General features: G+C 36.0%; 4 protein-coding genes across 10 annotated transcripts; 3 read left to right on the top strand and 1 right to left on the bottom strand.

The window, feature by feature from the left end:
• The first annotated feature begins 7,186 nt into the window (after positions 1–7,186).
• Positions 7,187–16,089, top strand: LOC127796248 (protein DEFECTIVE IN MERISTEM SILENCING 3-like). The gene is made up of 8 exons (XM_052328298.1): positions 7,187–7,355; positions 10,835–10,978; positions 11,308–11,422; positions 12,213–12,450; positions 12,965–13,156; positions 13,243–13,563; positions 14,506–14,731; positions 15,712–16,089. The coding sequence occupies exons 1-8, from the start codon at positions 7,335–7,337 to the stop codon at positions 15,751–15,753; spliced, it is 1,299 nt and encodes a 432-aa protein (XP_052184258.1). The 5' UTR covers positions 7,187–7,334; the 3' UTR covers positions 15,754–16,089.
• Positions 16,090–18,915: 2,826 nt separating this feature from the next.
• LOC127797421 (lysine-specific demethylase JMJ27-like) lies at positions 18,916–34,304 on the top strand. Of its 2 annotated transcripts, none has more exons than XM_052330303.1 (14): positions 18,916–19,670; positions 20,282–20,412; positions 20,676–20,772; positions 20,872–21,004; positions 21,102–21,165; positions 25,579–26,332; positions 27,817–28,146; positions 29,671–30,036; positions 30,116–30,188; positions 30,275–30,360; positions 30,718–30,837; positions 33,332–33,402; positions 33,695–33,828; positions 33,946–34,304. In XM_052330303.1, exons 1-13 carry the CDS (start codon positions 19,152–19,154, stop codon positions 33,696–33,698), a joined length of 2,748 nt encoding a protein of 915 aa, XP_052186263.1. In that variant the 5' UTR covers positions 18,916–19,151; the 3' UTR covers positions 33,699–33,828; positions 33,946–34,304. The 2 variants fall into 2 exon arrangements, with proteins under 2 accessions (XP_052186263.1, XP_052186264.1); XM_052330304.1 differs by having other exon boundaries at positions 33,695–33,840.
• Positions 34,305–34,939: 635 nt separating this feature from the next.
• On the top strand, positions 34,940–62,567 carry LOC127797420 (uncharacterized). 5 transcript variants are annotated; one of them, XR_008022220.1, is made up of 14 exons: positions 34,940–37,308; positions 38,271–38,398; positions 38,662–38,761; positions 38,860–38,992; positions 39,094–39,157; positions 42,091–42,841; positions 44,947–45,276; positions 46,969–48,285; positions 48,367–48,439; positions 48,528–48,613; positions 48,961–49,080; positions 61,434–61,504; positions 62,075–62,197; positions 62,326–62,567. XR_008022220.1 is itself a non-coding variant. In XM_052330299.1 (13 exons), exons 1-13 carry the CDS (start codon positions 35,230–35,232, stop codon positions 62,363–62,365), a joined length of 5,292 nt encoding a protein of 1,763 aa, XP_052186259.1. In that variant the 5' UTR covers positions 34,940–35,229; the 3' UTR covers positions 62,366–62,567. The 5 variants fall into 5 exon arrangements, 4 of the variants coding, with proteins under 4 accessions (XP_052186259.1, XP_052186260.1, XP_052186262.1 ...); XM_052330299.1 differs by lacking the exon at positions 62,075–62,197; XM_052330300.1 differs by lacking the exon at positions 62,075–62,197 and having other exon boundaries at positions 62,312–62,567.
• LOC127797425 (uncharacterized) lies at positions 54,725–56,186 on the bottom strand. 2 transcript variants are annotated; one of them, XM_052330310.1, is made up of 3 exons: positions 55,590–56,186; positions 55,388–55,506; positions 54,725–55,291 (listed from the first exon to the last, which is right to left on the bottom strand). In XM_052330310.1, the coding sequence occupies exons 1-2, from the start codon at positions 56,161–56,163 to the stop codon at positions 55,403–55,405; spliced, it is 678 nt and encodes a 225-aa protein (XP_052186270.1). In that variant the 5' UTR covers positions 56,164–56,186; the 3' UTR covers positions 54,725–55,291; positions 55,388–55,402. The 2 variants fall into 2 exon arrangements, with proteins under 2 accessions (XP_052186270.1, XP_052186269.1); XM_052330309.1 differs by having other exon boundaries at positions 54,727–55,506.
• Positions 62,568–119,097: the final 56,530 nt, after the last annotated feature.

Below are 119,097 nucleotides of genomic sequence, written 5' to 3'. Positions count from 1 at the left end.
CAATAGAAAAGAAGATGGAAACGACAACTAAGAGTCAAAGACAACGGCAATTGAGGCAGATAGAGGATAGCATTGGACGATAGACAACAATGATAATAATGACAATGATGATCGACGACAACGATAGAGATAAGTCTAGCTAGAGGTAGCAATTAGATATGGATTTAGTGGGGGCCGAATATGGGCCTAGCAACAACGATAATAGAGAAGACAAAGAAATAAATGGGGGTAGAGGTTGAAAATATATGTTTTGTTTGAGTGTAAATCAATAATTTGTTTTATCAGTGTAAAAAATGCCTAGAAACTTATTTGAAATAGCTAAGAAGATGATGAGTTTCTTTCAAATGTTGGTAAAATAACTTATAAGTTTTGTAATGTTTAAACTCTTAAATATTGTCAAATGTGTAAAAAAAATAAAATAGGTAACTTAAAAATTAATTCAATAACTTATAAGCAGTCAAATCAATAAGTAAAACACCTCTCAGTTTGTGAGATTCTTCACTATTATTAATTAGCTATAACTAAATAGATATTTAAGAGTCACACTTAATATAATATTTTATGTCTTACAAAATAATGTTATTTATTTTCATAAAAATAAAAAATAATATTTTTTAAACTCATAGTATAAATTTAAAAAAAATAAGATTTTGTTTTCTAATTAAAAATTCAATCATTTAATAAAAATTAAAAAATATTTTCGACAACTAAACCAACCTTAATTTGTATGTATTTCCTCATCTCTTTTTATTTGTTCCTTTTACTTTCAAATTAAAACATACCCTTAATTCCTTAGAAATATATTTTTATGCCAAATAATTAAAAACATTTTTCTGAAAAAAAAAATCACATGTAAATTAATGTTGAAAATAAAATATAAAAAAATTCAAAAAAAAATGTAACCTTAAATTCCAGAGTAAATTGAAATCTCTACTGAGTTGAAGATTTGATAATTCCTTTAATATTATATAATATAAATAAATAATATGTTTTAGTATTATTAAGTTTTTCTGGTAAAGTATTCTTTTACCAGAAAAAAATACTTACGTGGGCTGATGAACTTTACGTGGGCCTTCTGTGTGGAAATTATGGCCCATTTGAAAGGATATAAGTTCGAGTATTTACGTGGGCTGATCAGCTTTGATCCAATTTTGGGACACAAAACGTCCCATTTGTGTTGTCATGCCATGCCTGACACATGCCTGACACCCCCCCCCCCCCCCCCCCCCCCCCCAAAAAAAAAAAAAAAATTGGAGGTCATTTTTTAACAGGTAAATTATTAAAAAATTAGTTATAATTTATTTTTTTATTTCTATTGTGTACTAAATTCTATTTAATTAAACTTAATTAGATAGTAATTAGGGATAATTTTAAAATAATATTAGTTTAATTAATTTCATTCTTTCAAGAAAGGGGTGATGTGGCCATTTTGAAAATATTTATAAATTAATTTGTCAAAAAATAAAGTATAGGAAGTGTCTAGTCAAAGACCTAAAATATAAAGAATATAATTAATATGCTTAATTTTGTTAATAGGGGTGATTATTAACCAAACCCGCTAATATGCTTAAATTCAATAGATGGTAATTGTGTAAAAATTAAATTGAATGAACAAAACAAAAAATTGAACAAATAAGAAAAAAATTAAATTGATTGAATAAACTTAGGGAACCCAACAAAAATATATACATATAAAAAAATTAAACAAACCAAAACTCACCTCTAGATAAGTTATGACTCGCAGGTTGTCGGTTTGAGTAAAAATGATGGGTCAAGATTGGTTGAGACGACCACGATCAACAGAAGATTTGATTCTTTTGGTCAGATCGACAGAAGCAGAGTCAATTAGTGAAGGCGGGAGGAATGATTGGTTTGATCAATTATTCTTTTGTTATTTTTTTCTTCTATTTTTCTTATTTTTTTTCAGTATAGTAATGCGGGTCAAAATATGAAGTAATTTTTAAATTTTGATTAGTTCGATTTTTTTTTTCAATTCAAAAATCAAATTGAATTGAAATAATCAAAATTGGCTAAAATTAAAATCAAACCAAACTAAACTTTGTAAAAAATTGAACCGAAATTTTACACACACCTATTTGTTAGTATCAGAGTAATATCGTTGTTATTTTAGGAAAGTTTATGAACTAGTTTAACAAAAAAAAAAATAAAGTAAAGGTTTAAGGGGAAATGGATTGAATTTTTTTTTATTTATCTTAAACTTGGAATGTTATTTATATTTTAATTTTGCTTTTTGGAAATGGAGTTAAATTTTTCATTGCAAGAGGAGATAAAAGAAAATACTTTATTTTGCTTATGTATTCAATTTTTAATTACCTGAGAATATTTATTTTTATATTTTTCTAGAATATTCCTTTTTTTTTATTTTTCTAGTATGTTTCTTTAAGGACATGACCTAACACCGAAAACATATAATTTTTTGGGCACATGAAAAATAATTAAAAATATTTACATTAAATAATATAAAAATATTTAAACTCCTAATTTCACATTTATCATGAATGTTAGTTATCAATAACCTAATCATTAAAAACAAAATTATATTTTGTAAATAAATTAAAAATTTAAAAACAAAAACACCTACGTCATTTTCAATCAATTAACTCATTATTTTTGGTTTAAGAATAATAAGTGACAGAGAGTATATTTATCACTTAAAAGTAGCTACATGTTATTATTGAAGTTGTAATTTAGTTTTAGATAATAACTGTAATGACTCAAATTTATTTATTACTATTATTGTTAATTTTATTAATAATTTTAATATTAATATTGTTATTATAGTTAGTATTATTATTGTTACTATTCTCACTTTATGTTTATTACCATTGAGAATATTATTAATATTACTTTTGTTATTATTTATATGTTAAGCCATACACTGTCACGGTTGCTGAGAACCATCAAAAAGCTTCCATTAGCCTCAATTCCTAAGCCACTACGTAACTAAGGCGGTGGATTAGTGGAGGTTCATAAGGAAATGTGGTGAAGTATTGAGTTGGAGATTGAGAGAGAGAGAGAGAGTAGTGTGTTCGGCCGAGAGAAGAAGAAGAAGAAACAGAGAAGAGGAAGAAGAATAAGTAATTTCCAGGCAAGCTCTCATCCTCCCTCTTGCTGTTATATTTTCTGTGAAGCGGATATATATGTGTATCGTAGCAGGTGGGCTGTGCAACAGGGGAGCTGGTCGTATTGCATATGTGTGTCCATGGGTGCTGATATGTATATATATATATATATATAATTATACGGGTGTGTGCAACGAGCAGGAGCGAGATCGTGAGCCCAGGAGTTCATTGTGAGTTATTCAAGGTTTGATGTCATAGGAGAAGGCCCTTGGCCGAGAGGTTGCTGGGTGTGTGTACCCATGTGTAAGTGTATATATGTGCAGTCATAGTGAGTGTTTGAGTTTGGATAGTGAGTTGTGAAAAAAATGGCCTTTGGCCGTGAGTCCATAGGGTATGTGAGGGAGTATCGCTGTGAGTTGCTGTGTGCGTGAGTATGTGTTCACTGGGGAAGGTTTAAGATAAATAATGGGTGTGTTCACTAAGGGAGAGATTGGATTGATATATATATATATATATAAATATACTCATATTATATGAACACTCGGCATGTACTGGATGCTAATGTTTATATGTATATTGCAGTTTGTATAATTTGATCGCGTTTGGTCAAAACGAGCCTAAGATTATCTTCGGAAAGACAAGTTCTTTATACCCTCATTGTCGATTCCTTCGATGTTAATTTATTTGACCTCCCTTCGTTGATTTCGACTATTAATAAATTATGAAATTTAAACGGTGTGTTTAATAATTTAATTTATTAACTTGGTTTTGAGGGTATTATTCGTTAGTTGCCTACGGGGGTTTGTATCACCCCCAAGCCTATTGGAATGATGTCGTACTCACCCGGGGCTAGGTTCTTAGCTGTCAGGTATTATTATTGGATTTTCGGTTATTTATTGGCTAGAGCGGTTAGGTAGTGGGGGCAAGGGTTAGCTGTTCGGTGACGGTGTGACTGTTGTACAGTCTATCTTAGGCCGTCAGATGGTCTCTCCTGGTCACTGACCGCTGACCGGTGTCAGACACTGCTGACTCGCTCTACCGTTATGTGATTATAGCATGCCTGATTATATTTTATTCTTGTTACATGGTTTGATATGCACATGGGTACGGGCTGCATGATGGGATTATCATGATTTTGTTATGCTTGATCACGGACATTCTAGATTGGTCAGATTGCATCCAACACGGGCATATGCATCGCGTGTGGTTTACTACGTGGGCGGAGCATGGCCTGATGCTTGGATGTATGGGCGCCTTGTATCACGTTGATGCTCATTACGCCTTGCATTTTATATGCATTGCATGGTTACAGGTAGTATTTAGTTCTCGAACGGGAGTACCATTCCGAGGGAGCCTATGGCTCCGCTGTCGGGAGTACCGGCAGGGATATGGGTGACGGGAGTACCGACCCGGGACAGTGCGCACAGGTTTGTGGTGATTTATGTTGCCTTTCAGGGCAGCGACAAGTTGGTATGGGACTTGGGTGTCAGGTGTTTTATGTGGGCCCCAAGGACCGGTATATGTTTTTGTTATGTGGCACTGTTGCGTTGTTGCGTCATATGGCTTGTGTGTACGTGTGGGTTTATTTTTGGGATGATCTCTTCTTCTGTTTCATTTACAGCATTCCTTTTTATATAAACTTGCTGAGTCTTGCGACTCACTTTGCTTTTCATCATTCCAGGTAAGGGTAAAGCTAAAGTCGAGGACGAGGACCGCGCCACCTAGCAGCCAACCGTGTCGGTAGGGTGTACAATTTGCTACCTCCGTATTCTCTGATGTTTTATTAGGAGTTCTGACTCTTATTTTTGACTGTGACGGGTTGTCCCTTGTTTTCCTACTTATTGGCACAAGGTTTGTATATATTTTTATAGGAAAATGCTACACGAACCGAGAGTTAGACAACTTGGTGGACAACTCTCTGGTAAAATTACAATTTTATCCTTACTTTTCCCCCCAATTTTGCTACTCTACTTCCTCTTCCTCTTCTTCTTCCTCATACTCACACTCTATTTCTTTTTCTCTCTCTCTCTCCACCATTGTTTGCCTCCGTGGCTGTTCTCACCCGTCATTGTAGTCATCGCCACAGCTGCTGCCGCTGTCTTTAGCCATGGACGCAGTCGCCTCCGCCCCTGTTCGCCTCCAACGAGTAGATGTACAAGTAAAGAAGACAGTCGTGGCTTCAAACAGAGCTGCCATTATAGCCAGAGTTGCCGCTGTCGAAGTAGTTCAGGACCGGATGGATGAAAGATTTTCTAATTGGCAGTTGAGAGAAGAGTCTGTTTCAAGTTTGAATGTAACTTGTATATAAATCCCCATCCAAATCAATAGACGATGAAATTTTCTTGAGTTATCTACTTCTTCTGTCCCTTTGGTGATGCTTTCTGGTGGGGTTGAGCCATGAAATAACTCCATTTCTGTGTTAACAGCAATAATGGGACACCTGATTTGAACCCCCCACGTTGTAGCAATACCTTATCTCCCAAGTTTGGGCCCCTTTGCTCTACATATCTGAACTTGTCGTGCCTATAATATATATTTAAGCATATATTTATATGTATGTATATATATTTATGACATGAACAGAACATCTGCATCTTGCTCTCCATCTTTGTTTCAGCCATTTTCTAAGATGAAAAAGATCAGAAAAAATGGGGGTTTTCCTATATTCATCTATATTCCATGAGGGTGACAAAAATCAGTAACTTTTTGATTATTTTGAAATACCAAATCTGTGCAGATTCTTCTTATTGGTTGCTCTTAACTCTTTTCATGAGAGCAAGCAAACCCACATGTATTTCACAAAAGTATAACCCGTAAAGGAAGTGCAATTTCTGCAAGATTTTCTAGAGTTTAGTAATGGGATGAGGATGGTTTTTGCTATCTTTTTGACTAATCCTTGAACAGCGCCCAGAATTTTTTATGCCGTTCGTTCAATGGTGACGGTTAAGGCTGCGTCGGAGGCAAACAACGGCGGAGGCGACTACGGCGGTGAGAACAATCACGACAGCGAACAATGGTGGAGAAAAAGAGAGAGAGAGAGAAAGAAGAGTCTGAGAGTACGAGGAAGAAGAAGAGAAAGTATAGTAGCAAATTTGGGGAGAAAAAGTAAGGATAAAATTGTAATTTTACCATAGAGTTGTCCACCAAGTTGTCTAACTCTCGGTTCGTGTAGCATTTTCCATTTTTATATACTCCGTGATCGCTGTTCTAGCGGGGTACTTATCGGCGTACATATATATTGTTTTGCTTCTGCTATTGTATTTTCATATATATGCATGCCAAGGTATTTTTGTCTTATGTCTATCTCTTTCCTCTATGTAAGCACTTTCATTCGGATAGACCAGATGGTTGGGGATATCCGGGCGGGGATGCTTACAATAACACTTTGTGAGTTTGAGATATTAAATTAGAGTTTAATGAATCTCAATTGTTTTATTATTAAATAAGAAATTATACTTTTATATTTAAAATACAAAAAAATTTATATGCAATGACTCATTAATACTCTCAAATTGAGATTAAATAATCTCCACATTTCGGATATGATAAATTCTTTCTATTATAACTCGCTTTGTCCTTATATAAAAATCTCACACCTATTTTCCTTTCACGTATTTTTTTCGATAACTAATAACTTTCATTTAATTAGATAATTGATCGTACGACAATTAATTTAAAAAATGATCAGATGCCATGTGATGACTTTGATGGGATCTTAGCCATAATTACTAGTAATGGGGTATTTGATAATTTATTAATTAGATTATTTCCGTTATAACTCACTTTGTCGTTATATAAAATTCTCTTATTTTTCTTTTTTATATATTTTTTGATAATTAATAATTTTATTTAACTAAATAATTTATTATACGATGGTTAATTTAAAAATGATCAAATGCGATGCGATGACTTTAGTGGTATCATAGTCATATTTACTAGCGTCGGGTATTTGATAATTTATTAATTTGATGGATAAAATATTTATTTAATTATATATTTTAGTTATATTTAATTAAAATTGATTATATTAAACATGGGTCTAATGAGATAAAATCGCCAATTCAGCTCCTTATTTTCACGCAGACTTAATTCAATTTCGGACTATATATTACCGTGGATCCTCGAAGGAGTGACTCTGATTTTATCTGACGAAGAGGGCGAAACCCGAGCAGAGAGAGGGAGTACTGTGTACGAAGAGAGAGAGAGAGAGAGAGAGAGAGAGAGAGGGGCGAGGATTCAGGTGCTTTCGCCATGCATCAGCATAGCCAGCAGGTATATTTCTCTCGCGTTTCGTTAGGGTTTACGATTTCTTGTTCCAACTTCTTCAAATCTGATTTGAGAACGACGAAGTGTCTGCGTGTTCATTTTGTTGCTGTCGTCCATTTTGTACATGAGCTATGGTTCGCCATCCCCACACTTCTCTGCATGTGCGTTTACTTGTCTAATTTATGATTTTTCAAGATGTTTAGGTCTATGGAGTGAGCTTTTTAAGTGACAGAATATTTTTGCTTCTATGTTTTTGACACTGTGAGATCATACTGGGATTTACTGCTGTAGTCAGAACTTTGTGGGGATATGATACTGGTGCTGCTTCTCCAATTTGCAGTTTGTGGGTAAAGCAAACTTGCAGGATTTTGAGAAGGGAGTTTATGAACCATCCAAGGAAATTAAAGCCCTGTTTTATTATTCTTGAAATGAGATATCGGAAGTTGTCTAGGATGGATGTTATCCTTTGCGTCGACTGTTTGTGAAAATCTGTACACTATTCTTCGAACAAACTTTTACGTCATTTTGACACCTAGCTCCTTGATCATTGCTAGCACGAGGAAGTGTTAGTTTGAGGGACTGTTGAAAAGGGCACTTACCAAATAGAATAAAGGTTGCTTTTCTTGAATAGAGCCACCGCAGCTTAGATTGCAATTCCACAATAAAAAGGTTCAATATTTGGTCCTGTTAACTTGCCTAAGTAACGAATGGAACAATCTAAATTTAATCTTACTGGGTAAGATTTGTTATAACTGTGTTAGTATAACCATTGTTGGGTTAGATTAAACTAGACCCTTACACCAAATGAAATCCCCAAATCAATTGTGTCAAGCCCTCAGAATTGTTAAATATGAAATCCCCAAATCAATTTCATTTAAAGTGGCCCTAGCCCAGGTTGATTCCCACTTCAAAGGACCTTTTTAGTGCAAAGATGATTGTGAATACCAACAATGGTGAAACCAGGTTGAACCTCCAGTCCTTCCGTGTCTCTGAGAGGATATCGCTTTACTAGGTGAAGTGGATTACACAGCAAGGGTATAAGGGAGAGGCACAATCATAGAAGGTGAACTGAAGGATAATAAAAGGAAAAGATTATAGTTTATATGTATGTATGTATGTATTCTGACTCTTATTAGAAGTTAGGACCAGAATTCTGGAGGTGAGAAAGGTTGTTGAAATGTTGGGATTTCAAGAAATAGCCATTGCTGCTGCAAAAGAAGTTGTATTCCCGGCTCTTGATTCTTGAGCTGGTACACAAAAAGCGGGGCTGCATTTGTGGAGAGAATTTCTCTTGCAATGAGTCAAGGAGCTGGATTTGTTGTCATAGAGAGGTGTGAAAATTTCCTTTGTTACTTTGCTAGAGACGAAACTCCTACCATATAATTACACTGGTGTCATCCTATGCTTTACCCTAAAGTTAACCCAACAATGGTTAAGCCTAGTTAGGGGATTCCAAAATGATGTAATACCATCAAATTTTTAATGTTGTCGGTGGCTTTCCCTAACATAAAGTGTTGTTTGAAAAAAAGTAAATTGGAGGGACTTCAAATGCTAAATTTAAAGAGCACAAGGGCTCTTCGTAAAAATGACCCAAACCATAGGGGGGAATTTAACCTAACTAGTTTGGACTTCTTTCTTTTTTAAAACCCTCCATAATACTTATTTGGGAATTTGTTGTAGGTTTATTCTAAGTTTATAAATCATCATCATCATCATTAACACCACCTTATCCTAACCATGTTAGGGTTAGTGGCACTGCATTCATGATGTCAATTTACTTTTAAACGTTACATTGACAATACAAATCCGTGCAATAGAATAACCTGACAAAATTTTACATTGGATGCCCTTCCTAACACAACCCTCTCGTGAAGGATCTATGTTTATAGATGTCATATTTAAATTCTTTTATTTATCTCTAGATTTCTATTAAATGCCTTAGCAAATATGTAGCTTTCATTGATGACCTACTAGGCATAAATTGATTTTGGAAAACCTTATTTTCTTTAATCCTTGCATATATTTAAATTTCATTGCGTACTTTTTACGGTCCTTTTCTTAAGTACCAAAGTTTATATCTTCACTTAATCAACACTTTTGCATTCCTATCAACTAATATTGGTTTTTGAAGGCAAATAATATTGATTTCCCCCCTAAGAATTTCAATGTTCCACGGTCCAATTCTGAGAGTCTAATCTAGACTAACTTGTTTACTCACATTCCTCGGTGAAAATGCAAGAACCCTTGTGGATTTTAACATTGCATCTAGGGTTGATGCAGCGATACTAGCTTATTTTTCTTTGTATTTGGGTGGTACAACGTGTGCTAAGATGGTTATGCCCAACAAATAGCATTTTGTTTAGAATCTAAAAGATTCAACAATATTTACCCCAGCTATCTTTTACTTAGTGCAACCCTCCTCTTTCATCATTGCTTAGGAACAACTATGATAAGGAGTTATACCTTCAACACATGAAGTATTGAGTGGATTACTGAATCCAATGGTGGAGTTCGTTAACTTAGCTATCAAGTAAAAAAAAAAAAAAACAAAAAGAGAAGGGGAAAAAGACCAAATGGGCTTATGGAAAAAGTTTCTGAAGTTTTTGTTAGCATGATGATGAAGTCCATTATAGATAATTGTATTTAAATTTTAAACTGATTTCAATGAATAAGAATTCAGCTTTGCAGCTATAGGTTTGAGATGTACTCTTTTCTATAGCTGACAACATATGAATTTTTAACTTGTGAATGCTCAAGTTTTAAGTTGCTCAATTTACATTTTCGGAACAACTAAATGGGCTTGTAGGCTTATAAAAGAATAAAGCAATAAAAGTTCAAGCTTGTGTTAGGATGGTTAAGGAAATATATTTACCTAATTTCAGTTAATGCTAAAGAACACTTAAGTAGTTATAGCTGTGCGAGTTGGGTGTGAGTGGGGTGGAGGAGGTACTCTAGGAATTGATAGAGATATTGAGATGGCATAGGACCATTAAAGGCAGAGAGGGAGAGAGCTCAGGCAAACAAGAGTGTTAGGGAGGGAGTGGAGGGTCTTTGAACTTTGAGGGGCTGAAACAACAGGTGATAGATGATATTCATGACACGACCTGTTTATATAGGATAGCTGGGACTTACAATTCGACCTCCCTTTGAATGATGTCATGTGCTTGAATCACAATGCAGAGACAAGTAAGCAAGATGGACTGTTGGCCTTCAACTTTGTGAACATGCGGAATTGACTTAGAATGATTGACCAATGGTTCAAGGTGCTGTAGGAGGGAGTTGGGCATATGCCCAGTGGTATAGGGGTACAAAATGTAGTTACACTTCTTTTGTTCATGTGTTATGCCTCTTCATGTGTTATGCCTCTATGATTGGTTAAATAGAAGGTTCTGAAAAGACCTTGAACTCTAATTACAGTGAACTCTGTCACCATATTTACTTGTGAGAAATATATTTGCGGATACCTGATTATTTGTTTTTTTCAGCTTTCATTCAATGCAAAAGCTTTTACCGTCCAAGATTCATCAGCATTGAAGCACACAGGCCAGAATGATTTTTTTCAGATTGCAAGGGATGAAGGCCAAAATGGAGCACTCTGTCAGGCCGAAAAAGTTGTGCTTACTTCTAAGGTTGTCTATGGTTTATTTGGAAACTGCAATATGCATAATGATATTATGAGGAATGGATCTCTTCTGTTTTAGTTCTTATTTTGGCTGCAACAATGATGTAGCTTATGAAGAATATATCTAGGACAGTGACGTTGAGTCTGAAAATTGAAAAATGGGAGGCCGAAGGGGGGGGGGGGGGGTGAAATATCCACTTCACCCCTCCTCAGGACTGTGTTTGGCCCCCCATTTTCGGACTCAACATCATTATCCATATTTCTATTTGAATGTTTTACATTCATTAAGACAGCATTGATCAATGGAATAATTTTGTGTGGTTTTGATATCTGCAGAAGCTCCAGGATGATCTACAAATGCTTGGTGTAAAAATAAAAGAGCACGAGGAGAATATCAAGTTTTTGAAGTCTCATGAAAACAGCTTGGACGAATCCATTCTGGATATGCAAGGTGTGGCATTTTAAAATTGCTACAATTTACTGTTGTACATATCCCCCTAAATTGGGGGCGAAAGAGCTATAGCTAATAGGCACTGTCCTGGCTAATTGGATAAAATGGATGACTCCTTCCTCACCAGATCGGGTTTCATTTTTTCAGGTGGAATATAAATGTAAATAAGATGAATTTTCTAACTTGATGTTTCAGCATATCATGTTTTCTAAAACACTTGTTACCAGTTACCACTAGAAATTGACTTGATCAGTATATATTTTCTCACACCAAAATGGCAGCTGCCAGACTCGAGTTCTTATCAGAATATACTTATCTGTCAGACTTCTGTAGTCCAACTCATTAAATTGCATCAGCTACCTTCCTACCCTTTTTTAGACCAAAACCCTGCTCTTTTTAACTTAGATGGAATTTAGTTGTAAAGTTGATGATGATCTGTGCTCAAACTTGATTTCTGGATTTTTTTTGTTTGGACTTTGGCTTAAGTGACATATGAGAGGAAGATCAAAGAAAACTTGGTGGGAAACCGTTAGACATGAAAATAGAATTTAATGGCCATACAGAGGATTTGACCATGGATAGAGCTGATTGGAGTTGTAGAAGTCATGTACCGATCCTAGCTAGTGGGATTAAGGCTTGTGGTGGTGGTTGTACTTTGGCTTAAGTAACACTACTTAGGGAGGGAAGTTGTTTGAATATGAAGTTAATGATCTTGATTCTATATTGCAATCATGTATGATTGACTTGTATTGTTCTCTTACGTATTTTTCCCAAACAATTATTATATCAGTTAATCTTGGGAGATATCATTCTTCAAGTGCTTCTATGATCAGAGATGAGAATCACAGCAACATGGACAGTGAGGAGGAGACAGTACAGCAAATAATAAGTCATGAGAAATCTGCTGCTGGCATTTTAAGCCTACTGAAAACTCATCATGGCAGTCAGACTTCTCATCTTTCATTGACCAAGAATGTGCTGGGTATCGTCGCTACTCTTGGAAAAGTAGATGATGACAACCTCAGCAGGTTGGTTTGAACTTTCAAACTTTCATTAGTTTCATTGTTGTCTGCAGGATTTTACCATACTCATTAGTGCTGGGTATTGTAGCTATGCTTGGGAAAGTAGATAATAACAATCTCAGCAGGTTTGTAAGAACTTGCTGTTATTCATTGTTTCCTGTGCAATTGTGCCACAGTCATTTCCTATTATTTTACTCGTCAATCATTTTCCAGCCACTTTGATATGGAGATTGTAAAGAATTAGTTTGGTCATGCCAATGAGACATAGCTGCTCCCTGTGAGACTTATTTGCACTTCGTTAAGTTCATTTTAATCATGATGGTTCTGTTTTTCTAAAGGTTTCAACATGAGTTCAGTTGCTGCGATGTTGTGGGAGTTCTGATGTTAGGATTGGGTGCTAATTTCGCTGTTTGTGGATAGACTTCATTTAGCATGTTGATAAAGGATTGGTCAGAGATTCTTACAGTTTGTAGTAAACTATTGTAATATACTTAACATGGTAGTTTTTTTATGTGTCCAGGCTTCTCTCAGAATACTTGGGGATAGAAACTATGTTGGCAGTTGTCTGCAAGACATATGATAGTGTTAAAGCTCTGGAAACATATGAAACTGATGGTTCTATAGCCAAAGGTTCTGGTCTTCATGGGCTTGGAACTTCCATAGGAAGGAGTTTGGATGGCCGTTTTGTTATCATTTGTCTTGAGAATCTACGGTATTGCTCCATATACCATCTTTGCTGTTTCAACTTTGTAGTTCTCATTTTTGAAGATATTCTGATTACATTTGTTCTGTAATCAGACCATACATTGGTGATATTGTTGCTGATGACCCACAGAGGAGCCTTGATCTTGAGAAGCCAAGATTGCCCAGTGGGATAACTCCACCAGGATTTCTTGGTTTTGCTGTGAATATGATCAATATTGATAATAGCAACTTGTTTTACCTCACAGCCAATGGGGATGGCCTTAGAGAGACTCTTTTCTATAATCTCTTCTCTCACCTTCAGGTATACAGGACCAGGCAAGACATGTTACAGGCTCTTCCTTTAATAAGGCATGGAGCCTTATCTCTAGATGGTGGGATGATAAAGGCTTGTGGAGTGTTTTCTATGGGTAATCGGTAAGAATCCGATCCTGATAAGGTGGTAATCCTGGATTATGTATTAAATAAATTTATGTATGTACAACATTGAATTTCGTTTGTATTTCCCTACTGAAAAGTTTGCAATTGCTTACAACTCTAGGTAATATTTGCAGTCCTAGTCTAATGTAAGTTTCTTTCAAATTAAGTTCCTTTTCCTAAGTGCTGCTGCACTGACAACCAAGGTGGTCAAAATATGCCTTCTGTTCTTTTGATGGATAGAGATTGATGCTTTTAGGTTTCAAAAATTACCTCATGACACTCCAAACAGTTGCAATCTGTTTGATTTTGTTTTTAGTGCTAGAGGATTCTGTCTATAGGTGTATTAGTTTTAACTTCTTACTAGAGGTGAATCTGTCATTTAGGAATCATTTGCGAGCATCTCTCTTATTCAATTTTATATGTTAGGTTTATAAACCTTAAAACCCTGTTGTTTTCTTCATTCCAGCTCTAATCTCTATGTGATTTTGGCTACTGTTTTGCTGTTATTTCTACTCTTTTCCTTGTGCACTGCATCACTTTTGATTCATCCAGGCTTGGTACAGGAATTCCAACATCTGTTGGGATGATAGGATTGTCAAATATTCTCATCTTAGAATATCATAGTAATCCTTTCTTTTTCTGGTGGCATCTCTAATATTTCTTCTGTGATCGGAATTTATTTTGAAACTACTTTACCTTTGTGATACGCTGTCTACTGTAGAATCTTACAGGACTTATGAACACGCAAGGGATAGAATTCAAATGTAATCAATTCTGAAAATGTTACTTTGATCATCTGCTTTCAACTGAACTAGATATCTATTATCCTTGTACTGTCAAGTTTGTATGTTCTTTCTGTTGATGTATTCAAATTCTAAATATAATTTCGATTCTTTTCCCTGCTGATGTGTAATTCCTTTAAATTCCATCTGATTCAAGGGAAGACATAGGTGTGAAATTCCCCAAAAGCAGTGGGACATCAAATCTACCTTCAACATATTTTGAAATTGAAAAGCGGATCAAGGAGAGGAAATGGAAAAAAGAAAGAGCTCTGGAAGATTTGCAGAGAGAACAAGCATTGTTGGATCATGCCAAGTACAATTTTGAAATAAAGAAACAGGAGTTTGTCAAGTTCCTGGCAGAGAGTGCATCACATGTGAATCAGGTAAAAAGCCTCTAGCATATATTGACTGAATGGCTTGCGAAGCGTAATAGTTCACCCAACAGAGTTGTAATTATATTTGAATTCAATCTGCCTCGACAAGTGCAAGCAGACTGAGTGTAACTTGACATAGGCTCATGATATATGCTAAGGTAGCGTTTGTTAAAATGAGCAAGATAAGAGAGTATCAAAATAAGGCCGGAATGGTTTTCGGACCAAGATATGGAATAGTCAAGATAAAGTTGGGAAGCATTCTAAGATTTTTATCAAGTTGTTTGCTAAATTTTTTAAAATGCACTAGAGGACACATATGTCATTTTTTTCTTATCTATAAAGACCAAGATATGCTTATCTTGAGAGAGAGAGAGAGAGAGAGGGGGGGGGGGGGGGAGGGAGGGATAAACATATCTTGAAAGATCAAGATAAGAGGTCATTAATGATTTTTCTAAGAATGATCATATAAGCTTAATAAACATGTTAGAAATGATAGAAGTCCGGGATGCATCATATATCTTAACTTTTTCAAGTCATATCTTGATTAACAAACACCCCTTAAGTAGAATACGAATTCATAATTTTCTTGTTTATGTTTGAGTTGTGTGTGTGTTATACTTAGTGTTGAATTTTGTTCTCCAAAGTGTTCATAATTGGACAAAAATGATATCGTTTACTGTCTCAGTTAAACTTAGTCATTTCTTGTCTCTATGGGGTTGACTAGGTCGCCATTTTTGGATGTGTTGTCAGAAAAAACTCTATTGATTTATATGAGCAGAAGAGACTTCAATCATCATTGATACTGGAAATAGGAAGGAAATTTAACTTGTTAATTGTGTTGTTTTTTGAAATGGATTATTTTACCTCCATAGCCTGTTGATTTGAAGATGCAAGAGAAAGACTTAAGCATTTTCAACTTGAATGTTGACTATGATGACTAATCTATATCTTTCATGAATTTTAACCTATGATCTTTCTAAAATGTGCAGCAACCAACTCTGCCAGGGAGAGAAAGATTGACCCCCAGATGATGCTTGCACCCGAGAAGGAAGATCACCATGATAGAAGCCAAGAAAATGCCCAATGTATTCATCTGCAAGCATGCCCTTCAATTTTATTTTTTTGCTAGGAGCTTTATTTTAAGTGGATTAAAGTGCGTCTTGATGGAGAGGCGGGAAAAGTTAAGTGTTCTTTTTCCCCTCTGAAGAAACTGAACTGTCTTTTTACTTTAGGCTCCGCAGATACCTTTACTAGCTTGTTGCATGGTCTTCCGATGCCTAGTCTTTTGTAGCATATAGGCCTCTAAACTATGATTGCAGGTTTATTTTGTAACTTGGGCCGTAGCATATCAAAACTTTGAAAGCGCATGTCAAGTGTGAGAGACTCTTAGCTCTGGAGCCTTGGGGTCATTTTTTGTCTCAAATTGAGGTGGGGGCATTGTTGACTTAAGAGTAGGGTTGGATTAAGTTTCAAACTTCTTACTTTCCTGGAAAGGTAGTGAAAGTTAAGGGGGATAATTTATTAGTTAAAGCAATGGAGACTCCTGAGAAAAGTGGGCATTGATGGAATGGAGTAAGTGTTTAACATAAGAGGTAGAGGACCAAAAAAGACTTGATGGAAGACTCTTTAAGAGTTATAATAGATAAAAAAAATGCATGAGATAGAATTGATATAATGAGCTCGTATGATAGGATTAAGTCTTGATATAATATGATATGTCAAATTTCGTCACGCCCTTTTCTTCTTCCTTGCATTCGACAATAATAGTGTAAATTTGCACCCTTTTACCACAAGAATTTAGCCAAATTCAAGGACTAATGATCTCCTTGTAACACTTTTTTCTTCTTCTTTTTGCCTTAATGGTGCTTTTTTGGTGGGCTGAGACTGTCTTTCAAATGTTGATTGACATTCAAGGGAAGAACATTATAATTTTTTTTATTAAATGGGAGTATATGTCAGAATAAAAAGTTTAAAGTTTCGTTTAGTTATTGTAAAAGAGAGAAGTGCTAAATTGCTTAAATAAACAATATATTTTTATTTAATGATTCAAGAAGCAATTAAACTTCTTGATTAAGTCAATGAACAATTAATCAATGGTAATTGTGCAGGGAAGTTCCTCTTTTAAGTATGTTTTCTTAATGTTGGGTTTTATTGATTTTTATTTTCTATTAAATCCTAACTCAGCTAAATTCATTTAATAAAATCATAATTAAAGTAAAGTTAGCTAAAATAATGCCTTTGTGGGGATGGTTTCCATCATTGACTATGGCAGAAGAAAAAAATGTAATCAAAGAAGAAACAAGCACTTGAATAAGAAGAAAACAGCAAAACCTTCTTTGTTATTATGGACTTGAGGTTGTCTTCTTGTAGCGCCCTTTCCCTAAATGTTGAGAGGTAAAGCCAATCTAACCTTTTTTGTGACATTCAATAACTAACGCAAATAAACATTTAAGTAGCAACATGTACTTGGACTTGCGATAATATATATCAACATATTAACAAGAATATGAAAATCACCCTCGATGTGTGTGATGCAGAACATAAATATAAATAAGAATAATAGTATTTTATTCGTAACTTACGGTGTTGATCAAATTTCACTCGAATGGACATGCAAAATATATTGAAATTCACCAATTAATGGGAAAATTTAAAAATGTTATTGACTACCAAAAGTATGTGTTTTTTGGCCGTCAACATCTCTTTAAATCAAATCCTAAATCATTAGATAAATTTAATTAAAACTAACAAAAAATGCTAAATTGATGAAAACACCCTTAAATTGACTCAAAACTTAAACAAAAAGCTAAAACGGACCCTAAATGACGTAATTTGACTCCCGAAAGTTTGACAATGTGTTGGCTAAAATTGTCACTTGATAAAATTGTGCACAATTGAAAGACGCTTCCAGAGTGTACTCGCTTGCAGAAATCTAACATCCAAGCTAAAAGTAATGTGTATTTCTTATTTTTCCGCTTCACCAACTGATTTAGGATGTTCTCTTCTAATTGCTCCACATCATTGAGGAAAGTTGAGATGCCCCAATCATGGTGGTGTTGATCTCCATCATGCTCAATGTGCCAATTGGCTTGCCATTCACCATTACCTTCAACATCTTTCCTATGACATTAGTCACTATCATTTTTTTTTTCTCGTAAGTGAGAGAGTCACTGCCAATTTTTTTATCTAGTATTCTCTGATATTTACAACCTATTTCTCTTGATTAGATCTTTCCTACTCAATTCATTTCTGTCTCATTTATTTTTGAGTTGCCAACTTGCCATTGTTGAAATAGATTCATAGGTGATGCGTTCAAGATGCCATGTCAGCTTGAACTATTGCCAACGATTGTTTATATCGATATTGGATTTTATTATTTATTTCAGTGAATTTAAAGTTAATTTATATTAATTATTGTTTATATTGCACAAACTATGTTGCTTGAAAGGGAAATGCAAGAAAAAGTCTATTTTAAGTTTTAACTTATAATAGATGACATTAGTTGTTAAAATTATAAGAGATATGCATACAAGGAATTAAAAGAAATAAGAATTTTAGAACAAAATTTAAGATATAAAGAGTATCCGTGTGAAAGAGTAAAATTATAAGAGGTGTCTATAAAATTTTATCTATATTTAATGTAAGTTCAACAATGCAATTATCTTTACAAAGTGAAATTTACTATGTCTCTAGAAGTTTAGGTTGATTTAAATTTAACGTTAACAATTGATTCAATCTTTATACAATTTCGAATTAATCTTTATTATGTTCATAAAATTGCACCAAGAGTCACAGACCGATCCTAATATAAATTTGAACTAACTCAATTAAAGTCGAGTTGATTCAGATCTCTTATTGATTTTAATTCCATATAATTTATTAGTCTCAATTTTTTTATATAAACTTTTAAAAAATATAATATCAATGCACCTAAACACAATACACAACAACTAGTAGTTTGCTTTAAACAATGAGAAATAGCTCTTGACAAACAATTAATAAATTCATTAAAATATATCAAATAATATTAAATATTAAAATAAAATATATGGCTGAATTTATAAAGAGAAATTAAAATTAGAAAAGCACAAAATATTTAAATATGATATCTGTTTTATTATGGAATGTGGACCCCGCCGACACCTATAAGTAGTTATTTTTGAACAAACCAGACTTCCACTGTTTCTGTGTGCTCCGCTTCCAACTCCAAGCTGAAACCGGAACGGAAACAAAGAAACAAAAGCAAGCGGGAAGCGACAAAATCAAACGATGGTAATGGGAATTGCTCAAACCGGCTACCGGAAAAGAGGTGAATTCATTCAGAGGGGGGCGAGCAGGTCAAATGCGTTCATGAACCCTATTGAAAGCGGCACTTAATGGTATTCCATTCATGTAGATTTCTCATCATTCTGTAGATTTCTTTCCGGTGATGACGGGACACGTGGTGCGACGCGACGGTGGGGATGCGGCTGAGCTGCTGCGCTGGAGGTGTAGTAGAAGAAGGGGCGGCGCGCCCACTTGGATGTGCAAAGAGCGGGCATTTTATTGCAGGGTTTGTTGCGAGAGGCAGATTTCGTGGTTTAGGGTTAGGGCGTGGCTTGAGATGAAAGGCTGTGCGAGCGGAGGACCATCGGCCGAAGGATGGCCGCGGAATTGGGACTTGCCGGCGGCAGCGGAGGACGGTAATCAGGTCCCTCCGGCGGCTCCCGACGGCCAGGGCCAGGGAGGGAATGCTGGTGATCAAGAAGTGTCAGTTGAAGGTGGTGCTGGTGTAGCAGATGGTATTGTAAAGCGGAAGGGGCCTGGCAGGCCCAAGGGTTCGAAGAACAAGAGGAAAATTGTTTCCCCCTTGCAAAATGAAAATGTGAAAAGGACCCGGGGAAGACCAAGAAAAAATGTAAATTCAGAAGGGGAAAAATCCTCCAAGAAAGGAGAAGCAACTGCATCGGTGAGTTCAGGATTATCAGCGAGTTCTTCTAAATTCATTCATTCATTCCTCAGTGATTCCCTTGATTAGTTTATGAAAAATTATCGTCACCGGACTTTATGCAACTCAAACAAGAAGTCAAAATATCATCTCTGACATACTGAGGCTGAACAGGAACTCTGCAAAAGCAGAATATAAATTGTGATCATTTGTTGAATGTGATTTTTCATTTTAATCAGGAAGTTACAGTGAAGTGTAGATCTAATGGTTGAATGTTTATGCGTTCAGTATCTAATCACTGGTCAATGCTGCACCAGTAGAAACTGTTAATAAGATGATCATTTGACAAGATGATCCATGAGTTTGTCCTTGTTATGACTTTTTTTTTTAAGCTTTTGCAGTTGTTTGTATTCTATTACTTTCATCTACGTAGCGGTAACAGAAAGATGGCCTATGCTTGAACAAGTAGGGGAAGGGCATAAGAGGGAGGACAGGGAATTGGGAAACTAACAGATTATACACTGTCTTTACAATTTTGTCTTGCTGATGCCTATATTTGTTGTTATAGTGATTTTTTTTTTTTTAAATTCCCACTTGGAAATTTCTTTCACCTCTTAAGGTTTCTGATTCAGGATGATAGCAGTTCAAGAAACAAGCAAAGAAGGCTGATGTGCCATCAGTGCTTGAGGAGTGATAAGAATGGCATTGTATGTTGTTTAAATTGCAAAAAGAAATGCTACTGTTATGAGTGCCTTGCAAAGTGGTAATGTTAACTCATAAAACTTGTTTGTTAGTAAGCTATTTAACCCTATCTTGAATTTTGATAATTGCCAGAAATAGATATTTCTGTTGAAAAAAAAGGAAAATCTTTTTTCTTTTTGTTCAAACTCAGGGTTAGGCAATGCAAGTAAAACACTGGTAATAAATTGTCAAAGCTTAAAAGGACTGAATTTTCACAAGCTGTGCCATATTTTATTGCCAATATGAAGTGCTTCTGTCTGGTTGTTATAAATTGCTCTGAAATAGGTACCATGAAAGAAAGGAGGAAATCGAGAATGCATGTCCATTTTGTCGTGGAAATTGCAATTGCAGATCATGCCTTAAAGCAAATGTAACTATTAAGGTATGTTGATCATGGTTCTTTAATTTATATTTTCCTTTTATGTTATGTATCTTTATTGAATGCAGTTTTAATCAAAATCACATAATCTGGATGCAACAGGCTACCCAAAAGGAGGTAGGTGAGAATATCAGATTGCATAGATCACTTTATTTGCTACACAAAATTCTCCCTCTTCTGCAACATATCCAAAGTGAACAGAATTCCGAGCTGAGTGTTGAAGCTGGCATACGTGGTATTGAAAATTTTTTCATGATCACTTGGAGGCTTCCTTTCTTTATATCTAGATATATTCTGTTGTGATATCTGGGTGTTTGTTCATTGTATGGCAGGTATGGAATTGACAGAAGCAGATGTAGAAAAGTCTACAGTTAATGAAGATGAGAGAGTATACTGGTATTTCTCATGCTCACAAGTGGCTTAACTGAAGCATCATTTATCAGAATTTGTGTGCCACCACTGGTTAACCTCCAAATTTCATATAAATGAAAGTAGTCTATGAATTCATTAAAAAAGATTATTTGTTTATTTATATAATTTATGCGATTGGCAAGCTTGGAATTTTTATAGCCAATCACACCTAGAGGGATTAAGGCTTGATATGTTTATGTCGTTTCTTGAGCTAAAACCTCCAGGTGTGAAATTAAAATTTCTTCACTAGATTGACTCAGAATCTTTCATGGTTTGGAAAAACATGGCAATGAAGGGTGAGAACTGGGTAGTTGTTTGAAATTTTTTAAGGAGAGTAATTACTTTGTCCTTGGTGCTTTGCCATATATTTTTGAATAGCATGCATTTTGTGGCACTTTTTATCTAACTATGGTTGGTGTGTATTCTTAAGCCACGGTTTCCTTTCATTGGGCAATGTAGCATTTTCTTCCCAAACTGTAAATATGGAAACAGTTAATGATTGTGCAAACTGACATGGAATTTTATAAAGAACAAATACTTAGATGACAGTTATCTGTAACATGATACTCAACTAATTGTAACTTGTTAAAGTGTTTTCCTAAGATTAGTCTTATGGCTTGGAAGATAGAAAGAATACGAGAAAGGAAACGAGCGGTTAGGCATTGTGTAACGGTAACTGCCACATAAGTCAACTACCGGTTAGTTTTTTATTTGTTTCCTTGTATCTCCTGCCCCTATGTTCTATAAATAGAGGGCCTGGGTGGTTCTTTCTTCTCTTGAATTCATTGTATCTTGAGTTGTTTGCTGTGTGAGAGAAAAGACTAACTGTTAGCCTTTGTAATCTTAGTGAGAATAGCTCGGTCCATAGAGCTGTGAGTGCAGTGCATTGTAACGATTTTTATTTCAAGATAGTGGAAGCCTGAAGCCCCTGACAGGCTGGATGTAGGATCTACCTATTCAAGGTGATCCGAACCAGGATAAAATCTGGTGTCCTTTTTTGTATGTTCGTGTTGTTTTTGTTCTATCCTATTCTGTCTATTCTGTGAGAAGTCTTGTGTCTTTCTTGAGGGTTGAGTGTGAGTGTGTGAAGCGGGACTTGAATCAACATAACTCAATAAGTGCTTGATATGATTGTGGTTAAACAACTGCTTGGAATGAGAGTGGGTCTCATGATTGTGGGATAGGTAAGGTTTTTTCATGTTTTTATTTTGCTAACTGTGTTTTCCTTCACTTTGTCTAATTTTCCTTTTTCCTTGTGCTTTAATTTTATGTTTTCAAATCTTTTTTCCTCATTTTTGGCACCTAAAATCTTTAATTGAAAAAGGGAATTCTCTATGCATGAGGCTCCCTATAGAACTTCTTGTTTACAAGGAAATGAATAATATTAAAAGCCACAAAAAGTAGCCGAACACTATAAAAATGGAAAGGAAACCAAACCTATGACACTATCTATAATGAATAGATCGTCAAGCAAAGGGGTAAAAGAGGATAATACAAAAGAGGAATCTTCTTAGAGCCAGAAAAAAGTAGAAACAGGCAGTTTACTATTGAAAAAAGTGCATTGTATTTTCAAGTCCATATATGCCGCAATACATAAAAAGTGAGTGATGTTCAATGCCGATCATAGGTTCTTCTTTGGACAACTCCTTATACTAGAGTAAAAAAAGTCCAAAGTGGGAGTGGTCATGACCCAAGAAACACCAAGACCATTTAAAACCAAAGTCAATTGGTGAACAAAAAAGCGATGTAAGAGGGCGATTGTCCACTTACTTTCCTGCCTTTGTACCCATGAGATGCCATTCTTCCATAATGTGTATTCTCTTCTTCAAGTTATCAATGGTAATGGAACCAAGTGAAGGACTACACACAGAGAAAGTCGCTCTAGAAGGCACTTTCAGTTTCCAAATAGCCTTCCAAGAGAAGTAAAAAGGAAAGTTCTATTGGATGGTTCATGGTTTTAAGATCATCTTTGATGGATGGGTTAGAATGTTGGGCAATTAAGTATTAACATTTGCAAAATATTAGTGTAATTAGACAAGGATGCTGTGGCATATGTGTGGCTATATAAGAACATAGAGAATTAGGATTGAAATTGTTCGTAATATGGTTAAAGTTTATTGAAGATAAAATGCACAAGATTGATTAAGATGGTTTGGACATGTGAGAATAAAATCAATAGATGCACTTATGACATGGATATGACGGTCTTACAAAAACTATGGTTGTGGAAGAAGTTTTTAATAAAAGAGTTATTGTGGCAAACTGGAAAAATGGTGAAAAATGCTTAGACATGGCATGGGATTTGATGGTCTTATAGAAGCTATGGCTGTGGATGTAGATGACTAAACAGCTAAAATGTATGTAGCTGAAGATGTGTAGTGGGATTAAGGCTTGTGATGATGATTAAGTTGATGATAACCAAAATTTGATGAGGGACCAAAGAGAGAAATAGAAGAAATAAAGCAGAGAGAATAAGTAGAACTGAATAGAGAAAGCAAAAAGAAAGAGTAATAAAATTAAAGAGAACAAAAAAAAAAAAAAAAAAAAAGAGAACAAAATCAATTGGTTGTCTCACAGCATATAAGGAGCACAATTTGCCAGTAAAGGCCAATAATAGATCGATTGACCAAAATCTGAAAACCATTCACTATAAGGCCAAGCTTCCACCAGACTTTACACTTGAAATTGTAGCATGGTGGTGGCAGTAATGGTGTTGTGATCATTTTGTGTTCTAAACTGCTTGTAGAGGTCATTTAGGCACCAAAAAACTGATATTCAAGAATATTGCGGCAAATGGTGGGAGATGTGGGTGAAACCTTCTTGAGAGAAAAGAAAGAGGGAAAATATAAGTGAAGAGAGTCAGAAGGAAACTGACAATTGAAGGCTTGATGACCATGAGGGAGAAACAGTGTGGTGGAAAGCCTCAGACTTCATCTGCTTTGAATACCATGAGGCAAATTGCGAGCTTAACAGTAGCTCTACCACTACCATTGTTGATGTTCAATTATAAATAATCAATCAGAGTGTGAGTTAAAGGATGGAAATATATGAAAAAGGGAAATCTAAGCAATTAGTTAGAAAGGAAATCATAACCAATAATTTTGGAACTTAGTTTTGCACTAAGATATTATCTCTTATTTGTTTCTATGTTTGGCTTAATTCTTTGATATTTTCCATGTTTACTTGATTCTTGTTGAGAGTTCATATAAGCTTGTATTAGTGTACTGTATGTACTAGTTGTACCTTTTGCCTAGCATAGGTAGCTTGTACATAGAAGTTACAATGTTATGATATAAGTACTTGTAACCCTAGCTTAATAGAGATTTGATTTTACACTTTTAGTTCTTCCCTTCAATTTCTCCTTTCTTCCCTTCTGTTTTCTCTCAATTCTGTAAATCAGATTTTCAATTCTCACCTTGAATAGACTAGTTGATATGTTGCCATGCACCAGGAATCTTTCTTTCTATGAAGTGACATATCTCAGCAAGATGCAGGGAGTCTCGTATTTTTATTTTATTTTTGATAGTTTAGGAGTGGAATGGTAGTTCTTAGTTTTGCTTCAAATAATCCTTTCAAAGATAGAGTACATCAAATTCATGTGTTCAGAAAATGATTTCAAGGATTTACTTCCCAGACTTAGGACATCAATTGAAAGGATTTACTTTCTAGAGCTGTAAATCCTTGAACTTAGGTTATGGGCCAATAGGCATGTTGTTCTAAATGACTTGCACACTTATGACGTGATTAACTGTTCCTCTGCATGTTTCATCAAAGTGACTTTTGGATTAGTATTGACATCTGCATGTAGGTCGCATGAACTGGAATATGCAGTCATTTAGCAGTGCAACAAACATGATTTATATCTTGTGATATTTCTGCTTTACAATGTCTTTTCTTAACCATTTCTCATTGGACACCTTAGATCTATAGTCTCTTCAGTGCATTGAAGTACTATTATATTATCTTGTGGGAATAAGATCACTTCAAGTTATAGCTAGAGCTTAAACTTAAGGTTTTTGTCTCTGAAGTGTGGTGATTAACTGAAAAAAAAAAAAGTTTTCACCTAGCTGTCTAGCTTGTGGGTCAGACAGTATAGTTGATGTGAATCATTCATTAAAGCCATGTTGCTTAGTGTTTCATTATACCGCTCCCTCAGTGTTTAACTTTTTTAATTTTTGTTTTGTGGGTGGGGGGGAGATCCCAGAGAACTAATATCTCTCCTACTGTTATTTTCTCTCTCTCTCTATCTTGGTGTCTTTAAATCTGTTATACATGCGTCTTCTAATTACTTGATTGTCATAGATATGTTTTGGATTCTCTAAACAGGATATTTACACTTTTCAGGTTTTAATTGATTATGATACAAAATCTAACCAAACATAAATTCTTATTCAACAGCGACAACTGCAATACATCCATTGTTAATTTCCAAAGAAGCTGCTCAAACCCTGTTTGTTCGTATGATCTTTGTCTCAATTGTTGTCGGGAACTCAGAAAAGGTTTTCAGCCTGGAGGTAGTGGAACACAGCCTTCTATTTGGCAGTTTTTGGAAAGGTTGAATGGTCGCTCTAAGGACATGAAGGATGAGATTTCTGCTGATCGGAATGAATATGGTTTGGGGAGCCAAGAGACTTCTAAAGTAAACAATAGTTTTGATTGGAGATTGAAGATGGATGGCAGCATTCCTTGCCCTCCAAAAGAACTTGGAGGTTGTGGTGCTGGAGTACTGGTCATGAGACGTATCTTTGATGCCAATTGGGTTGATAACCTAATTAGAAGTGCTGAGGATCTTACAATCAATTATCAGGCATCAGATATCAATTTTTCTCAGGCATGTTCTTTGTGCTTTCCTGTCAGATATGCAGGAGGTAATGTGAATGATTCTGGAGTAAGGTTGGCATCTTTTAGGGAGGACAGCCACGATAATTTTCTATACTGCCCCAACGCTGTTAATTCAGAAGACAGTGAATTTGAACATTTCCAGATGCACTGGATGAGAGGTGAACCTGTTATAGTTAGAAATGTGCTGGCAAACACATCTGGTCTTAGTTGGGAGCCAATGGTCATGTGGAGGGCTTTCAGAGGTGCAAAACGAAAACTGAAAGAGAATAGTGTTTGCGTTAAGGCTATTGATTGCTTGGATTGGTGTGAGGTATGTGTTTGGTCCATGCAGGTTTCATCTTGTGGCTGACACTTCCCTTTGTGCCTGTTCATAATTCTCACTATTATGATGCTGGTAGGATCTTATGAGTGGCCAATGTGCTTTTGCCTTGTGTGTTCACGATCTCGTTTAATTAAATGTATAAATTTTTTTAATAAATTATCTTTATGCAATTACTTCAAAATAAACAAAAAAATGTTCTCTAGGTTCCCATAGAACAACCTTCTTCATACCATAGAATATGTTATTGAGATTTATCTTCCATTTCAAACAAAAGTTAGGTTTCCAATGAAATTTCTTATAGTCCTATACGGAGGAATATTTTCAAATTGAAGGAGGAATTTTCTTGACTACAAAAGGCCACTGGCTCAGGCGAATTCAGTTGCCATATTTTATCATTTGCTATAATTTTTGTGTCTCCAGCCTTTCATGTCCATCAAATTTGAAAATTGGTGTATCTATGTTTTTAATGTGTCATCAGGGGCAGATTTACAGTGGGGGCACGTGCCCTACTGTAAATCCTGGAATTTTTACTTTAGATATTGTGTCACACTTGGAATTTTATGGGGTAATATTATCAATTTCTAGAGTTCTTTCTTAACAAATGAATGTAGCTCTGTACGCAAGTTAGTTTTTTACATTCTGCACATTAGGAAAGTAGTGTTAATACAAACTCCAATATCTATTTTAGAAATCTCAACTTGATACACAAATTACAAGTTTTGGAAAGAAGAAAAATCTGAAATTAAAGAGTAAAGACTGGGGGATTAAGGTAAAGTCAACATTGTTTTATTTTACCAGTCGATCTAAATTATTTTCTTCAAACTTGCAGCATGTTTTTGTGTGTTTGAACCATGGAGGATTATACATCTGTCTCCAATTGTATAAGGTGTCTTTGATTCTAACATACCTAATAAAATATTAAAACATACCTGAAATAATGATTGACATATTTTTCTGATTTTCTGATCAAATTGATTGATGAGACGCCTTTGGATGAATGTTTGACGTGTTTTATAATATCCAACATAGGCAGCATCTCTTTTTCAAAATGACTATTTGTTACTTGGAATTTTCCAATTCCTTATTGTCTGTTTACTATGACACACTATAATTGGTTGTTCATTATGAACTCCTACTGGCCTTGTAAATCATAGTTCAGCCATAGATGGCTCCTGTCAAGGGATTTGACTGGGAGTTAGCTGAAGAATAAGTTGAGTGTTATGTGCTTGTGCATGATTGAGTCCACAAATCAACACTGGTGCTATTCCCATTTAGCTTCACCATGTTGAACAGTCTATCAGTAGCTTGAAACATCTGTTTCTATTGATTTAATTGGCATTTTTTGGGCTCCATGCAGTTTGTAACCAGAATCAGCTAAAATTCCTACTGGCCGTTTTGCTTATTCTTTCAAGGGAAAATTTTTCTCTGACTTCAAAATCATGGCCTAAATACTTTTTGTTTTTATTCTGCAGGTTGAGATTAACATTCATCAGTTCTTCAGGGGCTATTTGGAGGGTCGCAGGCATCAGACTGGCTGGCCTGAGATGTTGAAGCTGAAGGATTGGCCACCAACAAACTCATTTGAGGATTGTTTACCGAGGCATGGGGCTGAGTTTCTTGCTATGCTTCCTTACACTGATTATACTCATCCCAGGTTTGGTCTTCTGAATGTTGCTACAAAACTTCCTGATGGTGCTTTGAAACCTGATTTGGGACCAAAGAGCTATATCGCTTATGGATATCCGGAAGAGCTTGGTAGAGGTGATTCGGTGACTAAACTTCACTGTGACATTTCTGATGCGGTATGTTTCCTTTCTGAAAAAGCTCTGATTTGATGTTTCTTATTACTCTTGTTTAATGATAAAGCCATGATAATGTTTTTCACATCTTCTCATGGGACTTTAACATCTTTAAAATTTTTCACAACTTTTTGGTATCTCAATAAATGAAACTGGGGGTTCTGGCACCAAATTGAATTGTTGTTTAGGTTGTTCCAAAAGCTTCTCCAAGCCTTAGATTTAATTGTTTTTTGGAACCTTTTGTGTTTCAGTTTGTTTCTGTCCATATGTTGTTTCAATAACATTGTTGGCTCAAATATCTGCCATCTCTGCATCTAGTATCGTGGTTTTTGTTGTATAAATTCAGGTTAGGATTTCATTCCAAGATTATATACCTGAGTGTCTTAAAAGTGCAATGAATTCTGGAACTAATATGTAATGGTATAATGTTCTATCGAAAAATGATAGCATAATATGAGGGTTACTGGTGGAATTGGGTTCTCATGGCTTGAGCTTACATTATAGGTGGTACTGAGATGTGCCGACAGATTTAGGTAGACACATTTCTTTTCTGGTGTAAATCTCATGTCCAGTTGTATTAGTTGAATTGCCTGTTGTAATTCAATATAGTCTTTGATGCTAATCCAGCTTGAAAGCTTTCAGAAATATGCTTTTTTTTTACACTTGGAAGTTTGTCATGGTGATGTTTTACATGTGGGCATTCACCAAGGTGGATATAATATGTTGATGGAACATCTTAACTGAAACTCAAGATATATATATCTATATATTTATATGTATGTGTTTATACTTGTAAATGTAAAGTCATCATAATATGAAGATATTTCTTCGTCTTTTACCTTTTTCCCCCTTTGTTGAACAATATTACTTGTAGTTCTGAAAATAATGTTTATTGACATGGCATAATTAACTTTTTATTCTGATCAGGTCCATTTTAAAGGAAGCATGCTAGGTTTTGACTGATTGGGAAGCTAGAATCCAAGTAGCCAACCTCATGTAATGGGATTAAGGCTTGTTGGTGTGGCAGATTGTTTTATTCACTGGAAGTCTCAATTAGCATTTTTACTGGATTTGATCACTAGTAACTACTTGACTACATGCCTGCTGTTTCTTTTGTGTAGTAAAAATTCACGAATATTGCACCAATATAAAATGTATGATTTGGTCTAAATCTTAACCGAAGTTTCTTTTAGGGTTTATAATGATTCATGTACTGCCTTTAATTGTTTCTAACTATCTCAATCTGTGTTCATTCACTTAAATTCTTCATTATCTTGCAATTTTAGGTTTGAGTGCAATAGCACAGCTCCAAAGGCTTTCTTTGCTATCTATTATGTTTGTGTAATCATTTAATTTGTTCATGGCACTATATTGTTTCCAACTTATTCGTTTCCTGGTATACATACCTCTTATATCCTTTTTCCTATTCTGATGTGTTATAAACACCAAATTCCATGCAGTTTTAAGCTGTTCTTCCTGCTTTTTCACATCATAAAGTTGTGATCTGTTTCTCTTTCCTTCTATTAGGTTAATGTACTGACACACACAACTGAGGTGAAGATTGATCCATGGCAACAGAAAATCATAAAGGAGTTACAGAAGGAATATGAAGTTGAAGACTCGCCTCAGCTTCATGGCAGAACAGACAAGATATTTGACACGCTTGAAAGAATGTTGTGTAGACAATCTCCGGAAGTAGGAAACAAGGATATTCAACAGGAGGGGGCAAATTTGGTTCTAGTAAATGATACTATCCAAAGCAACAACCCTTCAAATGTTGCACAAGGAGGTGCTGTATGGGACATCTTCCGTAGACAGGATGTTCCCAAGTTAACTGAATATTTGATGAAGCATCAGAAAGAATTTCACATCAACAATTGTCCTCTGAATTCTGTATGTATTGTTGCTTTCCACTGTTCAATAATTTCGATTTAATATGAGTTTCTGACATGACATGTTGAACCTGTCTTAGGTTGATCATCCCATTCATGACCAGACCTTTTATCTGAATGAGAGGCATAAGAAGCAGCTCAAGGAGGAATACAGTAAGAAATTGCTAATCCTCACTTTGCTTTGCCTAATACATGACTGCACTCATTTATCAAACTGGCTTGCTGACTTTCTTATGCAGATGTAGAACCTTGGACATTTGAACAGTACCTTGGAGAGGCTGTTTTCATTCCTGCAGGATGCCCACATCAAGTGAGAAACAGACAGGTGAAGTCCTTTTTAAATAAGTATGCCTTGTTTCAAGATTGCCTTTTTTTGGGGTTGTGAGGCAGGAATTGATGCTATTTAAGTTCTTTTCACAGCGTAGAGAATTATTTCCTTACAGTTTACCTATTTAATATTCCTAGAATTTAATGTTCCTTCCTTGGGGATAAGCTTATAACTGTAATTTCTGCTTTTAATTAACTCACAAAATTTATGGAGCATTTCCTTCAAGTTTTATTGATCCTATGGTTTATCTATGACTATATCCTCATTTATTATACTTCTATTCTTAACCTACCTCCCCCTTTATGTAAAACATACGTGGAAACTAATTTATTGTGCTGTCAACTTCTTGTTCAGTCCTGCATTAAAGTGGCACTCGACTTTGTATCCCCTGATAGTCTTCAGGAATGCATTCGGTTGACCGAAGAGTTTCGCATGCTTCCTAAATCTCATAGATCTAAGGAAGATAAATTGGAGGTATATTTACTTGGCTCTCTTGCACATTATTAGCATGAACGTGGTGCTTATGCAGTTATTGAATAATTTTTGAAGTGGTAAAAATTATTGACCAACTCATCTAAAAGTTTAAGCTATTACAGAGAGGGGTAATTTCATCTTTTATATCATTATTTTTCATTCTCAACTTGACCCCACACTCATCACCAGTCTTTACTACATAATTAGGGTAAATATTTTCAACAGTTTAAATATCCCCTTGGCAATAAGGTTTGAGAATAAGACATATGGCTACTCCCATATAGATTATTGACCACCATCTTATCTAAAAGCTTGAACTATTAGAAAGATACGATAACTTTATTTTTTAATACTATTATTTACTATTAACATGACGCATGAAATAAAATTATTAGCCATCAAATTATATTGGCATCATATAGCTGACTCCACCTAGTGGAATTAAGTCTTGATTTGTTTGGATTATCAAAAATATAATTTTGGGTTATGTTGTAGGACTGAACTGATATTGTTAGAATAATGACTAATTGGAGGCTTGTTTAGGGTTAGAATGCTAGGAAACACTGTTGAAAGGGCTAGCCGGCTAGGGTTATGTGTAATGGGTTGGCAGGTAATTTGGGGGAACAATATGGCTGAAAATATGGAATTTGGGGGTTGGAAATAGGTCTGAAAGTAGGGTTACAAAAATAAGAATCTGAAATTGGAGGAGTAGAGAGAAAGAGAGAAATGCCCTCTAAGCATCACACCTTGGGTTAGAATTGCATCACACAATTCCAAGAAAGCATAACATGCTTAGAGAAACTGTCAGTTGGTCTATTCACTAGTGAAAAAAGAGAGATTAAAATGATATTTATAGAGTTCTAGTAATCCTATTCCTACTAGGATTAGGAAATCATTTTCCTGTTAGGAAACTAAACAAAAACTAAAGTTATTAATAATATGACTAGGAAAAGACTATAAATAAAACCCTAATCCATAATCAGAATTATGGAAAAAGACTTAAGGAAATATTGTAATGCAAAATGACAAAAACACCCTTGATGCATAAAAGCATCAACATTAAGCCTAACAAGCTTCTAGGAGGTTTCTTTCATCAAAAACGTCCCAAATCAGTGCTTGGGCCTTGGAACCGATTTTAAGATGCTTCTTATACGTATTTAGAGGTTACTTCCAATGTCCGCCATCAGCTTACTTATTTGAATCCAAATCCTTTAAAGTGGTATTATTAAGACACATCACATATGTGGTATTGAACAAAAAAAATAAATGGGAAACTAAGTTTAAACTTTATTTAGTGTTGTAGAGAGACTGCTCGTTTGTTATATGAATAGAATGGGTAAACAAAACAAAGGCAATTGCTGCAATGAAGAGTAGGAGTGGATTATGCTCTTCTTTCTGCTTAAGCATGGATAAAACTTGATATCCCTTAAGAATTGTGTTCTTGTGAATTTACGACATACCAATTGGACTGTTCAGATTTCATTATACAAGACTTGACTACATTGTAGGAAAGTGATTTCATCAGGGTACATTGTTTCATAATTTTTCTATTGGATCACGCTACATAATTGCTGTGGAATGCATTTAGCTTTCATGACAACGTCTTATTCCATTTTCAGATATTGCTTATCATGTTTTCGAGAGTTGTTAAGGGATTTGCTTGTTTCTCAAACTTCTATCCTTCATTGAATGATGGACAATAGTTAAAAAGGATGCTTTTTGTTCCCCCGTGTTTGGATTAGATCTTCTTGTTCCTAGTTATTCCATAGGAATAAATTGTTATTCTGTTCCTCCACAAAAAAAGATTTAGTTTATTCCAAGTCACGACATAAAAGCCCTTTTTAATAATTTTTCTTTGATTCCAGACCAAGATTCATTTTATAATTGTAAAATTATATATATAATTTTATTAAATTAATAAATATAAATAGGAATTTGAAATTAAAATGCATATCATTAATAAATAAAACCAGTAGGTGACTTTTTCCATCAACTAGTTAATCTTGTTGAATTGTTGTCTACTTTTGATACGAAACAGTTGACATTATCTTGATGCAATTTTTGAGCCTTTAATAATCAAATTAACGTGCTTGATGTTTTGGGCCTACACATCCTTCCAAGTAATCCCATGAATGACTTCTTTCCTCTTCTTTTGCTTGTTTTTTTTCTTTGTTTTTAGGTCATTGGCCCCCTAGAAATTGCCGTTGTGGCTTGTTAAGACTTCCATTTGTGCCTTTAGCGTCTGGTATATGCATATTAACCTGGGGGTTTATTAAAATTTTCCCTTGCTGTAATTTATATCATCTGGTAATGTATAAATAATTATGCGTACAACCTGGTCAACTCGTATTGAAGAGAGAGGTAAGTATCACTAACCGGAAAATATAAAGCATCTTTGATTCTGGGAGTAGCCATGGCATACAAAATAAATCAGACATCACACGTGACACAATATACCTGGAGAGATTTCTCACACTAAATTCTTTGGTTGTAGGTGAAGAAGATGGCACTGTACGCTGCAAGTGTTGGAATTAGTGAAGTGAAAAGTCTGTTGGCGAAACTAGAGTAATATTTCTTTTGCTCTCAACTTTGTTTGTTTCCATTTCATGTACTATTATTGCTTTTCCTTTTCTTTCACCAATATATTCACAGAAAAGAAAAAAAAATATGAACATGTAAAACACCAGAACGTATCCCACAGGTAGAGTGCATGGCGCATCTATGGTATAAATGAGAATAGATAGAGTCATACTTCTTTCATATGTTTGGTTTTTATGAATTTGATGTTAAAGTAATTGCCTGCAGAGCATAATTTTCAAATTCTGCACCTTAAGATGGGTTTTGGCCACTTTTGCAGTTAAGGGAGTGAAAGACAGGAAGAATGGAGGCAGCTGCAGATAAGGATGCTGCTGTGGTGGGTATGGCCACTACGGCTGCAGAAAGCGAGGCTCATCAAGTCACACAAACTAGAGCCAGGACTAAACATACTCCGTACGCTCAACAGTAAACTAAGCTTTCCATCTTTGCTGGTTTTGTATAAATAATTTCACCTTTTGACTATTAAAAATAGGAATCTGATCAATTACAAATTTTTCAACGAAAATGCAGCGTAAATACGCCTTTGGCACAGGGAAAGAAGCAATGGGGACTACCGAGAATGGAGGAGGCCCCTACCGCTGAGAAAGCTGGGAACAAGAATGATGAATCCTTATGTAAATAATATAAAAAGAGAGAGATTTCCATCGGATTGTTTACCATTGAAGTCAGCCGGATATAAAGAGATAGATTGCAGATTTAGATAGAGAAGAGTGAGGGAAAGGGGAAAATGCAAAGCGAGGAAAGGACGGGACGAAAAGCAATAAATTCTCTTTTGACATTTTGAAGGCCAAAATTGTGTGTATGCCTGAATGGAGTACTGTATCTCTAATGGAGAAACAAAAGCTCAGTATAATTCATTCTCCTAGTTACATGTTGGTCCTGGTTAAGACACTAAATGAGAGTGTAGGGAAAAATGAGCTGGTTTTCTTCTTAAATTTTTTCAATAAATAATTTAGTTAGTTAAAATATAATATATGATGATATTTTTAAAATATAATTTTATATAATATTTTTAATTTATTATAAAAAATACTATTGATACATCTTGACTTACATTTTAGAATACACAATATAGCTTAAATATTTAAAATATCTCTTATCTAAGACATTGAGGCGGGATAGTAAATTGTATGATTAAAATATTTTTCGCTTAAGATATTGAAGTGTTGTCTTCAAGTGTGAAGAATATTTTTATTATTTATAATACATTACGTAGTTTGAGATGTAATTCAAAAATACTAATAACCTGTTGCATTTATTACATTTCAAATAAGAGTTTTATTATATATATATATATAGGGATTGTATTATTAAACAATAAAGCAAACGGATTTGACGAAATTGGCGAAATAAGAAGCCAAGATAGTACTTTGATGCTTAAAAAAATAATAAACACAGAGATGAAGACAAACGTGGCCTAGGCAGGGATCAAACATAAAGACACCATTGGGATGCGTGAGGTGGCCGTACCAGAATTCGGTATTTAACTCATAATCCACGCTTAGAAGCAGAAAGGGAAAGCAATGGACTGTCGACTATGGAATCTGGACCCCACCCTCGTCAAGTCCGAGATTTTTCAACAAACCAGACTTAGATCCTACTGTTTCTGTGTGCTCCAAGCTGAAACTGAGACTGAAAGAAGGCAACAAAAGGGGGAAAACAACGAGATCAAGCAATGGTAACGGGAGTTACTCGAAGCGAAGCAGTGAGTACGTTCAACGCCCGTCCAGCAGCTCACATCCGTTCGTGAACCCTAATGAATTCAGCGCTTAATGATGCCGTAGGTTTTCGGTGATGGTGGGGCACGTGGTGCGAACCGACGGCGGCGATGCGGGTGGTGAGCTGCAATGGAGGTGTAGAAGAAGAGGCGCTCCGAATTGGAGGTGCAAAGAGCGGGCGTTGGCTGGTAGGGCTTATTGTGAGAGGCATTTTTCTTGGTTTCAGATGAAGGGGTGGGCGAGCGACGGGCCTTCGGCTGATGGATGGCCGCGCAATTGGGACTCGCCGCCGCCGACGGGCGGGAATCAGGTTCCCGCGGTGGCTTCCGACGGCCAGGGAGAGAATGCTGGTGTGTCTGCCGGTTACAATTTCTTTCGCGAGATGTTTGCTAGGTGTAACGAAGCGGTTCTCGGGTCTGACCCGGTTCTGTCCTGGTTCAGTGAGTTGAGCGAAGAGCGTACTGCTCCAGCTTATTATGGCGAATTTGCTCCAATTTTTCAGGTTGGAGGAGTTCAGCCTGTTCAGGGCGTGTTTGCTGGAATGGAGAGCGTGAATCATGACGGTGAGGCGGTTCAGGGCCAATCCAGTGAAATTGTGGGTGGAGAAATCGGTCTGGTCGCTGTTGTGGAACGGCCGGATGAAATTGGGGGCTCTGCTACTGGCGGTGAAATCAAGAAGGTATCCAAAGGACTCAAGAGCTTCGGTCAAAGTGGAGAAGTTCAGGGTCAGACTATTGAACCTGCTGGAGTGAAGGATAATGGCAAAGGAAAGGTTGCCGGACACAAGGAAGATACACCTAGCAATTATGAAATTCCTGGCTGCGAAGGAACTGAAGACCGGTCTGGGTATGGAGGTGAAACAAAGAAGGCAAAGCGTGGTAGACCTAAAGGATGGAAGAGGGAAAAGAAGAATTTTGATCATGGTGGAGAAGTTGAGGGTCAAACCGTTGAATCTGCTGGAGTGGATGGTGATGCTAAAGAAAAGGTTGTCGGCCAGAAGGAAGATTCACCTAGCAAGGATGAAATTCCCGAAACTGATAGGTATAACCTGATGTGCATTGAAATTGCTGGCTCAAGTGAGATTGATGAGCATAAGGATGGCTGTGGCAGGCCAAAGGAGTCAAATATTGAGAAGCCAATTCGTGAAAATCAAGAAGTGGTTGTTGAAGGTGGTGCTGGTGTAGCTGGTGCCATTGTTAAGCGGAAGGGGCGTGGCAGGCCAAAGGGTTCTAAGACCAAGAGGAAAATTATTTCACCTGAGAAAAATGAAGAAATACTATATGATGAACTTGGGAGCCATGGTGAAGTTGGAGGTGGAATTGTTGGGAAGAAGTCTAGGCAAGGACAGCCTAAGGGTTCAGAGAATAAAGATAAGTCAGTTGTTGTTAATACTCCACTCCATACTGGTGGAGAAGATGAGAATGGAGATGATGTAGTTGTTCATAACAATTTTGGAGGAGTTGAAATTAGATCACATTGTTTAAAGTGTGAAGAACACAATGTTGGTGCTGATGGAGATTGGAGTGAGAGTAGCCATTTTGGTGCTAAGAATGGAAGTCATGATAAAGATAGGAAGAGGAATAAGCGAGGCCGGCCTAAGGGTTCTAAGAATAAATTGAAGCTAACTTTTCCGGCTGGTGAAGCTCCAAGGCTGACTGGTAAAGGGGACCAGAATGGGGATGGTGGAGTTGAGAATGTATCTCATTGTTCAAAGGCTGAAGAACCTGGTTTTGGTGCTATTGGAGGTTGGAGTGAGGCTGGCATTTTTTCTTCTGAAAGTCATGGCAGAGATGGGAATGTTGCTTGTGGGTCAAATGGACACCCAATACTTTCTGCTAGTGGAGATTGCGGCAAAGTGCCTGGAACTTTCCATGAAAATGAGAAAGGAGACGATAATGTACCCATGAAACGAAAGCGGGGCCGTCCGAAGGGATCAAAGAAGAAGCAGCGGTTAATTATTGCTGGTGAAGTACTGAAATGTTCTGACAAAGAACAGAATGATTTGGTTACTGAGAAAGATGCTGGAAACTTATTGGCTAAATCTAGCAGTAATATGAAGAGACCCCAAGGAAGACCAAGAAAATATGTAAACATAGAAGAGGAAAAATCCTCCAAGAAAGAAGAAACAAATGTATTGGTGAATTCAGGATTATCAGTGAGTTCTTTCAAATTCATTCATTCTTTTTTGATTTGTTATTACCTTAAAGTTTATAAAAAATAAGGGTCTTCCCTAGACTTCATGCAACTCAAAACAAGCGGTCAAAATATCATCCATAACATACTGAGGCCGAACAGGAACTCTGTCAAAATCAAAATATAAACTCTGGTTATTTGATCAAATAGCAGTGGCTTTTCATTTTAATCACGAAGTTGTAGTGAACTGTCGATCTAATGGTTGAATGTTTATGCTTTTAGTCTTTAGTATTTGGTCATCCTGGACCTGTAGAAACTGTTAATACCTTTGATTAGCTGCCAAAAAAAAAAAGAAGCAAAAACGGTTGATCCTGAACCCGTAGCAACAACTATTGATCCACACTCATGGCACTCAATTGCAATGCTAACATAATACACTTTTTTGTCTAGAAAGAAACATGAGGGCATTGAATTAACTGCCATCTGCTGGAAAAGCAGTAGGAGGCAGAACATCATATGGTGCTGGAAACTGACTGATAAGGTGCCCCAAGGGGGGGGGGGGGGGGGTGGTGTTAATATTGTCCAACAAAGCATGGTTAATATACAGCATATCATCTGTGCAAGATATTTTATTTGAGATGCATATCATGTTCAACCTTTTTATGATAAGGTGCCATGGGGGGGGTTAACAATGTCCTTATGATACTTTTCTATGCTTGTGTAATGGTTTGTATTCTATTATCTTATTCTATACAGTGGTAACAGAAATAGGACCTATGCTTCAACAACCAAGCGAAAGGTTCCTTCTCCATAATAGGGAGAACGGGGAAAAGGAAAAAAAACATAATATAGTTTTTTTTTTTTTTTTCAATTTTCTCTCTCATGCATATTTTTGTTATTATAATGAATATAAGTTTCTTAGTATATATATTTTCTAATTTCCATTTTGAAAATTTCTTTTAACTCTTAAGGTTTCTGATTCAGGATGATAGCAGTTGGAGGAAAGAGCAAAGGAGGCTGTGCCACCAGTGCTTGAGGAGTGATAAAAGTGGTGTTATATTTTGTTTAAATTGCAGAAGGAAACGCTACTGTTATGAGTGCCTTGCAAAGTGGTAATGTTAACTGTAAAATTTTAGTATGCTATTTAAGCCTATATTGAATTTCTATAATTTGGCTGAATGGATAACACAATATAGAAAAGAAACTTGTAAGTTCTTTCCATTTAAAAATGAGAAAATCCTGCTTGGTGTTCAATCTCAGGGTTAGGCAATGCAAGTAAAGAACTGGCAATAAATTTGTCAAAACTTAAAACGATTCTGCCATATTTTTGCCAGCACAAAATGATTCTGATTGTTGTATAACTGCTCTGAAATAGGTACCCTGGAAGGAGGGAGGAGGAAATTCAGAATGCATGCCCATTTTGTTGCGGAAATTGCAATTGCAGAGCATGCCTTCAAGCGGATGTTATTGTAAAGGCATGTTGATCATGCTACTTTAATTTATATTTTCCTTTTGTTTTATGTATCATTCCTGAATGCAGTTTTTTCATCAAATTCACATATTCTGGATGTAGGTTACTCAAAAAGAGCCAGGTGAGAATATCAGATTACATAGATCGCTTTATTTGCTACACAAAATTCTCCCCCTTCTGCAACATATCCAAAGCGAGCAGAATTGTGAGCTCAATGTTGAAGCTAGCATACTTGGTATTGAAAATTTTGACATGATGATTTAGAGATTGCCTTTCTTTACATCTAGATATTTTCTTTTATCATGTGTTTGGGTGTTTGTTCATTTTGTACTGCAGGTAAGGAATTGACGGAAGCAGATGTAGAAAAGTCCAGACTTGATCTAGACGACAGAGTATTCTGGTATTTCTCATGCTCACAAATTGCATCCTGAACTGAAGATTTTTTGTTAACTTTAATTTTGGTATAATTGAAAGTAGTCTGTGAATTCACTAAAAGAGTCTTTGTTGATTTATGTAGTTTATGTGATTGGCAAGCTAGAATTTTTGTAGCCAATCACTTCTAGTGGGATTAAGGCTTGACACGTTGTTGTACTCAGTTGAACACATGAGCAGCTGAAACAATATACTCTATCCATAATTTTCTATGTCCAATTATTGTTTCATGAAAGTTTATTATTTTGGTTTAAACTGTGTCTAAAGATCAATATTATAATTAAAATATTACTTGCGTGAATCATCCTTGATATCCTACCTGGAGTGGATGCTGCACTTTCCCCACTGAGGAGATGGAAAACAGCACCCCATGTAAAACCTGCTGGTGTGATTCTTTTCTTCACTAGATTGAATCAGAAATCTTTCATGGTTTGGAAATGATCACAATGAACGGCGAGAACTGGATAAAGTTTTGGGAGAATTAATTACTTTGTCATTAGTGCTTTGAAAATGCTGTTGGATAGGATGTATTTTGTGGTATTGCATTTTTAATATACTGAATAAAGCCCTTTGGCTGTTAAAAAGCTCAGAATTTCAGTTAACCCATATGCTGCAATGTCTTTCCCAACTATCTCAACCAACATTCCTGGATACTTACTTTTCCCCACAACTCTCTCTCTCTCTATTTCTATCTATCTATCTATCTATCTATATGTAATCTCTGGTCTTAACAGTACCTGGCAGGACAATTTCAGTCATTTTATCTCTAACTGGTACTACTTACTACTGATAATCTGTAATACTGTTCCACGTTATTCTTTAAGCAATGGCATTGGTAGTGTTTGTGACAATGCCTAAGTTTTTTATTTAATGTAGACTTAACCTGAAGTATAGCTTGTTGGCATGTTATACATGATTCAGATCGTTTAAGTTTGATACCAGGTAACTTTTTGCTTTGTATTTGTTTCTTAGCAAAAACATTCAGGCCTTAAATCTACTGCCCACAGTAAACTCAGAAAAATTTCTAGGTTTCTACTTGCAGCCAGGCATATCCAATAGGATATATGCCCCCATTTTCTGATACATGTGTGTTTGCTTGTACATGTGATGGCATTTTTCATCTAATTATGGTTGGCGTGCCTACTTAAACCACAGATTTCCTTTCACTGGGTAATGTGGCATTTTCTTCCCAAACCTTAAATATGAAACAGTTCATGATTGTGCAGACGTGGCAATTTTATAAAGTTCAAATACCTATATGAAGGTTAAATGTAATATGATGCTCAACTGATTATAACTCAACAAGTGCTTGATATGGTGGTTTTTAAACGAGTGGCAAGGAATGAAAGTGGGTCTCATGATCATGGGATAGGTAAAGTTTTTCATGTTTTTGTTTTGCTAGTTTGGTTTTCCTTCATTATGTCAAATTTTCCTTTTTTCTTATGCTCTGATTTGATGTTTTCAAATCATATTTCCTCATTTTTTACACTTGAAATGATTTATTAAAAAGGGCTTTCTCAGAGCCTGAGGCTCCCTGCAGAACTTTTTTTTACAAGTAAACCAATCATATTAAAGGGGCCGAACCCTATAAAAAATGGCAAGGAAACAAAACCTATGATACTATCTATCTATAATGAAAGGTCATCAAGGAAAGAGAAAAAAGAGTATAACAAAAAAGAGGAATCCTCTTAGAGCCACAAAAAAGAGAAACACACTGTTCTCTTGGAATAGTGATTTTCAAGCCCATAGATACCACAACACAAAAAGTGGGTGATGTTCCATACCGATCTTAAGTTCTTCCTTGGACACCTTGTTATAATAAAGAGTTAAAATAGTCCTACGTGGAAGCGAGTATGACCTAGGAAACACCACAAACATTCAAAACAAAAGTCCATAATTGATGAGTTACAAAACAATAAGTGTGGTTGGAAAGCCTCAGGCTTTATCTGCTTTGATACTGTAAGGAAATTGAAAGCCTAACAAACACTCTATCACTACCATTTTTGATGTGCAATTATAAATAATCAATGAGGGTGTGGAGTTAAAAAATGGAAATATATAAAAGGGTAATCATAGGAAATAGTTAGAAAGGAAATGATGACAAATAACATTGAAACTAGGTTTTGCACTAAAACAATTGATTACATCATATGTGTAGGTCATGTGAACTGGAATATGCAGTCTTTATCTGTGGTGCAACAACGTGATCTACATTTTGTGATATATCTGGTCTAATATATATTTTTCTTCATAACCACCTTATACTTGATGTGAACCATTCATTAAATCCATGTTCCTTCTGAGCCAAAAAAAAAAAAAAAAATCCACATTCCTTAGCGATTCATTGTACCACTTCTTTAGTCCCCCCCCCCCCCCCCCATCCCACATGTTATATTCTCTCTCTCTCTCTATATATATATATATGTGTGTGTGTGTGTGTGTGTATATCTTGGTGTCTGTCAGGATCCTGGACCTGACAGTGTAAATTCTCAGCCAATGGCGAGAATTAGGGCAGAAAGTGGCAAGAATTAAGGCAGAAAATAGGGAGAATTGAGAGAGAGAGAATTTAGAAACTGAAATTCAGTAATTCATTGAATGCCTCCAAACAAATTGGATATAACTAACCAATCAACTGTTACAATTCAGTTACAAGTTGTAACTGCTCTGTACAGAATTAATATGCTATAGCTGACATGCAAATTAAATGGCTACACCCTACTGAAACCCATGATCATGACAGTGTCTTTAAAAATTATCCTCTTATCTGAGAGTTGTGTGTCTTCTCATTACTTGATTTGTAATAGATATGTCGTTGGATTCTCTAAAAAGCTTATTTGCACTTTTAAGTTTTTAGTTCATAATGATAAAAAACCTAACCAAACAGAAATTCTTATTCAACAGTGACAACTGCAATACATCCATTGTCAATTTCCACAGAAGCTGCTCAAATCCTGCTTGTTCTTATGATCTTTGTCTCAATTGTTGTCAAGAAATCAGAAAAGGTTTTCAGCCTGGAGGTAGTGGAGCACAGCCTTCCATTCATCAGTTTCTGGAAAGGTTTAATGATCACTCTAAGGACGTGAAGGATGAGATTTCTGTGCATCAGAAAGAATATGGTATGGAGGGCCAAGAGACTCAAGTAAATAATAGCTTTGATTGGAGAGCGAAGATGGATGGTAGCATTCCTTGCCCTCCAAAAGAACTTGGAGGTTGTGGTGCTGGAACATTGGTCATGAGACGTATCTTTGATGCCAAGTGGGTGGACAACTTAATTAGAAGTGCTGAGGATCTTACGATCAATTATCAGGCACCAGATATCAATTTTTCTCAGGGATGTTCTTTGTGCTTTCCTGTCAGATCTGTAGGAGGTAATGTGAATGATTCTGGAGTAAGGCTGGCATCTTATAGGGAGAACAGTCATGATAATTTTCTGTACTGCCCAAATGCTGTTAATTCAGAAGATAGTGAATTTGAGCATTTCCAAATGCACTGGATGAGAGGTGAACCTGTCATAGTTAGAAATGTGCTGGCAAACACATCTGGTCTTAGTTGGGAGCCAATGGTCATGTGGAGGGCTTTCAGAGGTGCAAAAAGAAAATTGAAAGAGAATAACTTTTGCGTTAAGGCTATTGATTGCTTGGATTGGTGTGAGGTACGTGTTTGATCCCTGCAGGTGTCATCTTGTGATTGATACTTCCTTTTGTTCCCATTCATAATTTTCACTGTTATGATGCTGGTAGGACGTTATGATCAGCCAATTTTATATACAATTACTTCAAAAAAAAAAAAAGTGTTTGCTAGGTTCCTATAAAACAATCTTCATCTAAATGTAGAGTATGCTATTGAGATTTATCTTCCATTTCAGACAAAAGGTTAGGTTTCCAATGAAATTTCTTAAGAGTAGTCCTATATGAAAAGTAAATTTCTGTTACAAATTGACAGAGTTATCTTGACTACAAAAAGCTGCTGTGATTCTACTAATGATTTCTTGCTATAAAGCATGGGCATACACAAAATATAGGTTAGGAAGCATGGACACTTCACCAAGGACAGCCTATAGGTACTGGACACCAAATGGACATAAACTTTAGTGTGAGATGTGTTAAACATGTGTCAGAAACATGTTAGCCACTTGGACACTGTCTAGTGTGTCATATTGATCTATTATTTTCTGCATGGCATGCTGTTAGTGTGTTAGAGACATCAATATGCTGGGACAGCTTCCAATGTGCTGGGAATATGCATATCCTATTTAGAACATACACTGAACACGCTTGGGGGTTATAATGCAATCTATAGAGAACCTATCTTCAGTTCATTTTATATAAAAAAATGTTGGGGTATAACTAGATTGATAAAAATGTATTTATTATAACTTTTGCACCTTCAGTTGCTTCACAATTTCAACTTGGGTTCAAAATTTAGACTAATTATGTTCGCACGTTTTGTCATTTGCTATAGTTTTGTCTGTTTCCCAACTATCATGTCCAGCAATTTTGAAAATTATCACGTCTGCATGTTTTTGATGTGTCATATTCATTCTGTCCATCCTTCATAGGACACAAGCACAATATGACATGTAACTCAACCAGTGAAAAAACATATTCTTTGTGAGAAAAGAGTTCCCTGCATAAAAAAGTAGGGACAATTATAAATAGAAGCACATTATATAGTAGTAATAAAATCAATTTCTAGCATTCTTTCTCAATGAATATATGTGAAGTTTTATGTGAGATAGTATCATTTTTCACATTCTAGATATTAGAAAAGTAGTATGAATGCAAACTCCAATATCTATTGGAGAAATCTCAACTCGTATGCAAATTGGAAGGTTTGGAAAAAAAATTACTGTAAAGAGTAAAGACTGGGGGATTAAGGTAAAGTCAACATTGTTATATTTTTTCAGTGGATCCAATCGTTTTCTTCAAACTTGCAATATGTTTTTGTGTTTGAACAATGGGGGTTCTCTAGTTCTAACTTAACTAATATAATATTAAGACAAACCTTTTAAATTAGAAATCTGAATTCATGCAAATTGGAAGATCTTGGAAAAAAAATACTGTAAGGAGTAAAGACTGGGATTAAGATAAAATCAAAATTGTTATATTTATCAGTGGATCCAAATTATTTTCTTCAAACTTGCAATATGTTTTTGTGTGTTTGAACATTGTGGGTTTACACATCTGTCTCCCAAGTGTATGGGCTGTCTCTAATTCTAGCATAACTAATAAAAAAATAAAGACAAACCTCTGTTGACATGTGATTATGATTATCTGATCAAATAGAGTGGTAAGACACCTCTGGATGAATGTTTGATGTGTTTAGAGTATCCAAAATAAGTATGATCCCTTTTTAGTAGTGTTCTTACTATATAAGTTTCAAAATAACTATTTGTTAATTGGAATAACTATTTGGTTGTTCATTATGAACTCCTGGTGGTCCTTAGAGCAGTGTGTGGCAGATCTATGATTTGCATGTCAGAAGTTTTTGACTGGAAGTTAGCTGAGGAATTAATTGAGTGTTACATGCTTGTGTGTGATTATCACCAGTGCTAAGTCCATTCAATTGCACAATGTTAACAGCCAACATCTAATTCTGTTGATTTAGTTGGCTTTCTTTGACCTCCATGCAGTTTTTAATCAGAATCAGCAAAAAATTCCTACTGGCTGTTTTGCTTGTACTTTCAAGAGGATTTTTTTTTTTTTTTTTTAACTTTAAAATCATGACCTGAATACATGTTTGATTCTTGTGCTGCAGGTTGAGATTAACATTCATCAATTCTTTAGGGGCTATTTAGAGGGCCGCAGGCATCAGACTGGCTGGCCTGAGATGTTGAAGCTGAAGGATTGGCCACCCTCAAACTCATTTGAGGAATGTTTACCAAGGCATGGTGCAGAATTTTTTGCTATGCTTCCCTACGGTGATTATACGCATCCCAGGTCTGGTCTTCTGAATCTTGCTACAAAACTTCCAGATGGTGCTTTGAAACCCGATCTTGGACCAAAGACCTACATTGCTTATGGATCTCCGGAAGAGCTTGGTAGAGGTGATTCAGTAACTAAACTTCATTGTGACATTTCTGATGCGGTATGTATTTTTTCTGAAGAAGCTTTGTTATGATGTTTCTTATTATACTTGTGTAGTGATAAAGCCACAATAATGTTTCTCACATCTTGTCATGGGACTTGAACACCTTTAATATTTCTCACTGTGGTATTTCAACAAATTTTACAAAACTAGGGTTTTGGCACCATCTTGAATTGTTGTTTAAGGTGTTCCAAAAGGTTTTGGTTGATGTCAAAAGTTCTTGCCACGAACCCAACATTTGTATAGGCTCTCAGCCGCTTAGTTGGCAAGAATTTGCCACCTCGTCAACCACGTCATCTTACATAGCTTATCACACCAACAATTAATGGTAAAATCTAAAGGCAATAAAAAATAGTTCAGAATTGAAACTAAGTGAAAAGTTAGATATTTTAATCAATAAAATTAAAAGTTGATTCTAAAATTGAAAGCAAGGTGAAAGCTGGGTATTTTTTTGGTAATTTTCCTTTTTGGCAACCTTTTGTGTTTCAGTTGTTTCTGTCCATACGTTGGTTCAATAAAATATTAGGATCAAATATCTTCCATCTCTGCATCAAGCAACACGATTTTTTATTGTATAATTCAGGTTATGATTTGGTCCCAAAACTATATACTTGAGTGTCTTAAAAGTGCAATGGAATTAATATGCAATAGTATAATGTTCCATAGAAAAATGAGAGCATAATAGCAGGAGGTGGAATTGGGTTCTCATTACTTGAGTTTGCATTGTAGATACTACTGAAATGTGCCAACAGATTAGGCAGACATATTTCTTTTCTGGTGTAGATCTCATGTCCAGTATTTGTTGAATGTGTGTGTACTTGAATATAGTCTTTGATGCTAATCCAGTTTTTAGGCTTTCAGAAATATGTCTTGTTATCCCTGGATGTTTAGTGGTGACATTTTACAGCGTGGGCATTACCAAGGTGGATATAATATTTTGAATGAACATCTTACCTGAAATCATATATATATATATATATATATATACACTTTTAAATGTAAAATCATCAGAAGATGAGGACTTCTGTTTCTGTTTTCCATATTTCTCTGTCTTTTATTTTTTCCCCCTTTGTTGAACAATATCACCTGTTTATCATGATGCCCAAATTAACTCTATCTGATCAGGTCATCTTTAAAGGCAGCATACTAGTTTTTGATTGATTGGCAAGCTAGAATCCATGTAACCAACCCCATGTGGAGGCAGTAAGGCTTTGGTCACCAGTAACTACTTGACTGCATGAATGCAGATTCTTTTGTGTCATTTAGTTTCCTCATCTTCAAAATGCTACAATCATAAGTATTCATGAATATTGCAAGAATATAAAATCTTAACCGAAATTTTTTAAAGGATTTATGTTGATTCATGTACTGTGTTTAATTCTTCTATCTCATTCTGTGCATGAGGAGTTGTTTGACTTGTTCACTTAAATTCCTCTTGATATTGCAATTTTAGGTTTCAGTGAAATAGCACAGATTCAAATGCTTACTTCAGTGTCAATTATTCTGTTTATGTAATTCATTAACTTTCGGAATGGCACCATGTTGTCAACTTATTGTTTTCCTGGTATACTTCTCATGTCCCTTTTCCTATTCTGATGTGTTTTAAACACCAAATGCCACTCAGTTTTAAGCTATTTTTCCTGCTAGTTTACATCATAAAGTTTTCATCTATTTTTCTTACCTTCTATTTAGGTAAATGTACTGACACACACAACGGAGGTGAAGATTCCTCCATGGCAACATAAAATCATAAAGAAGTTGCAGAATGAATATGAAGCTGAAGACTTGCCTCTGCTTCATGGCAGAACAGACGAGATATTTTGCACGCTTGAAAAAATGCTGCCTAGACAATCTCAGAAAGTAGAAAACATGGATATTGAATATCCGGTGGAAACAAATTTCAGCAAGGGGGATGCTTCCTTACCAGAGAATTTGAGGGAGGGAGGGAAATTTGATGAAGAACATGATGAGAGGACATTGCCTTTGTTAGACTCTGTAGGTTCTGGAACAGACTGTTTTCAAGGATACCCTGCTTTTTCTGAAAGGATGGTGGTAGTTTCTAACACCAATAGTCAATCTCCCAGTGAATTGAAAAGAAAAGATCTGACATTTGACTTTTACATTCATGTCTCGGAAGACTCTAGCTCACTTTTTACTGAAAGACATGGTAAAGAGACAAGTGTTTTTGATGCTAAACAGCCGATGTTTCAAACGCATGCAAAACCACCTTGTACTGGAAAAACTGAGCTTGATGGTAAAATGAGCACTGCTCTCTTAGGTGATGGTGGAGGTAATGAACCAGACTTTATAAAGCCAGAACTAGTTCAGACGGATGTGGCCTCCAGTGATTATGTCAAACAATGCGATATTAGTGGGAGGAGTGTTCCCTTTGAAGATGTTGTACATACTGTTTCCAGCAATCCTGTCCCCAAGGAGTTATGTCATGCTGATCAACCAGGTGCAGAGATTGACATTGCTGGAAATGTATCACACTATCAGAAAAGTAGTCAATCTCATGGTGTCCCAACAACAAACGGGCTTAAGAATGAGCAGGATGATTTAGGATTAACGCTCTTAGATAAACATAGAGATAAAAATCTAAGATTGACAGAGCCAGAACCAGGTGATATAGGTGTAGACCCTAATTTTTCTGCAAAGCGTAACAGTGTTGCTGAAAATAATTCATTCTCACCAGACAATAAAACAAGTACAAGGGATTCATGTGACCAGAGATTTTCTCAACCCTCTGATGTCTGGGAGGTGAAGCCCATCAGTGATGAAGATGATAAAGAGGCAGCCTTTTTGGAAAATAAACCCGGTAATTCAGTACCGGAGGGGGAGAATTTGGTTCCAGTGAATGATACTATCCAAATCAACAAATCTTCGAAGGTTGCACAAGGAAGTGCTGTATGGGACATCTTCCGTAGACAAGATGTTCCCAAGTTAACTGAATATTTGAAGAAGCATAGGAAAGAATTTCACCACATCAACAATTGTCCTGTGAATTCTGTCTGTATTGTTGCTTTCCACCGTTCAATAACTTCAAATTTTAACTTGAGTTTCTGACTTGACTTGTTGAACCTGTCTTAGGTTTGTCATCCCATCCATGACCAGACCTTTTATCTGAATGAGAGGCATAAGAAGCAACTCAAGGAGGAATACAGTGAGAAATTTGCTAATCTACACTTGCCTTTGCCTAATACATGCCCCACACTCATTTACCAAACTGGTTTTCTAACCTTCTTTTCCAGATGTCGAACCTTGGACGTTTGAGCAATACGTTGGAGAGGCTGTGTTCATTCCTGCTGGATGCCCACATCAAGTGAGAAACAGACAGGTGCAGTCCTTAAATACTCATGCCTTGTAATTTCAAGATTGCCTTTATTGGGTTTCCAGACTGGAAATTGCTGTTTAAGTTCTTTTTTCAGTGTGGAGGAATTCTTTGCCTGCATTTTACTGATTTAATGTCACAAGTTTAGAATTTTCCTTTGTTGAGGATGAGATTATAATTGCAACTTCTGCTTTTAAATTAGCTCATGAAATTTATAGACATTGTCCATTAAGTTTTATTGATCCGTTGTCTTATCTATATCCCCATCTATTTTAAGTTAATTTAACCAACCTCCTGTTCCTGGTAAAGTTAATGTGGAAACTAATTCTTTGTTTTGTCAAACTGTTGTCCAGTCCTGCATTAAAGTGGCCCTTGACTTTGTATCCCCCGACAATGTTCAAGAATGCATTCGGTTGACAGAGGAGTTTCGCATGCTTCCTAAATCCCATAGATCTAAGGAGGATAAATTGGAGGTACGTTTTACTTTGCTCTCTAGCACATTATCACCACGAACCTTATTGCTAAAGTTGATTGCATGGTGTTTATGCGGTATGAATGATTTTTGAAGTGGTAAAATCTTCACGAACTCATCTAAAAGTTGAAGCTACTACAAAGAGGGGTGAATTTATGTTTTATATTTTTATTTTTCACTCTCAACATGTCCCCTCATCTGCGGCCAGTCTTTACTGCCGAGTTAGGGTACATATTTGCAACTATTTACATATCCCATTGGAAATACTCTTTGAGAACAAGACATGTGGTTACTCCAATACCATATTAAAATAAAATATTGACTGTCAACTTATCTAAAAGCTTCAGCTGTTAGAGAGATGAGATAACTACATTTTTTAATAATATTATTTGCTATCAACATGAAGCATGAAATGAAATTATTAGCCATCCATTGGCATCATATAGCCAACCCAACCTAGTGGAATTAAGACTTGATATGTTGCTGTTTTAATTATATTGGCTTAGTGAAGTTTTTGTTCTGTCATAACTAAATGATTTTACCAAAAGCAAAATATATATTAGTTTCCAAATTCAGCTAACGATGTGCATGATTCTGCCACTCATGATGTTGCTTATTCTGACCTGTAATTCCATACATATTTAATTAGATTAAGGCTTAGAGATCTAAATTTGCCTTAATGTGCGAGTATCGTCAGTTATAGAATCCTTGTACTCTAAAATATACATGGTAAAGCAACCATATAAATCAAGTTTTTATAATGGACAAAATTGCTTTCCATTCAAACATGACACCATAGATACCTGAATTTTACCCAATGGAAATGCATGCAAAGAGTAGAATGTAGGATAAAATGTGTGAGATTACCTATTTGGGTCCAAATTCTTTAATGGGTGTTGAGAGTAAAAATAATAATATAAAAAGATGAAGTTAACTTTGTATCTAACAGTTTAAGATTTTAGATGAGATGAGGGTTAACAATTTAACACAGTATCGAAACAAGAAAATCCTGAGTTCAAACCTCACCACCAACCCAAAATGAGTGTGAAATTACATTTCAAATTTATTTATAGTTGTAGAAGATTGCTCAAGTGTTTTATGAATAGAATGGGTAAACAAAAGAAAGAAATTCTTGATTCAACCAGGAGTAGGAGTGAATTATGTTCTTGTGTTGTGTTTGCTTAAGCATGGTAAAACTTGAAATCCATGATGGATTGGAAGAATCGTGTGGTAGTGAACCTACAACATACTAATTGGACTATTCAGATTTCAGTGTACAAGAGTTGACTACATTGTAGGAAAGTGGTCTCATTAGGGTTACCTCGTTTCTCTCTAATTTTTCTTAGCAAATTCTTTTTATATTTTCAGATATTGCATATAATAATATCAATAATTGTTAAGGGATTTGCTTCTTTTCTCAAGGTTCTGTTCCTCATTGAATAATGGATATTAGTTAAAAGGGATAACTTTTGTTCCCTGTGTTTGGATGAAAAACATATGATATATATTATATGTAAAGTCACATATAATTGTATTATACTTTGAACTGTGTTGGCAAAAAAAGATTTAAAAGAAGATAATGGACCAGCCAAAGCAAGTCCTAAAAAATAGGAAAGGATCTAGCTACATTATCTCCTAATTTTTAGGAGAAGATTTTAGAGAAAAATTCTCCAACTTAATCTGTTGTATTTTGTATTTCTAATTCCTAGTTTTTAGGAGATAGATGATAGAATTTTCTTGTATTTAAAGACATGTATTCATAGAAAGATTGAATCCATTTATAAAGTTTTCTACCATTATAGAAAACTTAGAAATCCCATTCCTTCAAGGATTTCTTCATGGTATCAGAGCCATGTCTCTAAATCTCTTCTAAGCCTTCGTTTGCTCAGCCTTCATTGCTGTTCTAGCTCTTCCAGTTTATTTTTAAGTTGCGGCTGCATTGCTGCTTCAACCATTCCGTTTCGTTCCTACCTTGATTGCAGCAGTCCTCTTCATCTCTTTCTTCAATCATGTCTGAAACATCTGAGAAAGACTGTCATCTTTAGAAGGACCCAATATGGGCGATACTCTGATAGGAAGTTTGGTCACTGGGGACTTACCAGGGTTGCATCAGTCTTATCGATTGGATGGGCGCAACTACCTACAATGGGCTCAATTGATGAAAACTTCCTGAAGGGTAAAGGGAAGCTACATCACCTAATCGATCCAGGTCCTAAAAGCTTCGATCCAGGCTTTACATAATGGGATATTGAGGATTCCATGATTATGTCATGGCTGTGGAATGCTATGCAGCCTGGCGTTAGTAGAAATTACATGTTTTTGTCTAATGCTAAGGATGTATGAGAGACTATTAGGCGTACATATTCAAAAGTTTAGGATGCTTTGGTTATCTTTGAGATTAAAATGAAATTGAGTGGCAGTAAACAAGGATCACTAACGGTTACTGAGTATTACAACAAGATGAACGGTTTATGGCTGGAACTTGATCATTATCAAGACATTAAGATGGTCTATGGAAAAGATACAAAAACTCTACACTCGATTCTCGAAAGGGATAGAGTTGTGGAATTCTTGGCAGGACTTAACCCTGAATATGACCAAGTAAGGGTTCAGATACTCGAAAGGGAAAGGCTGCCATCTCTTAATGAGGTTTTTGTAGTTGTCCGTAGTGAAGAAAATAAGAGAGTTACAATGCTGGGGGAGATCCACTTTGAAGGATCTGCAATGCTGACCAATAGAGGAGAAAGGATGCAGTCCATACTGCAACTAGGAAGAGCTGATGAAGAAGGGCCACGGTTTAAACAAGGAGGAAAAGATGATGGACAGTCTCGGCCACAGTGGAAGGAGAATTTATAGTGCACTTATTGTAAAAAATCAAGGCATACCCGTGAAACTTGTTTTAAGTTACATGAGAAGGAAGTAGTCCTTCAAAAGATGGGGGGATTTCGAAATATGCTTGCTCAAAATCAGACCTATCTTTCAAACAAACAGGAAGAAAGAGTCGAAAAGACTGACACAACGAATGGAATGGAACTAAATCAACAAGCTTAAGCAATTTTTACAAACAATCTAGGATGGATTGTGTTCTATTGCTCAATCAGGTATTAAACCAGGTGATTATTTCAATTTCTATTCTTTAACAGCCTCTAAAATCATTAGGGATGATACATGGATTCTAGACTCAGGTGTAACAGACCATATATACCATAATATTACTGTCTTTGATTCCTACAAATCCCTTCTAACTCCTAAACAAATTGTTATTGCCAATGGTACATCCATTCCCATCAAAGGACAAGGTAAAGTCACTCTTAACCCTAATTTCTCTGTCAACCAAGTCCTTCATGTTCCGAATTTGTCAACCAACCTGCTTTTTATCCATCAACTTCCTAAGGATCTAAATTGTCGTGTTATTTTCTCTCCTCATTCTTGTGAATTTCAGGACTTGGCAACGGGGAAGATGATTGGTGCAGCTGAGGAGAAGAATTGACTGTATGTTCTAAACCGAAGGACCTTATTACCCACCCTAGCCTGCACATCTCAATCTTAGCCATCATTCTGAAATTTGGTTTCACCATTATCGGCTGGGCCATCCATCTTTTTCTTTGTTAAAAACAATGTTTCCTCAGTTATTTCAACAAGTAGATCTTAGTAATTTGCATTGTGATGTGTGTTAAATTTCCAAACACCATCGAGTTTTATATCCTATTAGTAATACAAGGTCTTCACACCTTTTTCCTTTAGTTCATTTCGATGTTTGGGGGCCATCTAGGACTCCTAATTGTTCGGGAGTTAGGTGGTTCATCTCTTTTATAGATGATTGCACTCGAATGATTTGGATCTTTCTTTTAAAAGATAAAACTGTTGTTAGCATGATCTTGTGTTGGTATTTTATGAAGAAAGAAGAAAAGGGAAGGGGAAAAACAACAAAGCAAAAGTCATATATTTTATTTAATCGTAAACTCTAATTTATACAGCTAAAATGTAAACTGAAATGAGCATAAAGTAGAGAATAATATGGCAAAACATCCCGCCAAAACAGCTAACAAACAATATCAGATAGTTGTTAATTTATTGGTTATGGATAATCCTAATTTATCTTGACTCATTTAAACCACATCAGCAGCTACTAAGTCAAAATTCAACGCTCCTCCTTGACTTTGAGACTGCAAATGCAAATTTTAAATTTTGGCATGTCTTAAATATAAGCATATGGATATTTTATGGTTTATGGTTATGAGGCATAGGTATGGTTATGGGGGCATTTTATGATTTATGGTTATAAGGCATAGATATGGTTATGGAGCTTAGGCATGAATATGATTTTGAGTAGAGTTAGAAAAACTCCTCATCTAGTTGGCTATTTATTGTTGCTTTGGCTTCATCTTGGGGATTTTTACTATTAATGGCAGAGTTAGCTGGTAGAGAAGTGGCCATGGTATTTTGAGATTTGGGCTCCATTGTCAGCATATTCAGAGATAATTTTATTAGATAATCCGACTGGCTTCTTGCAGAGGTGTAGATCTTCTCCTCAAATCTACTTGCAATTTGCTTGAGTTTTTGAAGTCCCTCTTGTCCAGAAAAAGGAAGGTGCCTCTTCAAAGTGTCCATGATTTTGTTAGCAATCTCTTGTAGTTCATTGGGTGGCAACTGGGTCCTCCAAACAGCGCCAGAACTTCCAATTTCCATCATAGATTTAATAGCACCTTGAGCAGAACTCCAGTTATTGGTATCCATCGAAGTTCCTGTGCATTTGGGGAATTTCAGCTAATACCGGCATGGTAGGATGGCATGTTGTTGGGGCTGCTGTTGAAGGTGTAGCACGGTAGGTCATCGGTGTTGGTTTTCTCTCAACTAACAGGTCCCTCAAGAAAAACGCTCCGATACCATCTGTTGGTATTTTATGAAGAAAGAAGAAAAGAGAAGGGGAAAAACAGCAAAGCAAAAAGTCATATATTTTATTCAATCGTAAACTCTAATTTATACAGCTAAAATGTAAACTGAAATGAGCATAAAGTGGAGAATAATATAGCATAACATCCAGCCAAAACAACTAACAAACAATATCAGATAGTTGCTAATTTATTAGTTATGGATAATCCTAATTTATTTTGACTTCTTCAAACCACATCAGCAGATACTAAGTCAAAATTCAACATCTTGCCTCAATTTTATTCGAGATCTTAACTCAATTTGGATCCTCTATTCAAAGGTTTAGGACTGATAATGCAAGGGATTATTTTAATCATCACTTGCATCATTTCTTTAATGAAAAAGAGTTGTTCATGAATCTTTCTGTATCAACACTCCACAACAAAATGGAGTGGCTAAAAAGAAGATGAGACATCTCCTAAATGTCACTAGAACTCTTCTTCATCATTACAATGTCCCTAAAACTTTTTGGGGAGAAGCAGTTCTCTTTGCAGCTTATCTCATTAATCAAGTGCCCTCCAAACTTCTTGGCTATAACAGTCCTTTCCAATGTCTCATCTCTCACTTTCCTCATCTTAGCTTGCACACCCCTCAACCTCTTAGGGTCTTTGGATGTGTTACCTTTGTCCACATACCAGTATTCAAAAACGCGCTAGGCGCTAGTCGGGCGCCTAGGCGGCGACTAGGAAAAATGATTTTTTTTTTTTCTAAAAACCTTTTGATGTAATTTGATATTATTTTCAGGTAAATCAAAGTTGAAAAGACAAGTGAAATAATGGAATTAAGACTCAGAAAATAAACTATTATATTAGTTATAAGTTCAAGAAGGTAGAAGTAGCAATAATACAACATAAACCATATCCGAAGAATATAAGTCTAACTATCTAATTGGTCTTCTTCCTCTCCATATTCTTCAAATACACGATCTTCATCGGACTCAAAATCAAATTCATTGATTTCTTGCTCATCTTCTTCTTCTGATTGAAAATCATCTTCATGAAGCTCTCTCATCCTAGAACTTCTTCGAGCTTGAAGCATCTCGTCTGCTCCCGATGCTTCACCAACCACTTCCCAAGTGAGCCCCGTACCAGGCTCAACTTCTTCATCATCTTCTCCATCAACGATCATCCTTGTGCATTACTAGCATCACTAGCAAGTAGCACATCAACATTTATTTCCTTCTCCCTTTTGTGCTTGTTCATCAATTTCGCATTAAATTGAACATAGACTAGATTGTTCAATCGATTCACGTCTAGTCTATTTCTTTTCTTCGTATGTATCTACATAAATAAAATAAAAGCAATATCAATATAAATGATAACTGAATAAGGATAACTAATTGATAGTAAATAAATATAATTCATATATACACTAACCCCTTCAAAAGTGCTCTAATTTCTTTCACAACCGGATGAACTAGTGGTTAACGAGAGAATCTTTTTCGCCATTCGTTGCAAGTTTGGAGTTTGATTTCCATAAGTCATCCACCATGTAACTACATAGGTCAAACAAGTATAAAGTAAACAAATTTAATTTATACACTAATACACAATAGAAAGGATTAAAGAAATTTTATACCTGGATTATAATTATCATCATTTTTCGCACACCCTTGAGTTGCCCATGATTTTCCAAAAGCTCCATTTTTACGAGTATACTTTGGCAACTCAACATTTATAACATGGCCTTGCAATTCACCATCATAATGATAAAACATCTCCACACAGTTAAAAAGCCCATCTATCACTTCATTATCAAGTTGTATATCCATATCCTTGAAAAAGTAGTAGGGATTCAAAAGGTAAGCTACAAAATGTAGTGGACTATCTAGCCTATCTTTTACCCTTACTTCAATAATCTCCATAATAGGCTTATAGTTCTTTTCAAGATTATTTAAGGCCTCCTTAATATCTTCCTTTGCTTGCTTAATCTCTCCACATAAAAAGCCCATAGAAGGCTTTCTATCCGCATCAACAATTCGAAGCACCTTCACCAAAGGTGCAAAAACTTTAAGGCATATAGTCACACCATTCCAAAAAGCAATGCTCGTCACAGTAGCATAGGCTTTTTTCCTTTTAACAATCTTTGACCATTTGCACTCCTCCCATTCAGAGCTGGTAAACATTGCCCTTAGTTGGGCCTTTTTCTTCATCAAACTCTGTAAAGTCAAGAAAGTAGAAGCGAATCTAGTGACTCCTGGTCTCACTATATCCCTCTTCTTCGTAAATGACCTCATTAAGGACAAGGTCTTATGGTGTGCATAAATGAAGATTGTGAAACTCTTGGCATGATCAATGACTTTCTTATACTTCGGCAGTTTTCCAATACTTTCAAGCATCAAATTGATGGTGTAAGTAGCACATGAGGTCCAAAAGATATTTGGCCTCTTCACCTTCAATAATTTTGCCACTCCCATATTATTGGCAGCATTGTCGGTTACTACTTGGATGACATTTTGTGGCCCAACTTGCTTAATGCATTTATCCACATACTCAAAGATAAGTTCACTTGGACTCTCTAGAAGAAAGGAAAGCAGTACCTGCATTAGAATTAACACATAGGTTCATGATGCTCCTCCTTTTTCTATCTGTCCAAGCATCTGTTATAATGGAGCACCTAGTTCGTGCCCACTCTTCTTCATGCTTCTTTAATAACTCTTTTATTCTGTCAACTTCCCCCTTTAATAGCGGTTCCTTGAATTGGTATTGACTGGGAGGTTTGAAGCCCGGCCCAAATTGACTAACCGCCTCAACAAACAATTTGAAGCTATCATTGTCAATCGCATTGAAAGGTATACCAGTTTCATACATCCATCTAGCACAATATTCACGAACAGACTGTGTTCTCTCTTTAAATAGTGCTTCACTAATAGTTTGTTGCCTTTGGGTCATTCTCGCACTCAAACAAGTTTCAGGGCTGATGGAGCTTGCAAATGTATCCATAGGGCCAAGAGTACGAGACGTTTTTTTGCTACCTAACTCTTGCAATTCATCTTCATCATCCCCTTCCACTCTTTCAGAGATATTAACAGTTGATCTCATCAAATCTTCCTCATTCTTCTTATTTTTCCTCTTATTCTTTGCCTCGGCAATAGCATTCTTACATTTGGCTTGATCAGTTGGAGAAGATTTTGGACATGCAAAAACATTTCTAGAAATGTGGCCAATGTGTTCTTTTACTCTGTAAACACCTCCAGGCATAATTTTACCACACAACTTACATTTAATTTTATCCATATTCTTCGGATCAATTAACATTTCATACTCCCATCCGACATCATTTGACTTCCTTTTAAGAATTGAGGAGGCCTCAGACGATGCTTCCGTACTTCCAGTCCTATCCGAATCATTCATTTCACTTCCTGTTTTCTTGTTTTTCCCTGAGTATTGAATAATATACATTGAAATTTAATTAAAACTCATCTAATGAAATCAACAGCTGCTGCTTGAAGCAGCAAGCTTGCGTATTGCTTGTTGAAGCAGCAAGCAAGCAATACGCAAGTGAGCAACGAGCAGCTTTGCGTTGCTGCTTGCTGTTGAGTTGCTGCAGAAAGGCAAGCTTGCGTTGGCGGAGGAAGATAGATAGTTGGATACATATCGCAGCAAGACCCAATCGGCGACGAGAGAGAACGACCAACAGGTGAGGTCGGTAGCAACGAGAGAGCAAGACCAAGAGAAGAGATCAATGGCGGCGGCGAACAACCAAGAGGAGATCGAAGGCGAGAGAGAGAGAGAGGAGCCGTGATGAACACAACCAGAGAGAGAAAGGGAAAGGGGATCGAGAAATAGAGAAAAGGAGGGGGAAATAAGGTTGGCCCAAGACACGCATGACCTAGGTGGCCAAGGTCGTGCGCGACCTAGGCGGTTAGGCGCCGCATGGTCCACCTAGGCGGCGCTACGGCCCGATTAGTCGGCCATGGCGCATAGGGCTACCGAGTAGCCCTAAATCGCTGCAGCCGGTTGCCGCTCAGCGCCTAGGCCGAATTTTCGAACACTGCCACATACCTCAACAGGCTTGGGACAAGCTGGATCCTAGGGCTCTTCGCTGCATTTTCCTTAGCTACTCCCCTACTCAAAAAGCCTACAAATGTTATCATCCTCCTATCAGAAAATTATTTTTTTCTAAAGATGTAACCTTTGTAGAATCTCACCCTTCTTCACATCTACTCATCTTGGTCTCCAGGGGGAGAAACACTTGAATGGTGACCAAGGTTTACTTGATCTAGACCTTCCAGCACTAGCTACTCTAGCTACTATCCCCACTATTCCTACTGCTGTTTCTGAAATTCCAGCTACTGTTTCTGAAATTCTAGCTACTGTTCCTGAAATTTCAGCTCCCGTTCCAGTTGAAAACCCTTCAGAAATCCCTATTTCTGGACAAGATCAACACCTGGAGACATCATCCTCTATCAAATATAAGGGATCCCCTTTTGTGTACCATCGAAAACAACAGCTCATATCTGCTCCTTAGCCAGGATCAACATCTCCTTTGCAGTCAAGTACTGATATGAATTAGCCTCCCAATCCTGTTCATACTTTTTCTACCGAGTTGGATATTCCTATTGCTATCAGAAAAGGGGTTAGAAGATGCACTCAACATCCTCTAGCCAATTATCTATCTTACCACAGGTTATCCCCAAAACATTCCAGCTTTCTGACTTCTCTAGCCAACTTCCTGTTCATACTTTATTATTCCTAAAATGGTTGAAGAGGCCTTAAAGGATCAGAAATGGAAGCTAGCCATGGAAGAGGAAATGAGAGCCCTAAAGAAAAATGATACATGAGAGTTGGTGCCTAGGCCAAAGGGAGTAAACCCAGTGGGTTGTAAATGGGTGTACAACTTGAAATATAATGCAGATGGATCTTTGGAAAGGTACAAGGCCCGATTGGTTGTTAAGGGCTATACTCAAACATATGGGATAGATTATTTGAAGACTTTTGCTCTGGTTGTCAAGATGACCACAGTTAGAATTTTGCTATCTTTGGCAACCTTTTATGGATGGCAATTGCATCAATTAGATGTGAAGAATGTATTTCTTCACAGTGACTTAGAAGAAGAGGTCTTTATAGAACAACCACTAGGATTCGAAGGAGGACACAAGGGTGAGATATGTAAACTTAAAAAGGCTTTTTATGGTCTCAAACAATCTCCAAGGGCATGGTTTGATAGGTTCTCTAAGGCTATGAAGCTCATGGGATATCAACGGAGTAGGGGAGATCACACACTCTTCTTCAAACACTCTAAGAATGGAAAACTGGCTGTATTATTGGTATATGTGGATGATATTATTGTAATAGGAAATGACTGGAGGAACAGCATGCATTGAAAGGCAATCTGGCTCAAAATTTTAAAATTAAGGACCTGGGATCACTCAAATACTTCTTGGGAATAGAAGTGGCCTATTCTAAAGAATGTATCTTCTTATCTCAATGCAAATACATACTGGATCTCTTAAAAGAAACATGATTGTTGGGAGGAAAAGAAGTATATACTCCAGTAGAACCTAATGCAAGGTTAAGTGAAGATAATGATAGTCCTCCAGTAGACAGGGGCAGGTATCAAAGATTGGTAGGGAGATTTGTCCCACACTATGCCAGATATAACTTATGCGGTGAGTTTGATAAGTCAATTCATGCATTGCCCTACTGAAAGTCATATGCAGGCTGTAAGAAGAATACTGTGCTATTTGAAAACAACCCCAGGCAAAGGAGTTCTATTCAAGACATGAGGTGATTTATTGGAAGTATAAGGATATATAGATGCGGACTATGCTGGGTCACTTATGGATAGGTCTACCACTGGCTATTGCATGTTTTTAGATGAAAATTTGATTTCCTAGCGAAGCAAGAAGCAGAGCATAGTGGCAAGGTCAAGTGCAGAGGCGGAATTCAGGGCCATGGCACTAGGCTTATGTGAATTGCTATGGATCAGAATTGTTCTAGAAGACTTGAAGATTTCAGTCAATGAGCCGATGAAGTTATTTTGTGATAACCAATCAGCCATAAGCATTGCTCATAATCTTGTGCAACATGACAGGACTAAACACATAGAGATTGATCGACACTTTATAAAGGAAAAACTTGAAAAAGGTATAATCTAAATACTTTATGTTCCTTCTAAAAAATAGGTGGCAGATTTATTTACAAAATGATTGGCAGCTAGAAGATTTGAAGATCTAGTATGCAAGCTAGGAATGATCAATATTCATTCACCAGTTTGAGGGGGAGTGTTGACAGAAAAAGATTTAAAAGAAGATAAATGACCAGCTAAAGCAACTCCTAAAAAATAGGAAAGGATCTAGCTGCATTATCTCCTAATTTTTAGGAGAAGATTTTAGAGAAAAATTCTCCAACTTAATCTGTTGTATTCTGTATTTCTAATTCTTAGTTTTTAGGAGATAGATGATAGAATTCTCTTGTATTTAAAGACATGTTGTATTCATAGAAGGATTGAATCTGTTTGTAAAGTTTTCTACCATTATAGAAAACTTAGAAATCCCATTCCTTCAAGGATTTCTTCAAACTGTTTTGAAACATGAAGGAATGTGTTAAATACAACATGTGTGTTTTATATGCCAATTTCTCCTATAAAATATATAAATTGAAGGGGTTGATGTGTTTCTTATGGAACTAAATTAATTTTACACTTCATTCTAAGACGAAGGTGAGTTATTCATCTACTTTTAAAGTATGTCAGGCTTTAAATGTAACATGTGTCCTTTTACATACCAATTTATCATATAAAATATATAAGCCAAAGGGGGGTGATGTGTCTACTCAAGGAAACTATATTGATTTTACACTTCATTCTAAAGCGATGGTGATGTTATACATTTACTTATTAACGTATGTCAGTCTTATGTGTTTTTTGTCCAAAATAGTGGGGTTGATAAGGTGATTATCCCTTGTCAAAATGCATATGTATATTAATAAATAAAATCAGTAGGGGACTTTCTTCATCACCTAGTTGATGTTGTTGGATCATGAAAGGTTAAGATTATCTTGATCCTTTTACGCAGGAAATTAATCTGCTTGATGTTTTGGGCCTGGACATCCCTCCAATGGATCTCCTAAATATATATTTTTTTACTTTATATCATTCTCTCCAAGAAATGATTGTTGCATGTTGCTAACACATCCATTTGTGCCTTTAATGCGTGTATGCATAAGTGCATATTAACCTGGAGGTTTGACTAAAATTTGTCCCTAGTGTAATTTATATCATCTAGCAATGTAGGAGTGATTATATATACTACTTGATTGTCTGGTATTGAAGAGATGTGGAAGCATCACTAAGCAGAAAATATAAAGCATCTTTGGTTCTGGGAATAGCCATCCATTCAAAATGAATCAAAGGTCACGGCAGGTCACACATAATTTGGTATACCTAGATAGATTTCTCACACTAATTCTGTGTTTATAGGTGAAGAAGTTGGCACTGTATGCTGCAAGTGTTGCAATTAGTGAAGTGAAAAGTCTGTTGGCGAAACTAGAGTAATATCTCTTTTGCTCTCAACTTTGTTTCTTCTGGCCCTACTTCCTGTACTTCTGTTTTTCATTTCTCTTTCATCCATATAATTGGTAGATCTCTTCTGAAGTGGCTTGTTAGTACCTTCTAAGTATGACGTGTTAGCTGCAAATTAAATGCATACCTTTCTGAATGCATAATCACACCATTGGTTGCTGATCCCCTATTGGTATGAAGACCATCGATCCATTAAAAGTGCTTTTATTTCATTGCCATCATATAAACTAAAATAAGAAAGTTGGAGCGCCTAATACTTAATGCAGGATGAATCCCTACATCATAAAGATACACAACTAAATCTCTGAGCAACTTTTCAGCTTCTATTGCCTTTTAGATGATAGAACAACACATGTGGAAGGTGAGAACATAATCCCTATCTAAGATCTCTATCTATACACTGGTCTTCGTAGCAAAATCATAGAGACCTCTGACAAAAGAACATCCAACGTAGATTGTACTAAAAAATCGGAACATAACTCATTAAGTTAAATTGTATGGGTAGTAAATGTCATTGCTAATTATGTTTTCATGTACAGAAACCTGGAAAATTGACGAACAAACTAGGAACATATTCATATGGAACTTGGTGCTTCACATTGAATTTGGAGACTTTGAAAGCAACAATAATCCATTACTATACATCGAATATAATGTGAATGGTATATTATACTCCTTTACAGATTGTTCATTGCAGATGTCTATCCCAAGGAAAAAAAAAAAAAACAAAAACTGACCATTGTTGATCGTCATGTATTCCTTATAATACCTTCCAGTTGCATTCTTGCAGCGTGAAAGATAAAGATGCAAACCACAGCTCCTCCAACTGAAGGCTTGATGGCAGTACAGCCAGTCATGGAGATGATTTCAACAGCTGTGGTTAGCTGCTAGTAATCATCTCTCTCATCGCATTGAGAGAGATGTTGCTGGGAATCACCATCATTGCTGCTCTGTGTTGCACTGTAATCATCATTGTAAAGAAATACGTACTGTACATAGTTCCCAAATAAAAAGGCTTGTGAACATCTGTCACCCGATGTGTTTCCATCTTTTCAGTAGTTATTTCTGATAAGCTAACTTACCACGGCATGCTTGAGTTGAGAAGTAGACCCCATATTCAACTGCAGGACCCTGCTGAAATCGAAGATGCCGCCTTCTTATGTAGGTTAAGAGACATTAAAATCTTTTAATAGTTTACACAAGGTAAGATGATGTTCAGTGGTTACTTGGCATGAATATCCATTCTATCATCTAAATTACAGTGATGGACACACGGCACCGTCACTGTCTCTTTGGTTTAGAGTGCTTGTGGTGTGGCGAAGTACACGCTATGTCCTGTGATATACCATGTGCTCTGCGGTTAAAAATAATATTTGATAACAGAATATATACTCTTAAAACAGTTCTAATTAATTTTTTTTGTTATTAAACTGTTGCATAATCATTTCATTAATAATATCATTAATAGTTTAAATAATTCAAATACAGTGATAGATAATCCGCCAGCATAATTACAATATAAAACAAATCATAAATAACATAGTTCCAACATTTTGTTCGTTTCTTAAGCAATTAATTATGGCGAATAAAAATACAAAGCAAAAATTTTAAATTTGAAGCTAGCGAAATAATAATTGATATAAAACATAAGATATAGAAGAAAAAGTGGAATGTACGTTGTGTAAGACAGAATAAAACAAGAAGGATTTCTTGATTAGAATATGGGCCCTAAATCACATAGTTAAAGCCCATTTAAATTTTCTGCGCTGCAAGGGTCAAACATCATTTTTTTAATAACTTCTCTATAGTTTTCTAATGACCCCTTTTTTTTAATGAGGCCAATTACATTTTTCTCTTTTTTTTTTTAACATCTTTTTTGAATATTTTATTTTATTTTAATTTTAATGTAATAAATAAATATTTTCAAATTTTCCTGTGTTAATATTATTTTTTTTAATTGTATGGTGATTTTTTAAATTTTAAATTATTTATAATTTAATTATTATTATTTTATTAATTAATTATTTTATTATTTTATGCAACTAAGTACATACAGAATCTATATAATTTAATTTAATAATATTATTAAACTTAATAATTTTTATTTCACTTAAACTTTATATATTTAAATAACACTTCATATTTATAAGTATTTATTATTATTAAAATAAATTACACTTATAACCATTTAAAAGATTAGTACAAAATAAAGTCTAATAATTTTTTATTCTACTTAAGTAACATTTTATATTCATAAATATTTATTTATTATTTAAATAAATTACATCTATATAATCATTTAAAAAATTAATACAAAATATATATTTAATTATCTATTAATCTAATACAATAAACCTAACAATAAAATAGAAATAATGTACTTTAAACTTTACATCCATGTAACAATTCATACTTATATTTATTATAATTAAAATCAGATGCATATATATATATATATATAAAGATTAGTTAAGTGTTGACAATCATAAGGTCTTAAAATTTTCTTTTTTTCTCTTTGAATCTCATTTAACTTTTATCAAGTATATCTGCTACATAATTTTTATCTTTAACACATCAAATTTTATACTAATATTTACTCTTATCATTTATAATAGTGCAAAAAAATTTAAAAAATAAAATATAAATAACTTTAAGACACACACTTCATCATCCAATAATTTTCTATTTGATTCTTTGTTTAAATGCTCATAAGCCAAACATAATTAACTATTTATTATAGAACAAAAATTAGATAAATAACTTCATTCCAAACTTTATGCTCCATACAACATTTGTAACAAGAAGTTAGGCCCAATAATGGTGCATGCATATGGGTGTAATAAAAAATGTAAATATCCATTAATTAAGTAAAAAGAAAAACAAATTAAGTCAAATTTTTTATTAAATTATTTTTTAAAATAAAATTAATAATAAAATAAATTAATTATGACATTTTAGGTATAAGATACATCTTAAAATAATTTTAAGATTGACAACTGATGATACAATATTTGCTCTTTAATAAAGAAACAAAAAAATTATTAGATATCTCTGCTAATAAATTTTTAAACAGATTAAACAGTGTTTTTAAAAATTTTATTTTAATAATTTATTTATAAAAAATTAAAAACATATTCTTTTATTATTTTAAAAAATAATTTTTAAAATAAAAAATTTAAAAACATATTTACTTTAAAAAAATTTAAAAATTTATTTTATAATATTTTATTTAATAAATTTAATTATTAAATTATTAAATTAACTATTTTTAATAAAATTTTACTATTAAATTAAAATAATAAATTTTAAACTATTCTTTGTTTAAATGCTCAACTGCCATGTTAAATGATTCACACATGCCATATTGATTTAAGATAACATTGATATCAATCTTAAAATATAAGATCTAAATTAAAATAATTTTTAAAATAAAATAATATTAAAAGATAATAAAAAATTAAGGATAAATCAAGCTATTAGCTGAAACTAAAACCACATCTATAAAGCAGACAATACAATTCTATACTATACAATATAATGAATGATATGTGATTAGAGCTTACAAGTAAGATTGGTAATAGTTCAATTTGATTTTGATTTTTGTCAAAACCATAACCAAATCAAATCAAACTTAAATTACTAAAACTAAAATCAAACCATTACTCATTTGGTTTTAAAAATTTAAAACCATAACCAAACCATTCGATTTTGGTTTAACTATGATTTTTTTAGTTTAATCCATATCAACAAACAAAGACAAATAACATTCATAATTTTTTTAATAATTTCATAATAAACAAAAATAAATTCTAATAAAGTTACCTTATTCTTGCATAAAGTTACAAAACTTATGGATATAAAATCACATTTCCAAACCTACAATTGTTAAGATCAATAAATTAATATATGCATAATTAAATTATAATTTAAGCTAAAAAAATTAGTTATGAAAGTTAATACCTTCATCAACAACATTAATATATTCTTTGTAAATTGATACATATCCATCTAAAATGAATGAACCAACTCCATCTAACAAAATTATAAATATAAAAAATAAACTAATATGAAGAGAGATGAGGTAGAGAGCGAGAGACAGCGAGGGTGAGAGAGATCGAGGGCGAGCAAGAGCAAGAGGGGCCGAGCCCTAGCGAGAGCAAAAGAGATCTAGTGAGGGCGAGTGAGAGCAAGAGAGAGGCAGAGAGCGAGGGCGACTGGCGAGCTCGTGCGGAGGAGCAAGAGAAAGGAGGCATAAATGGTGAGAGAGATCGAGGGCAAGCAAGAGCAAGGGCCAAGCCCTAGCGAGAGCAAGAGAGATATAGAGAGAAAGGGCGAGGGTGCGTGAACGAGCGAGAGGCAGTGAGGGTGAGAGAGAGTGAGAGCGAGGTCGAGAGAGGAAGGAGAAGAGAAAGGGAGAAGGGTTTGCAAGCAAGGGAATTGGGCTGGGATGGGCTAGGCTTAGGTAGGCTGGGCTCAGGGCGGGGTTGTATATAATATATATTATATATATTATATTATATATATATATTCGGTTCGGTTCGATTACCCACAATTCGGTTCGATTTCGATTCGGGTTTTGGTTTGATTTTAGTGAAAACCATAACCAAACTATACCCATTGAAACAGTGTTCGATTTTTCTCCGAACCAAACCATTATCCAGTCAAACGATTTTTAACCGCGTTGACTGGTTCGGTTTCAGTTCGATTCCCCACAATTTCGGTTGCAATTGCCATTCCTACTTACAAGTTACTTTTGATGCCTTGCTAGCCCCTTTAAAAAAATTTCTCCGCAACGTTGATGACACCAATATCAGTCTCAAAAATTTTCTAACAAATATTAGACAATAAGTTAAAAAAGAACTATTTCAACTAAGTATTGTCTAAACCACTTTCAAATCTAGTCTTAGACCTTTTGTTTTGCTCGTACCTTAGATTATATGCACAGCCCTCTAGCTTGCTCAACCTTTTCAACTTTCTATCTCTACACACTACTCTTTTACGGAAGTGCCATATATATAGAGTTCTTCTCCTTGCTGCCCAAGACTCTAGGTTTCTATTTCAAAATATCAGGTAGAACTCTATGTTCATTCTGTTTGCAAGTCCCACGTGTGCTCTAATTTAACCATAAGATTACTGCAAAGCAATCTCATCTTACTCGATTCAAATCACATCTTATGTGCGACATCTCAACGGCTGACACGTCGTGTGGTAGGGAGCAACGCGTGGCCATCCCTGTGGTGCCCCAAACGAAGCCATTTTCACCCAAAGGCTGTAGATTCTAGAAAAAATTGGCCACTGCCTTGCCCACGACTTGCTGCTATTGTGATCCTTACACATGCGCGCGAACCACCAAGCTGTGAGACTTCTCACTTATATATATACAATAATTAATTTTATACTAATCCAATCTCCCGAATTACACCTAAAGCCTGAACATTTTCAAAAACTCACAATCATCTCCCTATTCAAAAACACAATAATTTTAATTTCTTCCATTAAATTCCTTAAATTCATAAATCACCAATATAACATAAATCATCTCAAATTCAAGAATTTATCTAATTAATTATTTTTTTTCTTCAAAATACCAAAATGTTACACACTGCCAAAATAACATATCAATCACAAGATAACTCTGCCAATAGTAACAAACTTAGTGGGTTAAGGAAGGAAGAAATTGCGAAGCTAATGTTTTATCCAATCCTTTTCTAGTTTTAATTTTGCATATTCTCTAACTACTTCTGGTAAGTGTCTATTTTCTTGTTTTTTTAATGCTAATGAAAATCCTCATCATATTTATATCCAACCATAGACTATCCTCTCAATATCAAACATTTCTTACCTCATTGGATACTATAGAAATCCCAAAGTCGGTTCATGGATAAGAATTGGACACTTGCTACAAGGGAGGAAATGAAATCATTAGAAAAGAACAAAACAAGAGAGGTTATACCTAGACCAAAGAATAAAATACGAAATGTAAATAGATGTTTATAGTGGAATACAAATCTGATGGAACATTTGAAAAATAAAAAGATTGGTAGCAAAAGAATACACACAAACATATGAGATAGATTATCAAGAAATATTCTCTCTTATAACCAAGTTGAATACAAAACGAACAATATGTATCCTTAGAGAGACCTTACAAGGGCCTGGTCACATACATACATGGGCAATGAGCAGCCTACCACAACTCAACAACAATACTGGTATCGAATATGATGTTTCTTCCTAAGGTCGAAAAGAACTCGAAAAGCAATATACATGGAATGAGTCAAGATAACACAATGAGCAAACAATCTATGTTCAAATGGAATGGAGACAAACTATGCAATGCATAAAAGGATTTAGGACAAGAAGAAGAAGGAAAAAAAATCTTTTAATATACCCACAAGAAACCAGGTAGGATCAGATCTAGTAGCACATATCTTTTGAGTCTGATAGTGTCTTTCAACTCTGTGGTGTTATATCAAATAATCATGCCACATGTTGGTTGACACAAGTTTAGCAACTCCCCTACTAACTGGGGTAATCACAGTGCATTGCAACTAATAATCCTGTTCTTAGCAATCCCTAGTCTACCTCTCAAGTGAAATGAGTAATGGAAATCAATCATGCCATGAACGAATAGGAGAGAGTTAATCAAGTGGCTTCCTCACACATGAAAACGTGCATTCAATTGGGCCCCTACTTGGGTGCTTCTCACTATGCGGGGAACTGAAAAATAAAATGTCAGAAATTTATGGCGTTCTCAAATGCAGGAGAAAGCGCTAAAAATGCCGGAAATCAACATCAGCAAAGAGAGACAGACTCTCTTTAGCCTCTCTCTCTAAAATTGGCGGCCAAAAGTGAAACTAGGGTTTCCCTGGTTGACTGCCTTGGGTCACCCCCTCCTTTTCCCTCTCCATCTATCATTTCGTTTTCCTCCGCCACCACAAGAAGTGACGATCACCACCATCTTCCTCCTCACCATTCCCTGCCCATCAGCCACAAAACTACTCCGCCATCTCGCTATATGGTATTGGGTTTTCTTTTTTCTTTTCATCATTTGAGTGAAGATAACACCTTTAAACAAAAGGTCAAAAGATTGTGATGCAGCCACCAATGCCAGAGAGTAACCCCCGATTAAAAGGACACTAGGGGTGAGTCAAGATATCATTTTTTTTTTTTATTTCCATTTCCTAGAACCTTCTTAATCCAAGCTTGACAATCTTAAGAATTCAAAGGCGTGAGTGAAATTAACCTGTTTAAACGTCAAATATTTTGGTTAGTTGTCGAGCAAATTTAAACTATAAAATATACTATTTTAATGAGAAAGGGAAAGAAGATATTTTGTGTTATGCAATATACTATTTTGATGTCCAGATCTTCATCCAATAATTGTTATGCTGTGTTGCCTTTGTGTAATGGGTGAAGTTTACTCCTTTGGAGTAAGTGAACTCCCTCCTAAGGAGAAAGGAAAAGGAAGATACGGTGTGACACAAACATACTGAATATTTGAATTGACTAGAACTATCATGCAGCCAAAAAACCCTATCTAAGACTACCAAAAGAAGAAACTAATAATACATGATTTTTAGAATTGTTCTCGTGAGAGTAATCCTGACAGTGTTCTGAAACCTGCGAAATGATCTAGACGAAATCCAATAAATAAGTCCAAAATCAACAAATTAGGTGACAAAACAAGATATGCCAACCTTAAACAATTCGCATAGCTCCAAAATTTGCTTTTGCTTGTGATGTCAAAAGTAACCCATTCATTATCCCATAGAAAATCACAGTAGGCACTAGCAAATGAGAAAGGGGGCAGTAGAAAATCATTTTCTAGCAGCATTTGTACCCTTGGCCGATGTTTACAAATCCTAGTACTCCAAGAAAGTTCCAGCATTTTTTTTTTTCTTTTGACTTCCTAGCATTTCTACAAAAGACATGAAAGGGCATCCTATAAATTTAGTGACCTTTATATAAAGGTTGGTCATTGGTCAAGAAGGGCATCCTTTAAATTTCTGTCATTTTTATAGATGACTTTTTAAAATCAATTACCAGCATTTTTGTAAGCGCTGGAAAATTATAAAAAAATACCGGAAAAATTACAGACATGTATAAATGCCAGGAAAAAGAATTCCCTGTTTTACAAACACTGGGAATTCTTGAATGTCTTGTAGCGAGAAATATTATAGAATGAAGGAAAATAGATAGAAAATAACAAGGGTTCACACAGCTAGGAAAAAGAAAGGGCGCGAAAAGAGGAGAGAAAAAGAAAAGAAGTGAAAAGAGAAGAAAAAGAAGAGAAAAATACAGAATGCAGAGGGGCGTGAAAGAGAAAAGAAACAAACAAAAACATAACCAGTGAGGTTGAGCACACTGATCTGCAATTTTTTGTCTAACTAGGACTGGAAAACAGAACGAAAGCATATAGAAAATGGCAAGGACCTATAGTTATGCATTCCTCACAAACTATAGTGTATTACTGTCGGATCTTCCAAGCACCACCCCATCATCTCACCCATGATGTACAACCCTCGGATCTGCAAAATATTGCTAACTAGGATTGAAAAAACAGTACAAATGCATACATCTATATATATATATATAAGATGGTACGGATAATTACATATAACAGAAACTACAGCTGCTATTGTATTGATCACTCAGACAAAACCAAAGGTTTTGCATCTAGAACAATAAAAATAGGAAGGATATCCATGAAGAACAAAAGGAAAACAGCACTATAAAAATACTCATAATCAGAGAATCAAAAAATAAAAGAAAAACCTTCCGGCTGCAAAAATCTTAGACAATAGTCCACATCATTATTATCACAAGCCTTAATCCAACTAGATGATGTATGTACTACATTAACTCTTAGCTCTCTGGTGATTGTACCATGGTCAGATGGCAAGGATAGGTACGTTCTGCTATCGTAATGATCACCCATACAAAACCTACATCTAAGACGATTAAGTCTCAGCAGTCCAGGAAAGCTGAATGACAAAGAATGGCCAAAAGCTCAGGCAAACAAATTTGCAATTAACAAACTAAATCAAGCAACTAACACTAACTAAATAGTAGCTAAGTTATCAATAACTAATCCTGACCAAGTCAATGGATAAAAATCCCACAGATAAGATAACAATATAATAATAATAAAAAAAAGATGATGGCAAGTGGTGACCAACCTAACAAAACAGACTGTCTTAAAACAAATTTGGACCAATTTAGTCAACCTTCTGTCTTCAGTTTTTTAACTTTTTCATTCAAATGTGAAAACATAATGTCTAAAACTTACAGGGTGTTTGGTCGCTTATTTTCACTTTAAAAAAAAGTAAAAAAAAATGAAAACAACATTCCGCCAACTCCCTCCCCTCCCTCCTGCCCCATAATACCAGTAACCCTTTTTCTCACCAATCCTTAATGATGTTCATGGTTCATGGTCCTTTTCCAATTACTACCAGAATTGGAAATGTTGCTTACAAGCTGTAATTGCCCACAAACTCTAACATTCATCCGGGATTTCATGTTTCTCTCCTTAAGAAATTGTTAGAAGGCCCGAGGTTCTATGCTTTCCTAATAGTGTTTGTATCATATATTCTTTGTATTCTAGACTGATTTGATTGTATTAGTAGCTATATGGTTTGATTGGTCCAAGTCTTTTCGGGAATGGCCAAAGGGTGAAGTAACCCTGGTTGGGGCACCGTTTCATGTTTGCATCTCTTGCAAATGTCACATTTCATCACATAATCCATCACAAACTTCTTAAGTTGCGGCCAATAGAAAACTTGCTTAACTCTTCTGTAGGTATTCTGAATTCCGAAATGGCCTCCAAGGGGGGAGCTACGTAGGGAATGCAATATCTAATTCTTTAAGGCTTCACTCTCTCAGATCACCAGTCTCCCCTTGTATCTTATTAACCCATTGGACAATGTATAGTCGGGCCTGCAGCTTTCATTTACACTTAGTTGCTCTAGAAGTTCTCTCGCCCATGTGCCTTGGTTATAGCGCTATCAATTACTTCTTGTAACCAATCAGGCACCACCGATATTATAGCAATCAACACCCCTCCTTCTCGGCAGCGAGATAAGGCATCTGCTGCCACATTCTCCTTTCCTCTTCTAAATTTAATGACATAGTCCAGTCCCATTAACTTTGCCATTTCTTTTTCTATAAATGGGAGTGAAGCTTTTGTTGTAGGAGAAACTTGAGGCTTTCATGGTCCGTTTTGATAACGAACCTGCCTCTTTCCAAGTAATGCCGCCACTTGTCCACTGCCATAGGCACTGCTAGCAGTTCTTTGTCGTATATGCTAAGCCCTTGATGTCTGGGGCTCAAAGCCTGGCTAAGGAATGTTATAGGCCTCCCTTCTTGAGATAGGACAGCTCCTATTCCCACCCCACTCACATCAGTTTCCAGTGCAAAAGGCTTGTTGAAGTCAGGCATTCCCAGTACCGGTACCTCACTCATGGCTTTCTTAAGTAGTTCAAATGCTTCATTCACCTTCTGATCCCACTTGAACCCTTCCTTTTTCAACTGTTCTGTTAATGGTTTGTTGATCTGACCGTAATTTCTTACAAACTTTATGTAATATCCTGTAAGCCCCAAGAATCCTCACAGTGATCTGACATTATTGGGCTTCGGCCAAGCTGTGATGGCTTCAATTTTGCTGGGATCAGTACCTACTCCCTCCTTAGATATAACGTGCCCCAAGTATTCGATCTAAGTTTGTGCAAAAGCACATTAAGACCTTTTGAGGTACAGCCAGTTGAATCGCAAGACCTTAAAAGTAATCCTAAAGTGTTCTAGGTGAAGGTTAAATGTAAGACTGTATATTAGAATATCGTCAAAGAATACTAACACAAATTTTCGAAGATAGGGCTCAAATATTTGGTTCATCAAGACATGAAATGTGGCTGGGGCGTTAGTAAGGACAAATGGCATAATAGTGAACTCATAGTGGCCATAATGGGTTGTAAAGGTAGTTTTGGCGATGTCTGTTGGGTCCATTCTTATTTGATGGTACCCGGATCTTAAATCTAATTTGGAGAAGATAGAAGCATCTTTGAGTTCATTAAGTAGGTCTTCAATAATGGGTATGGGAAATTTATCTTTGATGGTGATGTCATTTAGTTGTCTATAATCAATACAAAAATGCCATGTTCCTTCTTTCTTTTTGACCAAGACGATAGGGGATGCAAATGGTCTGCGGCTGGGTCTTATGATAGATTGGGATAGCATGTCTTTCACCAATCTTTCAATTTCTGTTTTCAGCTTTGGGGGGTATCTGTAAGATCTTATATTAACAGGTTCAATTTGAGGGATAAGTGGTATAGAATGGTCTAGGAACTTGGAGAGGATAAGGACTTAGGCTCTACAAATAGGTCTTGATATTCAATTAGTAATAACTCAAGTAAAGCCAACTTAGATACCTGCCATGGGCTGTAAGAATATTGGTGGTTGAATTTTGAGCTATCTTCCTTCAATTCTTCATATGTTACTCCCACCTCCCTGGTCTCAATGGCAAAGAGATGAGCCACTTGAGACATTTTCTTTCAGAACAGTTGGTGTAGCTTCTTCCCTCTTTATCAGTTTACATAATATCGTCTCCAAATTGCCTCGGAGAATTACCCTCCTTCCATCCTTCTCTAGGGAGACATCCATTTTATTAAAATCAAAACCAATTGAACTTACTCCCTTTATCCAATCTACCCCAAGTACTATTTGACCACCACCCAATTTCAATAACCTCGACTTCAAATAATTCGCTTTGCATTTCCTAGCAAAATCCTAGGCAGGCGGACTTGCTTATCACTTTTTCTCCATTGGCCATCGTAACTGAGAGTGGTTGTGTGCTGGACAGAGGGTACTTCATTTTCTTGGTTGTACCCTCATCAATAAAGCTATGAGTACTCCCACTATCGATCAGCACCATTAGGGTCCCTTCTTATGCTTGACCCTCTACTTTTATTATCTTGCTGCTAGCTACTCCATTGATGGCATGCAGTGAAATGGCCCCATTGTCCTCCTCTTGCGCCTCAACCATTATTTCCATATCTTCCTCCTCCTCTTCTTCTTCTCCCCTTTCCAGGAACAATAGTTGCTTCTTACATTGATGCTCCAATGTATATTGGTCACAACATTTGAAACGAAACACAACCCTACTAATCTCATATGTTCCAACAATTTATCTCTATTTTGATAATTTTGAGAAACTGGAGGTAGCAAGGGATACCTTACTCCTTGTCCATCCCTAAAAACACACCAAATTTGGACAAACTTCATGCAATTACGGTTTAGATGAGGGTAAGAAAAGAAATTGTGTTTAAAAATGGCTCAAGTGGGCTAGTAGTGGAGATTAATATAAAGAAATAAAAAGGTTAATAGGCTCAAGTTGCAAGAAATTGGTCCCCTTATCATGCTTCTACAAAATAATGTTACTCAGTCCCCTAATTCAAAGTTTGAAACCAGCCAAATTCATCTTTTATCATTCTAGACATCCAAAGCAAATTGATATTTTAAAGCTATTGAAAAGATGAGATAAACAATAAAGCACATTTAGAGTAAGTGTTATTTCACTCAGAATCAACATTTATTAGGCTCAAACACTCACTCGAGTAATAGTCTCCACTTCTGTTGAGGGATCATGCAGTGTACTAATCAGCTAATTATTGTTACCTTTGACTTTATGACCGATAACCAATTTCTAATTTTTGAATACCCAATGAATGCAAATTACTTGTTCTAATGCATATACATTTTCAAGAAAAAGAAATTAATGCATTCATGTTTCGTATCGTATTACAAACTTAATCAGCTATAAGTGTATAACTCCAAACCTTTAGGGATAGCATTATTTAAAGCACACTTTTTTTTTTTTTTTAATAAGAGCAGATAAAGATAACCAATTCACACAAGACTACAAGCAAGCAATAGCAAATTCACAGTTAAATATGAACTAGATAATTCATAACTAAGCCTTACTCCCCCCAACTTGAATTGCAGTAATAAAATAAGGTTGTTAGAAATACCTGTAACTCAACAAGTCCATAAATTTACCGTGAATTGCTAAAACTTCAACAAATAAATGAGAATATCATATGTATATTTTTTTTTCCACACTGAAGAAAATTCATGCAAGTCATAAAATAAACAGATGTGTCTCAAGAGAACAAAAAGTACTCCTTACTCAACCATCTTATCATAGACTTGCCTTACAGGGATAAATCTAAATTAATCAGACCCCTTTGGCGCTTGTTTCTGATTGCTTTAGACCAGTCTATCCGAGGCACATAAAGATCGTGCTGTTGAACATAAGCGTGTAATTTCTCCAGCAGCTCCTCAATGGTGGATGCGGAAATGAGAATCTTTCTTACTGAAAGAGAAATGAACTTTTAGTTCACAGCCTAATTAAGAAAAGAGAGCAACCCATCAAAAAAATGGGTTAACATTTAAAAGTCCAATGGGTTTGGTATGGAGATTCATCCTGGCCCAGGAGATTATACTAAGATGTCCCAACCTAACTCTTGTGTCGCCACCATCATTGAATAATTTTGTGAAATACTCCTTCCATCTCTCTTTAATCGCTCCCTCATTCACTAATACATTTTAATTTTCATCTTTTATGCATTTCACTTGATTTAAATCCCGTGTTTTTCTTTCTCTTGCTTTAACTAATATATATATATCTTTTTCTACATCTTTTATATCAAGTCGTTTATATAAATTCTCATATGCTTTTGACCTTGCTTCACTAACAGCTCTTTTTACTGCCTTTTTTGCTTCTTTATAATTTTTTTGATTTTCTTCATTGTTGCATTGATATACAGCCTTATAGCAAGTTTTCTTATTTTTAATTTTCAATTGTACCTCTTCATTCCATCATCAAGACTCCTTAAGGTTAGGGGGTCTACTATTTGTCTCTCCAAGGACTACCTTTGCTGTGCTTCTCAGGGTGTTAGCCATTTCTTTCCACATTTGGTTTGTCTGTCATTCTCCATTCCATTTCCTTCTACCCCTTAATTTTTCTTTGAAAATTAGTTATTTCTCCCCTTTTAAATCCCACCACCTGATTCTTGGATTTTGTTTTATGTGATTTTTTCTCTTCCAATTTTTTACTTGGACGTCAAGTACTAGAAGTCTATGTTGGTAGTCAAACATTCTCACAGTATCACCTTAGAATCCCTACAACATAATCGATCCTTTTGTCTCATGAGGAAGTAATCTATTTGGGTGCTTGATGTGATATTTTTATATGTGATTAAGTGTTCGTCCCATTTTTTGAACCTAATATTGGTTATGATGAGCCCATATGCCATAGCGAAATCTAGAATAGACTTACTCTCATTATTAATTTTCCCGAATCCATACCCTCCATGTACCTCTCTATAGCCGTTTCCGTCTCTACCCACGTGCCCATTTAAGTCACCTCCTATAATCACTCTCTCTCCTCTTGGTATCATTTGTATGAGTTCCTCTAGGTCCTCCTAGAATTTTGCTTTTATCTCATCCCCTAACCCTGCTTGTGGTGCATATGTACTAAAGATATTCATAGTCATTCTTCCTAGACTAACCTTCACCATAATAATCATATCCCCTATTCTCTTTACATCCACTACCTCATCTACTAAGCTTTTATCCATAATAATCCACACTCTATTTTTCGCTCGATCATTTCCTGTGTACCATATTTTATATCCAGTTTCTAATAAAGTTTTTGCTTTTTTCCCAACCCATCTCGTCTCTTGAAGGCACATAATATTAATTTTTCTCCTAATCATCACATCTACCACTTCCTTAATTTAGTGGGTTAAGGAAGGAAGAAATTGCGAAGCTAATGTTTTCTCCAATCCTTTTCTAGTTTTAATTTTGCATGTTCTCTAACTACTTCTAGCAAGTGTCTATTTTCTCGTTCCTTTAATGCTAATGAAAATCCTCATCATATTTATATCCAACCATAGACTATCCTCTCAATATCAAACATTTCTTACCTCATTGGATACTATAGAAATCCCAAAGTCGGTTCATGGATAAGAATTGGACACTTGCTACAAGGGAGGAAATGAAATCATTAGAAAAGAACAAAACTAGAGAGGTTATACCTAGACCAAAGAATAAAATACGAAATGTAAATAGATGTTTATAGTGAAATACACATCTGATGGAACACTTGAAAAATACAAAGATTGGTAGCAAAAGAATACACACAAACATATGAGATAGATTATCAAGAAATATTCTCACCTATAACCAAGTTGAATACAAAACGAACAATATGTATCCTTAGAGAGACCTTACAAGGGCCTGGTCACATACATACATGGGCAATGAGCAGCCTACCACAACTCAACAACAATACTAGTATCGAATATGATGTTTCTTCCTAAGGTCGAAAAGAACTCGAAAAGCAATATACATGGAATGAGTCAAGATAACACAATGAGCAAACAATCTATGTTCAAATGGAATGGAGACAAACTATGCAATGCATAAAAGGATTTAGGGCAAGAAGAAGAAGAAGGAAAAAAATTTTTTAATATACCCACAAGAAATCAGGTAGGATCAGATCTAGTAGCACATATCTTTTGAGTCTGATAGTGTCTTTCAACTCTGTGGTGTTATATCAAATAATCATGCCACATGTTGGTTGACACAAGTTTAGCAACTCCCCTACTAACTGGGGTAATCACAGTGCATTGCAACTAATAATCCTGTTCTTAGCAATCCCTAGTCTACCTCTCAAGTGAAATGAGTAATGGAAATCAATCATGCCATGAACGAATAGGAGAGAGTTAATCAAGTGTCTTACTCACACATCAAAACGTGCATTCAATTGGGCCCTTGCTTGGGTGCTTCTCACTATGCGGGGAACTGAAAAATAAAATGTTAGAAATTTATGGCGTTCACAAATGCAGGAGAAAGCGCTAAAAATGCCGGAAATCAACATCAGCAAAGAGGAGACAGACTCTCTTTAGCCTCTCTCTCTAAAATCGGCGGCCAAAAGCGAAACTAGGGTTTCCCTGGTTGACTGCCTTGGGTCACCCCCTCCTTTTCCCTCTCTCTCCATCTATCATTTCGTTTTCCCTCCATTCCCTGCTCATCAGCCACAACACTACTCCGCCATCTCGCTATATGGTATTGGGTTTTCTTTTTTCATTTCATCATTTGAGTGAAGATAACACCTTTAAACAAAAGGTCAAAAGATTGTGATGCAGCCACCAATGTCAGAGAGTAACCCCCGATTAAAAGGACACTAGGGGTGAGTCAAGATATCATTTTTTTTTTTTTTATTTCCATTTCCTAGAACCTTCTTAATCCAAGCTTGACAATCTTAAGATTTCAAAGGCGTGAGTGAGATTAACCTGTTTAAAGGTCAAATATTTTGGTTAGTTGTCGAGCAAATTTAAACTATAAAATATACTATTTTAATGAGAAAGGGAAAGAAGATATTTTGTGTTATGCAATATACTATTTTGATGTCCAGATCTTCATCCAATAATTGTTATGCTGTGTTGCCTTTGTGTAATGGGTGAAGTTTACTCCTTTGGAGTAAGTGAACTCCCTCCTAAGGAGAAAGGAAAAGTAAGATACGGTGTGACACAAACATACTGAATATTTGAATTGACTAGAACTATCATGCAGCCAAAAAACCCTATCTAATACTACCAAAAGAAGAAACTAATAATACATGATTTTTAGAATTGTTCTCGTGGGAGTAATCCTGACAGTGTTTTGAAACCTGCTAAATGATCAAGACGAAATCCAATAAATAAGTCCAAAATCAACAAATTAGGTGACAAAACAAGATATGCCAACCTTAAACAATTCGCATAGCTCCAAAATTTGCTTTTGCTTGTGATGTCAAAAGTAACCCATTCCTTATCCCATAGAAAATCACTAGTAGGCACTAGCAAATGAGAAAGGGGGCACTGGAAAATCATTTTCTAGCAGCATTTGTACCCTTGGCCGATGTTTACAAATCCTAGTACTCCAAGAAAGTTCCAGCATTTTTTTTTTTTTTTTTGACTTCCTAGCATTTCTACAAAAGACATGAAAGGGCATCCTATAAATTTAGTGACGTTTATATAAAGGTTGGTCATTGGTCAAGAAGGGCATCCTTTAAATTTCTGTCATTTTTATAGATGACTTTTTAAAATCAATTACCAGCATTTTTGCAAGCACTGAAAAATTATAAAAAAATACCGGAAAAATTACAGACATGCATAAATGCCAAGAAAAAGAATTCCCTGTTTTACAAACACTGGGAATTCTTGAATGTCTTGTAGTGAGAAATATTATAGAATGAAGGAAAATAGATAGAAAATAACAAGGGTTCACACAGCTAGGAAAAAGAAAAGGAGCGAAAAGAGGAGAGAAAAAGAAAAGAAGTGAAAAGAGAAGAAAAAGAAGAGAAAAATACAGAATGCAGAGGGGCGTGAAAGAGAAAAGAAACAAACAAAAACATTACCAGTGAGGTTGAGCACACTGATCTGCAATTTTTTGTCTAACTAGGACTGGAAAACAGAACGAAAGCATATAGAAAATGGCAAGGACCTATAGTTATGCATTCCTCACAAACTATAGTGTACTACTGTCCGATCTTCCAAGCACCACCCCATCATCTCACCCATGATGTACAACCCTCGGATCTGCAAAATATTGCTAACTAGGACTGAAAAAACAGTACAAATGCATACATCTATATATATATATAAGATGGTACGGATAATTACATATAACAGAAACTACAGCTGCTATTGTATTGATCACTCAGACAAAACCAAAGGTTTTGCATCTAGAACAATAAAAATAGGAAGGATATCCATGAAGAACAAAAGGAAAACAGCACTATAAAAATACTCATAATCAGAGAATCAAAAAATAAAAGAAAAACCTTCCGGCTGCAAAAATCTTAGACAATAGTCCACATCATTATTATCACAAGCCTTAATCCAACTAGATGATGTATGTACTACATTAACTCTTAGCTCTCTGGTGATTGTACCATGGTCAGATGGCAAGGATAGGTACGTTCTGCTATCGTAATGATCACCCATACAAAACCTACATCTAAGACGATTAAGTCTCAGCAGTCCAGGAAAGCTGAATGACAAAGAATGGCCAAAAGCTCAGGCAAACAAATGGCAATTAACAAACTAAATCAAGCAACTAACACTAACTAAATAGTAGCTAAGTTATCAATAACTAATCCTGACCAAGTCAATAGATAAAAATCCCACAGATAAGATAACAATATAATAATAATAAAAAAAAAGATGATGGCAAGTGGTGACCAACCTAACAAAACAGACTCTGTCTTAAAACAAATTCGGACCAATTTAGTCAACCTTCTGTCTTCAGTTTTTTAACTTTTTCATTCAAATGTGAAAACATAATGTCTAAAACTTACAGGGTGTTTGGTCGCTTATTTTCACTTTAAAAAAAAAGTAAAAAAAATGAAAACAACATTCCGCCAACTCCCTCCCCTCCCTCCTGCCCCATAATACCAGTAACCCTTTTTCTCACCAATCCTTAATGATGTTCATAGTTTATGGTCCTTTTCCAATTACTACCAGAATTGGAAATGTTGCTTACAAGCTATAATTGCCCAAAAACTCTTCATCCGGGATTTCATGTTTCTCTCCTTAAGAAATTGTTAGAAGGCCAGAGGTTCTATGCTTTCCTAATAGTGTTTGTATCATATATTCTTTGTATTCTAGACTGATTTGATTGTAACAGTAGCTGTATGATTTGATTGGTCCAAGCCTTTTCGGGAATGGCCAAAGGGTGAAGTAACCCTGGTTGGGGCACCATTTCATGTTTGCATCTCTTGCAAATGTCACATTCCATCACATAATCCATCACAAACTTCTTAAGTTGCGGCCAATAGAAAACTTGCTTAACTCTTCTGTAGGTATTCTGAATTCCGAAATGGCCTCCAAGGGGGGAGCTATGTAGGGAATGCAATATCTGATTCTTTAAGGCTTCACTCTCTCAGATCACCAGTCTCCCCTTGTATCTTATTAACCCATTGGACAATGTATAGTCGGGCCTATAGCTTCCATTTACACTTAGTTGCTCTAGAAATTCTCTCGCCCATGTGCCTTGGTTATAGCGCTATCAATTACTTCTTGTAACCAATCAAGCACCACCGATGTTATAGCAGTCAACACCCCTCCTTCTTGGCAGCGAGACAAGGCATATGCTACCACATTCTCCTTTCCTCTTCTAAATTGAATGACATAGTCCAGCCCCATTAACTTTGCCATTCCTTTTTCTATAAATGGGAGTGGAGCTTCTGTTATAGTAGAAACTTGAGGCTTTCATGGTCCGTCTTGATAACGAACCTGCCTCTTTCCAAATAATGACGCCACTTGTCCACTGCCATAAGCACCGCTAGCAGTTCTTTGTCATATATGCTAAGCCTCTGATGTCTGGGGCTCAAAGCCTGGCTAAGGAATGCTATAGGCCTGCCTTCTTGAGATAGGATTGATCCTATTCCCACCCCACTCACATCTGTTTCCAGTGTAAAAGGCTTGTTGAAGTCAGGCTTTCCCAGTATCGGTACCTCACTCATGGCCTTCTTAAGTAGTTTAAATGCTTCATCCGCCTTTTGATCCCACTTGAACCCTTCCTTTTTCAACTGTTATGTTAATGGTTTGCTGATCTGATCGTAATTTCTTACAAACTTTCTGTAATATCCTGTAAGCCCTAAGAATCCTCACAGTGATTTGACATTATTGGGCTTCGGCTAAGCTGTGATGGCTTCAATTTTGCTGGGATCAGTACCTACTCCCTCCTTAGATATAACGTGCCCCAAGTATTCGATTTGAGTTTATGCAAAAGCACACTAGGACCTTTTGAGGTACAACTAGTTGAATCGCAAGACCTTAAAAGTAGTTCTAAGGTGTTCTAGGTGAAGGTTAAATGTAGGACTGTATATTAGAATATCATCAAAGAATACTAACACACATTTTTGAAGATAGGGCTCAAATATTTGGTTTATCAAGGCTTGAAATGTGGTTGGGGCGTTAGTAAGGACAAATGGCATAACAGTGAACTCATAGTGGCCATGATAAGTTCTAAAGGTAGTTTTAGAGATATCTGCAGGGTCCATTCTTATTTGATGGTACCTGGATCTTAAATCTAATTTGGAGAAGATAGAAGCATCTTTGAGTTCATCAAGTAGGTCTTCAATAATGGGTATGGGAAATTTATCTTTGATGGTGATGTCGTTTTGTTATCTATAATCAATACAAAAATGCCATATTCCGTCTTTCTTTTTGACCAAGACGACAGGGGATACAAATGGGCTGCGGCTGCGTCTTATGATAGATTGGGATAGCATGTCTTTCACCAATCTTTCAATTTCTATTTTCAGCTTTGGGGGGTATCTGTAAGATCTTATATTAACAGCTTGAGGGATAAGTGGTATAGAATGGTCTAGGAACTTGGAGAGGGTAAGGACTTAGGCTCTGCAAATAGGTCTCGATATTTAGTCAGTAATAACTCAAGTAAAGCCAACTTAGATACCTGCCATGGGCTGTGAGAATGCTGGTGGTTGAATTCTGAGCTATCTTCCTTTGATTCTTCATATGTTACTCCCACCTCCCTGGTCTCAATGGCAAAGAGATGAGCCACTTAAGACATTTTCTTTCAGAACAGTTGGTGTAGCTTCTTCCCTCTTATCAGTTTACATAATCTTGTCTCCAAATTACATTGGAGAATTACCCTCCTTCCATCCTTCTCTAGGGAGACATCCATTTTATTAAAATCAAAACTGATTGGACTTACGCCCTTTATCCAATCTACCCCAAGTACTATTTGACCACCACCCAATTTCAATAACCTCATATCAGCTTCAAATAATTCGCCTTGCATTTCCCAACAAAATCCTAAGCAGGCGGACTTGCTTATTACTTTTTCTCCATTGGCCACCGTAACTGAGAGTGGTTGTGTGCTGGACAAAGGGTACTTCATTTTCTTGGTTGTACCCTCGTCGATGAAGCTATGAGTACTCCCGCTATCGATCAGCACCATTAGGGTCCCCTCTTATGCTTGACCCTCTACTTTTAATATCTTGCTGCTAGCTACTCCTTTGATGGCATGCAGTGAAATGGCCCCATTGTCCTCCTCTTGCGCCTTAGCCATTATTGCCATATCTTCCTCCTCTTCTTCTTCTTCTCCCCCTTCTAGGAACAATAGTTGTTTCTTACATTGATGCTCCAGTGTATATTTGTCACCACATTTGAAACACAACCCTGCCAATCTCCTCTGTTCCAACAATTTATCTCTATTTTGATCATTTTGAGAAATTGGAGGTAGCAAGGGATACCTTACTCCTTGTCCATTCCTCATGAATTCTTTGCCTGTAGGCCTTCCCCCATATGGCATTGCTCCGGACATAACTCCTCTGCTTTGCCATCTTTCCTTCTTTAGTAGCGCTTCAAAGGTCATCTCCTATAGGAAGGCCCCTTTTGACGCCTCCTGCATTGTCCTTGGTCGAAAAGCATGCACTGTCGTCCTCAATTCATCATTTAGTCCCCCTATGAAGCTTGACACGAAATATTCTTCGATCAGGAAAGGGTTCTTGTTCAGCATTAGGAATTTTAGCTCCTCAAACTTCGCCTGGTAGTCCAACACCGTTCCCTCCTGCCTCAAACGATTGAATTCTTGCACCACATCCCATTGACTCCGTTCACCAAACCTTTCACATAGCCCTTGTGCAAAATCCTCCCAATTATAAGTCTCCCTCACCCTGGACAACCCCTGAAACCATACATCTCCTGCATCATGAAGGTAGGCCGAGGCTAGTGATACCCTCTGCCTCTTGGCCACTTGATGAATTTCGAATCGCTTCACGCATCTCCGCACCCACCATTGAGGTTTGGTTCCCTCAAACACTGGCAATTCTAGCTTGGGAACTGGAAATCTCGAATCATGTGAGTGATTCGGTACCTCTCGTCTCCTCTTCGGTACGAGTCTTCTTCCATGGTCGGATCTCCTTCCAATCTCGACGAACCGACATGACAGTTACTAGTACCAATTCCGGGAAGAATTGGCTCTGATCTTTCTCTTGGTGAAAAGTCAGGCAATATTTTCACCTAAGTTTGGCCCAAGAACATCAACATAAACTATTGCAGCTGATCGTGTAACACGTTTCCTTGCTCCCTTACCTCTTGCATCTCTTCCCTGATCTGCAAGCGCATATCTCCCCTAAGCCATTCTGCCAGCGCATCCAACTTCCAATCTACTGCCACCCCAACCTTCTCCTTTATCGTATCCACCTGACCTTGGACCTCCGCCATTGATGCGGATACTTGTTGCAATTGCATCTCCATTTGCCTCATCCTCGTCCCATCTGCCATTGCTCTACTACTCCGGCCCCAGAATTGCTCTGATACCAAGATGTTAGATCCTAAATCTAACAGTGAAGAATTCTCTCTGATTAAGAGAGAAACTCGCGGAAACTAAGGGGAAGAGTAAGTCAAGAATTTGGGAGGCAGAGTTAGAGAGGAAGTGAGAGAGAATGAAAGAGAATTGAGAAGGAAATAATACTGATTCAATTATCCAAAAGTGAGTACAATTGCGCTGAGGCAAGGTAGTTATACTGCTTAGTTGGGAATATACGCCAAAACAGTTGCCTAAAATCCCTTCTAGAATCAGAAATTTGCCTACCTACTTGTAGGCGTTAGTTAGCTTACCGCACATGCTGCCAGCAAGCTCAACTCTCTTCTAATCAACGAAAAACGGAAAGGCTACTAATTATTATAGTATTTCTCATGTGGCAGCTAGGTACGTGACACTAGCCCTCACAGGTATAACTTTCACTTTTATTGCTTTTCATGCTTCAAATTTAAGCCTTAAAAATACTTGAATCCTTGACTCCGGTGCCACAGACCATATGACTCATTTTTCCCACAAATTCTTGTCTTATAAACACTGTCCTAGTACAAAAAAAAATCATTCTAACAGATGGGTCTTTAACAACAGTGGCAGGACAAGGAGATGTCTTGATAAATGAAAACCTAACCCTAAAAGATGTTCTCCATGAGCCTAAATTATTCACCAACCTTGTTTCCATTAAAAAATTGACCCGTGATGCTAATTGTCGTGTTATCTTCTATCCTACCTTCTGTGAGTTTCAAGAAAGGACTTAAGGAAGGTGATTGGGCATGCTAAAGTGAAGGAGGGCTTTATCATCTTGAAAATCTTAGTGAACATATTACTAAAAGGGTTTCTACTGCATCATTCTTAGTGAAATTCGATAAGGATGTGCTTTGGCTTCATCATTTTAGCCTCGGCCATCCATCCTTTAGTGTTCTTCAATTTATGTTTCCCTCTTTGTTCGAGGGATTAGATATTAGAGAATTTCAGTATGATATTTGTTAATTTGCTAAACATAAGAGGGGTTTTTTTTCCTTCAATAATAATAGAAGTTCTTCTTCTTTTACTCTCATTCATAGTGATATATGGGGTCTTTCTCTCATTTCTAATCTCTCAGGTGCACGATGGTTTGTGTGTTTTATAGATGATTGCACACGAGTGGTGTCGTTATATCTATTGAAACCTAAATCAGAAATATGCACTGCCTTTCAAAACTTCCACACTATGATTAAAAAATAGTTTGGGGGCTGAGATTAAAAGTGTCTAGACATATAACAAAGACTTCTTCAATCAAACGCTGTCCAATTTTTTTAAATTAAAGGGGATAATCCATGAGTCTTCTTGTGTCTACACTCCTCAACAAAATGGAATAACTGAGAGAAAAAATGGCCATTTGCTTACTGTTACAAGAGTCTTGTTGTTTTGTAATAATGTTCCTAAAAACTATTGGGGAGAAGTTTCCTTAACAACAACCTATCTCATTAATCGGTTGCCACTCACACAGCCCCATTCAACTGCTTTATAAGTTTTTTCCTAACTTCAATCCCTCTCATGGTCTTTATCCTAAAGTGTTTGGATGTCTAGTTTTTGTTTATAACCATTTACCTAATAGAGGTAAATTGGATCCGAGAGCTTTGAAATGTGTTTTTGTTAGGTATTCTTCCACTCAAAAGGGGTACAAGTGTTTCCATCCTCCATCAAAACGGTTCTTTGTCTCAGCGAATGTGACTTTTGTAGATAAAAGTTCCTATTTCAACAATTCCTATCCTCAGGGGGAGACTAAATTCTTGGAGGATAGTGATAGGGAATTATTCTTTCCTACTCTGCCGTCTTCATCTCCTCCCTCTTCTTCATGTCATCCCAAGAATATCCCACATGATTCTCTAAATACGATGCATGGGGAACAAGTTTATTCTAGTCCACTAAAGGTTTATTCAAGGAGAAAAGTCTCAGATCCTGAACCTAAGCATGTTGAATTACCTGCACCAAGTCTAGATTCTCATCCGAGCCCTGATTTAGAACCCCAACCTATGTGTTGCCTTGATTCTAACACATCGGAACCAAATTCCTCTACTCATTAAGAATCTGAACCTAATTTTGATGATCTTGACATTCCAATTGCCCCAAGGAAGGGAACTCGAACCTGTATTAGGCATCCCTTGCACCTATTCTTGACTTACTCCCACTTATCTCCAGCTCATAAAGCCTTTTTGACAAACCTACACTCTATCCCCATTCCAAAAACCTTATCTCAAGCATTAAGCAATAAAAATTGGAAGGGTGCCATGAAGGTTGAGATGGTAGCTCTTGAAAAAAATAAAACGAATTGACTAAGTTACCAAAAGGGAAGAAGCCAGTAGGGTGTAGATGGGTTTTTACAGTGAAATATAAGTCTGATGGGTCCCTAGAAAGGTACAAAGGTCGGCTAGTAGCTAAGGGGTATACTCAAAACATATGGGGTGGATTATCTTGAAACTTTTGCCTCGGTAACAAAGATGAACATAGTGAGAGTTTTACTATCATTAGCAACTAACTTTGACTGGCCTCTTCTACAATTTGATGTAAAAAATGCTTTTTTGCATGGGAACTTAGAAGATGGGATTTATATGGAAGTGCCTCCTGGTTTTGGAGTTCAAACTCAAGGAGAAAATGTAGTGTGCCGTTTAAAAAAGGCTCTCTATGGACTGAAATAGTCGCCAAGAGCCTGGTTTGGGCGGTTTGCACGAGTCATGGTTGGTTTAGGGTACAAACAGAGCCAAGCTGATCACACTCTCTTTTATACATTATTCAAAAAAGGGGAAACTTACTGCCTTGCTAACCTATGTTGACGATATTATTGTTGCCAGGGATGATAAAGAAGGAATGGAGCTCTTGAAGGTGTGTTTGATTAAAGAATTACAGATAAAAGAATTGGACAAATTAAAATATTTTTTGGGTATCGAAGTTGCTCGATCTAAGGAAGAAATATTTATTTCTCAACATAAATACGGGCTGGATCTTTTGAAAAATGTTGGTATGCTTGGTGGCAGGGCTGTTGATACACCTATTGAGCCAAATCATAGACTTGGTGCTGATTCTGAAGAAGGTACAATAGTTAAGGAATCCTATCAAAGGTTGGTAAGAAGACTTATTTATTTCTCTCTCTCTTAACCAAACATTGCTTATGCGGTAAGTATCCTATCAGAGGTTGGTAAGAAGACTTATTTATTTATCTCACTCTCAGCCAGACATTGCTTATGTGGTAAATGTGGCTAGCCTATTCATGCATTGTCCCAATAAGTCATCTAAAAGCAGTGCATAGAATTCTTCACTATCTTAAAAGGACTCTTGGTAAGGGCATTTTGTTTAAAAAGGGAGGAGAATTGACTTTGGAAGCATATTCAGATGCAAATTATGCTGGCTTTATTGTTGACAGGTCTACTTCTTGTTATTGCACTTTTCTTTGTAGAAATCTTATCAGTTGGAGAAGTGAAAAAATAGAATGTGATGGCTAAGTTAAGTGTTGAAGCTGAATTTAGATCCATGGCTCTAGGTATTTGTATTGTGGTTGAAAATTCTGTTGAAAGACTTAAAAGGTGAGTTGGTCAACTCCAATGAGGCTTTATTGTGACAATAAATCAGTCATCAACATTGCTCACAACCCAATCCAACATGATAAGACTAAGCATGTTGAGGTTGATAGACACTTTATTAAAGAAAAACTAGAGAGTGGCTTGATTTGCACACCCTTTGTTCCTATAGGAGAGCAGTTGGCAAGTATCTTGACTGAGGGTCTCCCGGGTAATGTGTATCACAGGTTCTTAAGCAAGATGAGCATGCATGATATACACGCTCCATCTTGAGTGGGAGTGTTAGAAGGTCGGAGATTCTATGCTTTCCTAATAGTGTTTGCATCATATATTCTTTGTATTCTAGACTCATTCGATTGTATCAGTAGTTGTATGATTTGTTTCCTTTCTGTAAATATTTCCTAGGCTAGATTAGGCAACTATTAATTAAGAATCCTTCCTAATTAGCCTTAGGATCTTGCCTATTCAGGATAGGTGTATGTGTATATATGTATTGGCATTTCATTGAGATTAATAAGATCGGATTTTTTCAGTCTTCTTGATAGAAATCAATGGAAACACAGCCAATGAGTTCTTCCTTACCCACTCTCCCTACCACGACGACAACACCATTGAACCATAAGCCATAGTGGAATAATCATCTATAAATAGGGTGCACCTATCACTCAAGTCCTTATCCGATGGTCCAACCTTTATTCGAATAGTAACACATGGGAATACCTTTTGGATTTACTCAAGCAACTTCCTCAGGCTGCCAACCTCCTTTGCATTTCTTGAGGACAAGAAATTTCTGAAAGAGATGGTAATTGTCATGTACCAGCTACATAGGGAGGTACCTTAATTAGAGAAGGTATATATAACGAGTAGTAGTACTAAGGAAGTACAGCATTGGGAGGTTGTACCCTGTTAGTTACAGCTGTAAGGACTTGCACTTAGTTAAATAGCCTAATTGCTTGTAATTCCCAGAATGTGCAGGCCGTTAGCCGCACATGGGTGGTTGGATCAACAGGCATATAAGCTGTCCACACCTGGAAGAATGTATGGAATACCAGAATTCTGATATTTTCTGAATCTCTCTCCATTCTCTCTTCCCCCTCCATTCTCTATTCTTCTAATCCTCCCTAAACTTCTCTAATTCTCCCTCCTCCTCCTAACAATCTCACCGGATTTTGGTGAGAGAACTGGTCAGATCCTTTGGGAGCTGGCAGCTAATTAGATACTCATTACAAAAATGCAGTCTCTCTGAAAATATATATTCAAGGGATCCTTCTTGCTTCCAAGACAAGTTAATCAAATAGAGTTGAATTAGATATCCATTACAAAAATGCATTGTCTGAATATAATATATCAAGGATAACTAGATATTCAATGGATAATCAATGATACCAAAGAGTGATGAAGAAATACCAAATGCTCATAGAAAAATGGAATCTGCACATACATTGCAGAACAGTTCAACAAAAATTTTGAAATCTGCACTCCTACGTTGCTAGCAACCTGAAGAAAAATGGAAGCATCAGGCATCTGAATTTCAAGCGATATAGAAAGTAAAGCTGAGTCAAAGCTGATATACCCTCCAACGGAATTAGATGTTGAATGAGCACAATTTCGAGCATAAGTGGTTGTAAGACTAGCTTTCCATCCCGACAATGACTACTTACTTTCCATTTGTGGGATTTCACTTAAGACTTCAAGTAGCAATGAGAGCAAAGGCAAGGAAGTACATCTCCAACAGCTATGTACTTTCTCCAAAATGCTTTCCCATGTCAATGGGACATTGGGACAAACAGAAAATAAAATATCTAAGTTAAAACATACACAGATCCATTAATAAAAACATTTCATCAGACATATTAATAGAAAAATAAATATTAAAAATGATAAAGAAATATCAACTGCTTCAATGGACTGAAATGATAATTTGAAATCTTTATTCTTAATGATAAAGGCATGCTGGAGAAGGATAGCATAAAATACAACCTGAACATAAAGACAGTAGTATGTAGAAAAAATGGTGTCCTCACTGTATTTCAACACCCCCCCCCCCCAAAAAAAAAAAAGGTTCCATAAGATACAAGTCATTTAATGAACAGATTTTGTTCTAAGGGTATAACACACCCGATAACTTCAACTAAGTTTGTAGAACTCAAACTTGTTAATTGATTCAATGAATAGACATCTATTTATACAAGTTCTAACCTATCTAATCCTAATATTTATGAGATAATATACAGCAATAAGATAAACTATAACAGAACTTTAAGCAATAAACAATAAAAGATAACAATCAAATCTAATCCTATTATTTCTCCTGATTTCTAGGAGTTTCAATCTTCAAACTTTCTGCTTATCTTTCCAACACTTTAGCAGTCTTCTTTATCTCTTTGTAACACTCCTATTTCACTTAGGACTCTCCAACACCCCCCCTCAAGCTAAGGAATAGATATCTCTCATTCCTAACTTGTTAATGAGAGTCTCAAAGCTTGATCTTGTCATGGATTTGGTGAGCACATCTGCTTCCTGTTCTGCTGTACGAATATATGTCAATTTGATGTCTCCTTCTTCAATTTCCCATTGAATGAAACTTCGGTCAATCCTGACATGCTTCATTCTATCATGTTGTACTGGATCGTTAACAATACATATAGCTGATTTACTATCACTGTAAAGCTTTGTTGGCTTTGTTAGAGGTAGTTGTAGATCCTCCATTAATCTTACTAACCAAATTAGCTCACAAATCCCTTAGGCAATGGCCCTGAATTCTGCCTCAGCACTGCTTCTTGCCACTACAGATTGTTTTTTGCTTCTCCATGTGACTAGGTTGCCCCACAATTTTGTGCAAAAACCTGATGTAGATAGACTGGTTGTCCATCACTGATCCTACCCAATCTGCATCAGAATATCCTTCAGCCCCCCTTTCATTACTCTTTTGAAACAATAATCCCTTACCTGGTGTCCCTTTCAAGTATCTCAAAATTTGGTATACAGCTACCATATGTTGTTGTGTTGGAGCATGCATAAATTGGCTTATGATGCTCACAGAATAAGCTATGTCTGGACAAGTTAAAGACAAATAGATTAGTCTTCCAACTAGTCTTTGATACATTTCCTTATCCACCTGAGGATCATTATCTCTTTTCACATATTTCCAATTTCTTTCTAGAGGAGTATCTTGGTTTGCATCCGATCATTCCTGTATCTCTTAGAAGATCAAGAGTATATTTCCTTTGAGATATTATCATACCTTCTTTACTCCTTGCAATTTCCATCCCCAAAACATACTTCATTGTTCCCAAGTCTTTTAGCACAAATTATGCCTTTAGCTTCTGTTTTAGGGCTGCAATTTCTTGAACATCATCCCCTGTAACAATTATATCATCTACATACACAATCAAAATGCATCTTTTTCCATTGGTATGTTTAATAAATAAAGTGTGGTCAGCCTTCCCTTGTGTGTACCCGAATTGAATCAAAGTAGAGCTGAATTTCTTAAACCATGCTCTTGGAGATTGCTTTAAACCATAAAGAGATTTATGAAGCTTACATACCTTGCCAATCCTCTCTTCTTTCTCAAACCCGGGTGGAATTTTCATATACACTTCTTCTTCTAATTCTCCATTTAGAAATGCATTCTTGATATCAAATTGAAATAGCTCCCAATCTAAATTCACCGCAATAGACAATAATACTCTAATGGAGTTTAATTTAGCAACTGGAGCAAAGGTTTCTTCATAATCTATTCCATAGGTTTGAGAGTAACCTTGGGCAACAAGTCTAGCCTTATATCTGTCCACACTCCCATCTGAGTTGTATTTAACTGTAAACACCCATTTGCAGCCAATGATCTTCTTATTTTTCGGACTATCAACCACTTCCCATGTGTGATTGCCTTTGAGTGCCCTTATTTCTTCCATCACTGCCTCCTTCCATTTAGAATCAGCTAGGGCTTCTTGGATGTTTTGAGGTATACTCACTCCATCCAAAGTAGTAATAAAGGTCTTGAATTTAGGAGATAACCTGGAATATGTCAAGTAATTGGAGATTGGATGTCTCACACATGATCTGATGCCCTTTCTTATTGCAATAGGAAGATCTAACTCACTGTTAGCAGCATTATTTTCTCCCTCAGTTGCTGGACCTTCCCTCGGTTCTAACAATTGGCTGAATTGAGGAGCTGAACTTTTACCTCGCCTTGAATAGACTTTTATTGGTTTTTCCATGTTCAAGTCTTCTGCTATATTAGTTTCCATAGGTCCAGCTGGGTTTAGAGATTCTTGAGAGGGAGGAAGGCTCAGACAGTGAGGCTCAAACAAGGCTGGCTAAGGACAATCAGCAGCAGTTGTTGGATTTGAATCATGATTAGGAATGGGTTGAAGGACTGCAAATAAAATGGGCATAGGAATAGTAGGATCCCAATGGTTGTCCTTCATTTGAGGTGTGGTATTTGAGGTGTATAACTCATTCTCCACAAAGGTTACATCACATGAGATAATAACTTTTTGTGATGTTGGACAAAAGCATTTATACCCCTTTTGAGGAGGAGGATACCCAATGAATATACACTTTAAGGCTCTTGGTTCAAGTTTATGACGATTTGGACTGGTTTGGTAGACATATACTACACATCCGAATACTTTGGGAGGAAGATTGTTTAGAATCCGAACGTGAGGAAAAATAGATGTAAGGTTGTGCAAGGGGGTTTGGTATTTTAGGACTTTGGAAGGCAGCCTACTGATGAGATAAGCGGCTGTTAAGACTGCCTCCCCCCAATATCTATTTGGAATGGAACTTGTGAACATAAGGGATCTAGCCACTTCAAGTAGGTGTCGATTTTTTCTTTCAGCTATTCCATTTTGTTGAGGGGTGTAAGGACAAGTACTTTGGTGAAAGATCCCATTAGTAGTTAGATATTGGGTGAATGGATAAGAAAATAATTCTCGGCCATTGTCAGTCCTAAGAATGCAAATAGAGGACTGAAAAACATTCAAAATAAGTTTATGGAAAATCTGAAAAATAGCACATGCCTCGGATTTTTCTTTCATTAGGTATACCCAGCATAACCTTGTATGGTCATCAATGAATGTTATGAACCATCTTGCACCATTTAAGTTTGAAATTCTAGCTGGCCCCCATATATCACTATGAATCAAATGGAATGGTTTTGATGGAGTATATGGGTTTGGTTGATAAGTGCTATGAGTTTGATTGGCAAGAATGCAATGATCACACTTGAGTACCAACTTTTCTTTATTGATAAATAAATTGGGGTACAAGCGTTTCAAATATGAAAAACTAGGATGACCAAGACATCTATGTCATAATAAAATTTCAGAATCTAAGCTAGCTGTAAGAGAAAACCTATGTGGAGCTTGACTAGGAGAATTCTTGTTATTGGAAAGCCAATAAAGTCCATCCCTCTCCTCAGCACTGCCAATCGTCTTCCCCGAGAGTCTGTCCTGAAAAACACAATATGAAGGAAAAAATGTCACAATGCAATCCAAGTCTTTTGTTAATTTGCTCACTGATAACGGACTATATTCTAAGTTTGGCACATATAACACTGATTTGAGCAATAAGTCAGCCACATAAACACTTCCCTTTCCTTTTACCAATGATTGTGTTCCATCAGCCATCAAAATATTTAGCCCCTTTTCTTCAATCTGAAAGATATCAAGTGTGGCAGCAAATCCGGTCATATGATCGGATGCTCCGGTATCTACCACCCAACAATCCTTAATTATTTTTCTAGTGGTCAAAGACAAAGACTGATTACCTTTTTGTGCCATAGATGCTGAGTGACCTGGTGCAACATCCTCCAATTCCCTTGTAATATGAGAGTTTTGTAACAGCTTCTGTAGAAACTCAAGCCGATCATGAGTTAGACTCATACCTGTTTTGTTTTCACTAGTAGGAGCACTTGTTGTTGCATAGGCTGATCTCTCTTTCTCCTTCTTAGACCTAGGTTTCCAGTTTGGGGGTTTTCCATGCAACTTCCAGCAGGTACTTTTGGTGTGATAGGGTCGGTTGTAGTGCTCACACCATTGCTTCTCCTTAGAATTATCTTCCCTCTTTGTAGTAGTAAGGGCTGATCCTGAGTTATGTTCCGTTTTAGATGGCAGCATTACTCTTTTTCTGCTCTCCTCCCGTCTTACCTCTGCAAATACTTCTCGAAGGGATGGTAATGGTTTAGTGCCTAGAAGTCTGCCTCTTACCTCATCCAAATATGGATTGAGCCCTTGGAGGAAATCAAAAATTCTCTCCTTTTCCAGCATCTTGCTATGCTTTTGGCTGTCTTCTGCACACTTCCAGTCAAGATCATAAAACAGATCCATCTCTCGCCATAACTCCATTAGGTTGTTATAGTATTCTGTCACGCCGAGGCTGCCTTGCTTGGTAGTCCGAATTGCAACTCTAACCTCGAAACATTGGGCTGTATTTTCAAGATCGGAATAGATTTCTTGAACAGCCTCCCAAATTTCCTTCGCTGTTTTATAGAAAAGGTAGGGTCGACCTATCTTTAGCTCCATAGAGTTGATGATCCAAGCCATCAAGATCGAATTTTCTACCTCCCATTTTTGATAATCTCCTGAATCTTCTGGTGGTGCTGGAATTGCCCCGGTTAGGTAGCCATATTTTCCCTTGCCTTTTATCACCAAGGTTACAGATTGAAACCATTCTCTAAAGTTTCTCCCGTTTAACCTATGTTGGGTGATTTGCAAGGTGTTGCGGCCTAATGACAGGGTGTTGTGAGATGCCACAGTCGCTGGAATTGAGGATTGCTGAAGAGCCGAACTATCAAATGATTCCGCTGCAATTGGAGCTGTATTCCCACGGCCTTGCGGATCCATCTGTCTTGGATCGTGAGGCTAGATAGAGCCGAGCTCTGATACCATGAACAGATTTTGTTCTAAGGGTATAACACACCCGAGAACTTCAACTAAGTTTGTAGAACTCAAACTTGTTAATTGATTCAATGAATAGACATCTATTTATACAAGTTCTAAGCTATCTAATCCTAATATTTAGGAGATAATATACAGCAATAAGATAAACTATAACAAAACTTTAAGCAATAAACAATAAAAGATAACAATCAAATCTAATCCTATTATTTCTCCTGATTTCTAGGAGTTTCAATCTTCAAACTTTCTGCTTATCTTTCCAGCACTTTAGCAGTCTTCTTTATCTCTTTGTAACACTCCTATTTCACTTAGGACTCTCCAACATTTAATGTTGTGAGTAGCATTCCTTGAACAGCCTGATGTATAAGAACTCCAACCTAGAGGATAAGCCCAACTTCCTTCTACTCAATCTTCATTTTGATAATATAAATACAATAAATGATCAGCCTGTAAAAATGTCGGATATAGAAACTTTAGCTGCTCCTCCACAGTGGCAACATGAAATTAGAGATCAATCCTCTGCTAGCACTTAAAAACTTCCAAAATTCAACCTCTGGGATTCTGCACATGATAAGCTGGAATAAGGGGAATGCAAAAGAAGATATAGATTCTATTACATCTTTTCTAGTAGAGAAAAGGTGCCTCAATTTCAAACCACCACATATGTTGCAAACTAGGAGAACCAACACCATCTTTGGCCTATCACTATTCTAATTCTTTATCATTAAAGACCTTCAATTGATCGTGAGAAGCTTGATGCCATCAAACAACCAATCAACACTGGAATCATGTTTACAGCCACAAAAACTTATAGAATAAGAAGTTCATTACCTTTATGCAATTGAGCAACCAATCAACATTTGACATTGTTACGAAATTGGATAGAATACAAACCATAATCAAATCAATCAACCACACACGAACACAGAATTTAACGTGAAAAACCCAAAGTGGAAAAAACTACGGATAGAAAGAGCAAAATATCACTAACCAAAAATTGGTAATACAAAAATGATATTAGCGCGCGCACACTCTGTGTCTGATTTCATGTGACCTGGGCACCTATTTATAGACCTAAAATCATCTATGGATGAATACAAAAAATCATATCCTAATCAGAAGATAACGCATAAGGATATTTCTCTAGATCAAATAAATCTCACATAAAATCGAATTTGACAATATCATAATCACAGTCAAATTCAAAATCATAGTCACGATCAAATTAGGAGACCCAATCACAGATAAACAAGGATTTTGAGTCATAATTATCACAAATCTCCACTTTGACTCTAAATTCGTAGACGAAATTATCCAAAATTCTTTCTTCCAACGAAATCACAAAGAATCAATCTCCCTGACGAATACCAACTAAACCCACGCAATGCTCGAACTTTGCAATAGGCAGAGATTTAGTCAACATATTTGCAGGATTGTCATGAGTGCTGATTTTTCTTACAATAACTTCACCATGAGCAATAATAACCCGAATAAAATGATATCACACATCGATGTGCTTCGTTCTCTCATGAAACATCTAATCTTTAGTGAGAAAAATAACACTTTGACTATCACAATAGACTGTACTGTCATGAAGATCTTCACTGATTTCACCCATCAACCATTTCTATAGTAGACAGGGCAACGTTGGACTATAAGGTAGCCTTCCAGCTAATAGCACAACCACCAATGGTAAACACATACCCAGTAAGCAATCTTTTGTCAAAATTACCTACAAAATCAGAATCAACGAAACCAATAGCTCCATCTCTAGTATTTTCGAACTGTAAATAAGCATCATCAGTACCACGCAAATATCAGAGAATCCATTTGACTATCTTCCAATGTTCTTTACCAGGGTTAGCCATGTATTTACTAACCATACTCACTGCATGAGCCAAATCAAGGCGTGTACAAACCATTAGTACTGTTATTTTCAACAACATTGGTCTCTCCTGAAGTTTCTGGTTATTTTCCTTTCTAGCCAGTTTCTTGTTTCTTAAGTTTATTTCGTAGCTTATAACACTTCTTCTTCATGTGTCCTTTCTGCCTATAGTAATTACAAACTTTTTCTTTATTCCTGGACTTGGATCTACTTTTTCCTCTATCATCAGAATTTCTATCATATGTTCTCCCTCTAATCAACAAACCTTCCTGGTTCTCAAAAGTCTCCAATAACTGCTTATCATTTTTTTCTTTTGAAAATAAAGCATCATAAACTTCATCTAGAGTGAGAGTATCCCAACTATAGAGTATGGTGTCTAAAAGTTAAATAAGAGGTTGGTAGAGAATATAACAAAATTATAGTCAAATCCTCGTCATCATACTTAACTTCCATGGCCTCCAAATTAGAAACAATTTCTTTAAAAACTATTAAATGACTCTTAATAGACGTACCTTCAACCATTCAATGAGAATATAATCTTTGTTTCAAATGCAACTTACTGGTTAAACTCTTCGTCATACACAGCTGTTCCAGTTTCAACCATAGAGCGGCAGTAGTTTTTTCTTTCAAAACATCTTGCAAAATTTGATTCGATAAATACAGATGTATCTGAGACAAGACCTTACAATCCTTACACTATTTTTCTTCAATGCTCCACGATTGTGACATTTTTTCGAAGCCCAAAAACGCATCATCTAAATCCATCTGTGCTAAAATCGCACGCATCTTAACCTACCATAGTGAAAATCTGATATTCCGATCCAATAAAGGAATATCGTACTTCAATTAAGCTATTAAATATCGCCAAATAATATCAAATAATTTCAATAATAAATCCAACTGAAAAATGAATTAAAAACACCGAATTTGGGCCAAATATGGGCAAAAAATCAGATATGGATCTAGATGGGGGGTCAAATTTGGTGGTCAATGGGTCAAACCAGATCCAAATTAAGATCTGGGTCTTGGCTTTAAGCTTCTATAATGGCAGAAACAAAGGTTGATAGCGGCTGTAGGAAAGCCAATGGTTGACGGTGAGGAGGGAAACCGTCAGCGAGAAAGTTGATGGTCGTCTATGGCGAGGCAGACGAAGGTGATAGTTGCCAGCAAAGGCGGTTAGCAACGAGGATGGCAAAGCGAGCCAACGAAGGGGCAAAGAAGCCAACGGAGAAGAATATCAGTCTCCAATGGTCGACAATTGACGAAGCAATAAAGGCAGTCGAAGGAGATCTAATCGACGGTGGTTGACGGCAGGAGAAAGGAAGGTCGCACGGACGGCAAAAAGCAGAGGAGGGTCATCAATAGAGAAGGCAGAGACGGCCGGAGGAAGAGAGAACGTGCGGCGACGATTTCAGATCTGGCGGAGGCTTCAACGATTATCGACGAAGAAGGAGGAAGGCCACGACGGCGTGTGGCGGTTGCTCGACAATGGGCACGATGGACAACGGCAGCGGCTGGTGCTAGCGGCCGCGGCGACAGCTACTAGTGGGTAACCAAAAACTTAGAAGAAGAAAAAGATACTGAAAATCAAATCCAACAGCTGAGATCTACAAACAATTGATGGTTTGATCCAACGGCTCTGATACCACTTTCTTACGAAATTAGATTGAATAAAAACCACAATCAAACCAATCAACCACACACGAACATAGAATTTAACATGGAAAACCCAAATTGGAAAAAATCACGGCAGAAAGAACAATATATCACTAACCAAAAATTGATAATACAAAAGTGATATTAACACACACACTCTGTGTTTGATTTCATGTTGACCTGGGTACTTATTTATAGACCTAAAATCATCTATGGATGAATACAAAAAATCATATCCTGATCAGAAAATGACACATGAGAATATTCCTCCTGATGAGATAAATCTCATATAAAATCGAATTTGACAACATCATAATCACGGTAAAATTCGAAGTTATAGTCACAGTCAAATTAAGAGATCCAATCACAGATAAACAAGAATTTTAAGTCATAATTATCACACACACCATGGTTAACAACCCATAGGATCTTGTAGGAGAGAACAAAAAGTGCCAGAGAAAATTAGTAGTGAATTCAATTGTTCGTAAGAAGCTTGATTCCATCAAGCAACCAATCAACATTGGAACCATTGTCAATAGCCACCGGAGAACCATCGTAAAAAGCCAGAAGATCTTGTAGAAAAAATAGAAAATGCCATGTAGAATAAGAAGTTCATCAGCCTTGACGCCATTAAGCAACCAATCAACATTCAAAACCATGGTCAACAGCTTGTAAGAGAGGAGAAAATGCAAGAGAAAATAAGTTGTTCAAAACATTGCAAAGATGGAGTCTTCACAATTCTAAGATAAGAAAGCCAGAATTTCATGATGCACCAGGGCAAATACAAGTTATATAAAGATGGAGATAAAAAGGGAAAATGTATAATGTTCAAAGTGCTATCCAGATTCAGCAACAAATAATCAAAGACCGAACAACAGTCGAAGAGCCATCTAGCTCATCTAGCTTAATCAGAAAAATGATCAATCAACACCACAGTTGGCAGAATAAGTAGGATAGAGTCCAGGGAGGAAGGAAACACAACTAAATTCCATACGCAAAGAATGAATGCCCACTGAAACCAGGCTGAGATATAAAATCTCTAAACCATGTTAATGTGATAAATGCAACAATAAAACCACATGAATAAGCTACCAAAAGCTGATGATAATCTCTTTTCCACGTCATTAATCAATTAACTTTCATAGAATTCAATTCTTTATGAGAAGCTTTATTCCATCAAGCAACCAATCAACACCAGAATCATCGTCAACAGCTACAGGATTTTGTAGAGAAACAGAAAGTGCAGTGTATAAAACAAGAAGCTCACCAACCTTGATGCTACCAAGCAAACAATCAACATTCAAAACCATGGTCAACAGCCCAAAGAATCTTACAAGGAGAGAACAGAAAGTGCAGGACAAAATAAGTTCCAAAATAAGTAGTTCACAACACTGGAAAATATGGCATCCTCACAATTCGAAGATAAGGCCACCACAATTTCATGATGCACAAAGGCAAAGGTGAATTCTATACAAAAGGAAATAAAAGGGGAAAACGTAAAGTGTTCGGAATGCCATCCAGCTTCAGCAATAAATTATGAGATCCAACAACCATTTGACTAGGAGTTATGCTACATGTACATCACTTTTATACATCTTGGGCTACATAAAGAGGTATTATGACCAAAATACTCATCGCCTCTATGCGGCTCATGAAGGACTTTTTTGTCATTGGTACCCCTTTGTGTAGCCCAAGGTGTACACAAAGGTGTACCAATAGCATTTTTCTTTGACTAGACACCGAGCTTCATCAATAAAAGATCAATGATAGGCAGAATAAACAGGATAAGAGAGTCCAAGTAGGAAGGAGATACAATTAAATTCCATACATGAACAGTGAATTCCCACTGAAAATAGCTGAGATAGTTACTGTGATAAATGAAACCACAAAACCACATGAATAAGCTACCAAAAGCTGATGATAAATCTCTTTTCCATATGATTGCAGCATTTCAGGCTAAGTCAAACTAGAAGTCTAGAAATAGAGGCAATAACACCAGACAATATGCTGAAAACAGGAGGAAATGACACCGTGCATAAAAAGACATGAGAAGTGGATCAGAAAGCAGGCTGCTAATTCAAAAGACATGAAAAGACAGCCATAATGTATAAGACTACAGAACCCGTATTAGGAGAACCATTATGATTGGCTTCCTAGTTGAGAAGTTCAATGACTGACTTGTTGTCCATTCCATCAACTTCCAGAACACCACTGAAGACAGAGATACACAGCCACTAAAATGACACCATCCTTGTTTGATTATTGTCTTCTATAAAACAACCCTAAAAAAAAAAAAAAAAAACATATAATAAGGACTTCAAATAAAACAACATAACTAGAATTCAACACAAGAAGACCACCGTGTGATGTGCTTAAAACCAGCAAAAATACTCCCTTCTTGTCCGTTCTATACACTTCCAGAACACCACTCAATAAATAGAGATATAAACCGCTAAAAGGCAGCATCTTTCATGTACAATTGTAGCCAGCTATAAAAAAAAAAGAAGATGGCAGTTCATAAGACAGGAAAGACAACTACTATATATAAAATGGAGGGCGGATAAAGAACCAGAGAAAGCTCAAAAGCTAACGAAAACTAGAATTCAAAGCAAAAGGACCAGAGAACTGTGATATGTTAAAAACAAGAGGAAATGACACACTTCTTGTTCCTTCTATCCACGCTTCCAAAATACACTGAACGAAGAGAAATGTACAACCACTAAAAATGCACCTTCCTTCTTGTATGATTTATTGTAAGTAATAACACAACCCTAGAACAAAAAAACACAGAAGCAGTCCTTCAACAAACATACTAGAAACCATCCGAAAGATAGGAGAAGACAACCAAAATGTATAAAATAGAGTTAAAATAAATAAATAAATAAAAAAGACAAGAGAACTGCAATGTGCAGAAAACTAGCATAAATAACTCCCTTTTTCATCCCATCCACATAGATATACAACTCAACAAAGAGGGAGAGATGCAACTGCTAAAAGGACACCTTCCTGCTTGTCCAATTATTGCCTGCTGTAAGACAAACCTAGAACAAATGAAGAGACAGAGACAGTGCTTCAGAAAATAGACCAGCAGTTTGTCAGACAAGAAAAGAACCAAAAAGTAAAAAATAAAGTACAGAGAATGAACCAGAGGACACTCTAGGCTAAGAAAAACTAGAATTCAATGCAACAAGACTAGAGAACTGGGATGTGCTGAAAACAAGTGGATATGACCCCCTTCCTGTCTGTTCAATCCTCTTTCAGAACACCACTGAACAAAGAGAGATGTACAACTAAAACACCTTCCCTCTTGTCAAGCAACAAAACAAACGTAGAATGAAAAGAAAAAGAACAGTTCATAAGACAGCAGAAGATGGCCAAAACATACTTAGTGGAGTAAAATTAATAAACTAGTGGAAGATCTAGGCTAATTCAAACAGGAATTCAAGACACCAAGACTGGGGAACTGTGAAGTCCTGAAAACCTGGATAAATGACTATCCTTGTTGTGCATGCGGTGTACTTCCAGGACACCACTTAAAGAAGACAGACATAATATAAAGCAAACACAGAAGAAAAGAAAACATGGGAAGCAGGATTTTAACGAACACAACCATAAGATGGGAAAAGAAAGCCAAAATGTATAAAATGGAATAGTTATAACATTAGAGAACTTCATTGTGTGGAAGACCAGTATAAATGACTCCCTCCTTGTAACAAAAGTGTTAGGATTTGCATTAGTTAGCATTCAATTCTCGGGAGAGGGTTTTAAGATGTAGTTAAGAATAATTTTGTAATTTTATATTTTATGAGTCTAAAATGTAACAGACACTAACTTTTATAAGGATGCTAACTAACAGACTTACTTCCTCGAAATTTTGACTTTAAACCTTACTGTAGATTTTCCCTCCAATAAAAACGATTCCTAAGGTGTACACACAAGGGGGTGCACCATTATAAAAGTACATGCAAAACAAGTTCAAAACTCGGTGTCATCCCAAATACAAAGAATATATTTTCATGAAATTGACATAGCTTCATGATTGAAATAATGCCCTAGATGAATAACTTCTGAATTTAAACACAATTCCCTACTCCGAACTCGAATCCTGAGATCACATGATTTATAGCATCAAGAGGGACCAGACCGGGTTATAATAGGGCTATGAGGTTAATGCAGGTTGTCAAAGAAAAGGGTAAAGTGTGCAAAGGGTGTAAAAACCTCATGGTAAAGCAAGTGTACCAAAACCTCATGGTAAAGCAATGAAAGCGTCTGACTGACAAATCTTACAAACAATGCGCTCAGACACAGAAGTCGTTCTTATAAGTTGACCGCATGTAATCCCGGAAATCTGTAGATCAGCCAAAGGGATTGCCATTACACTTACCACATATGATTTTCCAAAATGTGCAGCTTGTAAAATACAACCATTCAATCCACGACTTCCCCCTCCATATACCAAATTAACTTTTTTATCTCCCAATTTTAGGCTAAGTTCGCTTGCTGCAACCATGTAACAACTATCGCTCTCAAGTTGAGAGCCACATAATACACATTTGACGAACTAATTGACCTTCCATTTGTGTTTATTCTTTATGCATGCCATCTTCCTCTGGTTTTACGTCCAAAAACGACTTAAACACCTTCTATGAAGTGGGGATAAGTTTCCCATCTAATTTTCTTATAGATTGGCAAACAGGCTCGTTTATAGTCAAATTCTCAAGACTATAGCGTTGACATTTGCCGCGTAATTGAAGATGTTAAAGAGTCAATCGGATGGCCAACATTACTACTCAAATTCAAATGCAATTGGGTCAACTATTAAATGGAGTCCAACACAAGGAAGGCACAAATCCAACATAAAGAAGACCAAAAACCCAACTTGTGAAAATCTATTTTATTTTTATTTTTTATTTTTAAATATATATTTTATGAGTGCTTCTTTAGGTGTGTATTTTAGCTAAAATCCATTTAACTTTAGGTGTCTTTTAGCTCATTTTCTTCTACTAGTTAGGTGAATGTTTTGTGAGTGCTCATTAGATATAATTATGTCTAGTTGTATAATTTTAAATTGTGTGATTTATATTGCATCTTGTGGGCTATAAATAGCTCACTTGGTTGCACTTGTATGAATCTATCATTCTTGAATCAAAGCATAGTTGTGTTCTTATAATTTCTCTCTCAATTCTTCAACTTTAATTTCTATATAGTTGTGTTCCATTATTTTTCTGTCATCTTTATTATCCATCGCCTGAGTATAGTCGGTTAATTTCTACTTTCTATTCCTCTTGTTTTAAGCGGTGTAGTATAGTTTGCTTCTGAAATTTTATTTTATGTTTTGTTATTTTTTATCTTTATTATCCACCACCTGAGTATAGCCAGTTAAATCTAATCTTGGGTTAAGGCAATAACAGTGTCCAACGTCAATGATTCTCAAAGAAAGTTGCGTTTTAAATGAGTGACATTAATTTAAATTTCAGTATGAGTGTGTATTAATTATTGAGAAATCACTAGGTTTGGATTGAAGCGTAAGCCAACTTAAAACTTTCATGCCACGTATGAGAGTTACTAGAACTGAAAATGCTATCATACCCAAACCTGGATGATTAATTTAGTTGTTTTGCGTACTAATTGCAATCGAATTTATGGTAGTTGCTTAAACTAGAATCCCGCATATCATGTATGGGGATTGCTTAAACTAGAACTATCATCGTTTCTAATTGCATTTAATAGCAAATCCTCATATCTGAAATTAAATTAATGTTGCTAATCTTTTCTACTAAAAATTGGGGATCAGCGGGTTGGTTGCTAAAATTGTTTTAACTCAAGTGTTATCAAATTCTATATTCTCAAATTTAGTGTCTATTTTAATTTCTGCCTTGTTTTATTTCCTAACATCCGTTATTAGAAAATCCACATCAAAAAATACCAATTCATCCAGATGCGCATGTGTGTGACATTATTTTTCTTTTGCCATAAATAAATCTCTTAATGGACGATCTGGACTCATCAAGAAAATAAATTAAATTTGGACTACAACTGTACACTCGTAAACCTCTCACCAAAATAAAAGAAAAAAAAATCTAATATAAATTTTGTTGTGTTTTAATTGTAGGGTGAGAGTACAGCCAAATTTTAGAACCGTTGTCAGGGAGATTAAAGCAAAAGGAAAAAGAAAAAAGAAATAAAAATAATAATAAGCATCTCCGGATAAATCCGGTAACTCTGTTTTTTTTTTTTTTAATTTGGTTTATTGTTGAATTTATTTTTGTTTGTGCATGGTGTATGATACTTAGGTCGGGTAAGATTGTACAATATCAAAATCCGCTATATAGCCCTATTGACTCTTTATCTACCACTGAACTATCACTGACACAATCACTCATATCTCAACATAACGAGAACATGCCACCTGTACTTGGGAGTGATCGTGGTGATCAAGATCTTTTGAACTTGATACATGTAGGCCTCTCAGGGAATATCTCCACCCTCCTAGGCAAATTACACCGTCTTGCATAGTGCTTTCGGTCAATTATCATAGATTCAATCTTAAACCTAGCACTATCCAAGTCAGAGTTAGCCAATAGGGAAATCAAACGCATCTTAGAAAAGACTGTCAACTCCAACTGGAATGATTGGTCCCTTAGGTTAGTTGATGCTCTTTGGGTATACCAAACCGCATATAAAACCACTCTAGGTATGTCTCCCTATAGGATCATCTTTGGAAAGCCGTGTCACCTGCCTGTGGAAATAGAACACAAAGCCTATTGGGCCATCCGTCAAATCAATGAAAATTTCATTGAAGCGGGTCTCAATAGAAAACTTCAAATGAATGAGCTTGAGGAGATAAGAAATGAAGCATTCAAAAATGTTAAAATGTCTAAACTCCACATGAAAAAGTTACATGACCAGCACATTAACGGAAAAATTTTGCAAGTCGGGCAATATGTGCTTCTTTATGATTCAAAACTCCACATATTCCCAGGAAAACTTAAGTTCACATGGACAAGACCTTTAAAGGTGCGCTCTATCTCAAATCATAGGGTATATGAAATAAAAGACCTTCAATTGGGGTAAATTTTGAAAGTCAACGGGCATCGGTTGAAGCCCTATCTAGAGATGTCGATTGGAGAAGAGGAAGATATAGATCTCGCTGATCTAGACAAAAATGAGTGATCAATTATATATAAATATATATATATAAAATTAAAAAAATTGAATCTATGATGATTAACTAAAAGCACTATACAAAACGGTGTAGTTTGCCTAAGAGGGTGGAAATATTTCCTGAGAGGCCTACATGTATCAGGTTCAAAAGAATCTTGATCACTATGATCACTCCCAAGTACATGTGGCATGTTATTAGGTGCAGGTGGCATGTTCTTGTTGTGTTGAGACATGAGTGATTGTATCAGTGATAGTTCAGTGGTAGATAAAGAGTAAATAGGGCTATATAGCGGATTTTGATATTCTACCATCCTACTTGACCTAAGTATCATACACCATGCACAAACAAAAAAAAAATCAACAATAAACCAAATTTAAAAAAAAAAAAAACAGAATTACCGAATTTATTAGAAGATGCTTATTATTATTTTTATTTTTTTTCTTTTTATTTTTGCCTTAATCTCTCAGGCAACGGCACAAAAATTTGGTTGCACTCTCACGCTGCAATTAAAACACAACAAAATTTATATTAGATTTTTTTTCTATTACTTTGGTGAGGTTTATACTCGCCAATGTACAAGTGCAGTTGTAGTCCAAATTTAATTTATTTTCTGGATGAGTCCAGATCGTCCATTAAGAGATTTATTTATGAAAAAAAAAAAAAATGTCACACACCCCCATCTGGATGAATTGGCAACATGATTTTTTGTTATGAATTTTCAGATAACAGATGCTAGGAAATAAAACAAGACAAAAATTAAAATAGACACTGAATTTGAGAATATAGAATTGGATAACACTTGAGTTAAGACAATTTCAACACCAACCCGCTGATCCCCAATTTTTAGTAGAAAAGATTAGCAACATTAATTTAATTTCAGATATGAGGGTCTACTATTAAATGCGATTAGAGATGTTGATAGTTATAGTTTAAGCAATCTCCATACATGATATGTGAGATTCTAGTTTAAGCAATTACCATAAATTCAATTGCAATTAATATGCAAAACAACTAAATTAATCATCCGAGTTTAGGTATGATAGCGTTTCCAATTCTAGTAACTCCCATACGTGGCATGAAAGCTCTAAGTTGACTTACGCTCCAATCCAAACCTAGTGATTTCTCGATAATTAATACACACTCATACTGAAATTTAAATTAATGTCACTTATTTAAAACGCAACTTTCTTTGAGAATCATTGGCGTTGTATACTGTTATTGCCTTAATCCAATATTGGATTTAACCGGCCATACTCAGGTGGTGGATAATAAAAATAAAAAATAACATAACATAAAATAAAACTTCAGAAGCAAACTATACTACACCGCTTAAAATAAGAGAAATAGAAAGTAGAAATTAATCGACCATACTCAGGCGGTGGATAATAAAGATGACAGAAAAATAATGGAACACAACTATATAAAAACTAAAGTTGAAGAATTGAGAGAAAAATTATAAGAACACAGCTATGCTTTGATTCAAGAATGATAAATTCATACAAGTGCAACCAAGTGAGCTATTTATAGCCCACAAGATGCAATACAAATCACACAATTTAAAATTATACAATTAGACATAATTATATCTAATAGGCACTCACAAAACATTCACCTAACTAGTGGAAGGAAATTAAGTAAAAGGCACACCTAAAGTCAAATAAATTTTAGCTAAAAGACACACCTAAAGAAGCACTCATAAAACATATATTTAAAAATAAAAAATAAAAGTAAAAATAGATTTTCACAAATTGGGTTTTTGGTATTCTTTATGTTAGATTTGAGCCTTCTTTGTGATTAAAATGCTTGGGCCTTCCTTGTGTTGAATTCCATTTAATAGTTGACCCAATTGTACTTGAATTTGAGTAGTAACGTTGACCATCCGATTGACTCTTTAACATCTTCAATTATGCGGCAAATGTCAATTTCTTCATATCATCCTGACAATAGTGCATAATGTGTATAATTATTCAATTTAAACATTAATATAAGATAAAAATAGGGATATAATTCATTAAGATTTAAAAAAAAATTAACTCCTCATCATTTCCATCAAGCATAATTTGAAGCTTCAACTTGTCGAAGCCAAAGATGTAATAGAAAGGGAGAAATATCAAAGGCTTGTGGGTAGACTCATCTATCTATCCCACACTCGACCCGATATATTATTTGCAGTGTAGTAAGTCAATTTATGCACTCACCAGGTTCACAACATTTTGAAGCTATCTACAGAATTCTAAGGTACTTAAAGAGAACTCCTAAAAAAGGTTTGCTCTTCAAAAAACATGGACATTTTCACATAGAGGCTTATACAAATGCAAATTGGGCAGGCAATGTTACTGATAGAAGATCTACATTGGAATACTGCACATTTGTGGGAGATAATCTCGTCACTTAGAGAAACAAGAAACAAAATGTGGTGGCCAGAAGTAGTGCTGAAACAGAATTTCGTTCAGTTGCCCATGGAATTTGTGAGGTCATGTGGATAAAAAGACTTCTAAAGGACTTAAGGGTCTTCACTCCCTTACCAGCTAAGATTTACTATGATAATAAAGCTACGACTTCCATTGCCCATAATCCAGTACTCCATGACAGGACAAAGCACGTAGAGGTAGATAAACACTTTATTAAGGAGAAAATTGATAATGGGGTAATTTGTATGCCCTACATTTCAACAGTTGATCAAGTCGCCGATGTTCTTACAAAGGGGTTACACAAAAATCAATTTGAAAGATTAGTGAGCAAGCTTGCTATGGAAGATATTTTCAAGCCAACTTGAGGGGGAGTGTAGAAATGGGGACAATGGATCCATTTTTTATGGGATCCCACAAATTGAGGAAACATGTATCCATTTCATGGGATACATGTTTCCATGTTTTATGAGTTTTACTTTTCTATCTTTTTGTGTATATATATGATGTTGTATGTAGATTAGATTTGGTGTGGAGAAATCATTGTATTCCATATAGTTTTGGTTTGCTATAAAAACATATAAAAGAATAGAAGCAGTACTTAGAAAAGAACCTGGAAGTTCATCATATGGAAACAAAACTAATAACAATAACTAACTGGTTCAGGATACAGGTAAGAGAACACTAAAATTCAGTGTAACACCACAAGAACACTGCAACTTTCAGAAAACAAGTGGAAATTGCACCCTTCTTGTCCATTCCATCCACTTACAGAACACCACTCAACAAAGACAGATGCACAGCCAATATAAAGACACCTTCCTTATTCCCTTATTATTGTCTGTTATGAAACAAACCTAGAATAGAACAAAACACAAACAATACTTGAAAGAACCTACAAAGTCCATAAGACAGGAAAAGACAGCCATAATGCACAAAATGGAGTAGATATAAGACTAGAGAACTCCTATGAGCTGAAAGGACTTACTTTTTAGCCTGCTTTAAAACAAACTTCAAAACAAATGAAAAGACGAGAAGTATTTCAGATAACAAACTGGTCATTCACCAAACAGGAAAAGGCAACCAAAACTTACAAAATGATAGTAAATAAAGTGAACCATGGAACCATGAAGTGCTTAAAACAAGTAGAAGTCACACCTTCTTTGTTCCAACCTCTTCCAGAACACCACTGAACAAAAACAGATGTACAACACCACTAAAAACACACAACGCGCCTTCACTCGTCTGTCTGTTTATTGTAAGCAATAAAACAACATAAAACAGACAAGATACTTCACAGGAGCAGAAAAGACAGCATACATAGTACGGTAGAATTGAGAAAGGAATATCAAGGCAAAGTAAATTGGAATTCAAGTCACAAAACTGCAGTACTGCACAGTGCTGAAGACCAGTATATATAACTCCATTGTTCTGTAATCCATACAGTTCCAAAACACTTCAGAATAAAGACAAATATACAAAAGACACCTCCCTTCTTGCCTGATTATTATCTGCCATAAATCAAATCTATAGTAAAACAAGAAAAAAAAGTACTTCCAACAAAAATACTAGAAACCCATATGATAGGAAAAGACAGCTAAAATGTATAAGATATAGATGATATAAGATTAAAGAATTGTGATGTGCAGAAAACCAAACGGAGATATGCAACTGCTAAATGGACACCACCTTCCTTCTTGTCCCATTATTGCCTGTAAAACAAACCTAGAACAAATGAAAAGCTATAACGAGTACTTTAAATGAAAAGACATAACTAGAATTCAAGGAAACAAGACTGGAAACCAGGAAAACCAAAATTAATCACTAAAAGGATGTCTTCCTTCTTGTCTGATTATTGCCTGCAATAAAACAAACCTATAACAAATGAAAAGACAAAAGCAGCACTTCAGAAAACAAACTGCCAGTTCATAACACAGGAAAAGAGAACCAAACATATAAAATGGAGTGCAGGTAATGACCAAGAGTAAGCTCAAAGGCAAGGGAAAAGTGCCGAAAACAAGAGGCAGTGACACCCTTCTTGTCAATTTCCATCCTCTTCCAGACCACTGAACAAATAGAGATCTGGAACCACCAAAAATGCACCTTCCTTCTTGTCTGATCTTTGTAAGCAATAAAACAAATCTAGGTCAAAAGCAAAGACATAAGCAGGTTCATAAGATAGGAAAGACAGCCTAAACATACAAAGTGGAGAAGAGTTGAATAATGAGTGGAAAATCTAGGCTAAGTCAGACAAGAATTCAAGGCAACAAGACAGGAAAACTCCAATGATTTGAAAACCAGTTAAAGGAACTCCCCCTACCAGTGTAGGGCATCTTCCTCCTTGTCCGTTTATTGATTGCTATAAAACAAACCTAGATAAAAAAACATAGAAGCAGTACTTTAACAACAATACAGCCAAAATCTTAAAACAGAGTAGACATAAGACTAGAGGACTTCAATTGATGAAAACCAGTACAATGATCTTTCTTATCTGTTCATCCACATGGAGAAGACAATTGAACAAAAAGATATATAACTGCTACAAATATCCTTTCCTTCTTGTCTGGTTATGTCTTCTATAAACCAAACCTAGAACAAATGAAAAGACATGACAAATACTTCAGTGGGCCTCCTGAAACTCATAAGACAGGAAAAGAAAACTAAAATGTCTCAGTAGAAAATATTGAACTTGCTGAAGCTCTAGGCTCAGTCCAATTCCTATTCTGAGGCAACAAGACTAGAGTGTGCAGAAAAACCAGTGGAAATGACAACCTTTGTTGCCTGTTCCATCCACTTCCACTGGTGTTTGCTACAAGACAAACCTCGAGCAAAACAACCAAACTGTATGGAGTGTTAGTTGGAATATTGCATTAGTGGAAACACCTGGCTTAGTCAAACTAGAATTAAAAGAACAATATTAAAGCACTCCTCTGTTGTCCATTCCATGCATTTCCAAAACGATGACTAAAATGACAGATTTTTTATTTTCTTCTCTGCTGTAAAATGAACAATAAAAAAGTAAAAAACATATGCGGTACTATAGATAACATTAATGGCAGTTAGACAGTGAGTGAAAGACAAAATGCATGAACTAGTAGATGTCGGAAAGAAACAAGAGTAGAGAACTTCAATGAAAACACTGTAAACGACTGTTGTTTTCCTTTCCCTTCCACTTCCAGATCATTTACTGAAAACTGAGAGATGTACAACCACAAAAACCACACCTTATTGTCCAATTATTGTCATCAAATAAAGAGTCCTTGTCTAATTATCTGACATAAAAAAACCCAGAAAGAATGAACACACATAAATCCGAACATATCAGCAGCTTGTATGACAGGAAAAGACAACCAAAATGTATAAAAAGGACATATAAGACCAGAGAACTTCAATGTGCAGAATATACCAATATAAATAACTCCTTTGTCCATTCAATTCTATCAACTTCCAGAGAGAAATACAATGGCGAAAAGACACCATCCTCTTTGCCCAATTATTTTTTTCCTATAAAACAAACTAGAATAGAAGAAAAGACACATCAAAGAACATACCGGCAATTCATTAGGCAGGAAAACAAGGCTGGGATGAATGAAGTGGAGTCCAAATATTAAACTTGTTGAAGCTCTAGGCTAAGTTAAACTAGAATTCAAGGCAACAAGACTAAAGGACTGCAATGTGCTGAAAACAAAGTAGAAACGACTTCGTTGCAGTCTGTACACCGCATCCAAAACCCCACTCAGCTAAGAGAGAGAAATGACCACTAAAAAGACACCTTTATTCCTGTTCCATCATTCCCTCCTTTAAAAACAAACCTATAACACAAAAGAAAAGACATAAGAAGCACTTCGGGGAACATACTGGCAGTTAATTAGACAAGAACGGACAACCAAAACATATGAAATGGAGTAGAAATAAGTAACTAGCAGAGCCCTAGGATATGACAAACATGAATTCAAGGCAACAAGGATAGAGAGCAGGGATGTGCTAAAATCCAGCGGAAAAGACTTTCACGTTAGCTGGTCCATCCGCTTCCAGAACACATCTCAACAATTACTGCTCAACAGTTACTGATTGCTCTTAAACAAACTGAGAACAACTGAAAAAACATAAGGAGTACTTCAGATAACATACTGCCAGTTCATAAGACAGGATAAAACAGCCAAATGTATCAGGGAGTAAAGATATTGAACTAGAAGAATAAAAAGAAAAGAGCACCAATATGAACTAGCGAAGGATCCAGACAAGGAAAACTAGAATGGAAAGTAACATGATGACAGAACTTCAACTCCCAGAAAACAAGTGGAAATGTCCTGTCCGTGCTGTCCACTGTCAGATCTGAGATCTGATCAAAGGACACTTCCAGAATTATGAAAGAGGAAAGAAGAAAGATCAAGAGAGAGAATTGTAGAGGAATGAGAGGGAAAAGATCTATGGAACAATTCTCAAGTGATCGCCTCACATGATCGCCATTCTCCCGAAATAACTAAGATAGGTGTTCTCTTTGTGTTTCAATTTTGAGTTTTAGGTTTTGAATTCATTTTTAATTTTCTGTTTTAAATGCTTGTTTTGAGATTGCTGAAAGCACATTATTTTTATTATTCTGAAAAAATATTTCTCAAAACTGAAAATTAAAAATCATGTTTTTAAAAAATATATATATTATGATATTTTATTCAATAGATTTGATTATTCATTAAATTGAAACAATTTAATGTTAGTATATTATTAATAATATATACATTTTGAAGTTAGTGAATTTGTAATATATTTTTTTTTCATTAGAAAATAAAATACAAACAAAAAATAAATTAACTTCGACAAAAATATATGAAATATAAAAATCAAAATTAAGGATAAGACCGCGATCGATTAGTGGAGACTACTTTTATCATATTATAAACGAGAAATTTGATCCTCTACCTACCCAATATCATCATCAAAGCAATTACAATCATATTTTATATTTATTATTAAGGTTGAAGTGAAGGGAAGAAACCAGATGTTTTCATTATTAACTAGCAATTCCCTTTATAACTTAATTGTTAATAGATCTGGATACACATTTAATTATTAAATTATATGAATTTTAAAATTTTTAGACAATATTTAATTATATATTATTATTGTACATACAATATTATAGGTTACTTAGCCTTTAGAAAACTCTTGTATTTTCCGTTTAAAGTTATGTTTTTTGTGTAAATTAATTATGCATGAAAATAAAGAAAAAAAGAGAACAAGAAGCACCGAGGATTATTGAATGGGCATAGTGTGCGGCTGAAAAAAGGGATCTACCTTGTTGCTCATGTTGCCAACAACAATGCGATGTCAATGACTGTAGGTTTATGCGTTCCTCCATAGCCATCGTTTCCTGTTCTTCGCACGACGATGACTATCGCGCGCCAACCATGACCACAATTTTTTTGATCGCCTTGCGTGGATGTTGGTCATGGGTCATTTTTTTTTTCTAGTGGTCAACAACAATCATAGATCCTCTTCTTCATCGCGCATGTCACCGGTAAGGGGGTTTGGGTTTGTCGTGGCCTATTTCCAATCACAAATATTCTTCATCGCGTGCAAATCGACAACGTATGCGCCATGGCCAAGAAGACCAATCGATCGACAACCAACAAGGAAGAGATGGAGCCAAATCTGGTAGAGGGAAAGATGGCTGTCAACGACGGTTGGTGACGGTGATGGTCATGGCAAGCACAGTCGACGGCCAACAAGAAAGATCCAGAAGCAAGAAGAAAGAGAAAGCAAAGCTTGGAAGATAGAAGGAAGGAGGAGTGCAAAGGGAGTCCAATTTGTTCTAGAGAAGGAAGAAATGAGGCATTGCTTAAGCATTTTTCGTGTTTTCAAATTTTCAGCGTTTTTGGTTGAAAACAGACAAAACGATTTTATATTATTTTGGATTTCCTTTACACAAATTTTTCTTGTTTTTGAAAATGCGTTCTTAAAAATAGCAAAGAGAACACGTTTTCATTATTTCAAAAACTAAACTAAAAACGAGTTGAAAATAGTAAAGAAAACAGGCCCTAAGAGAATAGGCCCTAACTCTGCTCTTTCTGTTAGTAACCCAAGTGGCTATGTGCAGCTTAGGTTCTAATTTCATACCCCATGCTACCAATTACAGTTGTGCCCTTGGCTATAATATCCACTTCCCAAACAAATAGAGATGAACCACCACCAAAAATGCACCTTCCTTCTTGTCCAATTATTGCTAAACAGAAAACACAGCCTAAAGATACAAAGCAGAGGAGAATTAATAAAAGCCATAAAGATAATGGCAATAACAAATGGGAATTCAAGGCAACCGGACAGGAGAACTGCACTATGCCAAAAACCAGCAATAAATAACTCCCTTGTGCGTGTTCCACCCACTTCCAGAACAACGCTGAACAAAGGGGCATACCACCAGAATAGAGACACCCCCTTGCCATTGTCACACTATTATCTGCTATAAAACAAACCTGGACCAAAACAAAACAAAGAAGCAATACTTCAACTAACATTAGAGAACAAAAATGAGCAAAAAACCAACATATGTTGTCCATTCCATTCTGGAACCAGAATGAGAAGTGAGCAGAAAACTAGCATTCATCAATAGAAATGAGTAGAACACTCAAGAAATAGGGATATAGAAACCTACTAAAACGATTCCATCCTTTGTGTCCAACTATTGCCTGCTATAAAACAAACCTCAAACAAATGAAAAGATGGAAGCACTACTTCAGATAACATCATTTGAATTTGTCAGGAAAAACAAATAAAACAGAGTGAAGATAATGTAACCAGGAGAAAGATCCAAGCTATGGAAAACTAGAATTCAAAGTAATAGGACAACGGAACAGTTACTACAGAGAAGTTTGGTGGCGATGACACCAAACTTGTCTATGGCTTCCACGCCAAGAACATGACTGAATAAAGAGAGATGTACAGCAACTAAAATTACACCTTCCTTCCTCTTGTCCAATTCCAGTAGGCAAAAACAAGAACCTAGAATAAAAGAAAAGCCACAAGCTGTTCATAAGACAGGAAAGACCAACTAAACATTCGAAGCAGAGTAGAAATAGTAAATGAGCAGAAGATCCAGTCTAAGTCAAACCAGAATCCAAGACTACAGAATTGCAATATGTTGAAAAACAGTATAAAGAACTCCCTTTCCCTCCATCCACATCGAGAACACCTCTATAAATACACCATCCTCCTCCTTGTCTTACTAGGGTCTGATACAAAACAACCATGAACAAAACAAAAAAAAAAGCAGTAATTCAAAGAGAATGATTTAGGTCCATAAGATAGGAAAAGACCGCCAAAATGTATATAATGAAATAGATATAAGACTAGAGAACTATGATTAGCTGAAAACCAGTATAAGTGACATCCTTGTAGTCTGTTCCATACACTTCCAGAGCAACACTCAACAAAGAGAGATATACAATCGCTAAAGGGTCACTGTCCTTGTCCAATTAGTGCCTGCTATAAAGCAAACATTGAATGAATGAAAAGACAAAAGCAGTACCTCAGAAAACAACCTGGCACTCCCAACATATATGAATACTTGAGCAAAACACATAAAACAGAGTAATGATTATGAACCAACGTAGGCAAAGGCAAACTAGAATTCAAAGCAACAGGACAATAAAAATGTAACTTGAAGAAAACAAGTAGAAATGACACTCTTCTAGTCCCATCTGCTTCCAAAATACCACTGAACAAAGAGAGATAAACCACCACCAAAAATGCACCTTCCATCTTGTCCAAATGATTGAAAGAGAGCAAAGAATTACTAAACATAGAAAGTGGTGTAGAATCAGTACACGATGACATAGGCAACATCAAAAGGGAGTTCAGAGCAACAATATAGGGAAACAACAATGTGCTAAAAACCAGTATAAATAGCACCATTCTGCATTCATTAGACTTCCAGGACACCACTGAACAAAAACGACACATACAACCAGAATAAACAATCCCTTGTCCATGTCCTACTATTGTCTGTCATAAAACACACCTACAACAAAACAAAACACAGAAGCAATATTTCAACAGACATACTAGAAGAACGTAAGATAGTGAAAGACAGCCAAAGTGTATAAAATGGAGTAGATATAAGATCAGAGTAAAGAAATGAACTCAAAACAAGTATAAGTGACTCCGTGTTGTCCATTCCATCTACTTCCAAAACAACACTAAACAAAGAGAGATATACAGGCGCCAAAGGGACACCATCCTCCTTGCCCGATTATATTGATTGCTATAATGCTTAATAGAACAAATGAAAAGACAGAAGCAGTATGTCAGAAAACCACCTTGCAGTCAACAAAGAGGAATGGTTAACCAAAACATATAAAATAGAGTAACAATTATGAACCAGTGCACAGGACCCAGGCAAGAAAAATGCAACTTGCAGAAAACAAGTGGTAATGACACCCCTCTAGTCCCATCCACTCCCAGAAGACTACTGAACAAAGAAAGAACCACCACAAATATAAAATGGAAATTCCATGTAACAGGACAATAGAAATGAAACTTGCAGAAAACAAGCGGAAATGACACCCATCTAGTCTCATCCACTTCCAGAAGATGAACCACAAATAAAAATGCACCTTCTCATTTTGTCCACTTACTACAGATATGTGATGTGCTGAAAACCAGTATATATGACTGTTCTTGTTCCTTCTCTCCACTTCCAGAACAACACCAGAGCAACAGACATACAAGCACTAAAAAGGCATCATCTGTCCAGATGATTGTCCTGGTATTCATAAGAAAGGATAAAACAGGAAAGGGGAGTAAAATAAACTAGGAGAATGTCCAAGCTAAATCAATTAGAATTCAAGGCAATAAGAATAGAGACCTGCAATGTGCTCAAAATCAGAGGAAATTGTTCCCTTCTTGTCCGTTAGAACAACATTGAACAAAAAGATACAACCACTAGAAAGTAGAAAGACATCTTCCTTCCAGTTATTGCCTACAATAAGACCAACCTAGGACAAATGAGGACATAAGAAAGACAAGTGGAAATGACACCTTTCTAGTCTCATCCACATCCAGAAGGCTAATGAACAAAGAAAGATGAACCACAAATAAAAATGCACCTTTCATATTGCCTACTCACTGCAAGCAAAAAAAAAAAAACCTTCAATACTAGAACAAAAGAAAAGACGTTAAAAGTTCATAGAACAGGAAAGACAGCCTAAACATACAAAGTGGAGTAGAATGACTAAAACCGCGGAAGATGTAAGCCAAGTTCAAATAAGATTTCATGGCAACAAGAATGAACAACAATGTGCTGAAAACCAGTATAAATTAACTCCCTCATGTGTCCCATCCACTTCCAGAACACCACTATACAACCAGTACAAGAGATTTCATTCCTTTGTCTTATTACCATCTCCAAGAAGACAATCTGAGAACAAAACAAAAAAAAGCAGTACTTTGATGACAATAATGCAAGTCCATTTAAGATAGGAAAAGACAGCCAGAATATATAAAACAGAGCATAACAGATCAAAGGCTAGGAAACTGCAATGAGATGAAAACCAGCATAAGTGACTTCCTTGAAGTCTGTTCAACCACTTCTGAGAACAAGGCTCAACTAAGAGAGTTATCACCTTCTTTCTTGTCCAATTATTGCCTGCTACAAAAGAAACCAAAAACATAAGAAAGAATAGAAGCAGTACTTAGAAGACAACCTGACAGTTAGCATATGGAAATAGACAAATAACAACATCAATTAACTGGTGCAGGTACAGGCAAGAGAACACTAGAATTCAGTGTAACAACACAAGAGAACTGCAACTTGCAGAAAACAAGTGGAAATTAAACCCTTCTTGGCCATTCCACCCACTTACAGAACACCACTAAGCAAAGACAGAACACCACTAAACAAAGACAGGTGCACCACCAATATGAAGACACCTTCCTTATTCCCTTATTATTGTCTGCTATAAAACAAACCTAAAATAAAATCAAACACAGAAGCAATACTTGGATGAACCTACTAGAAGTCCATAAGTCAGGAAAAGATGGCCAAAATGTACAAAATGGAGTAGATATGAGACTAGAGAAATCCTATGAGCTGAAAGGGATTGCTTTTTAGCCTGCATTAAAACAAACATCAAACAAATGAAAAGACAGAAGCAGTCTTTCAGATAACAAACTGGTCATTCACCAGACAGGAAAAGGGACCCAAAACTTACAAAATGGTAGTAAATAAAATGAACCAGGGAACCATGAAGTGCTTAAAACAAGATTAAAACAAAAAAGTAAGCAGAAAAGACAGACGTACAACACCACTAAAAATAAAAAAACGCACCTTCCCTCATGTCTGTTTACTGTACAACAAAAAACAGACAAGATCCTTCACAGGAGCAGAGAAAAGACAGGATACATGGTACAGTAGAATTGAGAAAGGAATATCAAGGCAAAGTAAACTGAAATCCAAGTCAACAAAAAACGGCAGAACTGCACTGTACTGAAGACCAGTATAAATAACTCCACTGTTCTGTAATCCGTCCAGTTCTGAAACACCTCAGAACAAAGATACACACACAAAAGACACCACCCTTCCTGCCTGATTATTGTCTTCCATAAATCAAATCTAGAACAAAACAAGACAAAAATGCACTTCAACGAAAATACTAGAAACCCATATGATAGGAATAGACAGCTAAAATTGTGATGTGCAGAAAACCAGAGAGAGAGATGCAACAGCTAAATGGGCACCTTCTTCTTTCTTGTCCCATTATTGCCTGTAAAACCAACCTAGAACAAATTAACGAGTCCTTTAAATGAGAAGACAAAACTGAAATTCTGGGCAACAAGACCAAAAACCGGGAAAGCCAGCATTAACCACAAAATGGATGATGCCCTTACTTCTTGTCCAATTATTGCCTGCTATAAACAAACCTAGAACAAATGAGAAGACAGAAGCAGTACTTCAGAAAACAAACTGCCAATTCATAAGACAGGAAAAGAGAACCAAACATATAAAATGGAGTGCAGGTAATGAACAAGAGTAAGCTCAAAGGCAAAGGAAACTAGAATTCAAAGCAACAGGACTAGAGAACTACGATGAGCTGAAAACAGAAGGCAGTGACACCCTTCTTGTCAATTTCCATCCTTTTCCATACCACTGAACCAATAGAGATATAAAACCACCAAAAATACACCTTCCATCTTGTCTGATCCATGTGGGCAATAAAACAAATCTAGGACAAAAGCAAAGACATAAGCAGGTTCATAAGACAGGAAAGATGTCCTAAACATACAAAGTGAAGAAGGGTTGAAAAATTAGTGCAAGATCCAGGCTAAGTCAAAACAAGAATTCAAGGCAACAAGACAGTTTTAAGTAACTCCCCCAACCAGTGTAAAGCAGCTTCCTCCACGTCTGTTTATTGATTGCTATAAAGCAAACATAGAAGCAGTACTTTAACAACAATACAACCAAAATCTTAAAACAGAGTCGACATAAGGACTTTGATTGATGAAAACCAGTACAATGACCCTCTTATCCGTTCATCCACTTCAAGAACACAACTGAACAAAAAGATATACAACTACCATAAATACCCTTTCCTTCTTGTCCG

The sequence above is a fragment of the Diospyros lotus genome, chromosome 3 (genome assembly GCF_014633365.1).
Source record: "Diospyros lotus cultivar Yz01 chromosome 3, ASM1463336v1, whole genome shotgun sequence".
NCBI classification, from domain to species: Eukaryota; Viridiplantae; Streptophyta; class Magnoliopsida; order Ericales; family Ebenaceae; genus Diospyros; species Diospyros lotus.
Note: the sequence above shows the minus strand (reverse complement) of the source record. Positions and strands in the feature narration are given on the sequence as shown.

What these genes read in the sequence shown, in the direction of transcription:
- LOC127796248 (XM_052328298.1), top strand. Translation starts at nt 7,335, where the DNA reads ATGCATCAGCATAGCCAGCAG. An exon ending in ATTTGTCTTGAGAATCTACG is followed by an intron (nt 13,157 to 13,242) that starts GTATTGCTCCAT and finishes TTCTGTAATCAG; the next exon opens with ACCATACATTGGTGATATTG. An exon ending in GTGTTTTCTATGGGTAATCG is followed by an intron (nt 13,564 to 14,505) that starts GTAAGAATCCGA and finishes ATCTGATTCAAG; the next exon opens with GGAAGACATAGGTGTGAAAT.
- LOC127797421 (XM_052330303.1), top strand. Translation starts at nt 19,152, where the DNA reads ATGACGGGACACGTGGTGCGACGCGACGGTGGGGATGCGGCTGAGCTG. An exon ending in TATGAGTGCCTTGCAAAGTG is followed by an intron (nt 20,413 to 20,675) that starts GTAATGTTAACT and finishes GCTCTGAAATAG; the next exon opens with GTACCATGAAAGAAAGGAGG. An exon ending in ATTGCTTGGATTGGTGTGAG is followed by an intron (nt 26,333 to 27,816) that starts GTATGTGTTTGG and finishes TTTATTCTGCAG; the next exon opens with GTTGAGATTAACATTCATCA.
- LOC127797420 (XM_052330299.1), top strand. Translation starts at nt 35,230, where the DNA reads ATGGTGGGGCACGTGGTGCGAACCGACGGCGGCGATGCGGGTGGTGAG. An exon ending in ATCAAGTGAGAAACAGACAG is followed by an intron (nt 48,614 to 48,960) that starts GTGCAGTCCTTA and finishes ACTGTTGTCCAG; the next exon opens with TCCTGCATTAAAGTGGCCCT. An exon ending in CTAAGGAGGATAAATTGGAG is followed by an intron (nt 49,081 to 61,433) that starts GTACGTTTTACT and finishes CTGTGTTTATAG; the next exon opens with GTGAAGAAGTTGGCACTGTA.
- LOC127797425 (XM_052330310.1), bottom strand. Translation starts at nt 56,163, where the DNA reads ATGAAGAAAAAGGCCCAACTAAGGGCAATGTTTACCAGCTCTGAATGG. An exon ending in TGATGATAATTATAATCCAG is followed by an intron (nt 55,507 to 55,589) that starts GTATAAAATTTC and finishes TGACCTATGTAG; the next exon opens with TTACATGGTGGATGACTTAT.